The sequence below is a fragment of the Crinia signifera genome, chromosome 3, assembly GCF_055691185.1.
Source record: "Crinia signifera chromosome 3, ASM5569118v1, whole genome shotgun sequence".
Classification (NCBI taxonomy): domain Eukaryota; kingdom Metazoa; phylum Chordata; class Amphibia; order Anura; family Myobatrachidae; genus Crinia; species Crinia signifera.
The window spans coordinates 186,698,933-186,820,828 of NC_139219.1; the positions used below are offsets into that span (position 1 = coordinate 186,698,933).

Consider the following 121,896-nt stretch of genomic DNA (forward strand, 5'->3'; position numbering starts at 1 on the left):
GCACCAGCTGTATGCTCAGGGATATGGCGAGGATTTGCTGGAAGGTGAGGTGTCACAGCCACATACTCAGGGCAGTGCAGAGGAACTGGTGGAGGGTGAGGTGCACCAGCTGTACGCTCAGGGATATGGCGAGGATTTGCTGGAGGGTGAGGTGTCACAGCCGCATACTCAGGGCAGTGCAGAGGAACTTGTGGAGGGTGAGGTGCACCAGCTGTACGCTCAGGGATATGGCGAGGATTTGCTGGAGGGTGAGGTGTCACAGCCGCATACTCAGGGCAGTGCGGAGGAACTGGTGGAGGGTGAGGTGCACCAGCTGTACACTCAGGGATATGGCGAGGATTTGCTGGAAGGTGAGGTGTCACAGCCACATACTCAGGGCAGTGCAGAGGAACTGGTGGAGGGTGAGGTGCACCAGCTGTACACTCAGGGATATGGCGAGGATTTGCTGGAGGGTGAGGTGTCACAGCCGCATAATAAGGGCAGTGCGGAGGAACTGGTGGAGGGTGAGGTGCACCAGCTGTACGCTCAGGGAAATGGCAAGGATTTGCTGCAGGATGAGGTGTCCCAACAGTATACTCAGGGAAAAGGTGTGACATTGGTGGAGGGTGAGGCGTGCTGTGTGGCGCCATGTTTCCTTGATTTGGGGATAAAAAGTTTGTTTGGCCTGTGCTATACATTGGATAACTACCCAGAAAAGTATAATGTGGTGGCTGGGGCTGTGCATGGCCTTGTGCCCTAAAAAGGCTATTAAGGAACTCCATTTGTGTGTCTCGGTTCTCACGATTGATACGCTCATGCATACCAACAATCACTGTAATGAAAGAGTTCTGTAGCTCACACTCATTGTCCATAAATCGCTGGAGGCGAGCATCTTCATGCACTTGCATTGAATGATCCATTTCCTTCAGGTGTTCGAGCATTACGGTGGTCATTGCTTTTGTAGCTTGTTCCATCTTTGTGGCCCTCTTCTTCCATTGTGGAACATTATAAACTATGGGAAAAACAAGCACAACACATTACTACACCAGCCTTTTTAACATCAATAAATTTTTATTGATACAAATTTTATATATGGGGTACAGAAAAGAAAAAAGGGAGGGAGACTGTGGGGAGGGAGGGGGGGGGGGATGGACTGCCGTCGGGGGAGAATACAAACAATATAGGACAATAATAATTTACATACAAAGAATTACACATGACCATAGCATACATGTAGGAACGCTACGCAGAGCGAACTGAGAACAGGCATACAGATACAAAATCGGTATAACGTTAAAATTAGTCTAGGATGCAGGAACCTCAGTTAAACCTAGATGAGGGGTGGGGTGGGACTCGAATCCGAATCAGGGGGTTCATTCAGGCTGAAGAGGGTGGTTTGTCCCGACAGAGTTGAGGCGGGAAGTCTTGCGCTCTCTCTTGCAGACATATAAGTGAGCCAGGGGGCCCATTTGGAGTGAGGCGAGGAAGGGTTAGGGGAGTGGGGCTGGAAGCCTGTTTCCATGAGGAAATGGTGGTTTATTTTTAGTATAACCTGGATAAAAGGGGGGGGCGCGGGCTGCTTCCAGTGTTGTGCTAGGTTTGCTCTAGCTGCTATGAGGATGTGTCCGAGGACATAGGTTTTCTCGCTCGGAAGTTCCTGCGGATATACTTGGAATAGAGCTAGGAGTGGGTCAGGGGCGAGAGTTAGTTGTAATACTACCGAAATGAGTCCAAAAACTTCACTCCAATATGCCTTGAGTTTATGGCAGGACCAGAAAATGTGGTAGATGGAGCCTATATTTCCGCATTGTCGCCAACACATATTAGAGCACGATGGCCAGAAAGTGTGTAGGCGATCCGGGGTTAAGTAGAGGCGATTTATCAGTTTGATATGCATCTCCGTGTGATTAAGGCAGCGAGACATTGTATAAGAAGATAGGAATATCTTCCGCCATTGAGGGCCAGATAGCTGAATGCCTAAATCAGATTCCCATTTTTTATGGGCCGGAGATTTGGTGAACTCTGCAGGGGTTATCAGAGAATTATACCAGAAAGAAATGTCCCCTCTGGATAGTGTCTGGGAGGGGCGGGATAGGATCATCTGGTGGCGGGGGTCTGTAGTGGGAGAGTTAGCAAAGTGTGAATTCCACCAGTGTGCCACCTGGAGGTAGTGGAGGTATTCATGTGGGGGGAGGGAGTATACTTCTTGAAGGTAGGGAAACGGTCGGATTGAGTTGGCGTTGACTATATCTCCTAGGGCCGTAATTCCCCTTTGTTTCCAAAGGGTAAGGTTGAGGTTGGGGACTAGTTTCGCCACAGTTGTAATGGGGAGGGTATTGATGAGGGAGGTGGAGGCACGCAAGGTGGACAGTAGTTGGTCCCATGCGAACAAAGTAGCAGACGTTGTAGGGAGAAGGGAAGATAAAGGGGGCCTGGTGTGTTTTGGGATCTTGAGGAGGTCACGGAGGGGGATATCGGGGGAGTGGTGTTGTTCAATATCTACCCATGCCCTATGAGTAGGAGTTTCAGAATAGTGTTTGGAAGGGGCAAGGAGGCAGGCTAATTGGTATTGGGATAGGTCTGGGAGGCCCAGCCCCCCATACGCTCTCGGGAGTGTCATTTTGGAGCGGGCCAAAGTAGGGGGCTTGGCCGCCCAGACATACTTTGTCAAAATAGAGGTCGCTTGTTGGAGGGCTTTTTTAGGAAAAACATAGGGGATAGTGCGAAATAGATACATTAGTTTGGGCAGAAGGGACATTTTAAATGCCGCCATCCTGCCCATCCAGGAGATTTCATAAGCCGACCAGGATCTGGATAATAATGTAATGGAGGCAAGGAGGGGGGTAAGGTTAACGTCAAATACTGATGACATATTGGGTGGGATGTGGATACCGAGGTACTTTATGGAGGTGGTTTGCCAGTTATAGGTGTAGGAGGATTTCAATTGGGGGAGCTGGTCTGTGAGGTTAATTGGCAATGCATCAGTCTTGGAAGTATTGAGTTTATAGTAGGATGCGGCGCTGTATGCAGTAAGTGTCTCGTGGACGTGGGGGAGCGTGTGAATGGGGTCTGTCACAAATAATAGCACGTCGTCCGCGAAGAGGCTTAATTTATGCTTGTTGGGGCCCACCTGAAGGCCGGGGATATTGGGGTTATTGCGGATGGCCGTGGCCAAAGGTTCGATAGAAAGGACAAATATTAGGGGTGAAAGTGGGCAACCCTGCCTTGTGCCGTTGGAGATACGGAAGGGGGAGGAGAGAAAGCCATTACTGAACACCCGGGCCGAGGGGGAGCTATATAGTGACATAATTGATGATAGTATACGATCCTTGAAGCCGAAGCGAGACAAGACTTCCTGCATATACCGCCAGTTAAGGCGGTCAAATGCCTTTTCGGCATCTAATGAGACTAGGAGAAGATCCTGATTAGCTGACAGGGAGTCTATTAGATTAAAGACTCTCCGGGTATTGTCCGGGGCCTGGCGTCCCGGGACAAACCCCGTCTGGTCCGGGTGTATCAGCAAGGGTAGGTAGAGGTTGATTCGGGATGCCATTAATTTGGCGAAGATCTTGATATCACTGTTCAAGAGGGCTATTGGGCGATAATTTTGGCACAAGGCAGGGTTCTTACCGGGTTTTGGGATAGTGATAATTCTGGCTTCTAGGAGTTCAGGGGGGGCGCGTCCGAGCGAGGATAGTTCATTGAACAAATCAGTAAGGTAGGGGGAGAGCAAATCGCTGAATGTTTTATAGAATTCTGTAATGAACCCGTCCGGCCCTGGGGCTTTATTGCTAGGGAGTGTCTTTATAATTGACTGGACCTCTAAACGGGACCAGGGGGCATTTAAGGCGTCTAGTTGGTCCTGGGAGAGGGTGGGTAGGTGTAGGCTCTCAAGAAAACTGTGGATAGAGGCAGGGGTGGGCTGCGGCGTGGAGGGGTCGTTGGAAAGGTTGTAAAGGTTAGAGTAATAGTCTGCGAACTGGTTGGCTATGTCTTTGGGGTTTAGTATTTTCTCTTTGTTGGGGGCTGTGATATATTTAATGCGGTTTCTGGCATGCTGGGCGCGTAGCTTCCGAGCTAACATTCTTCCCGATCTGTTGCTGGCTAGATAGAACCTATGTCTTATTCTATTTAAGGCCGCTTGAGTACGGGTGAGGAGTAGTTTCTGTAATTGGCTCCGAACTGAGGCCAACTCTATTTTCAGGGAGTTAGATGGGGTAGTTTTGTTTTTGGCATCTAATTCCGCTAATTTATCTTCTAGGGCCTTTTGGGTTGCGGCAGCATTTCTCTTCAGGGTTGCCCCTGCCTGAATTGCAGCCCCTCTTGTGACCGCTTTAAAAGCGCACCAGTGGTTAATTACTGAGGTGTCTGATATTTTATTGTTGGACATGTATAGATCCATAGATTTTTGGATAATGCTTTTAGCAGCTGGGTTAGAGAGTAAGTGGGGGAACAATCGCCAGGGTCTGGGGGGGATTCTAGAGGGGTGGAAGTTCCATTGCCATACTACTGGGGCGTGGTCAGACCACGTGATTGGGAGAATGTCAACTCCTACGGAGTGCTGGAGGGACCACTTGTCGCAGAGGATATAATCGATTCTCGAGTAGGTGTTGTGTACTTGGGAGTGGAAGGTATATTCACGTCCTGTGGGATATGTTGTTCTCCATGTATCATATAAATCGAACTCAGAGAGAAGATTACGGAAGGCTGTCGATTGATTGTCTGTGTAGGATTGGTGGCTAGATGGAAGTTGGGATTTATCCAGGCGAGGGTCTAATGTTAAATTGAAGTCCCCCAGTATTATTAAGGCGCCCTTTGTGATCTTTTGTAACAGAGTGAAAAGTTTACGTAGGAAGGCCACTTGATTCGTATTGGGTGCATAGATGCATACTATTGTCATAGGTCTATCCTCCAGAGAGCCGGTCAGAATCAGGTATCTACCGTTCTTATCGGCGGTCTGGGAGCTACAAATAAAGGGGGTATTTCTATTGAACAAAATAGCTACGCCGTTACGTTTAAAGGGTCCATTGGCATAGAAGGCAGTCGGGTAGTTGGAATCCTTAAATATGGGAGGTCGGGGGGAGGCAAAGTGAGTCTCCTGGAGGGCTACAATATCGGCCTTCTGTTTGTGAAAATATGTCAATGCCATTCTGCGCTTGTGAGGGGAGTTCAGCCCCTTGACATTCAATGACAGCAACTTAGGCATGGCATGGAGTTAAGTGGTGCGGAGATGTAGCTTCTGTATCTATACCGGTACAGCGCAGTGAGGGAGGGGGTAGGTGGGAATAGCGCAGTCCATGGGAGGGGGAGGGGCTTGAGAGGAGTAGTGTATTGACAGGGGGGGGGGAGCAGGGATAGGAAAAAACAAAAGGGTCCAGTACCTAGGACCCGCACAACTACTGCAGGGGAAAAGAAAGACATTTTCATGCAGTAGTATATGGAGAGATTGGGGGTGGTGGCCTGGCGACTCTGATTATAGAGCTAGGGGAAATATTGGCCACCCCTCCAAGAACGACATAATTAACTAAGCAAACATTTGATATATATTTTAAGACATAGCATATAAGTATAACAGTCCACCTGAAAAGGAAAACAAAGCTCAGGGGGAGCAACATACTATAACGGGGGTTGAATCCCGTCAAAGCTACTTAAAATAGTGGAGTAACAGGACCCCAGCCAGTGGGGCACAATGACCTATATAGAAAAACGAAGTCTTGAACAGGCTAACAAACTAACATTGGGCTGCTACAACTGTAAGCAGCAAAGTCCCAGTGCACGAGAACCCGCACCATTAGTAAATAGATGAAAAAATAATACTTAGCAATGAAGCCTCGACCCGCAGTGGGGAGGTGGTGGAGGTCCTTTGGCATGGGAAGTCCATCATTAGGAAAGGAGGTGATAAACGACAGCTAGATCTCAAGTATCTGTCCAATCCTTACGAAGTGGTTGTGGGCGCTTCTGCCCCTGCTGGGTGGTGATGGAGATATCCCATTCTAGTAGGAGTTTCACACCCGCGTCTAGGGATGATATGGTGTAGGTGGTGTCTTCATGCATGATGATTAACTTCACCGGGAACCCCCACCTGTACCGAATCTCATGGTTTCGGAGTGCCGTGGTGATAGGGGCGAACGACCGTCTGCTGGCCAGAGTTGCGGGGGAGAGGTCTTGGAACACCTGGAGGCCCCCCAGCGTGTCTGAAAGCTTTGCGTCTCGTGCCGCCTTGAGTATACGTTCTTTAACTGTATAAAAGTGCACTCGGAGCAGAGTGTCCTTGGGTAGGTCGGTAGAGATCGTTTTGGGTCTAGGCAGGCGGTGTATTCGATCAATGAGAAGATCTTTGGGGTCGACTGAGGGGAGGAGCCTACGGAACAGTGCTATGGCATAACCTTCAAGTTCAGCGTTGGTCACCGATTCAGGAATGCCTCTGATTTTAATATTGTTCCTTCTGGATCTGTCTTCCAGATCTGCTAGTTTAGCTTTGTACTGGTCCATCTCAAGTTGCTGGCGGTCATAGGATGATACGAGAGCATTGTGAGAGGTAACCAGTTCCTCCATCTTCTTTTCCAGATGATCTGTTCTATCACCTATTGCCACCAATTCGGTTTTAACCTCCCGAATGGCCAGTTTGAGGTCTCTGGCCAGTTCAGCCTGGAATGCTGAGAAGACTTGGCATAGTGACTTCACCGTCACTGGTTCGTCTGATTCCGCGTCTATTCCAGCTAATCCAGGAGGGGGGCTGGGCTCTGATGGGGCAATTGGGTGATTATACACTTGTTTCAGAGGACTTGGTTGGTGTTGGGGGGTTTGTGGGGATTTTCTAGCAGACATGTTGATCTTGGTGGGTGCTACTTCTCTAGGCCTCTTTGGAGGCATGGCGGTAGCTGGCACTATTTGAATGTATGGGGGAAGTAGAGATCGGGCACTGTGGGGGTCCCTATGGCAGGTGTGTTTTCACATAGGAGTTGCCTTGTCGAGGTCGTCACAGAGGGGCCGCCATGCGGTCAGTGTGGTCACATTAAGCTCTGGTGGGTGATTTGGCAGGGGGGGGGAGTCCAAAGATAGGGGATGGGCGCAAGGTAAGCTTTGTGGAGTCTGGTCCCAGGAGAGATCGAGTAGCCGTAGTGTATGGTAGGTCTAAAGCCTTTGGTGATGGCAGACCTAAATAGGAGAATCGGTGGGCCCCCTGTCTGTGGGGGAGGCAGGGTGTATTGGGGCACAGATTGAGGCCTGTTTGTCTGGGCCCTGGGGAGGGAGAAGGTCTAAGTGCCCCCACCTGTGGGAGACCCAGGTTAATGATAGGGATCTGAGGGGGAAGATGGCGGGCACCACGTGGGCGCCTGTGCTGGTTGGGGCTGGTAGCTGGTGCCTCCGATTTGTGGACTGGAGGGGAGAGTGTGACCCCTGGTATATGTACCCTTCGGGTGGTGGGGATACAGCGCTTTCGTCTGAGACTCACCGCGGGGGGATGACGCGCTGATGGCGTCGCTTGGTCAGCCTCCGTCCCTGGCTCCGTCGCCCAGGTAAGCTGCGTGTGGGGAGGATGCGGCTATCGGGGCTGGGCTCAAGCGTGCCGCAGGCAGAGGCGTCAGTGGTCGGTAAGGGGGGAGAGCGGGGTTCGCCTGTGGCCGCGTCTCCGTTCGCGCCAACGCGCCGCCTCCGGCTCCAAACTCGAGGCCCCGGCTTCAGATCCCGGACCAGGCCGCAACCTGCGACAGTCCTTAAAAGGACTGCCCGGCTCCGCTGCCGTGGACCGGGGGTTGCGGTGGGTGCCTCCCGCACAGAAGAAGTCGGTGGGAGATTCAGGGGGGCTTTAATGAAGCAGGGCAGGCTATAAGGCTTCAGGTGCTGCAGGAGCTCACAATGGCTGCGTCCTCTCGGCTTGCGTGCCAGGCCACGCCCCCACTACACCAGCCTTTTAATATTGTTAGTTCTCCTCATATCCATTGTTGGTGCCCATGCACTAGGAACCCACCATAAGGACTGCATACCGGGTTAGGTTAGGTTATCAGGATGGTCAGGAAGGATTGTGGGCAACTTCTCATTCAGACCTGTTAGCAATGTTGCTGACAGGCCTGATTCAGATCCCCACTACACACATGCATGTTGATGTTAAATAGGAAAAATACATAAATAAAAAAGCAGTGTTGGCAGATACGTGCTTGAGGCCTGTTCCCGCCTGCACACTAGCTACATGCTGCGACATTTTTTTTCACATCCAAAAATATTGTACTATGGAATATTGGTGTGTGTAAAAGTATTAAACTTACTGTTGGTGCGTAACTGCGGACGTGCACTCTCTGTTTGTGGCGATGCTTCAACTGCAGCACTTCCTTCAGCTGGGAGCGATGTTGCAGACGTTGATGGTGGTCGCTGCAATGGCAATGCGGATGGCGGTTGCTGTACTGGTGAAGGCGATGATGATGGACCTACAGCGGAATGCTGCGAGTTAAACGATGAATCCAGGACGTCATGTTGGGATTCACCATGGACTGAGCAGGAATCCATTTCACTGTCTATGGCAGTGGTTCCCAACCTTTTTTCTCTCATGTACCCCTTGATTAGGCTTTTCATTGATAAGTACCCCCTCCTCTCATGAAATATGGACAGTACTTAGCGGTATGCGGATCCTATGCATGTCCTTATATTAAGGAGGAGTGGTATACAGCAAGGAATCATGCCCTTCTGTGTCTAGACACTGGTTGTGTATTATCTCCAGGATTCTCGCTAACATCGGTAGGATTCCTGCCGCTGCTTCCTCCACCTTTATCAGTGCTGGGCAGATGACTGCTGATGTCTGAGGGCAGCATGGGAAGCTCCCAGTGGATTGCTGGTCAGACATATGACACAACATGGTTTGTCTCCATGGCAATGGGTCTTCTTCAGCCATCAAAAGGCCTTTTCATCGTCCGCCATTACCAATATTATTTTCAAGTACCCCCAACTGGTCTGCAGTGTACCCCCAGGGGTACTAGTACCCACGGTTAGGAACCACTGGTCTATGGCATCAAGGTCAATGGGTGACGCTGCTGCTGCATTCTCTTCACAGACACTTGCTGCACTGCCAGCAAAACTGCTGGAGGAGACCACCACTCTTCCTCCTGTTTAAGTCATAGACCTTAGAATACTGCTTCCACAGGGCTTTGAGTTTGTTCACTACCTGCTGCTGGGTTTTGATGATGCCATGGGCAGACAGGATGTTGGCAATGTTGTAGTAAACTGTGGAGTCCTTCACTGTGCCGGTCACTTGCTTATTAAATTCCTCCTCTCCTCTCACAGCAAGCAGCTCCAACACTTCCTCATCCCATACCTCCCAACTTCTTGGCTGCATGAATAGGGGGCGGGGGCCAATGCAAATGAGGGAGTGGTTTATGCAAATTAGCCACGACCCCATTTTCGGACTCGAATAGACTCTGTGCGCATGCGCACAGCGTCTATTCAATCAGCTTGGGGGGGCTCCCAACTGCCACCCCCCGCAGTGGGACAATGCCGGCCGCGGGTGGGACAGCGGGACAGGACCCGAAAATCGGGACTGTCCCGCTGAAATCGTGACACTTGGGAGGTATGTCATCCCTCCAGTGCAACATCTCTGCTCTCCTCGATGCAGCCTTAAATGGACGTCACATGTCACCTGATTACATCCCCGAATCGGCTTGCTATTTCGCATCTTGTGTGAAAAACCCGTGTCTGTGCTGTTCAGACTGCCGTACACCCATGTATTACCCAGGAAAAACCCTGCAAAAAACCTGTGTGTAATTCCCAGGGCATAACACCCGGGAATTTCACAAAGACGCGTTCACACTGAGACGCAACACAGGAAATTATTGCTCGCCCTGCCAAATACCGGGGTTTTTTAGGCAATAAGAAGGGGGTCAACTGATGAATTCCAGGGGTACTGCCCTTTTTTTGATTTACAGGATAAAAAAGTTTTTTCTTTTTTAACTGCAGGGGTACCACCAAGTGTGCCATATAATTTCAGTGGTGCTGCCATGCATGCTATATCACAGTGGTGGCCAACCTGTGGCTCTTGAGCCTCATGCGGCTCTCCCCCTTGTAAAGTGCGGCTCCTGCTCCCACTGCTTCTCGCCGCCCACCATCTGTCCCAGTCCCTCCTGCTGCCGGTTCCCTGAATCCCTTCTGAGGGGAGGAACGCGCGCATCGCGCATCTCTCCTACCCCTTACTGTGCATCCTTGTGACTGGGCCGTCCGCCAATCAGAGCTTGTGGGCCAGCAGCCAATCAGGAGCCGGCCAGTGAGCTTTGATTGGTGGGCGGCCCAGTCACAGGGAAGTGAGGGGGAAGGAGACGCGCAGTGTGCTGTGCTCTCCTCCCATCGGTGACATGACAGGAGGACTGCAGGGGGACACCAGACTGTCCTCTCCCCGCTTGGCAGCAGCAGCAACAACGGTGAGTGCTGCTGCTGGGAAATTTGCACTGTGGGGGCATACCAGCTTTTTGGCACTGTGGGGGCATACCAGCTTTTTTGGCACTGTGGGGGCATACCCGGCACCGTGTGGTGCATACCTGGCACCGTGGGGGGCATATGTGTATCTGGCACTATTGGGGGCATATGTATATATGGCACTGCACTATTGGAGGCATATTTGTATCACACCCACCCAAGGGGTCAAAATAGACTACGCCCCTTTTTTTGGCGCGCGCATGATGTCGGCTCTTTAGCTTGACTACAAATATTTTTTCGGCTCTTTACCTCTGACCAATTGGCCACCCCTGCTATATCAGGTCAGGAGTGCCACCATGTTCCCTGTATCAGTCCAGGGCTACCGACATCTGTGCCGTGTATAATTCCAGGGATGCCGCCATGTGTGCTGTGTCAGTCTAGGGGTGCTGCCATGTGTGCTGTGTCAGTCCAGTGGTGCTGTGGTATGTCACAGCCGCATACTCAGGGCAGTGCAGAGGAACTTGTGGAGGGTGAGGTGCACCAGCTGTACGCTCAGGGATATGGCGAGGATTTGCTGGAGGGTGAGGTGTCACAGCCGCATACTCAGGGCAGTGCGGAGGAACTGGTGGAGGGTGAGGTGCACCAGCTGTACGCTCAGGGATATGGCGAGGATTTGCTGGAGGGTGAGGTGTCACAGCCGCATACTCAGGGCAGTGCGGAGGAACTGGTGGAGGGTGAGGTGCACCAGCTGTATGCTCAGGGATATGGCGAGGATTTGCTGGAGGGTGAGGTGTCACAGCCGCATAATAAGGGCAGTGCGGAGAAACTGGTGGAGGGTGAGGTGCACCAGCTGTATGCTCAGGGATATGGCGAGGATTTGCTGGAAGGTGAGGTGTCACAGCCACATACTCAGGGCAGTGCAGAGGAACTGGTGGAGGGTGAGGTGCACCAGCTGTACGCTCAGGGATATGGCGAGGATTTGCTGGAGGGTGAGGTGTCACAGCCGCATACTCAGGGCAGTGCAGAGGAACTTGTGGAGGGTGAGGTGCACCAGCTGTACGCTCAGGGATATGGCGAGGATTTGCTGGAGGGTGAGGTGTCACAGCCGCATACTCAGGGCAGTGCAGAGGAACTTGTGGAGGGTGAGGTGCACCAGCTGTACGCTCAGGGATATGGCGAGGATTTGCTGGAGGGTGAGGTGTCACAGCCGCATACTCAGGGCAGTGCGGAGGAACTGGTGGAGGGTGAGGTGCACCAGCTGTACACTCAGGGATATGGCGAGGATTTGCTGGAAGGTGAGGTGTCACAGCCACATACTCAGGGCAGTGCAGAGGAACTGGTGGAGGGTGAGGTGCACCAGCTGTACACTCAGGGATATGGCGAGGATTTGCTGGAGGGTGAGGTGTCACAGCCGCATAATAAGGGCAGTGCGGAGGAACTGGTGGAGGGTGAGGTGCACCAGCTGTACGCTCAGGGAAATGGCAAGGATTTGCTGCAGGATGAGGTGTCCCAACAGTATACTCAGGGAAAAGGTGTGACATTGGTGGAGGGTGAGGCGTGCTGTGTGGCGCCATGTTACCTTGATTTGGGGATAAAAAGTTTGTTTGGCCTGTGCTATACATTGGATAACTACCCAGAAAAGTATAATGTGGTGGCTGGGGCTGTGCATGGCCTTGTGCCCTAAAAAGGCTATTAAGGAACTCCATTTGTGTGTCTCGGTTCTCACGATTGATACGCTCATGCATACCAACAATCACTGTAATGAAAGAGTTCTGTAGCTCACACTCATTGTCCATAAATCGCTGGAGGCAAGCATCTTCATGCACTTGCATTGAATGATCCATTTCCTTCAGGTGTTCGAGCATTACGGTGGTCATTGCTTTTGTAGCTTGTTCCATCTTTGTGGCCCTCTTCTTCCATTGTGGAACATTATAAACTATGGGAAAAACAAGCACAACACATTACTACACCAGCCTTTTAATATTGTTAGTTCTCCTTCTATCCATTGTTGGTGCCCATGCACTAGGAACCCACCATAAGGACTGCATACCGGGTTAGGTTAGGTTATCAGGATGGTCAGGAAGGATTGTGGGCAACTTCTCATTCAGACCTGTTAGCAATGTTGCTGACAGGCCTGATTCAGATCCCCACTACACACATGCATGTTGATGTTAAATAGGAAAAATACATAAATAAAAAAGCAGTGTTGGCAGATACGTGCTTGAGGCCTGTTCCCGCCTGCACCCTAGCTACATGCTGCGACATTTTTTTTCACATCCAAAAATATTGTACTATGGAATATTGGTGTGTGTAAAAGTATTAAACTTACTGTTGGTGCGTAACTGCGGACGTGCACTCTCTGTTTGTGGCGATGCTTCAACTGCAGCACTTCCTTCAGCTGGGAGCGATGTTGCAGACGTTGATGGTGGTCGCTGCAATGGCAATGCGGATGGCGGTTGCTGTACTGGTGAAGGCGATGATGATGGACCTACAGCGGAATGCTGCGAGTTAAACGATGAATCCAGGACGTCATGTTGGGATTCACCATGGACTGAGCAGGAATCCATTTCACTGTCTATGGCAGTGGTTCCCAACCTTTTTTCTCTCATGTACCCCTTGATTAGGCTTTTCATTGATAAGTACCCCCTCCTCTCATGAAATATGGACAGTACTTAGCGGTATGCGGATCCTATGCATGTCCTTATATTAAGGAGGAGTGGTATACAGCAAGGAATCATGCCCTTCTGTGTCTAGACACTGGTTGTGTATTATCTCCAGGATTCTCGCTAACATCGGTAGGATTCATGCCGCTGCTTCCTCCACCTTTATCAGTGCTGGGCAGATGACTGCTGATGTCTGAGGGCAGCATGGGAAGCTCCCAGTGGATTGCTGGTCAGACATATGACACAACATGGTTTGTCTCCATGGCAATGGGTCTTCTTCAGCCATCAAAAGGCCTTTTCATCGTCCGCCATTACCAATATTATTTTCAAGTACCCCCAACTGGTCTGCAGTGTACCCCCAGGGGTACTAGTACCCACGGTTAGGAACCACTGGTCTATGGCATCAAGGTCAATGGGTGACGCTGCTGCTGCATTCTCTTCACAGACACTTGCTGCACTGCCAGCAAAACTGCTGGAGGAGACCACCACTCTTCCTCCTGTTTAAGTCATAGACCTTAGAATACTGCTTCCACAGGGCTTTGAGTTTGTTCACTACCTGCTGCTGGGTTTTGATGATGCCATGGGCAGACAGGATGTTGGCAATGTTGTAGTAAACTGTGGAGTCCTTCACTGTGCCGGTCACTTGCTTATTAAATTCCTCCTCTCCTCTCACAGCAAGCAGCTCCAACACTTCCTCATCCCATACCTCCCAACTTCTTGGCTGCATGAATAGGGGGCGGGGGCCAATGCAAATGAGGGAGTGGTTTATGCAAATTAGCCACGACCCCATTTTCGGACGCGAATAGACTCTGTGCGCATGCGCACAGCGTCTATTCAATCAGCTTGGGGGGGCTCCCAACTGCCACCCCCCGCAGTGGGACAATGCCGGCCGCGGGTGGGACAGCGGGACAGGACCCGAAAATCGGGACTGTCCCGCTGAAATCGTGACACTTGGGAGGTATGTCATCCCTCCAGTGCAACATCTCTGCTCTCCTCGATGCAGCCTTAAATGGACGTCACATGTCACCTGATTACATCCCCGAATCGGCTTGCTATTTCGCATCTTGTGTGAAAAACCCGTGTCTGTGCTGTTCAGACTGCCGTACACCCATGTATTACCCAGGAAAAACCCTGCAAAAAACCTGTGTGTAATTCCCAGGGCATAACACCCGGGAATTTCACAAAGACGCGTTCACACTGAGACGCAACACAGGAAATTATTGCTCGCCCTGCCAAATACCGGGGTTTTTTAGGCAATAAGAAGGGGGTCAACTGATGAATTCCAGGGGTACTGCCCTTTTTTTGATTTACAGGATAAAAAAGTTTTTTCTTTTTTAACTGCAGGGGTACCACCAAGTGTGCCATATAATTTCAGTGGTGCTGCCATGCATGCTATATCACAGTGGTGGCCAACCTGTGGCTCTTGAGCCTCATGCGGCTCTCCCCCTTGTAAAGTGCGGCTCCTGCTCCCACTGCTTCTCGCCGCCCACCATCTGTCCCAGTCCCTCCTGCTGCCGGTTCCCTGAATCCCTTCTGAGGGGAGGAACGCGCGCATCGCGCATCTCTCCTACCCCTTACTGTGCATCCTTGTGACTGGGCCGTCCGCCAATCAGAGCTTGTGGGCCAGCAGCCAATCAGGAGCCGGCCAGTGAGCTTTGATTGGTGGGCGGCCCAGTCACAGGGAAGTGAGGGGGAAGGAGACGCGCAGTGTGCTGTGCTCTCCTCCCATCGGTGACATGACAGGAGGACTGCAGGGGGACACCAGACTGTCCTCTCCCCGCTTGGCAGCAGCAGCAACAACGGTGAGTGCTGCTGCTGGGAAATTTGCACTGTGGGGGCATACCAGTTTTTTGGCACTGTGGGGGCATACCAGCTTTTTTGGCACTGTGGGGTCATACCCGGCACCGTGTGGTGCATACCTGGCACCGTGGGGGGCATATGTGTATCTGGCACTATTGGGGGCATATGTATATATGGCACTGCACTATTGGAGGCATATTTGTATCACACCCACCCAAGGGGTCAAAATAGACTACGCCCCTTTTTTTGGCGCGCGCATGATGTCGGCTCTTTAGCTTGACTACAGATATTTTTCGGCTCTTTACCTCTGACCAATTGGCAACCCCTGCTATATCAGGTCAGGAGTGCCACCATGTTCCCTGTATCAGTCCAGGGCTACCGACATCTGTGCCGTGTATAATTCCAGGGATGCCGCCATGTGTGCTGTGTCAGTCTAGGGGTGCTGCCATGTGTGCTATGTCAGTCCAGTGGTGCTTCCATGTGTGCTGTATAATTCCAGGGTTGCTACCCAGAGGCGTAGCGAGGGCGGCGCCGGTGGAGCATGAGCTCCGGGCGCAGAGAGTTAATATGGCGCCGGAGCCGTGCACCGCAAAGGCACCTGTGCCGCTCGCCCACCCTCTGTGTGCCACCCGTCCGCCGGCCTCTGTTTGCCGCCCGTCAGCCCACCGGCAGAACTTCTGGCGGTGCAGCGCAGCTGGAGCCGTGCACTGCAAAGGCTTAGGCACCTGTGCCACTCTCCCACCCTGTCTGCTGTCCATCCGCCCACCCTCTGTGTGCCACCCGTCCGCCAAGGGGCAGAACTTGTGGTGGTGCAGCGCAGCCGGTGCAGTGCACCGAGAAGTTAATGGGGCCCGCTGCTGTTTTCCTAATGTTTAAGTGCCGCGGCTGCTGGCCGTCATCAGCGAGAGACAGTAATCCCGGCCACTCACTCTCAGATGCTTACCGCCAGCAGCTCATTTGCCTGGCTCCATTCAGCAGGAGCTGGGGACTGTGCACCGCGGCGCAGGAGGAGACCTGCCGGCGCAGTGTTGACTGTGAAGGCTGCCGTGGAGCTGGCACCATGGAGCATGAGAATGGCAGAAGGAGACCGGGTGGCTCCTTGTTTAATGTGCAGGCTACAGCAGAGCCATCGCCAGAGAGAAGTAGCTGGGGAGCATGTGCAGGAGCAGAAGACCCGGGGCTGTCATTGCTGGTGACTGTGTTCAACATCTTCACAACACTGCTCTCCCTTCTTCCTCCTCACCCCCTTTGCTCTGCTGCCCCACTTACCTCTCCCCCCTTCCTTCCCTCTCCCTTTCCATCTCCTTCCCCTCTTTCCTTCTTTCTCCCTTATCCCTTTCCCTCCCCCCTTCCATCTCCCTCCCTTACCCCCTTCCCTTTCCCTCCCCTCTCTTTCAAATCCTCTATCCCCCTTTTTCTCCCCGACATCCCCTCTATCTCTCTACACCTGCGGATTCTGGAATCAATGACATGACATGTGCCTGCATCTCCAGGCAACGATCATGGAATCCCACGGGAATCAAGCATGTAATCCCACAGGCAACAAGCAGGTTATCCCCCCAGGGAAATGAGCATGTAATCCCCCAGGCAATGAGCATGTTGCTACCCCTGGCAATGAGCATGTAATCGCGTGGCATGGAGCATGTAACCCCCTGGCAAGGAGCATTTAAACCCTGGCATTGAGCATGTAAGTCCTAGCAACGAGCATGTAGGTAAGCGCACATATGTGGCATAATGTTTAATGAGCAATACAGTGTGTGTGGTATTAGGTGTAATGGGTATTTCAGTGTGGCGTAATGTGCAATGGGCCTTACATGTATGGCATAATGTGCAATGGGCATTACATGTGTGTCATAATGTGTAATGGGCATGTGCAGCAAAAAATTTACTAGGCACTACAGTGTGTGGCATAATGTATAATGGCCTTTCAATTTAAAGTAAACAAAATATGCTATGTTATTTTGGTGTGTGTTGGGGGAGCCCAAAGCATATTGTTGCACCTGGGCCCACAACTCGCATGCTCCACCTCTGCGTCCGCCCATTCTCCCACCCTTCCTCTGTGTGCCGCCCACGCTGGCCCTTCTTCTGTGTGCCAACACTCCCGCCCCGGTACTGTACACAGAGCGCAGCGCATGGGGAGGCAGGAGCAGTAGTGCTGCGACGGTGAGTAGCAAGGACCCCTGTGCGGCTGCCCTGTGCTTCCTTATCTATATATAACCGTATGTATTACTGTATATTATATTCTGTATATACTGTAACAGTACAGTATATCGCACAACAGTATATCGCACATTGCTGCCCTGCTACAAATTGGGGGGGGGGGGGGAGTGAGGGAAAAAAAAGGTGGCAGTCTGCTTACAAATTGGGGGGGGAGCAAAACATGCCCTTGCTCCGGGCATCGTGACACGTAGCTACACCGCTGTTGCTACCATGTGTCATGTATAATTCCAGTGTTTCTGCTATGTGCCGTGTATAATTCCAGGGTTCCCTGCATGTGTCATGTGTAATTCCAGGGGTGCTGCTATGTGTGATTTATAATTCCAGGCAGGGCCGGTGCTAAGGTGTCCGGCGCCCTCCTGCAAACCATACATTTTGTGCCCTTTCACATTGCCATTGCAACAAGCTGCAACCCGATTGTGGGAGTGTATGCAACATGCGATCCTATGGAGGATCTCGGGTGCATATACATGTATGCATACACCATCTCAGTGCTGTGTCCGCAAAATGTTGCAGGCACTAAAGGTGCCCATACACGCTGCGAGAATTGCATACGTTATGGCCTAAATCTCATTGCATGGCATGTATGCAATGTGTGTGCGATGCGATCCGAAAGCAGTACAAAAAGTATGTGCAGCACTCGTGACTGAGGGGGAAAGGAGGGGAGAGAAGGAGGAGATGGAAGAAGAGGGGAGGAGATTGAGGCGGCGGAGTGTTGAGGACTGGCAGTGGCACTGGCACAGCACACTGAGAAGAGGGAAGGAAGGGGAGGTGGTGCCGCTGCCTGTTCGTCTTTTGATTGACAGCTGACAGGCGCAGGGAGCAATGGGTAGGGGGCAGATCCGGACATGACATGTCATCAAGGCTTTCACAGACAGTAGTAGTAGTAGTAGTAGTACGTTTATTTATAAGGCGCCGCAAAGTGTCCGCAGCGCCGTACATAGCAAACAAAAAAAACAAATTACAAGGTAACGTACAGGGTGTGTTGAAAGATACAGTATAAATAGGGGTATAGCTAGTAGAACTAAAATCAGCATCAGTTCAGAAGTAGGTGTCAAAATTGTCAAGGAGACTGAAGATGAGGTAGAGGAAGGGAAGAACAGGACAGGAGCACAGGTGAGGTAATGAGGTAGGGTGAGTACGTGAGGAAGGAGGGCCCTGCTCATAAGAGTTAACATACTAAAAATAGGTGGGTGGACGAACGAAATACAATAGGATAAGTAGGAACGGAGGGGAATGGAGGCAGGATAGGAGGATCAAAAGAGGTTAGGAGGAGGGATAGGCTAGTCGAAAAAAGTGGGTTTTGAGGGAGCGCTTGAAGGAGGTAAGGGAATCAGATAGCCTGATGGGTGGCGGGAGGTTGTTCCAGTGCAGGGGGGCAGCGCGAGAGAAATCTTGGACGCGGGAGTGGGAGGAGGTGATTAGGTGAGAGGTCAGTTGGCGGTCAGCGATGGAGCGAAGAGGACGGGAGGGGGTGTGGATAGAGATCAGTGAAGAGAGGTAGGGAGCTGTGGAGGAGGAGAGAGCCTTGTAGGTGGTGGTGAGGAGTTTAAAGAGAACTCGGAAAGGAATGGGGAGCCAGTGATGAGATAAACAGAGGGGGGAGGCGGAGGTAGAGCGGCTGGAGAGGAAGATGAGCCTAGCAGCAGCGTTAAGAATGGATTGGAGAGGTGCGAGGCGGGTGAGAGGTAGCCCAGAGAGAAGGATGTTGCAGTAGTCAAGGCGGGAGATGACAAGAGAGTGAATGAGAATTTTGGTCGCTTCAGTGGAGAGGAATGGTCTGATGCGTGAGATGTTGCGTAGGTGAAAGCGGCAAGACTGTGAGAGAGCACGAATGTGGGGGGTGAAAGAGAGGGAGGAGTCAATGATGACACCGAGGCAGCGCGTTTGGTCGGTGGACGTGATCTCGGTTTCACCAATGCTGATGGAGATAGTGGGAGAAGAGGGGATGTTCGGGGGATGGAAGATTAGAAGTTCAGTTTTAGCCATGTTTAGTTTCAGGAAGCGTTGGGTCATCCAGGCTGAGATGGCCGTGAGGCATTCGGAGACCTTGGACAGGAGTGATGGGGATAAGTCGGGGGAGGAGAGATAGATTAGGGTATCATCAGCATAAAGGTGGTAATGAAAACCATAGGAGCTGATGAGGGTGCCCAGAGAGGTGGTGTAGAGGGAGGAGAGGAGAGGGCCAAGGACTGACCCTTGGGGAACACCGACTGGCTGGGGGGTAGTAGGAGAGGAGGAGCTCGGAGTGGAGACGGAGAAGGAGCGATCGGAGAGGTATGAGGTGAACCAGGAGAAGACCGTGCCAGTGATGCCAATGTTGACAGTGCCAGTGATGACAGTGTTACATGCCTCAGCGCAAGTGTCCGTAATGAAGAGGGGGAAGGTCACAGGAGGAGGACAGTGTGTGCGTGGTGCAGGGTGCTGCTCAGCCTCTCCATACTGCCGCCCACTGTCAGACAGGCGCTGCGGGCGGTGTACAGGAGGCAGTGACAGTGAGGGCTGAGGCAGCTTTAGCAGAGCAGGGAGGGAGACAGCGCCTTTTCAGCATGGCGCCTCCCTGCTTTGCAGGAGCTGCTGAGTGGGTAGCGCCGGCCCTGATTCCAGGGGTACTGCCATGTGTCATGTATAATTCCAAGGTTGCTGCCATGTGTCATGTATAATTCCAAGGTTGCTGCCATGTTCCGTGTATAATTCCAGGGGTGTAGCCATGTGTGCTGTATAATTCCAAGGGTACCCCATGTGTGTAGGGTTACCACCTAGTCCCTTTAATTCCAGACACATATTAATTACACAGGTTCTGTGGCTGCTGACTTCAAGACTCCACTTCACCTGATTTTAAACTGCCACAGAACCTGTGTAATTAACATGTGTCCGGAATTAAAGGGACTAGGTGGTAACCCTACATGTGTGCCATATCAGTCCATGGGTGCTGCCATGTGTGCTTTATAATTCCAGAGGTGCCGCTATGTGTGCCATATAAATCCTGGTCCAAAGGATGCATTGCGCGTGCGCGCCGGTGTTGTCAATTCTGAAATCTGCAACAAACCCTTATCCAAAATGCTTGTGGTCCCGAGCATTTCGGATAAGGGATACTCAGGCTGATTTCACACACTCCGGCTCCTGCCGGACGGTGAAATCCCGCACGGCCAGGGACCCGTGCCGCACACAGTGGTTTATCATGGAGGGGATGGCCACAGCCCGGCAGCCGTCCCTTCCAGTGGCGGGATCCGGCTGCGGCCGTGCGGCCGGGCCGTGGCCGTCCCGTGTGAATGGACACAATAGTGTCCATTCACAACTAATGTGTGCGGCACGGCTCCCTGGCCGTGCGGGATTTCACAGTCCGGCAGGAGCCGGAGTGTGTGAAACCAGCCTTACTACATTACATCCGGTCCCACATGTCCGTCTGATGAAAATGGTGGAGTTGTTTATAGCAGTAGCAGGAGTAGTGATTGACATCGGAAGCCCACCATCAAATGAAGGCTGGGCATCCACTATCGAAATATTCGATGTGATGGTCACTGACAATCGCATCAAAAGAATTCAATGGAAAAAAATTCATGGTACTTCTTTACTTTCACGGCGCCAGCATGGCGCCGCGCTACTTCTGGGTTACGCTCACCACAAACTAAGTAAAATAAACAAAGTTAACGCCATGCCAACATGGATAGTTCATACCTCCACTATCCATGTTGGCATGGAGTTGATTTTAATTAGCGTGGCGAGCGTAGCGAGCCACCGAGCCCGCAGCGTGGGCGAGCGAAGCGAGCCCCGCAAGGGGACTCTGACGCGTGGCGCCATGCTGGCGCCGTGAAAGTAAAGAAGTACCAAATTCATATGATTGGCAGCCCTTTTTTGCACATTTGCAAACATCTTCTGCATGCCCACGCATGCTCTGAAACATTGCCGCGTGGCTCGTCAGGGGGCAGGACCATGGGAACCCCATCAAATGTTTACCATTTGATGGCGGTAAACATAACAATGCTGCCATTGAATGGTAAAACTACGGTATACGGTCATTAGGTCGATAGCACTAAAGTTGACATGCATTGGGTCGACCCCTGAAGGTTGACATGAGCCAAGTTCGACACATGGGAATGTCGACATGGGCTTAGGTTGCCATGCCATTAGGTCAACACAAGCATTAGGTCAACATGGGCTAGGTTGACAGTCAAAAGGTCAACATGGGGTTTTTCACTTTTCTTTTAGCCGATATGTGCCGACAGGTGGTAATTCATGCCCTACCATCCACTAGGGCGTGGTGGGAGAATAAAATAGTGTGATGAGCGTAGCGAGGTACCATGCCCAAAGCATTACCATACTACTGTACCAGGGGCGGATCCAGGATAAAATGACAGGGGGGGCACCATGATAAAAAAGGGTTTGGGTGGGGGAGGGGCGGTGTTAGTGGTGCCAGTGTACATGCTAAGAGAGCAGCAGGAGAGGGTGGGAATGGAATTAAAAATAGGCCCTGGCATTTAAAGTACGCAGGCCCACCATGGCGACAAAAGTGAAGGATGTAGTTGTGCGCGCGGCAAAGGCGCGCTCCGGAAAAGGGTGTGTGGCCACTCAACAGGGGGCGTGTCAACACCATATACAACTTCTACACATTATGCAACAAAATACTAGACCCCATTATACTTGCCCCTTACACATGATGCCAAATGGAATGAGCCAAAATTGACATAATGCCACATGGATTGTGTCAAAATTCAAATAATGCCACATGGATTGTGTCAAAATTCACATAATGCCACATGGATTGAGCCAAATGCATAAAATGCCACATGGGTTGAGCCAAAATTCACATAATGCCACATGGATTGAGCCAAAATTCACATAATGCCACATGGATTGAGCCAAAATTCACATAATGCCACATGGATTGAGCCAAAATTCACATAATGCCACATGGATTGAGCCAAAATTCACATAATGCCACATGGATTGAGCCAAAATTCACATAATGCCACATGGATTGGGAAAAAATTTCCATAATGCCACATGGATTGAGCCAAAATTCACATAATGCCACATGGATTGAGCCAAAATTCATATAATGCCACACGGATTGAGACAAAATTCACATAATGCCACATGGATTGAGACAGAATTCACATAATGCCACACAGATTAAGCCAAAATTCACAATACACTTCATAAACAGGGACATTGTCCACCAAAGGCTCGCATAAAACATTTACACCATAATGTCCATTACACGTTAAGTTACAAGCTATTATGTCCATTATGTGTTATGCCAAACACCATAATGCCTATTAAAAATTATGCTACATAAGTGCTGCTTCTCTACATGCTCATTGCCAAGGGTTCCATGCTCATTGCCAGAGGTTCCATGCTCATTGCCATGTGGGATTACATGCTCATTGCCAAGGGGGAATACATGCACGTGGTAAATGGGGGACAGCCGCCGCCAGGCAGAAGTGATAGCCACTGACAGTGGCAGAGCCTGGCTGTATTCAGAGCACTGCAGGTCCGGCTATTTGAAATAATACCCCTTTCACACCAGAAAATGCATTCCCAGGTTGGCCCCTTTTACACCAGCCTAGTCCCTGCATTTTCTGGTGTGAGGGGGAGAGAAAACCACCCCTCCCCCCTTTAACCAGTTATCTCATTTAACCGGCTATATCTTCGGAACCAACTGACCCATTTACATGAGACAAGTATTATATTGAAGAACTTTTGAGTGGGCTTTGAATGATTTTGGTCCAGTGAAACTGGAACGTTTGGTTCCAGAGTAATCTGTCCTCAAAGAACATGAACAGCATGAAATTACATTTCAAAAATTAAAAAATTGGTTTACAAGCAATATCTCTGGAACCAATTGACCGATTTGGACCAGCCTGATATCATATTGAAGGCCCAGCGATTTGGAATTGAATGAAATAAACTACAAGCTTCTGTGATGCCAGGGCGGGAACTGGCAGCCGTCGGAATCGGGTGGGGGTCGGAATTGACGGGTCCCATATTATCCTATGGGGAAAAAACGTTACAGGTTTGCCAGGCGATATCTCCGGTTCCCGGGGGGCTAGAGACACAGGGCTGGGCTCGTTGGAAAGCCCTGGTCCTCAGCTACAAAATAAATGACAGGGGGGGCACGTGCCCGGGTGCCCCCCCCCTGAATCCGCCACTGTACTGTACTACCAACTACTACCATAGGAAAAAAAAAGAGGTGAGTGAAACATCACAATTTGATGTCCATCCCTAAGCAGGAGAATGCTGATAATGACCTATTCCAGGAGGGACCCAATGCTTGGCTCCTGTGCTTTCCTATTAATTTAAGATTGCCATGTTTTGAACAGGTTAATTGATAAGGCCGGTGTTTAACCACAGGTGATACCAATCCTAAAATAAGGGTAGTGCAGGAGCACAGCTGTCCCTCCTGTAGAGGGTCATGTTGGGAGGTGTGCATGTGCAAATCATTCTGCCCCATAATTACAGCACCTGTGTGGCCCGCCCCCTCCCAGCAGCATAAGTCGGGCAGCTACAGCCGAGGGGAGTGACTCCGGGACAGCGTTGAGGACAGTAGTTGCGGAAACGTGTGATACAGCGGCAGAGGCTGTGAGTTGCGGTCACACGCGGCCGTAATGTATGTAGTGGCTGGTGCTAATTCTAACCGCTGTGTGTTACATTCTGCATAGGCAGCCATGGAGCGTCTGACAAAGCTTGTGGTCTTCCTGGGCCAGCGGATCGGGGTTGCGCCCACTCAGCTCCGTAAGGTAAATGTTATATTCTGCTCTATAGGTGGCAGCACCAGTCGGTGGGCTACTGATCTACTGCATCGCGCACCTGTCCTGTCCGGGTATGGGTAAAAACCGTAACCGGACTGCAGAGTTCCATAGTCCGTTCGGGTCCGGTACCGGTTTTCTCTTAGCAGTACTGTGGCTGCAAGAGGGCTCAATGAGTTAGTTCTCTTGCCTTAATGTATTTATATGATTGATCGTCTTGTTCTATTATTTGGCTGAAGGATGTTTGTCATAGTAGAAAGCAAGCGCATATACCTGGTGAGGAGCCACTGCTTCTAAGCCATATGGACCTCATTCTACTCCTTCAGGGTTTACTATTCTGGTCATTTATAATTTTGTATACACAGGACAATAGATATCTGACGCCAAATGTACAGTTCCGTTATAACAATAGAAGTTCAGATATATTCTAAGTTACTGTGGTTGTATGTCCATAAACCTTTTCTCACAATATTAACGTTATTTTGGTGCTGTTGTAACTTGCTTGTGCAGAATTGGTAATTCTAGTAAATGGTGTTTGGTTTATATAGCTGTTTAATAAAACTAACTGATTAGTTAGAAAGATGGTGGCAATATCCCTACATCTTATAAAGTGCTATTCAGATGGTCACTGGTCATGTTTTGACTGTCATTGTGTCATTGTGCCTTAAATGACAGCTGTGACACCACAAACCTTCTTCCCTGCCCAAAAACTGACCTGTGCTTCTTAATTTTTAGTGTGTCCTGCTGAACACTGCAATTGAGCTCTTCAGTTACATTGATGCCCCCACCTATTCTGGTTCAGTCTATCAGTATCATGATTGGGTAAGCTTCTGCTCTGCTACTGGGGAAAAAGATATAGAATTTTTTTTTTTTTTTTTTTTTTCATCCTTCCTTGCACCCTGATATAAAATAACTATGGAATGAGTGCAGATCCAGTTCACATATAACAAAACTTGTGGGATTTGAGTTTGTAGAAGCTCAGAATACACCTGAATGTCTCTCCTGCAAATTTTTGCACCACCTATAAACTTTCTACAGTTGTGCTAATTGTAGTGGCTTTAGTGTTGATAGGAAAAATGTCTTTCAAGTTGTGACTTCTGTACATAATCCTCTAATGCTGTGTACACACGGGGGCGCTAGGGGCTGAAATCGCTGGGAATATGGTCGCTGAGCGACCATATTGCCAGTGATTGGAGTGTGCACCAGCGATAAATCGCTGGGTGCGCGCTCCCGTTTTCAGCCCCTGAATGGTCGCTGGTCGGAGGAGCATGCTCCTCCGACCAGTGACACATGCTCCTCCGACCAGCGACACATGCTCCTCCGACCAGCGACATCCCCTGCCTCTTCACCCAGCAGTGTTTAAATTTTCATCTGCGACCATCTCTGGTCGCAGATGAAAATGGGACACGGGGCAATGATTGCTGAGCAATATATTGCCAGCGATCATATTGCCCCATGTGTACACACCTTACTGTGCCTCAAGCTAATAGACTGAAACATAATTTTTATTTTTTTTACTTTTTGCGGGGGGGGGGGGGGGGGGGTTCTTGGCTTGTCTATAGATCTCTATTACCTTGTAAGCCAACACCCTCTTGATGCAAAGTCAATAAATATAGTAAAATAGATACTTGAGTTGATATCCTGGCCATGATGGCAAACTGAGTGCTATGGCTATCCATTTCTGTCTGCAGCCCAAGATGCTGTTTTATGTCATTCTAGAATATGAACGACTTTGATCACTTATACCATGCCCTCTGCTGTGTAGAAGAAGATACAAAACTTCCTGACAACTTGGTCACGTCCTTGACATCAGATGGGTATGTCTAAACAAATTAATCTTGAGGTTGAAAGATAAAGGTTTTTCTTCCTGCCTTTCTCTTGTCACATTTGAAATAATTGATTATTCACCTACCCAGTTGGATTGCACTAATCTCCTAAAGTATTTTTTATTTTACTAAAGTGGAACTATTGAAGAGAATTTATGTAAATGGGATTCTACAATACCCCCTATTCCCAGGTTGAGATGTAGTGACTAAACTGATAATCATGGCACATAAAGATCCTCAATCATAGATGAATTGTACTTTTTCTTTAAATAAACAATGTGCAGTGACTGAAGGAAAAACTGCGTACAGGTTGAGTACCATTTACCCAAAATGCTTGAGACCAGAAGCATTTTGTTTAACAGATTCCATGTTTTTTTAAGTATATTTTGAGGTATCCTGAATTTGTATAAAATACAGATCTATTTTATTTGTGCATTGGGGGAAAAAAGGCTTCAAAACCTAAAACCATAGGCCCATACACACTAGGAGATTTTCATTACAAAAAACTTTGGGAAAATAGTGTGTACACACTACTTTGGTGACAGATCCAGATTTTGCCCAAGAGCTTTTTAGGAGGCGAGAGACTTTTATATAAAAGACTTTGCTGAAAACCTTTCATATAAAAGGCTATTTACATAATGGGCTGGGTTTGAAATGGGGCTGGGTTTGAAATGGGGTTACCTCAACTCTACTTACCTGTTTACACTGCAAAGGGACCTGGCTCAAACGCCGCATGCTAGCTGGGTTGCATTCATGCTACCTGGGTTATTCTCAGAAGATGGCACCTTTCATTACTGAGGGTGTGCAAATTAGAGCTATTTTCCTTTCTACCAGCTTGCTTTCACTTCAAAAAATCGCTCTGGCAAAAACTTGACAGACATGGCTTGTCTAATGTAGGTGTAATTGAATGACAAATGGACCAACCCTATTGGGAGTAATATTAAAAGCAGACTATCCCCATGAACCTTGTACAATTTTTTTTTTTTTTATACTATACTAGTGTTGTAATGATAGAAGTGTTTAACATTGTTATACTCCTATCTCTGTTTCTCAATTTATCTGGCTTCTGAGCTTGTGGTGGTCTAGTATTAAATCTGTTTTTACTATTTCAGGGTCCCTGAACAGGGTGATCTACAACAAAGCCCACTTATGTCTGAAGATACTGTCCATTTGGATACTGTCCATTTGTCAGATACAATGGAAACTCCTTTGCCAGTGTCAGACACTATAACTACTAAAAGACCAGAACATGACCAATCTGATCTGGAGAACCTAGGGTTCAATCTGGACCTGTCTGAAATGATGTGTTTGGATTATCCTGTGGACTTATTGGTAGAACTTCCATTTTGTGTTGAACAAGTAACAGAGAATGTATATGTATTGTTTGCAACTGATCTTGTAGTCCTACAAGCCATAACTGTACTAGAATTCAATACTACAGGAAACGAGGATGTAATCTTAGATGCCTGTGATCAACCAGATGACCTAATTCAAAGTGATATCCAAACTTTGAATTCACCTAAAGATGTATTAAACTTGTTTAACAATGAAGAGGACATGGAACCTAAAAGTGTATTCTGGGATAGCTATGATATGCATGTATCAAGAAGTCCCCTCAGTTGTGAACATAGGTGAGTAGTCTGCCTCCTAGAAGTGAAAGTTACTGTAAACAATCGTTCTGACTTCATCCCCTCCATTAGTTTGCGGCTTAAACCCCCCCCCCCCCCCATTTTTTTTTTTTATTCTGTGAAAACTGTCCACTACAATCATAAGGTGACTTAGAAAATGCCAATGTCACTCCACAGGTCACATTGTCGCCTCTATTTCTTGTTTTCAATGCTATTTAGCACAGCATTTGTGTAAACCTAGACTTACCATACTATCCCTCTAAACCAGGACACATGATTTACATTGGTTCTCTAGCTGATTTAAACCAGGCTTGAAATTAGCCAGCCACAGAACCTGTGTAATTCAGAAGTGTCCTGGTTAAGTGATAGTATGGCAACCATGTCTAGCAGGAGCTGTAAAAGCAGTATGTTGCTGTTATCTTCAACTCCGCAGCCACTGCACAGCAAATATCAAGTCTTCCACATTTTTGTTTACAATATTCCCATCTCACACCCGCAAAATTTTAAGCTTACACCGTCTGGTACAGTAAAAGCCGTGTAAAACTGCCTAATGAAAGTAGAAAGCGCAGAATACCTGCAACACTACTCTACCATTGCAATCTTCCCTTGTTTTAATTACATTTTTTGTCTTTAGATCAGGAGGATGGGAGTCTCAAGCTATCAGCAATTTGGAAGATGCACTCCTTATGGTACTGTAATACTTTTATATTACTTAATCAGTATTGCCTTGTTACTGGTGATGCTGTCCTTCCTGAGTCTTGGGTTGGAAACTAACTTCATCTGGTGGTGGACCACAGGTTCTCAAACTGTCCTCGGGACCCCACACAGAGCATGGTTTCCATGTCTCCTCACAGAATCACAAGATAAATAATTAGCTCCACCTGTGACTCTTATAAAATGTGTCAACAAGTAATGAATGCACCTGCCAGGTGATTTTTCCATGGGAAAGGTCCTGCTAACACATTGCTGCAACACTACTCAAACACATGCTACAAGTCTCTGGTGACCAAAAACACTACTTTGAGTGTTGTACAGATGTGTCCACTGTCCTAATACCACACCAACTGCACCCATCAATATTGTTGTGTACCAGCATCTAGTCAGATCCAGATGCATGTACTCTGCCATAATTCATGCATACACATCAGGGTCATAGTGAGTGGGACACCTGTAGGTTGCTTCAATAAAATGTATCTGCCCAACTAGTGTTTAATCTTTGACATGCACTATACAGTTATCTGGTAGAGCGACAAAAAAAAAGTGTACAGTGTATGCAAGCGGCCAATCTATAAATATCTATGATCCAACATGATGTCCACCGGATACAATGTCTTGACACTGATAAATGAGATTGCAGATGTCCTGTCGCTGCTGACCGACACTTGCTTATCTGGGGAGGAGCTTGGATATTGTAGGGCCATACACTTGCACAGTATATCTTGGTGCATGTTTATCTATTGGGTGCCAGGTTGATAAATAACATGTGTATGCTCATCTTAAACTCTCCCATCCCTCCCAAAACACCCTATAACCGGAATTGTTACATTTTGCTTCAGTTAAGGTTCCAATACACATTACAATTGTATACAATATCGCATCTTGGTTTTGCGAGGAGATCCAGTACAAAAGTATGTGCAGCACATACTTTTTTTTGGTACTAAATCTCCTCGCAAAACCGAGATGTGATTTTGTATACAATGTGTATGGGCACTAAGCCCGTTGAACCGATCTGCATTAACTAGAGACTGATGTTGCCTTCTAACGAAGTAGGTTGATAATGGAAGTGTTTACCTTTTTGACGGTGGTAATAGAAGTGGTGGGTCCTTGTATTGTATATTGGTGGTAGATTGCTTAATCGCCCAAAAGCAGAACTGATGCAGCTTGTAACTCCTGTTGCTCTGGAAAAATCCAAATTTTGTTTAATATTTCTGATGTGCTTAGGACGAAGAAGCCACTCCTGAAGAAGGCCAGGATTTGCTCAATTGGCTGTATGAACTAGATCCCATCTGCACCATGACTGATGAAACAGACCTGTGCTACCAGGTTGGCTTGCTTTATATTAGAGGGAGTGCAGGCTTTTGTAGGTATTCCGCTTCTGTTTAATGCAAACTCTGCAGTACAATGTCCTACACCAGGGGCATTCATCATGCATTCATCTGTTGTCAGACTAAATATCCCAGCATGCTCTAATGGCAAAACTGCAGGGCTGCATGTTTAATACACCTAGCGTACACTAGAAGCTTTTGAAAATCCTTCTTATTCATTGAAGCACTTGTGATAAAGCTTCATAAAGAAAGCTGCAGAATGATTTGCTTTCTCCTCAATCAAAGCCAAACGCTCCAAGCAGCAGGCGGTGTCTGGCCTGAGGGAGCTGGCTGGTCCCGCACAATCTGTTCGTGTTGGTAGTCTGTCCAAAATGTGTCTTGGCTTTGATTCATGTATCGGACAGACATGCAGATTATGCTGTTTTCTAGGAAAGCACTCTATAATCTGTGAATATGAAAGTCTGTTAGTGATGTAACAACTGCTTGTGTTTTTTTATTGGCACATAATAGGATAGAAAAAGTTGCACTAAAAAACACAAGGCACTGCAGTTATGCCAGGTGTAATAGAAAGGCTGTCCAGAGAGCCAGGGGGTTAGATGAATGTGGATCCATCTGGATCTAGATAAGGTTAATGTTTAATTGCTTAAAGACCCGAACACTAAAGTGCTTAATCCAAATCGAAACGGGACATGGAGCCTTTTTTGGCTTTGTGCATAAACCCAGTGGTGTACATACAATTCTGATGTGGTGGGGTGACTGAGCACTACATGGTCACTCCCATTCTGCAAATGCACACAGTTCCTCCACCTTCCCTTAGACCCAGCATGTCCAAACTATGGCCCTCCAGCTGTTGTGAAACTACAAGTCCCATCATGCCTTGCTAGAGTTTTGCTATTAGGGAATGATAAAACTATTGCAAGGCAAGCTGGGATGTGTAGTTTCACAACAGCCGGAGGGCCACAGTTTGGGCATGCCTGCTTAATCTAATCACACCAAAATGAATACATATGCACTTGTAGCTTAAAACCAATTGCAGTAATGTATAACGCCAGAATCCCGATAGGAGTAGTCTGTTCAGTTCATAGGTTTGCTGACAGATACTTGAACTAAACCGTATCCTCTCGGAGTCCATCTTCTCAAAAGGTGTGAATCTAGAAGATGCTGCAGTCATTATGAGCGCTGCGCTCATAATGACTGCACTTACCAGCGACTACTTGATGCATTTTCAAGGTTCTTCTTTGTTTACCTGAATGGAGTGGGTCAAACTCCAAGCAGTCATTAGCTTTATAAACCTTAGTGTAGGTTACTAGTTGGAGCTTTAAAAAAGTTGTGTTCTGAATATCTTCAATTAAAATGTTGGTGAATCTTCTATCATCCTCTACCTTAAGTGCAGTTACAGCATACACACCAACTGTCCAGATTTTAGTAGAATAGTCCTAAACTGTTCTATATGCCCATCCGTATTTGGACTGCATTATCCTGGCTTGCCGGGCAGTTGGGAAATGCTGTATGTCCCATGTATAGAATCGGACACCTGCTAGTGTAGTTGACTGGGCAATCACCATTAACTGAGAAATGCTTCAAAATTTGGTTATCTGGAAAGTTGGCATTGGTGTAGCCAATGCATCTACAGCTGGCAATAGCCATGTGAGTTACAATGTCAGGATCTAGGATTGACAAGTAAGTGTCAGAGGTTCCCAAAGTTTATGTAGAGCTATACTTTGCCATAAGTGACTTGGTACTCTCCAATGCTTAATAGACCTAACAAGCTCTTGTCATTTTTCAAATTACCACCTCTAATGATGGTAAATAGACCCTTTAATTAGAATCTTAATCCCTTAATTTAGCCATATCCTTAAAATATGGACCCTTTTAAGCAGGGCCAGTGTAAGGCTTCTCAGCACCCTTGGCAAAACTTCAACCTACTGCCCTCCTTCCTGCAGCCAATACCCACTTTCTAACCCCTTAAGGCATACTTGCCTAACATTCTGGAATGGCAGGGAGGCTCCCAAAAATTGTGTGGTCCTCCCAGCCAATGTTCCCTCTAATTTTACGAAGGCTGTGTGCGGCAAAAGATTTAGGCTGTGCAACTTTTGAAGGAAATTAAAAATTTTGTGCGTCACTTATAATTAACTGGAAAATGACATTCAGCATTTGTGTTAACTTTACTTCAAAATGATATTAAACATTTAAACATTCAAAACACAGTACACAATGTAGTTAATGGGTGAAACACACATTAATTGAGTCCACAACTGCAAAAAGGGACCACTGCTGCTTTGTGCGCTCTGTTGTAATGTCTGTGCGCACGCTCGTCGTGTTGTGTGCGTGCGCACAGCTTAGAGGGAACACTGCTCCCAGCCCCCTAGGATGGTGGTCAAGTCCCCGGCTTTCCCTGGAGGCATCCTTTTGAAACCCATGACAGTGCAAGGAGGAGGAGGCAGCAAAGTAGGGAAGTATGCCTCAAGGGAAAGTATGGAGGTGAGGTTCCACAGCAGCCACCTGCATTATCTACAACAAGGATCCTCATAGACATCATTGACTTTTGATAGGCAGACTTGTTGCAGGCCCCCCCCCCCCAAATATCCCAGTGCCCTAGGCAGCTGCCTGATGGTAGAGCCGGCCCTGCATTTAAGGTGTTTTTTGTGTAGACTGAATAAAAATGTAATTTCTTATACTCTGTTCCTTCACTCAGGTAACACTAAAGCACTCTCTGGATACAAGAGAAGAACCAGTATCTTCTACTCCATATGCAAAGAAAAAAAGATCCAGAAACTTGAGTCAATCTGAACTTGAGGTGGAATGGATTTCTGGGGTAACTTCTTGATTTGAGGCCAGGATCAATAAAGGGCACACTATTTATTAATTTTATGATGGTAGCAAGTGATGGCTTGCTGGGTTGGACTAGCTACATGTAATGATAAAGTGTTCTGTTTTTGTTAAACTTTCATCGGCTCACCATTCATGTGACATCACAAATTACAATCTTGACACTTAATTTTAATGTTTTTATTTTTTATCCACTGACTATATAACACAAATTGTTTTGCGTTTGTTTCTTTATCACTAATGTAATGCACGATTGGTACAACTTTGACTTCACTAGTAGTTTTAAAATCTCACATTTGTTCTCACAATGGTATTTCATCCTATTTTATGGCTTCTCATTAACGTTTGTATTTCATCCTGTTTGTGTTTTTGCATGCGTGAAAACAGATGAAAGTATTGCATTTTAAAATGACTTGGCAATGTAGACTGTCTTCTCCCAGAGCTATAGGTTTTAATAAATTTTATATATAATTTTTTTCTCTAAATTGTAGACTGGCGTTTCTGTATTCTAATCCCATCTGACACTATCGGGGAGCAGTGAGGGGCTGTATTTAGTGAGTCTCTACGCATGAGTAATCTTGTTCTAGTTTGGATAATGGAATTATGGTACATTAATGGACACCAATGTATCTATAATCTGTGTGACATACACTATTGCTGCTTTCACACCGCAAAACCTGCTTAGACCCGGTATTTAAAACGTTACCTAAAACGGGTCCATGCAGGTTATGTCCCTTTCACACCACTGCACATACAGTATGTCATGAGCGGCCGGTTCATTAAATATGCATTGCGCTAGGGACCAGTAATGCTCACTGCTGCCTGGGTACATTTTCAGACTGCAAAAAAACGGGTCAAACCCTACTTTTTTACGGACTGGACAGATGTAACAAGCTGAGAATTACAATTTAGATTTCAGTTTCAACGCACCCCACCCAAACGTAACGCTCGGCACATGTTACATCTGCCCCATCTGCAGTGCACATGGTTTTGCCCATTTTGAGAACAAATTTGTACTGCGATCAGATCTGAATAAGGGCCTGTGTGAGTACCTTGAGGCATGACGGTCACTAGCTGGGACTTCACCTGTGGATATTGACAGCTTCCTCCATGACAGGTTGTCTAACTATTGTTTTCTCTAAGTCCAGTGGTACACACTGAAGGGGGTGAGGAATTGGGGATGAGGGAGGATGTGGTTGACATTCTCTCTGTAGAGCCAGTTTATACAAGGAGCAATGAGTTATTTATTTTTTTCCTTCTTTGGGGCCTAGTTTTTTCAAACTGCCATGTGTTTTTCACTTAGCATAGTACTAAAGCTACCTTTTGCCTTAAACCAGGGACATGCAGTGACATAAATGGTTGAGTTCCTGGCATGTACCAGAGCCAGATTTGCACACAATTTGAGCCATGGGGTACATGCTGCATTATACACATGTGCTGGAGATTAGCTGAGTCTTAATAAGAGACTTGCAGGAAAGGTAGTGCCTCACCTGCCATAGACCTTCTTACTCCAGCGTTTTGACTAAAAATGATTAGAATAATACAATTTTTTTTTTTAATGCATTTTCAAATGTACTAAGACCCGGCCACTGTGTCTTCACCGGGCTGGGTATCACCACCATGGGTAGAAACCTATGGGGGTTCTTTATCGCAGACTGCTGACCCACTCTTGAGTCCCATCCTCCATCAAACTACTCCTCCCCCTAGCAACATGTCACTGCCATAGGTCCGGCTCCAGGGGGGAGGAGGAGGCTCCGGGACAGACTTTACCCGTACAGGGCAGGCTGGAGAACTTGAAGAGTGAGAGAGACGAAGATTGTGATGAAAACCCCACACACATCACAGGTATCACGGGGCGCTAACGTCGCCGCATTGGGATGCTAGTCACATTTGTTAGTACATATGCAATAGCAAGTCGAGGGCTGGTGAAGTATTTTAATACACCCCCACCCTCAGAGAGGCTGGGGGCATGGCCAGCAGCTCGCACAGCTTTGACAGTTCTGACCATGCCCCTCCAGCTGTGAAATGGGGGCATGGCCTCGCAATTATATTAATTTCTGCAATGCCACGCCCCTTTGTGGGAGTCTTGTGACTGCAAGCAAAAATGTTGGCAGGCATGAACTAGTAAGCATCCTGCAACTGGAATCCGGATTTGAAGACACCGTCCTCCTAACTCCTTAGGTCGACAGTCAAAAGGTTACCACAACCAAAAGGTCGATATGCAGAAAGGTTGACATGAGTTTTCATACTTGGCCACCTGAGTTAGATTATAATAGTGTGCCTGAAGCATGACGAATGCAGCGGATCAAATATAGTGTCAATGTCGACAGCAACACCCGAAAAACTCGACCTTTAATCATTTCGACCTTTTTCTTATGTCAATGTTTTGACCATGACGAGCTAATGCATGTCAGCCTTTTATATATCAACCTTTTGACTGTATACCTAATGACTCGTGTCCCATATCTTGTTTGTGTGGAATATCATAAAAACCCCATAGCTTCATTACCATTTGATGGCAATAAACATTGAAATGGTGCAATCAAATGGTAAAAACACTACCATTAGTAAACCATCGGTAAACATTTACCATGGATGTGCATCCCTAGACAACACAGTATACCACACACACCTGTGACGTGGGGCACGGGTTATTAGGTCTACAGAAATAAGGTTGATGGTCAACATGGGGTTTTCTTGTTTTTCGGTATCTGTCAGGTGGGGGCAGGGGCGGATCCAGGCAAAAATGACAGGGGGGGCACCATGATAAAAGAGGGTTTAGGTGGGTGTGGGGAGGTGTTAGTGGTGCCAGTGTACATGCTAAGAGAGCGGCAGAGAGAGGGTGGTAATGGGATTAAAAATAGGCCTTGGCATTTAAAGTACGCAGGCCCACCATGGCGACAAAGTGAAGGATGTAGTTGTGCGTGCGCCGAAGGCGCGCTCCAGAAAAGGGGGTGTGGCCACTCAACAGGGGGCGTGTCCTTGAGTGTAGTGTACAACACCATATACAACTTCTACACACTATGCAACAAAATACTAGACCCCATTATACTTGCACATGATGCCAAATGGAATAAGCCAAAATTCACATAATGCCACATGGATTGAGCCAAAATTCAAATAATGCCAAATGGATTGAGCCAAAATTCACATAATGCCACACGGATTGAGCCAAATTCACATGATGCCAGACGGATTGAGCCAAAATTCACATAATGCCACACGGATTGAGACAAAATTCACATAATGCCACACGGATTGAGCTAAAATTCACATAATGCCACATGGATTGAGCCAAAATTCACATAATGCCACATGGATTGAGCCAAAATTCACATAATGCCACATGGATTGAGCTAGAATTCACATAATGCCACACGGATTGAGCTAGAATTCACAATACGCTTCATAAACAGGGACATTGTCCACCAAAGGCATGCATTAAACATTTACACCATAATGTCCATTACACGTTAAGTTACACGCCAATATGTCCATTATGTATTATGCCAAACACCATAATGCCTATTAAAAGTTATGCTACATAAGTGCTGCTTATCTACATGCTCATTGCCAGAGGTTCCATGCTCGTTGCCATGTGGGATTACATGCTCATTGCCAAGGGGGAATACATGGTCGCGGTAAATGGGGGACAGCCGCCGCCAGGCAGAAGTGATAGCCACTGACAGTGGCAGAGCCTGGTTGTATTCAGAGCACTGCAGGTCCCGGCTATTTGAAATAATACACCTTTCACACCTGAAAATGCATTCCCAGGTTGGTCCCTTTTACACCAGCCTAGTCCCTGCATTTTCTGGTGTGAGGGGGATAGAAAACCACCCCTCCCCCCTTTAACTAGTTATCTCATTTAACCGGCTATATCTTCGGAACCAACTGACCCATTTACATGAGACAAGTATCATATTGAAGAACTTTTGAGTGTGCTTTGAATGATTTTGGTTCAGTAAAACTGGAATATTTGGTTCCAGAGTAATCTGCCCTCAAAAAACATGAACAGCCATGAAATTACATTTAAAAAATAAAAAAAATCGGTTTACACGCAATATCTCTGGAACCGATTGACCGATATGGAGCAGCCTGGTATCATATTGTCCCAGCGATTTGGAATTAAATGAGATCAACCACAAGCTTCTGTGATGCCAGGGGGGGAACTGGCAGCCATCAGAACCAGGTGGGGGTTGGAATTGACGGGTCCCATATTCTCCTCTGGGGAAAAAACATTACAGCTTTGCCAGGCGATATCTACGGTTCCCGAGGGGCTAGAGACACGGGGCTGGGCTCGTTGGAAAGCCCTGGTCTTGAGCTATAAAATGACAGGGGGGCACGTCCCCGGGTGCCCCCCCCCCTGAATCCGCCACTGGGTGGGGGCATACACGTGCAGTATGGGGGATGATACTGCTCATGTGCCAGTCCCACAGTGGGGGCGTGGACCAGTAGCAGCAGTTTCCCTCCTAAACTGAGGAAGGAGCCACCACTCACATGCGTGTGTGTGTGCGCGAATGCGCGCAGGGCCGGATTTCTCACTATTGCGGGAGGGGGAATTATTAAATATGTACACATATGTGTTTGTATACTTATAGAAAATAAATTCCAAGAAACAAGAGGTCTGCACTTATACAAATTAAATCACCCCAAAGGTTTTATGGACTTGGTTAAAGCTGGCCATACACTTATGTGACTTCTCAGAGGAACCACCCGGCAGCTTCCCTGGTGGCAAGATTGCATGTGATGTATCGCATGCAGTCCTTTTGCATGTGATATATTGCATGTGATTTCAGCAAGTGCTGCCGGAGGCTATCCAATCTGACAAATCCTACGTGCAGCACCTTGCATTTATGGGGCCGCGCAACAGATCAGATCTAATCCACATGTGATTTGCCTGATTTCACCCAATTTCTTCACACAATGCATCGGAATGGGGAAAATCGGGCAGTATGGCCAGCTTAAGAAATTATTAATTAAAAATGCCAGCATTGCTCACAGCGACTGTTTTTATTTTTATTTTTTTGGATGCAATATTTGACTAAACTTCAATTAATTGATGTGGCTGCATTTGTATTTATTTATGTTAAATGAACAGTCCCTGTGAGCGCTGCTGGCATTTTTATTGGGTATTTTGAGGATCTCTCACAGCAACGTTGGCACTCAAAGGCTTAAGGAAGGATCTGTGACATCAGTGTCAGCCTCGATCAGCAGATGACTAGTAGGGTCAAACTTATGCTAGGTACACACCAGAGTGATTTGGCCTCAATACTGTCAATTTTGATGCAATTCCAACCGATTGTATGTAAATTGGGCATGTTTTGGCATGTTTTAGATCCGATTCCGATCCGATCTGCGACCCTGCTGTTCCTTTGGTTGCTTTGGGGATCCTACCTGCTGCAGTCAGGATCCCTCAATTCGACTCTGACCGGGTGTCCATTGCAAGCACAACATTTGTTGGTTTTTGCGTGCGACCCAGCCTATTCAAGTGACATTTCCTGAACACTCCCCCAGCCCCCCCCCACCGGCACCATATCTTTCAAAATCGTGAACAGTGCTGGGGCAGCACAGTGGGACTGTGGCTTCTGCTCTCCTGGATCCCATCCCAGTCCAATACCAACCTGGTATGTTTATAGTCACCACAATGCTCCTAAGCATGCTTTCCACTGATGTATGCTATACTGATATAGGCTGCTATGGTTTGTTATTTTTACCAGGCTCCAGGCACCTGATATTTCATAAAAGGACTATTTTTCCAGACATGGACTGGGCCTAATCATTGTGGACGAAAATTTAAAGAAATTAATTTCTAAAAATGTTATATTAATTTTATTATGCTTTTTTGGGAGGTACAGATTTTACACTAAGTAGCACACCCCAATCCCCTCCCCCCTTTCTTCTATTACTATACTGTTCCTCACTAACAGGAGGAATTTTGGTGGTGCTGCACACACAAACAAGCGCAATACAGAGTCAAACCCTTTCTTATATATATATATATATATATATACTAGTTTGTAGCGGCCCGGCACTCTCCTAAATGTTGCAGCAGGCCCCGGTGCCTTCCCGAATGGAAGTAGATAAATGGGCAGTGATGGGCGGCACTCGGAGGTAACTTTCAAAAGGTTTAATCAGGTGCGGCAAACGACCAACGTTTCGGGGTGCGGTAACCCCTTTGTCAAGGTGCTCAAACGGAAACCCTTGACAAAGGGGTTACCGCACGCCGAAACGTTGGTCGTTTGCCGCACCTGATTAAACCTTTTGAAAGTTACCTCCGAGTGCCGCCCATCACTGCCCATTTATATATATATATATATATATATATATATTACATACCTCCCAACTGTCACGGTTTTAGAGGGACAGTCCCGATTTTCGGGTCCTGTCCCGCTGTCCCACCCGCGGCAGGCATTGTCCCGCTGCGGGGGGTGGCAGTTGGGAGACCCCCCAATCTAGTAGAATAGACGCTGTGCGCATGCGCACAGCGTCTATTCTCGTATGAAAATTAGGTAACGGCTAATTAGCATAAGCCGCACCCTCATTTGCATATGCCCCGCCCCCTTTTCGTGCGCTCCTTCAGGTCAAAAGTTGGGAGGTATGTATATTATATATATATATATATATATATATATACAAAAATTTGTTCTGGATAAGGTTTGCATACCGAATCCGCATTGGCCACCGGGGGGAATGAGAGGATATGTTGGGCCAGTTCCTCTAGGGCTTTGTTCCTTTTCCATTTGAATATTCCAGAGGCGGACTGCCCCACTGGGAAACCAGACCATTTCCCGGTGGGCCGCCTACCTTGGTTCCTGGGCTGCCGGAACCAAGCGGCTGCAGCCTGGTCACAAACGGCAGCATTGCCCAAAACAAATATGGCTGTCGCATATATGCATATATTATATGCGGCAGCCATATTTGTTTAGGGCTATGCTGCACTCCATGACCAGCTGCGGCCGCTGGTCGCTGTCAGATGACGACAGAAGCACGGCGGTGCCTGGTGAGTAGTGTCCGCAACCCCCCCACACATTGCACATTAGAGTTTTTAGTAAAGAGAATTTACAGAAATGTCTGTCACAAAACAATGGTGGACAATGCATGGACCAACAGTGCTGCTGCGGTAATGGGTTCAATACACACACACACACACGCACAAACTGTGCATAGGGTAGCATTTTTGGACAATGGTAATATATATATAGTTATCTCTCTCTCTCTCTCTCTCTCTCTATATATATATATATCTCTCTCTCTCTCATTCATATATATATATATATATATATATATATATATATACAACAAAGATATTGCGAGCGGCACTCAGAGACTGGATACACGAAGTAACACTGCAAATACGTGTTTAATGCAAACTTCAACGTTTCGGGGCGCTGGTCCCCTTCGTCAGGATAAACACAAGGTGTCACACACAAGAAATTTATAGAAAAGACTTACCCCCCTTCTAATCACTGCTGCCCCTCCCGCTGCTCTGGGTCACCTGGCAGTGCAGCACGATGTCCATTCCCCCGTACTGCAGTTTCCTGTTTCCGGAGGAAACGTGTCATCCTCTCCCTGCCGGTCAACTGGCAGTGCAGCACGATGTCCATTCCCCCGTACTGCAGTTTCCTGTTTCCGGAGGAAACGTGTCATCCTCTCCCTGCCGGTTCCCATGGCAACGTTCGGGTTAACAATCTGAAATAACCACATAATAAACATTAAAACCGCAATTATATGCTGTGTCATTATTCATTGTTTACAAAGTGCTTAATGTAAGTGATTTGTTGCATCAGTGCTCATGTTTTTACAAAAAGAGGCTGTACTGCTTAAGCCTGGACGACGGCTGAAGTAGCCGATATTGTGCTGAAACAAAACTATCGGTTAGTGCATACATATATATGAAGTTACATTTTGCTTCCCTCATGGTTCCCCTGTTTGGGCTATTCAGTCCCAAATTGGAATATGGTGGGGCCCATCCCACCCGCAACTATTGTGCTGGAGGCATGGTCGACATGCTTAGCACAGTCGAGGCCCACAATAGATCAGCCAGTCCCATTAAACTCACCATGCTGCATGACCAAAACGAGATCTGCTTTCTCGATATCAAGATCACAAGAAAAGAGAAACAATTGGCCACTAGCTTATACACTAAGCCAACTGACCGAAACACCATGCTTAGGCATGAGAGTTTCCACCCCAGGGCAACAGTGAAGGGGTTACCCATGTCTCAGTTTATACGGGTGTGTCGGACCAACAGTGAGGCATCAGAAAGGGAACACCAACTGGATGCCATGACCCTGAAATTCCAACAGAGGGGATACCCCCCCGGGGAGCTTGTAAAAGCACGGCAGCGGGCCAGTGCAAGACCACGAGCAGAATTACTAATTCCCAAAAAAATTGAGAAATCAGAGCCTCCTTATCCATGGGTGAACCAATTTAATATTAACAGCAGACACACATCTAAAAGGGCCAAAGAACTATGGCCAATCATCACCACTGATAGGGATTTAAAAGAGCTAGCCAGTAAACGCCTAATGCCCAGTTATTCCAGGGGCAAAAATATACGGGATCTAGTGGTCAAAACAGACTTATCTAAATTCAAGAAACCCAAACCCACCCATTTTTTGCAAAGGGGCAATGGATGCTTCAAGTGTATCAACTGCACGACTTGCAGTTACATGGAGACTGGGGATTCTATCAGACACCCCTACACGGGGAAAAGGTTTAAAATTAACTGGCCCCTCACATGCACCAGTCGCTTCGTGGTCTATGTTATTTTGTGTCCATGCGGACTTTACTACGTTGGCAAAACGGAATGCCAATTTAAGGTCCGCATGGCACAGCATAGACAAGCAATTAGGGCAGCACTCAGTGCTGGCGCTGGCGAGCAACCGGTAGCCAAGCACTTCGTGGTGGCCAAACATAGCATGGCCATGTTAAAATACAAGATAATTGACCATGCCCCCCAAGCCTGAGAAGGGGTGACAGGGGAAAAGCCCTATTGCGTTTGGAAACCCGATGGATTTACAGATTGGGTACCATGCGCCCCAAGGGACTCAATGAGCACTTGGGGTTGATTAATTTTATCTAATTACCATCTTTCTATGCTCACCCTGACAGGTCCCCCCACTTGTAAATGCCAGCTGGTCACCAGTGATCATAAACAGTGTGTCCCTTAAAATAATCGGGGTAGACAAAAGAAAACCACCAAGTGTAGGAGGGGAGTGGCGACACAGCATGTCGACCATGCCTCCAGCACAATAGTTGCGGGTGGGATGGGCCCCACCATATTCCAATTTGGGACTGAATAGCCCAAACAGGGGAACCATGAGGGAAGCAAAATGTAACTTCATATATATGTATGCACTAACCGATAGTTTTGTTTCAGCACAATATCGGCAACTTCAGCCGTCGTCCAGGCTTAAGCAGTACAGCCTCTTTTTGTAAAAACATGAGCACTGATGCAACAAATCACTTACATTAAGCACTTTGTAAACAATGAATAATGACACAGCATATAATTGCGGTTTTAATGTTTATTATGTGGTTATTTCAGATTGTTAACCCGAACGTTGCCATGGGAACCGGCAGGGAGAGGATGACACGTTTCCTCCGGAAACAGGAAACTGCAGTACGGGGGAATGGACATCGTGCTGCACTGCCAGGTGACCCAGAGCAGCGGGAGGGGCAGCAGTGATTAGAAGGGGGGTAAGTCTTTTCTATAAATTTCTTGTGTGTGACACCTTGTGTTTATCCTGACGAAGGGGACCAGCGCCCCGAAACGTTGAAGTTTGCATTAAACACGTATTTGCAGTGTTACTTCGTGTATCCAGTCTCTGAGTGCCGCTCGCAATATCTTTGTTGTATGCTAGTGGACCCAAGCGGCCACACCTGAAGGCACCAGAGCAAGTGAGCCCAGGGGGACAGCAGAGTGCCGGAGCCAGCACAGAATATATATATATATATATATATATATATATATATATGAGTCCAAAAGACCGGCACTGCTCCAACGCTGTTTGTGATTACTTCGCCGGGTGCCGTCGCTGCATATGGTTACATAGGTAGGGGAGGCCATGCACTGCACGGCTGAAAGAACAACTGAGTACACAAAATCTGCACAGATCTGTGTGCAGATATGGTGTACTGAATTGTTATATATATATATATATATATATATATATATATATATATATATATATATAGGGCCCATTTATTACGCATTCAAGACCTGTTGGAGAAAGTGCGCTATATAAATTAAACTTACTTACTTTCTAGGATAGCATTGCAATATGAGATCCTAACAGGTTTCTTTACGATCTGCTTTGCTTGGTGCTGGGGGTTTGCCCATGCGCGGTTAGCACTGACCCATTACCGGCAATGCGGTCTGTAGCCCATGGGCTACCACCATCTCAGAATGTCAGTAGCCCCGGGACCCAACGCGATGCTGACTAATGTTGATACCTGGCAACATTACATGCCTCATAGAAACCTATGGCGATGTGGCTGCCGGCGGGATCGCAACAGGGATCGGAGATTACTACTGCAGTCCCTCTGTCTTACATTCAGGGGATATGTAATTTCTGCAGCTAATTTGCTGCAAATATTTAATTGTAAATGGGTACCTAAATCACTACATTAGGGAACTCAACTGTGATAAAGCACGATGTGTTTACTAGTTTAATACAATATCATCTGAAGTCCTGAGGAATTTCCATATTTTTTTTATTTTTATGTACACATATTAATTTTCATACATCTCAATTTAGGGTAAAAGGTTAAAGAAAAAGTGGCAGCAATGTGAAGCAATACATCACATCACAGTAACCATGTATCGCATTCCCAATCCCATGGAACGAATAAAGCCACCCGGTGTATGTGTTTGCTGCTCCCCCTGGTGGCATTCGTGTTTCACTACAGTCTGTACTTTCAGTTTCTATCAGTGTAGGTGAGAATACAGCAGAATGAAGAGTGGGCGGCAACACGCGTACGCACCCATGCGTCCAGACGTTCGCCGCTACGTTATATCTCCATGGTGACGGTTTATAAACAATCTGCGCCGAAAAGTTATCAGAGCGGCACAGCTGCCCGGCTACCACTGGCAATTGCATTTAGTAGTATACGGAAATCGGTACATCCGCCTACAGTAGGTAATGTTGTGCCACAATATACTGTAACTAGCTCTCATTGCTACAATATACAGTAGTATGTGAATGGCTGCCTTCTGGTAGGTCTGTGGTGGTGGTGGTACTGCTGCTGCTGCAGTAGTAGTCATGCATGGCATACCCTATGTGTGTACCTATCCCTTTACTAAATCCTTACTTTTTATTTTTATCAACTTTTAAATAACTTTGTTAATGCACAAATCATAGATTTTTCTAAAAAAAAAATTTGATCTATTGTATTTAATGTGGTGATTTTATTTTTCTCAGCTAGTATGTCACACACTCAGGCTGAAAGTGTAATAAAGAACATTATCCGGGAAATTGCTCTAGAATGTGCTGCAAAGGGTCACACGGTATCTGAAACAATGGTTGCATTTGTGGTAAGTAACTTTCTGTCCCATAAACTAACACTTACACAGTATAGCCAGCCATAACTTGTTATCCACAAAACCATATTTTGAAGGAGTGAGGGGGAGATGTACTGAGCCATGAAAAGTGATAAAATGAAGAGAGATAAACCACCAACCAACCAGCTCTAACTATCATTTTCGAACAGAGCCTGCAACGTGACAGTTATACTTTATTCAGAGCCGGCCCTAGCCTAAATGACGCCCTAGGCAAGATTTTGGCTGGTGCCCCCTAGCACTGCCACTAGTTCCGCCTCTGACCCTGCTCCCCTTTCCCAGCACCATCAACCCTCATCATAGCAATCATCATTTTGGTTCTCCTACCAGCAAAATATTTTAAATAGAAACAGCGCACACATTCGGTGCGCAGCACAAACAGGGGTGTGTTCTTGCTGGGAAGGTGCATGGCCACACAATAGTTCCCCCAATTCAAATTATGCCACACAGTAGTACAACTTTATTCACATTATATCATGCGATGGTGTCCCTTATTCACGTTACATCACACAGTAGTACCACTTTACCTTATGTACATTACTTCTCACATTATTCCCATTATACCCTTAGAAAAAAATCCTGAGAAAATATTGTATTTTAAGCAGCTCTATGGCCACACTGCAACCCAGCACAAAGCAGTGTGTGCTGGGCAGAGGAGAAGAGCTGCAGCTGCTGCTGTCACTTAAGGGGAGGGGGACCGGGGCCCCCACTGGGCCCTTCCACCAGACTTTGGCCTGGGTAATTTGTACTCCCTACCCCTTTCTCTCGGCACCCCTGATAATATCACACAGTATTGCCCCTTACACATGACACACATTATTTATGTCCTTATAACAGTGGTTCCCAAACTGTGTGCCGCGGCACCCTGGGGTGCCTCAGAGCACATGCAGGGGTGCCCTGGGATGGTGGTCCAGGAACAATTAATTTTATTTATGGTCAATGTAATAGGGAAAATCAGTGCTTATGGCAGGGGTTCCCAATCTTTTTTGATTCACGGCACCCTAGAGAATCAGAATTTTTTTCACGGCACCCCTAGGTCCAAAAAAAATTAATTTGATTGGGTTTATATGCGATTCTTAGTGGCAGTTATGTGGTAAAGGGCAGGATTTGCTTCGGTTTGTACACATTCTATGATTGGCAGCCACCAGCACTGGTTTTGCTCATAAATAATTAACCATTAATAATATGAGTTGGTCCTGGACCACCAAGCCGCGGCACCCCTGCATGTGTCCCGAGGCACCCCAGGGTGCCACGGCACACAGTTTGGGAACCACTGGCTTATGGCTTCCAATCGTACAATATGAGAACAAACTGAAGTGAATACTGTCCCTCACAACATAAATGGACCTAAGGATCACACATAAACACAATTTATTTAATTTAATATATATTTTTTTTAAAGTACTCAATAAGAAAATTTTGGCCTAGGGGTGCCACAAAAAAAATTCTGATACTCCAGGGTGCCGTGATTCCAAAAAGTTTGGGAACCCCTGCCTTATAACCATAATGCCCTACACATTATGCCAACCTTTATTAATGACCTTCATACATATAATGACACACATAATGCCCCTTACACATATGCCAAACACTATTGCACAACCAACCCACCCGCAGACCGCACTCGCACAGCCGCTAACACTGTGACCTCTGCCTCGGCTTGGATACAGATGTTTCCACATACATCTTGCCTCAATAGGCCATGCAGCTCCTGGCCAGTTCTGCTAACGTTGGGTGCCTTTTTTGCTGAAAATTCATCTTCTTTGTTATGTGACCAGGACACACAAGGAGCTTCCATGATTAAAATGATATGTGGCATGGTTATATTCTGTATGCGACTGTGGCTGGTACAGGAATGCTATGTTACAGTGATTTCCATGAATACACAATTTCATATGCAGATACAGCCTCACTCACACACAGAATATAGGCATGTTGCATATCGTTTTAATCAGCAGAAGCTGCTGGTGCCCCTAGGCATTCCAAATGCCCTAGGCAACTGCCTAGTTTGCCTATGCCTAAGGCCGGCTCTGACTTTATTCTATGTAAAGCGCTGCAGCATATGTGTGCGCTATGTACCTACCTGGTAATAAATAAATCTATTCATTTTCTCACTTTTCAATGCTTACTACATCTGCCCCTGAATCATACTAGGCAAATGTTATTTAGGTAAATGCTAGGAAATACATTTTGCATGTATTATGTTGTGCTTAGCCAAATGCTAAACAAAAAATTTTGGCAAATTTAACATCCGCTTTTGGAAATTTTCGGTACTTGTTTCCTAGCACGGCCACACCGATCTCCATCGGGGTGGTCGTGTCGAAAAAATCGCGTCGGTCGCATCGCATGCGATTTGGTCACATGCGATGCGATCGACCCGATTTTTTTATTGAATCAAATGTGAATAGGGTCCCTGGGACCCGATTTTACATTGGATTCAATGTTAAAAATTCCCTAGACCCCCAATTTAACAGCGTAAACTCCACCCCACGATTGACGACAACCCGAAGCGTGGCGAGCGCAGCGAGCCTGCGAGGGGCGGCGGTGCGCGTCCTCCGACCTTTTCATTCCCCTACTATCCACGTCGGCGTGGAGTTGAGAATATATAGCGTGGCGAGCGTACGCGTATAACTTCACAGGTATACGCGTCCCCTCGCGGGGCTCGCTACGCTTCGGGCTCGCCACACTATATATTCTCAACTCCACACCGACGTGGATAGTAGGGGAATGAAAAGGTCGGAGGACGCGCACCGCCGCCCCTCGCGGGCTCGCTGCGCTCGCCGCGCTTCGGGTTCACGTGAATAGTGGGGTGACGACGGGGCCATATATAATGTGAAATGGGTCATATTGGCCCATTTCACATTTTTTACTATGTGAGATGGACTTTATCAAGTCCATCTCACCTTGTGCCATTATAATGGCACAAGACCGACGCGATGCTCCCGATTTCAATGTTAAAAAATATTTTAACAATGAAGCCTATGGCAAAATCGCGGGCATCGCGTCGGTAGCGTCGGGGCCAATGTTAATGGTCGTGACCGACGCGATGCCCGCGATTTCCCCTTTGCCGGCAAAATGGACCTGATTTCAAAGGAAATCGGGTCCATCGCGGGCATCGTGTACCTTAACTTAAAGGTACACGATGCCCGCGATTGTGGCCGTTCTAGGAAACAAGTACCAAATTTTCAAATAGACTGCAAAATGTCATATAATATGGCATATAAGGCATTTCATAACAATATATATCACCTACTGTAAATAGCTAGTGAGTATGCCTAATATGAGCATCCTGTGGTCATATGTGACGGCATTAGGTGTGTTGTGCTGCACTTTGAACATGATGATATCACTAGAGTCCGGAACATGATTTTTTGTTTGTCCTTCATTAACATCGCTCCAGTGTGTACTTACAGGGGATTATTCTGGTTGATTCGCACAGTAACATCCATTTGCAGCCTGCTGGGATCCGCCCCATCATTTGATGGTCGCCAATGGCGAAGGCTCACACGTATATGTAAGGCTGCCTCAGAGCCTTACAGATGCGTGTCTGCTTGGGGGGAAGTAGGCGGGCAGCTGACATCAGCTGCCTGCCCCCTGCCTGTCCGTCATGCCTCATTACCATGAGAACGCCCAGGCTGGGCGTTCCCATATGGTAATGGGGCAGCCTGCCACTCCGTGCCCCTCACCGCCCCCCACCCACAATGTTGCTGGCATACGCCCACGAACAATCTGTTCGCCGTGGCCGCACGCAACAGGAGCCTGCGCATGCACAGAAATACACATGCGTGAATGAGCACAGTCTGAGCTGGCGGTCATTCATTCCAATGTCAAAACAAATGCCTGTCTCTCAAGTGTGTACTCAGTATTAGATTTACTAAATAAAGTTATGGAAAATTCAGTTGCTAAAACCAGATTTTCCACATGGCTGCAAACCTGAGTATTTTGCAATGCTGAATGATTGTTGTTTGAATTGAGACACATTGGGGCGGTTAAGGCCCCATACACTATGCAATTTGGGCCCGATTTCACCTGATTCCAGCAGAGCGGGCTGACATATCCGGTGAAATTGTCCAAAATCGCATGTGTATGACATGCTGTCAGCGGCACATCGCGGGTGCATTTTAGAACTCGTGATATATAGCATCCAATGCGAGGGGGTGCTGAGAGCCAGGTGGGGGGAGTCGGGCGAATTAAAAAAAAAAAATCATACAAATAAATAAGGGCCACTGAAATTTCTCAGCCAATCAGTGGCTGCCCATTCATTTTTATGGGTATTTTGTATTCTCCCTTAGCCCTGCTCTTGGCTCTCCCTGCCTGGTTCTCAGGGGTGATGCCGGGGGACATAAATTGCATGCGACCTATCACATGTAAAAAGATGGCACATTGAGTGCCGAATTGTATGTGAGCCCTCACAGGAGCTGCCAGGCAAATCAGGTCCGACTTGTCCTTAGGACAAATCGGACTAGTGTATGGTGACCTTAAAACTTTGAGAGTGATAAGTGGACAGATATAAAGTACATACCAACCAGATCATAACTGCCATGTTACAGGCTATGTTGCCCATTTATCATGGTGTTAAAACAAATGATAAAAATCGTGCGTATGATAAATGGTGCTGCAGGCATTCTGCTCCTAACTGTCTGTCATGTGTGCAGCTCCTAACTCTTATGTGTTCAGTTTACTTCATGTGTTTGAAAAATGACAGTTGGCTGGAGCACCATTTATCATACACAAACAGTTTTATTAGTTACAATGAGTTTTATCACTCATTGATAAATGGGCCCCTATGTGACAAAAATTACAGATTGATCGGTACTTTACCTCTCTCCACTTTATCACAGGATTGGTACACAGTGCTGGATTAAACCCTGGGGAGACTCCTAGGCAGATGACATCTTGGGGTTCCTTTGCACATTATCTCCTCATCTCCTAACCCTAGAATGTCTGTGTGTGCGTGTACATGTGGTAGGGAACATAGATTGTAAGCTCCACTGGGGCAGGGATAGATGAATGTTGAAATATTCTCTGTAAAGCGCTGGGGAATATGTGTGCACTATATAAGAAACTGTTAATAAATAAAATAAATATGGGGGTATTCAATGATTTCTGGACTTTTTGGCTACCTGAAATATCCGGTCATGCCAGACTTTAAGCATAGTGACATTGCCTAAAGTCTGCATCAGTGAGAACAGCCCACTAATTAATTGAAAACGATCACATTTTTCGACTAAACCCTAATCAGCTTCTGTCATTTTACAGGCTGTGTCAGCATGATAAATGGTGCTCCAGCCAATCAGCTCTTGACATCCTGTGTTCAGTTCTTCATTGTCATGTGTTTGAAAAATAACAGGAGCTGATTGGCTGGAGCATAATCTATCATATGCAACAATGGGTTAGATGTATTTATCGCCATTATGGGGGAGTATTGGTATCAGCCCAAATTATGTGAATTGATACCATTTGTACCCGATGTATGACAGGGGGGGGGGGGGATTATAATGAAGGCACAAGGGGTCAGTGCCCCTGGGCCCCCCTCTAGCTAGGGGACCCCTGTGGTTGGCATGTATTTTTAAAAAAATATATATATATATTTTTTTTTTAGCTAAAGGTTTTGTGCATGGCAGTGGGGTAGTGCTGCAGCTTCACCTATCTGTCAATGTGACAATGATTAATGGTGCTGAGCATCGGGAGCCAAGGCACACTGATTGCATGAGTGTGCTGTGCATTACGGGGAGTTGACTAAGAGTCATGACACTTTGCACCAGAGGGCAGAGGCTGAGAGGTTTGTACTGAGCTCTGATTGGTGGAGCTCATTACATGCTTCTCAGGCCCATGGAGAACAGCAGCAGCAGCTTAGTCATGGGAGGGTTTTTAATCAGAGGCAGCACTAGGACTGTGAGGTCTCCTACAGAGTAAGGTGCAGAGGGACAAACGCAGGCTTTTCATGTGGTATGTGTGTGTGTGTATGTGTATATATATATATATATATATATATATATATATATATATATATATACTGTATATCCCCTGCAGTTACCCATTGACCAAGTTTATTCTGCCTTTACTCTGTGTTTTGACAGTGTAATATTCTCCCATGCAGTTTGCGGCCAGTAATGATAAGTGCAAGGGGGCCCCCCTGTCTAAAGTACCCCGGGCCCCCTGAAGGCTTAATCTGGCACTGGGGGGGAAGGGGGGGGGGTGCAGTAAATGACAGCATGCTATCAAAAAGATAGCATGCTGATCCGCAGGGCAGTGACACCTGCAGCTATCGATTTTAACAGCTGTAGCTGTTGTTGTCCTATCACTACAACAGAGACCGCGTTGTCCTTGGCTGTGTGGGCTGCTGGCTCCGGCCTGCATATGAGATCTCATGTAAGTTTATCTATCAATTCTCTGAATCCAGCACAGTGATCACAAGTGTTACTGGTCTCTCCCAATGAATGATTACTTTTCACTCTATATTTGTCATCTGTATTGATCTGTTTTGTCAATGATGGGTTTCTTGTCACCTCATGCTTGCTCATGGCCAAATTTCATGTGCCACACAACTCTGAGAATGAATGATTTTGTTATGAATTGATACCACTAACTGTCTGAGCTCACAGTTTTAGGAACTTTAGCAATGTTCCTCAGTACACCCTTGCCCCCTCTTTCCTTACCCAGCCTCATCTTTCCGTCAGTTTGTACATTCTAATAATTAATATCTCTGATTATGTACAGTATGTCTAGACAGTTTGATAGTCTTGTATTCATTATGTCTTCATTTACTCATCAAAGTCCTCTCCCTCTGATGTGTTTTTCATGATATTGTTGTTTGGGACTCATGGTGGACCATAGTTACCTACTCTCCTGCATTCTGCAGGAGACTCCCTGAAATAACAGCAATCTCCCTCTCTCCCTCATTAGTCTAGCAATCTCCCTCATTTCACCTAGCCCACATTATACTGTTACATTTTTTGGGGAAAAGGAACGAGCGATAGATACATTTACATTGAATCATCAGCGCCATTTCCCAGCACTTTAGCAAGTATAGTAGCTCTTACTAACTGCTTTTGGGCTCATCTACATTTGGATATAAGTCATTTTACAAGATTCCGCTCAGATGTAGCAGTACACACCAACGCTTCTAGGTGCCACAATCACAATCTCTTTTTACAATCTCTCCATATAATGGAACTAGACACGTCCTTTGGGAGGAGCATGACCCGCCCCTTCAATCGGGCGCTTTCCAAAATTCTACTTCCAACTATAATCTCCCTGAAACTAGTTTTCAAAAGTAGGCAAGTATGTGGTGGACTGTTTTTTTGTCCCCTCATTATTCAAGACCGTGACTAATTTTCTTTTTTCTGTATCTTGTATTATACTATGTAAAACTAATAAAGATACTTTAAATCAAAAGAACAGATACTTTACTCATTTTCGTGTAAACTCGAACACTGTGTATTATTGAATGACAGGCTTTATAATGATCTTGGTGGTGGTTTAGAGTTAGCCTGCGGGGATGGAAGGTTGGGGTTAGGCACTAACAAGGAAGTTTATTTTTTAAAACCTAAATAGCCTCTTGTATTTATTAAATTAAAATGGTGTTACTAAAAATAATTCTGCACCTACTTCATTTGTAATCAAGGGATTGTTCAAAATATCTTTTAGATTTATTTTTATTATTTGATTTGACACTTTTTCTTCCAAATCTTAGGTAAAAGCTATAGTGTTAGACCCTAGAAATGGATTTAATGTCGATCGAACTCTAACAAAAAATGATGTACAGAAGCTGATCAAGGTAACGTGCAATATATATATATATATATATATATATATATATATATTTTTTTTTGTATAAGAATAATAATTTTCTTCTTTTAGTAAAATCGGTTATTTAAAAATATTTTGTATGTAAGATCTTAAAGAGTTATAGATCTATAATTAATGTGCCTGGTTTAGAAACATTCAGAGTTTGAAATTTGTATCTGAAATAAGATGTGCATAAAAATCGACTGGAGTGCAATATATATTTCTCAATATCACTGAGCAGTGTGTGCAGCAGATGCTGTCACTGAGTGTGTATCTGTTGGAGGAAGACCACTGAGGTCCAGCGGAGACTTAAATATTTAGCCTTTTTTTTAATTTACCCAGATAGCATTCCTTTTCTTGCATGCTGCATCTCAATTCAGTAATAGTGTACTAAAAGTTGATCACTAACTAGGGATTTCTCAAACTGAGCAATTATCGTACGACTGTGCATGTGTACGAATTGAATTGCGCATGCGCGAGGGAAAATAACAACAGAAAATGCGTATGATCCTAATTTTCTGACAGAAAGATGGTGTTTTGGGGTGGTAACCTGCTGTTTTATGGTGGGGCTGTAAAACTCAGGCGTGCCCAGGCCTTTTTAAGGAGGGTTTGCAACATCAGTGATGACCACTTCCAGCCTGTCTCTGTTACAGATTAGTGGAAGCCTCACACCTTTATCACACTTGCACAGATTGCAAAATCCTTTTGGTGGTTTGGCAATTGCATATGGATTTGCGAGTGGACATGCATTTAGGTCGACATGGGTTAGATCGACCTGGGTTAGGTCGACAGTCAAAAGGTCGACATGGGGTTTTTCACTGTTTTTGACCCGAATGTCGACACAGGTTAAAATGCACCGCATCCCCTCGCATGGCTCACTGCGCTTGCCATGCTTCGGGCTAGGTGCCTCGCTACGCTCGGCACACTATCTTATTCTCCCGCCATGCCCTAGTGGATGAAATACCACATGTCGGCTCACAAAACAGTGACAAACCCCATAATCGACCTAATGACCCTGTCGACTTAGACACATGTCGACCTAAATGCATGTTGACCTAATGGTGATGACCTAATGACTGTCTAACAACTTGCTGGTGACCCAATAACCTTATTCCCCCCTCTATACCCTACATGCAATCACTGGTATCTCTATACCCTAAACTACATCACTGGCCCCTCTATACCCTATGCTACATCACTGGCCACTCTATACCCTACGCTACATCACTAGCCCCTCTATACCCTACGCTACATCACTGTCCCCTCTAAACCATGCTATATCACTGGCCCCTCTATACCCTACGCTACATCACTGACCCCTCTATATCCAACGCTACATTACTCTATACCCTAAATTTAAAAATAAGAATATATTTGTAAAAATGAACCATACTGCATTAGTTAAAACAGAGTGGGAGGAACACTGACCTTGGACTATGCCAAAATACATTTGCAAGTTATACCCCTCTATAGTATAGATCAGGGGTTCCCAATCTTTTTCGAATCACGGCTCCCCAGAGTATCAGAATTTTTCCGCGGCACCCCTAGGCCCCCCCAAAAATATATAAAATGAAGTAGATTTTGTTTATATGTGATTCTTAGGTGCAGCTATGTGTTAAAGGGCATGATTTGCTTCTGATTGTACACATATTGTATGATTGGCAGCCACTAGCACTGATTTTGTCCATATATAATTGATCATAAATAATTTGAATTGGTCCTGGAGCACCAACCCGTGGCACCCCTGTAAGTGTCCCGAGGCACCCCAGGGAGCCACGGCACACAGTTTGGGAACCACTGGTATAGATAGTGCCAGAATCAGTAATGCAAACAGAAAGTAATTTTGTTTCTGGAACAAACCATGTTGCCATGCAAGGGTAGCAAATGCATTTATATTTTTTCTGTGCAGCGTAAATACTGGCTGCTTCTGCATGTAGCCCAGAGATGTTAGCCAGCTTTATTTTTACACTGCAATTTAGATTTCAGTTTTAGCACACTACCCAAATCTAAAGCTGGCCATACACCTTAAGAGTTATTGTCTGATCTGGCTGGTTGGAACAAAAATCGGTACTTATGTAGTATCTGGGCGTCCGATTTAGAAATCGGATCGCATCGCATCGTATCGCATCGCATGCGACCAAATCGTATGCGATGCGATGGTCAAGATTTTTCCATAGGATTCAATGTTAAAATGGTCTGAGTCCATTTTAACATAGAATTCAATGGGAAAAAGGGGTCCTTTTCCTTTCCCCACTATCCAAGTGGGCATGGAGTTGGATATAAACCTGTGGCGAGCGTAGCGAGCCACTGAGCCCGAAGCGTGGCGAGCGTAGCGAGCCCCGCGAGGGGACACAGAATACTTTTTAATAAATATGCGTGCGCTCGCCACGCTTCGGGCTCGGTGGCTCGCTGCGCTCGCCACGCTATATAAAATCAACTCTATGTCCACTTGGATAGTGGGGAAATGAACAGGACCTTCTTAACATTGAATCCTATGCAAAATCGCATCGCATCTGATTGTATGCCTTAAGGTAAGGCATACAATCACAAAATCGGCAGCCCAGATACTACATAAGTACCCAAAAATCTAGTAACGTATGGGAGCAAATAACAATTGACTATTTGTTTTTTTCCATAATGCTGGAAAGCAGACAAAAATGGTCATTCAGACAAATTTGATTCACCATTTTTGTTGTTTTTTCAGTGTTTTTGAGCAATTAGTCAGTTGTCACTTGCTCCCATAACTTACCAGATTGTCGTTCCAACCAGCCCAATCAGACAGTAAATCTTTAGGTGTTCAGTTGTTTGGCCAGCTTTTATCACTGCATTTTACAGCTGCCCCCCCACAGTGCACCATGTTTTTGCCTATTTGTCTGCTTTTTTTGCTTTTCTAACAAAGCATAGGCCAAAGTTTTTCATGAGATTGTTCCAAGACATCTCAATGTCGAGCATAAAGAGAATCGAAAACAAGTTTGCACAAACATTTTGAAACAAATTTCAATTGGCTTCTCATTTATTAGATAAAGTTATTACTTGTGTTGAAACTTGGATCTTCCAGTATGATCCTGAGTTAAAACGCCTTGTGCACTGGGTAACGCCATCACCACCAAGAATGAAGCAAATCCAAATTCAAAGCCATATAAATGGTTTCCAACAGTGAATCAGTATTGCTACAAAAATGTTCTAGAAACTTTATAGAATAGAATCAGGAGAAAGAGGCCAGAGTTGTGGAATTTTTTATTTATTTTTCCTCTATCCATACAGTAGCTCTCTCAGTAAAGCAATTTCGGTCTGATAAACAGCCAGCCAATCAGCTCCTACCTGTCATGTCACAGGCTGTGTTTGAAAAATGTCAGGCAGGAGCTGATTGGTTTGTTGTTTATCACTCTACATTTTATCACTTTTGAAGCTTAGTGCATCTGGCCCCCAATGTATTTGCTCTTTAAAATAACTACAGCCCATCACAAAAACTGGCAAGTCTCCATGTTTACCTAGACAACTTACTGTTCTTTGTTTAATTATGAAGCTCTCATTGCTGACGTTCGTTAATCCTGTTACAATGGGCCAGTTGTATTAAGCCTGGCAAAGAGATAAACTGGAGTTAAAGTGGAAGGAGGTAATGCACCAGCCAATCAGCTGTGTTTGAATTATGACAGTTGAGAGTTGATTGGCTGGTGCGTAATCTCCTTCCACTTAAACTCCAGTTTATCTATTTGCCAGGCTTAATACATCTGCCCAATATCCTTTATCTGGTACATTCTTTGGTTATATATTTGAGAAAGGTGACTTCCCGCTACATACATAGGGGTTGATTCTAGTTGACCCCGTAAGCTGCAAACCTCTCAGTTTACCGAGTCCTTGTAACGCCTCCCCGACGAATGTAGGCCCCCTGCCGCTGATTCCCCTTGCAACCATGCGAGGGGATGTGTCACGAAAACACATCCCCGCGCATGTGCCCACAGCAGGGGAAATCACTTGATGGTTGGTTGGCAACCATCAAATGATTTTCCCTGCCTTTGCAAATATAAGTAATTGGAGACTGACTTATATTTGCAGGCAGCGGGACGAGGACAAGGCAGGCGGCTGATGTCATGTGACGTCAGCCACCCATGCCTGGCCCACCTCGTCCCGCACGCAATCCCATGGGAACGCCCAGCATTTTCATAGGGATGCCCATGAAACACTGGAAGTGAAGTTTAAAGACATATAAACTAATCCACTTTTATCTATTTTCAATCTAGTAACAGATATGTGATTCTATTAAGCAAGATCTAAAGTTGTGTTGTGTAAATGTATCATCTGCCAGGTTGTGTTGAGTAATAGGGAAATACAGTGTAACATACAGTACTTGTTATCAGCTGCATCTACCAAGCTGGAGCAGCTAGGGATCATTAAATTAAGCTGGGTACACTTTTTAGAAGGATTTTTATTTATTCAAGTGACTCATGCTATATCGGTACCTAGTCATGGTGTGTGTACACTCGATATGTTTGTGAACAGTGTCATTCACAGCTACTGTATATGACATTGGCCCCGCTGCACAACCAATGTTTTTGTGTGTGTATGGTCAACCCGGCGGTACAACCCTACACTGGCCGACTGACATCACACTGGCCTTGCCAAATTTCAAATGGTTTGAGTTGAATACATCATTCTACATGCGTATTACAGATACACCTCTCATTAAAAAACCTGCCAAATAGCCCAGTTTAGGGTTGTGATGATTTGGTCTACAGCATGATGGTCGACACCATTAGGTCGACATGGGAAAAGGTCAACATGGGTCTAGGTCGACATGAGATAAGGTTGACATGGTTGTAGGTCAAAAGGTCGTTAGTTCGACAGGTCATTAGTTCGACAATGTCTAGGTCGACAGTCAAAAGGTTGACTTGGGATTTTCACTGTTTTTTTACCTGAATGTCGACATGGACACAGTTTAAAGTGCACAGCATCGCTTGCTATGCGTCGGGTCGCTACGCTCGGCACACTATTTTATTCTGCCACCAGGCCCTAGTGGATGGTAGGGCAAGAAATACTGCCTGTCGGCTTAAAAAACTGTGAAAAACCGCATGTTGACCTTTTGACTGTGACCTAGACACTGTCGAACTAATGACCTTTCGCCCTAGAACAATGTCGACCTTTTCCCATGTCGACCTAATGGTGTCGACCTAATGACTGTCTACCATCATGCTGTAGACCAAATGACCGTATCCCCCCAGTTTAGCATGCCATGGACTTTCCGATTTAGCAGCACATTAATCCTAAGTACAGAGTTCACTTTAAGCACCTGTAAATGACTGAATGCTGCTTGTCTGTAGTCCGCTGCTCCCTGGTCTCAGTGGGTCGCTTGATACCTGAAACTATACTGAAACTATATTCTAAGGATTAATTAAAGATTATATTATTTTCCGGTTTGTGTACAGCATGAGGTGTACTTATCCTGTCCATGAACTGTCTATGCTAGCAGGAAGATATTATTAAGATCTTCAGAGTCTCATATAGAAATACAATATATATACACACACTGTTGAATATTTGGAAATCTATCTAGAATTGTTTTATTGTTCATGCTTTCTTATTGATACATGTGCTTATCATATCACAATAAAGATTATTATTATTTTTTTAAATATGCAGAAAATAATTTCCCCATTGTTTGTTATTTAAAGCTTTGTGTGGAGAGACTACTTGATACAAGAAGCCCTTCTCTGGAAACTATAAAGATGCAAGTGTACTTTGACCTGAATTATACAAACAGAGGTGATGTGACTACATTAATTCAGCTTGTCAGTTTGGAAAAATCTAGCATTATAGTAAGAGGAAAATCCAACTCACAGCAGGTCAATCTGCCGCATTCTGAGCTTGCGCACAGCAGTTGTGCATTCTCAGCTATGGAGCATACGTATTGCGGAAATCGTGACATCTGTTCAACTCTGAATCATGCTCACATTGTCCTGGAGAGAACGCTAACGCTGTTACACTTTAACAACATTAGACATTATTTAAATAAGCTGCTGGAGTAGGCTGACAATCCTATATGTGGTTGGAGTTCTTCTTCCTTGGAAGCCGTGATAGTGCTATTGCAAGTAGATGCCTCCTGCTGCAGTAGTGATCTCTCCTAGTGCTAGGATGCAGGCATCGGATCAGTTGCTCACCCCCAGGCATCAAATCACTCACTCACCATCGGGTGGCACCCATTGGGACATGCAATCTGCCCATTGCAGAGACCAGGAAATCTCTGTGCAACCACAGAGATCACTGTCCTCTTCCACTTCCCTAAATGGTGGCGGTGCACCTGTGTTTTAGGAAAAAGGAGGTTGTCACCGCCCCCAAACGGTAGCAGACCATCAACCGCAGGACCCATTCCGATAATCAGTACTTTGCAAAGCACAATACAACTCCAAACACATCTCTATAACCCCCTGTAATTCTTCAGTGCTCTGTAAGCTAGCATAGTAGAATAGTAATTACGGTAATGATTAGCCTATGGGAAAGCTATCTTCATGCAAACATACAAAACCATTAATTTAGAAGACACAAAAGAGCTATAACCGGACAATGAAGCCTATGGGGGGTATTCAATCTTTGTCGTGCACCCGCAGCCATCTCCTGAAGGGGGAGATGGCTGCGGGGCCCTATTCAATGCTGTCTTCCCCGACAGCATTGAACAGGGGTTTTGCGCAGAACGAGCCCAACAGCACAAGCTGTCGGGCTCGTTCTGCCGAGAAAAGCCGGAAATAGGCGAGCTCCTGGCCGGAGCTCGTCTATTTTTGTCATTAACTTGCGGCCACGCCCCCTTCTCGCAGCTCGGCGGCCGGGACATTGAATCCCGACTGCAGAGCTCCAGGCGAGCAAAACGAGAACGGGACAGGGGCATGGCTGTCGAGCTTGCTCGAAAGCCGTTCCCCTGACATTGAATACCCCCCTTAGTATGCAAAAAGGAAAACCTATATTTTCAAAGTTGATCATATTAATAGTCATATGCCAGTATTTTATGTTACTAGTTTGTACAATACCTTTACCATATCAAAGAGTCTGTAAGTGCCATAAAGAGATTTAGCCTGTTGCCCTTTACCCCTTTGGTAAGTAACCAGTTCTATCATACATGCATTTGTTCATCAAAATGTATCTTTTATTTTATTTTTTAATTACCAGTGTTCACCTGTAAAAAGAGAGGTTACTAGTTGTGCATTACCATTACAGGTGAGTTCTTGGATGAACATCATCGGGTTCTGGAATCAAGACTTGCGCCTGTGCTCAGGGAGATCACTGACAGTCGGGCTCGAATGGCGGAAGAGCTAGAAAGCTTATATCGCAAGATTGTCAGCTATGTGCTACTGAGATCTGGCCTTGGATCTCCTACTGAAATCAAGGTGGTCAGAGAAGCTACAGGTCAGCATAAAGATTAACAAAAACCAAATCTAGAAGTTTATTAATTATGGCAAAGACAAACTTGGTCAAAAAGTAGTTAGCATTCCTTGACAGAAAATAAAGGTATGGCCACCAATAGATACTCGCCTTTTTTTTTTTACAGTCCCCCGCACCCACAGAATCTCCCGCTTGCTAGCGAAGCAGGTAGAATAAGGAGATTATATCAGAGATTTGCAGCTCTGTATAAAATGAGGGGCTAAATGAAGCAAATTTGTGACATTTAGCCCCTCCTCCTATCTTGGAATCATAAATGGCTGCATTTTGACCAAACAGCAGTCAGGTTTATTAATTAGATAGCATGACCCTGTACTGCCACTACAGTATCTCATCTCCAGGCTTCTCCTGGAAAGAAGACCATAAAAGTGGGTAGGTGTGCACCAATATAACAATTCTGGCAAAATTGGAGACCCACTGCTTAGTAAATATAGACCCCAGTGTTTGATCATAAAATATTTTGTTTGACCTGTAAGTTTTTGTTTTGACAGCTGCTCTTCAGAGTGTATTCCCACATACAGAGCTTGGAACCTTTCTTTCTCTTGTAAAGAAAGACAAAGAACGACAGCTGAAGGAACTCACCATGATTATCACTGGAATTAGATTGTTCAACAAAGACTGTGGGAAAGGTGGCGAGGGCATTGATGATTGTAAGTATGAACGATGTATTTTGACTTCTAAATGGTCTAGAATAGATTACCCTTTTCCACCTATTTGTTATTAGAATATGTTTTATCTGGAAACTTATAAAGATCTGTTAAAAGCATTATCCTTCTAAATTTTGGGCTTTGCTAAGCTGCCACTTTGTAAATAATGAGAGTAAATGACAGTTGACCATTTGCTTTGAAATGCTGGAAAACTGCCAAAAACTGTCATTCAGATATTACTGGGTTTTTGTACCAACCGGCCCAATCTGACAATCGATCTGTAGATGTATGGCCACCTTAAGCCTAGTTAGTCAAGTGTTCATTCTGCTGCAAAATAATTACCCAATACATACCTCAAGGCTATGTCATCTGTATGTGCAATGGCCAGCACAGTCTCCAACTTAGAGCCTTATTCAGGTTTGCTCGATAAACAGCAGGGCATCCCAGTGATGACACTGGTAGATGAATAAGGCCCTAAGTAACTCTAATATGGTTTTGTCATTTTCATTGTTGTACATAAAGCACTAGAGTTAACACCCTAAACGTTTAATTCATTCTAATTCAATCTTTTGGTACTCTAAAGGTCCCCATACACAGGACAAGTCGGACACAATTTTTTTTTTTTTTTGATCCCTGGGAGGGCTTCATACGTTTTGGCACTTGATGTAAAATGACTCCTGGTAGCTTTGGTAGGGGTGGGCGGATTTGAAAACTCCCATGCGTATGAATAGGCGGCCGATGATTGGCTGAAAGAGCTCATTCATTTGTAAGGGAGTTTTCAAATCGCCTGCCTGCCACTGCAGTAGGGGATGCAGATAGGGGAGAGCACCTCTCCTGCCCGGCGCTTCCCCACTCTGCAGACTATAGGTGTGTGCCAGTGGTGGCACCGCTGGCATACACCTGGCCCTGATCAGATGAGATACATTGTGGGTGCTAAAAAAGCACCTGTGATGTACGCTGATACATCTGAACCTGATTTATCTTATGTGCTGCACATAAGATTTCCAGGCTCCAATCTGATGCACACAGGAATACGCATCGGATTGGACCTTTTAATGACAGTGGTCTTCACAATACAATCTATGCAATAATTATTATTTTTTTTTTTTAACAATGTCCATTTAAATGGATATAAATACATTTTGGTTATCTTGGCAGTGCCAAGTATTCTGAAAGAAGCAATACCGGCCACCACAAAGCATATCGAATCAGAGCTGCAGTCATGTCAGGAGATGATATACAAGTACACGGCTATCATTGAAGAGATGGATGGAAAAGCAGAAAAAAGTAATCTGTTAAATTTATCCCAGATGAAAGAAGCGCTTTTCAATGCAAGGCAACATGAGGTCTTTTTAAATATAATTTTGGTAAGTATTGTGTGCCGTAACAATTGGTTGTGTGGGTGTAACATATTCAGGTAAAAGTGCAAACTTTTGCAGGCACATCGCTAAAGTGCGAATCGCTCGGACATCAACTCTGTGCAGGCCAGCCATGTTTCCGGTCACATTGGCTGCATGCGACATCATGGAGCTGCGGCAGCCTTCCCCTCAAGTGGAACTGACACACTATCATTGACTGAGCCTGTGGTTTCCGCAAGACTGTTGTTTGAGTGATCTGCACTGACCTCTTGAATTAGGTCCTTAGCCACAGATGAAGCACAACTGAAGTTAGCATGAAGAAAAGCTGCAGCTTCTTGTATTGCAACATTTTTTAAGCTGCCCATACACCGTGCGATAGGCACCATGAGTTTTGAACAATCTAGTACAAAAAGTACGTGCAGCACTTACTTTTTGTGCTGTGCGATGTATCCGTTATATTGTACCATGTATGGGCACATTTACACATATTCACTCAGTCACACACAGTTGTACAAATGCCGCAAGCTCCAGTGCTCAGTGTACAATAGCAATGCTTTTAGTTGTTTTTATTATGCAAATAAAACACCAGTCAATGCTTGCCAACCAGTACCAGTAACTAGACATTTTGGCGCTGTGTGCTTGAAAGTGAATTGGTGTCCCCAACCCAAAGTAAAAGTGCGTGCTTAAGGTGCATGGTAAAGATGTAGGGGCATGGTCACATAAGTATCGATAATGTCCACAGGACTAACACCGCTTGCGCACACAATGCCCACATGAATAGCATTCCTCTTCCCCACATTGTCAACCCTTTCCTCTTTCCCCCATTTTCATATACCATTTTGGGCTGCCAGTGCCCACTGCTGCTCCTCTGACCTTCCTCCTCCACACTAAAGCCAGTGCCCACGCATCCCGTCCGCGCTGCACTGTGTTCTGCAGCCAGCTGCTCCTACCCTCAGTCAGTCATGGCGCCGCCTGCCCAGCAAAGTGGTGAGTCTAGGACACAGAGGAGGAGCACCAATCACTATCAGTGATTTGTGTGCCGGCAGTTACTAGATGATGCACGATTGCGCAATTCAAGTGTTGCTCTGTTTGGCGCTGACATGTTTTGTTGGTCCATCATTTTGACAGGCTGGTAATTAGTCATGAAATAAAAAAAGCATGTTAAAAGTATGTCCTAATACCAGAGATGGTGATGAACAATGCATTTAATTATAGTCTGCTCTATCTATTGTTTAAATTTAAAACAATTATGAACTATAATACACTGGAACAAGAGTTAACCATGGCATTGGTTGAACTGTATTGTGGAGCTGTCTTTTATGCTTGTGTCAGCACATGAAAACTTAATACTGTATCTATTATTTTGTAGTCTGATATCAACACTTGTGCGCAACAAATGGAAATGATGGATAAACAGTATGGATCACTGATGGAGCAATTAAGGACCACTGTCCAGTCAAAGACAGCAATTCCCACTGCACAAGTCTATGTAAGTAATAAGTGTATGCTATACCATGTTAGTAGTGACACAGGAGGATTGGGAACTAATAGTGGCCCTGTAAAAAAATGTATTCACGACCAAAATAGGTGGGAATAATCCATCACTATACCTTTTATGGAAACTGTATGTTTCAATACACTTGTCAGTCTAGTGGCCCCCAGACCTTACAGCTGCTGTGACAAACCACATTTCAAATAATACCCCCCCCCCCTCCCTGAGACTGCACACAGACCCCAAAACCTCCGTCAAGAAGACAAACAACTCATTGCCATAATCCCAAATATATCACAAATGTCCCCGCCTCTCCCCCAGTGCAGCCCAGTAACACCCCAGAAATTGTTACACCCACAGATAGCATCCACTCCAGGCCCTTTAACAGATATCACAATGGATCTAGATTGGCGCCAGCCTTAGGTAAGTATTTGCAGTGTTGGGTGCTCTGCTCTGTAAACAGGCAGAGGTTGTTTGTGTGGGAGACAGGAGGGAAACGGCCAGGTGGCCTCATAGGTGCATTGGCCTCCCAGGAATCTTCCCTATAAAGTCTATGCTATGGCCAATCATCCCCTGTGTAGTGAAGAACTTGATTTAGATCTGGTAAATGCAGTGGAAAAAGAAAACAAGACTATCATTTTCCTACAAGCACTCAGCTAATAGAGGTTGCATCTCTTTCAGCCGCTTTTTATTGCACTGTCAAAGCTTTGGAACAGCTTCCAGGATGAGATTGTATTGATAAGTGTCCTCAGCAATACGACTGCAAACTTGCAGCCATTTTTAGGATTCCATGAAGAGCTCTTCCCTGAGCACACCATCCAGCCACTTCTCAGTGAAATTACTGTGAAAACTGATGAAGAAAGGATCAGAGAAAGCACAGGTGAGAATAGGAGTCACAATAAATAATAAAGAAATGAACCACACACACAGTAATGGTTTTAACTGGTCATCGCCATGCCCACTTGCATCAGCTAATAGCAGCCAGCACAAGGCTGGGGAGGCAGTAGTCCTATGGTGCAGAACTCCTGGAAGAAACAAAACCCCAAGGAATTCCTGGATAGGCGGCAGTCATGCAAAAGAGCTTAAAGCCTGCTGTCCACCTGGGGAATAGCTCAGAAGATGGCAGCCATGCAAAAGCCCTATCTGCCTTGCTACCACCAGCAGGTGTTGCCGATAGGCCCATGCCTCACGTGCCTAGTTGGAAATGCGGCACTGTTACTATGGAAATATAAATTAGTTATCTTTGACATATATTTTGAGATGAATGTTCAGAAATAAAAATGAAAAAAATATTTTATATTTACAACAGTTATTTAAAGGACAGCTTTGTTACCTTCAACCATATTTCATCTATATTTTAATTTCCTTTAAGGGAATAAATTATATAACTTTATATCATAAAAAACGCTGAAAATTATTTTGTGACAAGAAACAAAAACAAATTGGTAAAAATGTGATGAAAGTAGTGCAAAATATACTTAAAAGCATTTTTCAGTAATAGTAACAAATATGGATGATTAAGCATGTTTTATGCTTAAACAGTGGTTCTCAAACTGTGTGCCATGGCACCCTGGGGTGCCTTGGGACACTTGCAAGGGCGCCTCAGGTTAGCGGTTATTATTATTTTCAATGTTTTTTATTTTTATTGGTTTATGCACCATCTGCTGTAGCTCCTCTCACATTACCCACCCCAAGGGTTCCTGAACCTATTTTTCTACAGAAATAGCACCACATACACAGATATGTACATTGAAACTGTGTAATGTGTAATTCAGTGTAGTTTTGACTTGAGGTTCTTTTTATTCTGTTTCTTTAGGGACTCTGGTAAATCCATCAGATTTTCTTGCTCAAGAGTGGTTTTTCCAAGAAACCACAGCTAATTATGAAAGACTTCCAATTCAGTACCATGGATTTTGTGGTTTTACTATTGCTACAAGAGATGGGCTACTGTTACCAGGTGCAGTATGACTTTGATGATAAGATCTTATTTTTCATCAGGGATTGTATGGTCTGGACAACGCATGAAAACCAAGTTTTTGACAGGCTTCATATGATGTTGAAGCTGCACAAGAACAGACATGTTCTAAAACTTCCCTCTGTACCCTACGTAATGTTCCCTAGATGGAAGCCTCGCCAGGCACTGAAAGGCAGGATACTGTAGGTAGCCCATGAAATTCTTTATGCAGTGGATTCATTGTTCATTTTATCTTTGAATGTGTTGGTTCCATGTAGTGTGCCCAACATCGCTGCTTCCCCTGCTAGTCTGTGTAGGATAAAATACACGATTCTGATAATTCTGAAAGTATTTATATCTCTCCTATCAGTCATTAGTTTCAAGTATTGCCTAATCTGCCCACTCTAAGTAGTCTGCCTTACATGGTTGCCTCACATTTTCATGGTTAGGATTATAATCCTTGCAATTGATGACCCCTATGGCTACCAAATCCCATGTAGTATCTGCTTTGTTTTTGTCTTTCATGCAAAGCTAAACCCCTCTATTGTATTCATAGTCTATGTACTGTATTATGTTCATACGGTTAAGTGCCTTGAATCCTATAATAGATAAAGGGCTATATAAATAAAATTATGATTAGATGATGATATAGTACCCTCTAAACTCAACCTTGCCAACCTATCCCAGTGGAGGTAGTGTAAATGTTACATAAGCGCTGTGTAATCATATTCTAATGAAGGTATACTTTCAGCAAAGTTTCTCTATTTTGATTCTCCTTTCCCATATGCAATGGGATGAGACCAGGTTGGCCATTATCCCCCTTAGCCAGGACGATCAGGATTAAAGATCGGATAGAAGGTTTCAAAATTGGGGATAGAGATTACCAATTAGCAATTTTGCGGATATATAACAAATGCAATTTCCTCTCTTTCACACTTAATGCATTAGCATGATCATTTTGGTAAACTCCTCAACTTTAAAGTCAACATATCCATATCCTATGCTCTAAATATTTCAACCCCACCCCCTGTAATAGCTAGTTCCTTTTGTATGAACACTTCCCACATAACATATTTAGGAGTACAGCTTCCACACGATTTGTCTCAATTGACGTCTCGAAGTTTCTCTCTGCTTCTTCAGGTAATTAAAACCGACTATAGTATATGGTGCCATAAAAAATTGTCCTGGCTGGGCATAGTAAATGTAGTTAAAAGGGATACCCTGCCCAAGATTTTCTGGAGACTTCAAGCTTTGCTTATTGGAATCCTGGACTCTTGGTTCAAGTCCATCCAATCTCTTACTCAACAATTTGTTTGGTCACAAAAGAGGATTATCTGAATAAAAATGACACATTCCTCTCGAGGTGGTGGTTTCCAGTTACCAGAGCAGTTTTGCTCAATATGATTTTATACAATAGGCAAATCTTATTTTATTTGTAAAACAGATGTTACTGAGTGTCAGCTGGGATGCTTATTAGCAGATACATGCAAAATAACTTTTTTGTGGCAGCGCTATCACTGCATAACCAGGTACTGACTGGGTGCTTGGCCCCCCCATCTCAGTGTGGCAGGCAGCTGAACAGAGCATTAGGAGGTGGAGCTGCTTGGTGAAGCTTGTAGGCAGGACCAGCCCATCAGCCCTTCTGGCATTTGCTAGAAGTGCCAGATGGCCTGTCTGATCCAGTGTGTAACCATGGTTCTGTGCTATTCTGAAGCATGCATCTTTTATGTGTGTGGTTTAGGTTGTAACTGCCTATAGTAATGAGATGGTTACAGCTGTGGATTGAAAAACAGTGGTTGTGCGGCTCTATGCACATAGCTTCATTAGCATATGGAACTAAATTGTCTACAGTCATACGGGCTGGCGGCAACTTTGTATACGTAATCTTCCAGCCAGCTGTTTCATATTTACTAGACTTAAAAAGTCCATGTACTTTAGGCTTGTGTAGCACAGTTTAGAATTGTACAAATACATATGATAGGTTGCTTCATTCTAAAATATTTATTTTTTATTAGGAAATCCAAGCATTGGTATTCTAAAACACAGGGAAAGATATTATGTTTTCAGCTCCAAGGAAGCTGCCTACTTGTTTGCTCAGGATCCTGATCAATACATTAATTTAATTGGAGAGAAAGCTAAACAGTGTGCAGAACTGATACAGTTATTGGAGCTATACCAGCAGTTTGCATCCATCACTCCTTACTCCCAGGTATGGAAACCACTCTTTTCAATGTAATATCACTGCTTCATTGTACACAACAGTATGTAATGTAGCAGGTAATGTCTTGTCTTCCCTTCTATTACTATACTGTTATTGGGGTAGTAATTGGGATTGTTCTCAATATTTGCACATTTAAAATGCTTTTACCTAGTTGTTAGACAAAGCCATTGAAGATAGCTAGTTATTGGGTTATTGGGTTCAAGGTAACCTTTTATTTCCTTATTACAATGTGCCTTGTGTATTCTGGGGCTGATACAGTGGTTACCAGCGGTGGCTCCTTACCTGTCCAGCCAGGGAGTTCTGCATTGTTCCTGAATCGAATTCTGCTTATTGCCCTCCCAGTGATTGGTGGTTGATGCCACCAGGAGGCTGGTGTGTCCTAGTCATGTAACAAAGATCCATTTTTAGCAAAAAAAAAAAAGATGCCTGACACAGCACAGTTGCACAGACATGCTTGCATCTCACTCTGCATTGCATATTGAGGCTAGATGTATGGAAACATATCTGGATGCAAATTTGAACTGTGCATGTCTAGAAAACAAGCTGTGCATTTATGCAAATCATACTTGCCTCCCCTCCAAGGATATCTAGAAGACTCCCACAAATTGTTTGCCCACCGAAAAAGGAGGGAAAGTCCCCCACTGTCCCTGGAGCACCTGTAGAACCTTCTGTATTTAGAAGGTTCAAAATATTTGTCTATATGCCCCAGTTTTCCTTTTTACAACCCTAATATGAAATACTGTATGTTTTCAGTCAGATGTCTCTGTTTTTATATTCTCATAATGGTTATGATAACTCCCCTTCAGGCCCACGCTTCTGAAAAATTGCTGATGAAACCAATCACCAAATGTAATAGCAGCACACAAACGGATACACATATTCTGGAAGCCAACATTGTCAAGTTATATGAGTGGAATGAATGGGAACTGCGGAGGAAAGCAATTAAACTGGTTTGTATGAACATTGTTAAAGCAGCGTGTCTCTTCATACTTATTGTGAAAAATCCCTCAATCGCATAGAAAATAATGGCATGTGCTCATGTGTTGACACAAGTAAGAGGTCAACACATGAAAAGGATGACATGAGTTTTCACTTTTTCAAATTTTCTGACTTTTTCATGCTTTAACAGTCACATGGACTTCGATTGGGAACGATAAAGTGGGCCGAGTGCAGGGCCCATGTCGACAGGTGTTGCACTGACACAAAACAAGCAACAAACAAATTTCTACTTTTTCATGTCGACCTTTTGTCAATGTCAACCTAATGCATGATAGCAGTTTTTCAATGTTTACCTTTTGGTCGCAAGCTATTTATTGTCTATCCAATATTATAAATATATTCCGAAATCCAAAAATTTTTGATCACAACATTAGTGTCAACTTTCTGATGGCTCAGTGTAGACAAACTTTTGTTTCATGTGCAAAATTATCGCAAATATTGTAGAAAATGACCTTCAGGCTCTGTATAAGTTGGTCATGCCAAAGTAAATGTACAGTATGTTAGTTGTTCTTGACTGCAAACTTGGGCAGTGTAATATCTGCATTCTTTCTCACAGACTAATTTGCGGAAGAAAGTGACTCATTCCATGCAGACACATTGCAGCCACATGAGAAGAGAAAACTTCACCCAGATGTACCTACCAAAACAAGTGGGCACACAGACAAAACAGGATAACTCAAGCAACGTTCCGAAGCCACAGGTCTTCCTGTCAGGACTCCGTGGCTGTGGGTTATCAAAGCCCACATACATGGTTAAAGTGAATCTAACAAGAGATGTTGAGGAATCTTAAATAAAGCAATAAGTGTAAATATCAGGTCATTGTGAACGTTTAATTACTACACTGTATCACTGGTCTAAAATAAATAGCATACACTTTACTAGTGTAGAATGCAGTGGTGGAACTAATGACGGTGCACCAGGGTCTATGAGGAATAAGGACCCATGGCTGTGGCTTCTCAACTGCCTCCACCCTGCCCCCTGACCTATAGGGGGAAATTTACTAAAGGAAATTTGTAAAAAAAATAGGTGTATTTGTATCCAGAAATACACTTATTTTTGACATTTACTATCCCAAAAATACGGCAATTCGTATTCATATTGATGTGCTATCAATACGAATACGAATTGCCATATATTCGGGATAGTAAATGTCAAAAATTAGTGTATTACTGGATACAAATACACCTATTTTTTTTACAAATTTCCTTTAGTAAATTTCCCCCATAATGTAGCTGAAATCTTGAGCCTCCAGGAGAAAAAAATAAATGTATTTTGTGCGGGATGCAGGGTGGAGGGTGGGATCATCATTGGACACACTGAGGGAGAGAGAGGCCTGGACTGCCATCAGAAATTTTGGACCCAGGACTGACAAAACTGTCTGGGCCCCCTTTCCCCTTCTTGAACCACTGGTCACACTACTCTACCACTTCTTTGCTTAAGGGGAAATGTGAACTTTGTTTATGGCAAATGTTACCTGTTAGAGTACAGATCCCTGTGCATTTTCATAAAAAGAAAAACTCCCCAGGGCAGTTGAAGGAAGCAAGGCTTGAAACCTCTTATTCCCTGTAACCATCCAAGGTGTACATTTTCCAAAGAAAAAAAAAAGAGGCAATGTTGCCTGTAGAAACCAATCAGATTCGGTCTATCATGTTTTGTATTGCATCCTAGTTTCAAATAGGAGACAAATAGAAGTGTGATATATGTATGCATACATTAAATTGCCTATTTGAATTAGCCTGGACTCTGTTAAAAGGTAAATACCCCTCCAGGATGGAGGGAATGGACATTCCCAGCCAAACTGTGCTTTTTGCATTTTGTTAAATAAAGTTGCAGGAAAGAGAAAGAAACCAGGATGTTGCTGAGCATGAGGAGAGCAGAGAACAGTGGGGAGCTATTGGAATAGCAGGTTATACTGGGATCTCATGTAAGTTTGTGTAAATGGACACTTTAAGAAGCTAGGCAAACAGAATTCACCTTCAAGTGACCCTCTCCCAAATCTAACCAGCCACACCAAGAAAGACTGTCATGTTGATAGAATGTATTGAATAACTCCAGAATTGCTCAGTGGCAGGAGATGGAAGTACCATTGGCCCTTGTTGTTACAGCTTATAGAAGAGGCAGCTGACTTAACCAATAACCTACTGCATTGTTTTGTTTTTTTTTTAAGAAAATTTTTTTATTGAATTTTTCAAATCAAGAATCCAATAAAACAGATACAATGTTAAATATCATATGGGTGCTGGTTGATATTTGAGAAAGGTCTGAGAAGATACAATACTATTAGAAGCTAAATATACTTATTTGCGTATAAAGACCTAAAGGTTGATCATGGGTAGGAAGGAGGGGGGACGACGACGACGACGAGCTATGAGGAAAAAGGGAATGGGGGGGGGGGGGACCTGAAACGGGGACAGGGGGAGTAAAGGTGGGAGAAATAAAGGGGGAGTGAGTGAAGCAAGAAGAAAGGGGAAGGTGGGGGGGGGGGGGGGGGGGGGAGGGATGTCGGCAATCTCCAAATAAGCTTCAAAGAAAGTTAATCCAGTACATTAAAGATATGTCAACGGGGGCTCAGTTTGAAAGTAGGTTGTCCATGGGGACCAGGTTTTAATAAAAGAAGGCGTGGAATCATGTAAAAATGCGGTAATCTTTTCCACCTTGTAGGTGGACCAAATAGCATTAATTAAGGTAGATTTGGAAGGAGCTGTAGGGCTCTTCCAGTTTTTTGCGATCAGGCACTTAGTTGTGTTGAGAATATGATTGATCAATTTTTGTGATGCAGGTTGGGAACGTGGGATTGGTCTTAGTAAAAGGGAGAAAGAGGGAGAGGTGGGCATTTGTATGTCCAGCACCGATCTAATTAGCTCATGGGCTTCCCGCCAGGAGGACTGGATGATTGGGCAGCCCCACCAAGTGTGAAGGAAAGATCCTTCTTGATCGCATGATCTCCAACACTGGGGAGAGGAAGATGGGTAAATAGAGTGCAATTTGGTTGGTACCATATACCACCTATAATAGACCTTATGTGCATTTTCTTTAATTCGCGTTGAAATAGAGCTTTTTGCAACAGCCTGCATTGGTTTGTTTTTAATCTCCTAAAGTTGGATCCTCTTGACGCAGGAAAGACATTTAATATCTCACTATGTATGACCATAACCCAGTAGATTACAAATATTCAGTACAAGTTTATAGTCCGAAGCAGGAACTGACCCTTTGGGATCTATGTGATAGACTCTAGACTTTTAAGGGGTGATTGAACTTTCCTCTCCAAGGATTCTATAAGGACTAACAGTGATATCTGAGGTCATGGGTTCAATACCCACCATGGCCCTAACTGTGTGGAGTTTGGCCGGTAAGAGAGCACATCTAATGTACACCTGTGGTTATCACAGAAGTGCTGTACAGATCCAGAAATTCTCTCTTTAAATGGCATCCCCAAAGCCAACAAACTCAACATAAAGAAAACGACAGGCCCTCTGGTAAACTCAATCTGGTCTGTCCTTTATAATGACCGATCTATACGAAAAAATAGTGCTACAATTGCTTGCATTATTAAATCTTCAGATCTAGCCTTGGCTAGGAAAAAAAAAAGTAATTCCATTTGAACCACTAAAGGAAGCCATTTCCAGACCACTTCTTGTAGACCCCCAACTGCATGACCAACTACAGACCAGTATAAAAAATGTCCCTTTCTTAGAAGCATATGAGCTCTGCTTGAGTGACAGCTCAGCCAATCAGGAGAGCAGAACTACTGTTTGTGGCTCTCCCTGATTGGCTTATGGGTTTGAAAGTGACAGATGTCATGTGAGACCCTCCAGTCAAGTAGAAAAGAATCCATGTGTACAGTATGTATTGATTCTCTTCAGTTTGTTGGCTTTGTGACTTTGAACAGAAAAAAAAATTGTTGTAGATGGGGAGCGCAATAAAGTATGGAGGTGCAGCCTGCTAAAATCATAAAGAAGGAGCATCACCTTCTGAAGCAAATATTTGTATACAAAATGGTTAGCCTGGCGCAACCTTCATAAAAGATGTACGTGATATAAATTAATTACACATAAAATTTTATGTAAAAATAATAATAATTTCTACATTAAAAAGATTAAAAAGAATTCATGAATTAAAATGAATGGTACATAAGTCTCAGGACCACAGCATCCTTTCCGGGATAATCACATTAACAAAAAGTCACAAGAAATGTACCTCACCCTGTGACATTTTTCTCTCCCCTGAGGATGCCATTTGAACCGAAGAGGATGCAATGTACACTGGACTAGGTAAGTATAATTTTTTTTTTACAGGTACTCTATAGATTACTACTGGTGAAGAGGACCTAAGGGCCATGTGGGATGTAGGTACATATGTGTGTAAGTATGTATGTGAGTGTGCAATGGTGCTATATTAAAGCTAATAAGGTGCTGCTCTGTCTTTATTGTAATATTGCCCTTTAATGCCCCGCATACTGGTACTTGTGGTACTCTGGCCCTTGGGTGCCTCGTTGGAAGTGGGGGGGGGTCATTTCCATGGCCGCAAGGACCACTATTTTATTTATTAACAGTATCTTGTATAGCACACACATATTCTGCAGCACTACATGTACATGCACACAAACATTCTAGGGTTAATTTGTTGGGAATTTGTTTGTTTGTTAACGCAAATGCAAGAATGGTTTAAAACTCCACCCTTACCCAGATGGGCAAAAAATTGAACATGATAATTGTGAGGGATTCCCCTTAATATAGGATTTTAATACCTACCGGTAAATCTTTTCTCGGAGTCCATATGGAATATTGGGGTTTTCATCATAACGTATGGGAGAAAAGAGGTATCCACAGGAGACGGGCACATAGCAGCTCTTTCACTGGGTGTACTGGCTGCTCCCTTCTACTTCCTCCCACATGACCAGTTAATATGAAAACTGTGTCCAATAATCTGCACTAATTTTATCAAGGTGCATAATGGTCTGAATTGATAACCCGGGAAAAAAGGAAATCTTGAGCCAGCAAAAACCATCTCCACTGTTGCGCCTCACACTCCGTCTACATTGGTAGACACATGGAGCTTCCATATACGCTTGCATGGATACGTATCTAGCAAGTGCTGCTGATGACAGATCAGCGGGTGAGAGACGCGGCTCTGTAGTCACACAGGAGCCTGCTTGAACCAGACTTGAGACCGCCTACAGCCGCAGGTGAGAGACGTGGCTAACCGCACTGACTACAACTGCCGGCATCTGGCTAGTTCTCTTTCCTGGCTCATCTATCACATTCCCACCACCATCCTTCAGCAGGTAGTAGAACGGAGGGCAGTGGACTTTGCACGGAATAGCCCTCCCGCCTCCCTGCGTTAACAATATCTAAGCAATCCACCTCATTGGAACTCGTGAGTATTGCGCTAATTAGTGCATGCACCTTGATAAAATTAGCGCAGATTATTGGACATAGTTCTTTATCCTTGTAGTTAGAGACCTGCCTGTTGTAGGATCTCCATCTAATGAAGTGTGATTACACAGTCACACTACCATTTCTGCTGCTGAAAGAGATTTAAGTTTATAGGAAAAATTGCCCAATAATTTATTGAGCAATAAAATAAACCAGCACCCGAATTAGGAGGGTAACCTCAAAAAAATATGAAAACTGTGCCCGAAGGAATGGAAAGTATATGAGAAAAGGATATAACTATGGGTTAACATATAAAATGTATTAAAGTGGTGACATGCAACCAGCAAACCCATAACACAACAATGGCCAAGAACAAGATTGGCAATATAACTGAAGTCAAGAAATCAGTAACAGTATAACTGTAATTCAAGAGAACAGTAACAGGACCCATTATTCAAGATCAACATGGCAGCAAGATCCTACACTGAGGCGGGCGCCCAATATCCCATATGGACTCCGAGAAAAGGATTTACCGGTAGGTATTAAAATCCTATTTTCTCTATAATCCATATGGGATATTGGGGATTTCATCATAACATATGGGAATTATACCCAAGATTTAAGGATGGGCGGGAACGTGCAGAGATTGCTGCAGCACCGCATTCCCAAACTGAATGTCCTCCTTGGCAATGGTGTCAAATTTATAAAATTTGATAAATGTATGTTGACTCGACCATGTAGCTGCCCTACATAGCTGCAGAGCCAAAACACCCACTGCCCTGGTAGAATGAGCCCTAACCGTAGCAGGGCCAGGCAGACCAGCCACAGCATAGGCCTGTTTGATAGCAGTACAAAGCCACCGAGCAATTGATTTCTTTGAGGCCAGATTACCTTTTTGCTGGGCATCGTACAGAATCTGTTTTGCGAAGCCTAGCCGTCCTCTGGACGTACAACCTGAGAGCCCGAACCACATCCAACGTAGCAGGGATGTCCAAGTGAGGCCCACCTGCTGGAACCACAAAAGGCTGGTTCAAATGAAAGGTCGAAACAACCTTTGGAAGGAACCTTGGGTTCGTTCTGAGCTCCGCCCTATCCTCATGGAATATAAGGCTCTTGCAAGATAGAGCGCCCAGCTCTGACACCCTCCGTACTGAAGCCAAAGCTAACAGAACTGCTGCCTTACATGTCAGGAACTTTAACTCCACTGAGTTCAAGGGTTCAAACCAAGATGACTGAAAGAAGTCTAAGACCACCTCCAATCCCCATGTAGGTGTAGGCGGCACAAAGGGGGGTTGAATACGCAGCACCCATTGCAGGAAAGTCTGGACCTCCGGTAAAGAAGCCAATTTCCTCTGGAAGAAAATGGAGAGGGCCGAAATCTGTACCTGCCGCTCAACCTCTAAGGCCTGGCAGCCGCAGGGACCTTGAGTGAGCAAGTTTGTGTCTTGAGGGGGTGCCACGGGTCGTCCACTAACATGGCTTGATGGTCCGCGTACCACGCCCTGCGAGGCCAGTCGGGAGCAGCTATCAGAATTGCTTCCACTCCATCAGATCTTTATCTTTTTTTAGAACCTTCCCCAGTAATGGAATTGGTGGGAATACATATACCAGGTCGGAGCACCAAGGTGTTGTCAGTGAGTCCACTGCCTCCGCTTGAGGATCTCTGGTCCTGGAGCAATACCGGTTCAACTTCTTTTTGAGCCTGGACACCATCAGATCTATATGTGGGTTTCCCCACCGATCCACGATGCAAAGACTTGTTCTTTTAGGCTCCATTTGCCCTGGTGAAGGTCCTGACGGCTCAGGAAGGTCTGCCTCCCAATTGTCCACCCGAGAATGAAAATGGCCGACAGCACAGTCAGATGAGCCTCTGCCCAACTGAGGATCTTGGTGCTCCTCGTGCCCCCTTGGCAGTTTATAAAAGCCACTGTCGTCGCATTGTCCAACTGTACTTTTATCGCTTGATCTTCCAGCCAAGGTGCAGCTTGCAGGAGAGCATAAAACACTGCATCACGGCGCCCCATCCTTGGAGACTGGCGTCTGTCGTTAGCAGAATCCAATTCTGGATCCCGAACCTCCTGCCTGCAAGCAGGTTTGGAGGATGGAGCCACCATTTCAGTGATTCCACGGATCTCGTGGACAGGAAAAATTTCCTGTGCATCTGCAGGTGGGACCATTTGCTCAGGAGGTCTAACTGGAACACACAGGAATGGAACCTCCCGTATGAGATCAACATGAAAGAGGCAAACATTTTTCCCAGAACCCGAGTGCATTGATGGACAGAGACTAGCACAGCGGCAAATAGATCGCTCACCAGGGTCTGGAGTGCTTGAACCTTGTCCCCTGGCAGAAATACTTTCTGCTCCCTGGTATCCAGTACCATGCCCAGGGCCGCCGAGAGGCAGAGGGGGCGGGTACATTTTACCTGGGCCCGGGCCTGCCAAGGGTGCCCGGGTCCGGACACACACTTTAAAATATATTTTTGGGGCTGCGGGTGCGTAGGGAGGACAAGGACCTGCCCGCCCGCCCATGTGTCCGGCTACCCGCCCGCCCATGTGTCTGGCCACTCTCCCATGTGTCTGGCCACCCGCCCGTCAGCTGCGGCTTCCCCTGTCTGTCCTTCCCCTGCACACGGAGAGACAGACGCTAGAAGTCATAGTTCACCTCTAGCGTCTGACAGGAAGCACAGCTCTGCACTTCCTGGTAACGCTGCAGAGCTGTGCTCCCTGTCAGAGACGCTGGAAGTGAAAAATGACTTCTAGTGTCTGGCTCTCTGTGCGCAGGGGAAGGCAGGGTAAAGCAGGGGGCAGCAGCAGCTGCCGGGCAGTTGGCCGGGCACATATTAACCCCTTGGCAACGAGCTAGAACCCCTGGCAATGGAAATAAACCCCCCTTGGCAACGAGCAAGAACCCCAGGCAAAAAATATTAACCCTGTGGCAACATTTAAAAACCCCTTGGCAATGAGCAAGAACCCCTAGCAATGGACATTAACCCCCCCTTGGCAATGAGCATTAACCCCTGGGAACAAATATAAACCCATTGGTAACAAGCAATAACCCTTGGCAATGTATATTAACCCCTTGGCAACGAGCAAGAACCCCTGGCAACAGACATTAACCCCCCTCTTGGCAATGAGCAAGAACCCCTGGCAACGGACATTAACTCCCCTTGACAACAAGCAATAACCCCTGGCAATGCATATTAACCCCTTGGCAACGGACATTAACTCCCTTGGCCACAAGCAGGTAATTTATAATGTATTAGAAGCCTTACTGTGGGGGGCAACGTGGTGTGGCATAGTCGATTTCTGTGTGACATCCCATTTTTTGGGGACGGTCCTGTGTGAATTAGACATTGGCCATGCCCTAACAGCGACAAAACGGTGCCCAAATTTTTGACGCGTGCCTGCGGCAAGCACATATATTCCTTTCTCCACTGCCGTAGTTGGGAGGTATGCATTAGGTGTAAGGGGTATTGCAATGTGTGGCATAATGTGTCAGGGGCATTACAGTGTGCAGCATAGTATCAGGCATTATGGTGTGCTGCATCATGTTTCAGAGAAATGGCGGTGTGTGGCATAATGTATCGGGCATTACAGTGTGCAGCATATTGCGCTGGGGCATTACGGTGTGCGGCATAGTATAAGGGGCATTGTTCAAATTTTAGTAGCTCTCGGGGAGTTTTTTTTGTCTTTTTTTGTCACAAGTAGCTCTCGCTCAATTAAGGTTGGAGACCACTGGACTAGGTGAGCGGGCATGGGGTTAGCTGTGTCCATGCACCAACTCACGCATTCGCATGTGCAGTCTAATGCCGGGCAGCGTCTGAGCACTCGCTCAGACACTGCCCGGCTGTTCCCGACCTGGCGTGCGGCCTGCGCTGTGTGATTCGGTCATAGGTCACGCTGCGCAGGCCGCAGCTCTGACCACCAGTGCCGAAACCTGTTTGCCGCCGGGCCTCCCACATCATACCCGACACCGGAACCTGCTCGCCGCCGGGCCTCCCACGTCGCACATGTCTACCCGATGCCTGCCTATGCACTGCGGCCGCCTGCCCCCTTCCACAGTAGGTCAGTGTGGGGGCACAGGGGGCAATTTTCTTTTAGGGATGCCAATCCCTGGATCCCGGGAATACCGGGTTTCAGCATTTTTCAATCCCAGTGATACTGGTGTACCGGCCCCAAGATTTCTGTTGCCATCCCTTACATAGAAATGACCTTCTAGACCTACTTTGTCTCTGTCCCTGCGTCCCCACCATCTCTGTCCCCACCGTCTGGTCCTTTTTCACCACCGTCTCTGTCCCTGCATCCCGCCATCCCGCTCTATGCACCTTTGTCCCCGCCATCTCTCTCCCTGCATCCCCACCATTCCTCTCACTCTCCCTGAATTTTGCCTCAATCTGTGTGGAATAATTTGAATTTTGTGTCATTCCATGTGGCATAATGTGAATTTTACGACATTCCATGTGAATTTTGGCTCATTCTGTGTAGCATAATGTGTAAGGGGCAAGTATAAGGGGTCTACTATTGTGTTGCATAAAGGGTATATGGTGTGGTACACACCCCTATATCCTTTAATGGCCACACCTCTTTTCTGTCGCTTGCCACTCCAGGGGGGCCCCGTGACGATGTTGAACCGGGGCCCAAGATTTCTCTTGGCAGCCCTGACCATGCCCAGAAACAGCAGCCGCTGCGATGGGATCAGCGAGGACTTGGGAAGGTTCAGTAACCACCCGTGTGCAATGATGACCTGTGTAGATACCTGATTTGCCAGATTCAAAGCCTCCTCTGACCTGGCCTTGATAAGGAGGTCGTCCAGATAGAATATGATGTTTATCCCCCTCTTTCTGAGTAAGACCATCATCTCCGCCATCACCTTAGTGAATACGCGGGGTGCAGTGGACAGACCAAAGGGAAGGGCCTGAAATTGACAATGGTCCTCCAGAACGGCAAACCGCAGGAATGCCTGGGACCCATATTGGGATGTGCAGGTAAGCGTCCTTTACATCGAGGGATGCTAGGAACTTTCCCTGTTCTAATCCCACTATGACCGCTCGAAGGAACTCCATACGGAAAGTAGTTACCTTTAGGAATGGATTGAGAGACTAATTTTAGTAAGTTTTATTTATATAGCACACTTTCTCCAACAGGGCTCAAGGCGCTTTACAGACATTAAAAATAACAATGCACATACTGTAATACAAAGGGTCATCAGTACAAGGAACAAATAACAATGGCAGTACAGATATACATCACACATACACATCATGTACAGATATGCACTAGATGCATTCTAATAAGGGACATGGACATGGGGAACATATTTACCGAGCTGTGCAGTACGCAGGCAGCCATTCAGCAGCGCCACTTGGTGATTACACAGCCCAGCCAGCTAGGTAGCCAGTAACAGTACTATATCTATATATATATATATCTATATATATATATATATATCTATATATATATATAGATATATATCATTCGCGACGGCACTCAGGTAATGATACACAGTACACAGTTGCTGGATCTAAGCCAACGTTTCAATGAGTTTATCTCATTGTCGTCAGGGCAAACAAAGAAAGCAAAAAAACACTCACTATTTATGTGCTACTAAAACCATCACCACTTGCGTCCAAGCCAGCCTGCCCCACTGCCACGCTGAGGTTCCGACTTGTTCAAATGACGTCACCACTAGTGCGTCTGTCACCATGGAGATAAAATACAAAGCGGACTGTTACACATATTCTATACATGAAATACTGCATGAGTGCAAAAAGTAACTAAGGGATATATATCTAAGCATGATAACGTAATAAGCAGCTCAAACAGCATAATAAAGTTACATTATAAAAAACAGCTCAAGCCCAGCGTTTCATTTGAGCCATGGGGCTCAATGAATCTAACATATAGATCCATTTCACCTCCCTTTGAAGAAGAATTTTAGATCTGTTACTGCCATGCTTTAACGGGGGAACATGATCTAGTGTATGATCATATGTTTAAAAGCGGTGGGTGAATGACCCATCTCCGCATAATGTCTGGCCACGGGTTGCTCGCTTTTGCCCTTAAGTACTGCTGCATGAATGGCCAGTCTATGCTGAGCCATACGTGTCTTGAATTCACAATCGGTTTTTCCTACATAATACTTCTCGCAGGGGCAAATTAAAACATAGACAACAAATCTTGTTGAACATGTGATATGGTATTTAATAGGAAATGTGTTTAGTCAAAGGATGTTTGATGCTGGTGCCTGTCAGCATATAGCTGCACGTCACACAACCTGTACACTTCATGCAGCCTGTTTTGGGGGATGTTAAAAAAGTAGTATTGGAATCAGATCTATCAAATCCAGTAATATTGCTATGTACCAGATGATCGCGCAGGTTGCGTCCCCTGGAATAGCTGGTCAATATTTTTTTTATCGGCAAGACATTTAAGGTCCTTATCCAAGGACACTAAGGGCCAGTAGGTTTTTACTGCAGATTTCGCTAAATGACTAGCAGTGTTGTAGCGATTGGGCAAAAAGATCCTATTAGCGGCTTTTTTTCAGTTTTTTCTTTTTAATGTCTTGCCCCGGGGAATAGCTAGTACTTTGTCCCTAGTTTGTAACAGCAACTGGCGATTATAACCCCTCTCACAAAATTTGTCAACCATAATTTCAAGTTGTTTCAGGAGGTCAGACTCCTCGCTGCATATTCTGCGCACCCGCAGCATTTGGGAGTAGGGAAGACCTTTAACCACTGCAGGGGGGTAAAAGCTTGCAGGAGATAATAACAAATTGCGATCTGTGGGCTTTACAAAAAGTGAAGTTTTAAGAGTCCCGTTGTCAAGGGAAATGCAAACATCGAGGAAGTTGAAGGATGATTCTGAGCAGGTACACGTAAGTTTAATGGGACTAGTGCTGTTATTTTGTTGGTCTATGACATTAAGCAGAGATGATTTAGAGCCTCTCCAAAGGAGGATCATATCGTCAATGTACCGTGCATAGTAGACTATGTTGGATGAAACACTTTGATTAGAAAAAAAATGGCATGTTTGACTTCCATCATGTAGGCGTTGGTGTACGATGGGGCCATTGAGGACCCCATCGCACAGCCACTCACCTGTAGGAAGAACTGCTGAGCATGGTACCTGTAAAAAAATTGAGTTAAAAAATACTTATAGGGTTAAAAAATATACAAGATATAAGGCGGATGTTTATCAGCTCTTTTTTGGATATTTTTTGTGGGGTAGGCAAAGTCCGATGAGGTTTCCTCATCCACCATTTATATCCTTGAAACCATTAATTGCAGAGCAACTCAAACACATAGCGCAGAAACACAGTTTTTTCCCAATCTAAAAATATTTTTTTTTCAAAACCAATTCTAACAGATCGCAAAAAAAATGTGACGTTAGGGCCCTTATAATGCGGACTCCTAGAAATAAGTCTGCGAGTGGCACTGACCCCTTCTTGGTGGGGAATACTAGTGTAAAACGCACTCACATCAATGCTACAAAGAATGCAGTCAGGAGGAATATCTTTAAGATCCTGTAATGCCACTAGTAAGGCAGTGGTATCCTCTAAGAAGAATGGGGAGTTATGTAATACAGATTGCAGATAGACATCTAAGTAGGCTGAAACTGGATGAAAAATCGACCCGCGGGTAGATACAATGGGTCTGCCCGGGGGATTGACCAATTGCTTGTGCACTTTTGGCAAAGTGTAAAGCAGTGTTTTTTTTGGGGAATTCACAAGTTAATAACTGTTTCACATTTGTAGAGATGACACCAGAGCTGACAGCGGCAGCTAATTATCCAACTAACATTTAAAAGCCACGGTAGGGTCGGATGTCAAACGCAAGTATGTGTTGGCATCCGACAACTGCCGTTCAATTTCTGCCTTGTACTCAGACAAATTTTGAATAACAATAGTGCTGCCTTTGTCAGCGGCTCTAATTACAATATCACGTCTAGCGCCAAGCGATTTTAATGCTGCAAACTCAGTTTTATTTCAATAAAATTTAAATAAAACTGAGTTTGCAGCATTAAAATCGCTTGATCAGATTACCTGATCTTTTGCAGCTGCTGGTAACCATGACCGGAAGAACCTGTGATGGGGAGGTCCTGCAAATTCCAGCCTGTAGGCTTTGGAAATAAGATCCCTCACCCAAGAATCCAGGTGCGAGGCATCCCATATGTGGCCAAACTGCGACAGCCGGCCCCCCACCTTGCATGAGACTCGTGGAGTGGCCCCCGAGTCATGCCAAGGGTTTATAGGTGGATGCACTAGGAGCACGGTCCTGTGACCCTGGACCTTTTTGAATTTGCCGCGGCCACCCCTGGCAGCAGAGGAAGCGATTCTTGCCCGCTGCTTGGGAAGGCCGAAAGGACTGAAATGACTGAGAAGCCTGTCCAGAGAAAGGCCGTCTGGTCTGTGTGGCCATAGTCGGCAGAAAGGTGGACTTTCCTGCCGTAGCTTTGGAAATGAGATCATCTAACTCACTGCCAAAAAGCCTTTCCCCTGTAAAGGGAAGGCTTTCAACACTACACTTGGAGTCAGCATCTGCAACCCACTGGCGCAACCAGAGGGCCCTACGACCTGAGATTGCCATGGCCGAGGTGCGGGCATTGATAGCACCCAGCTCCTTCTAGGCATCACACATGACTTTTGCAGTGTCTTGGATATGGTGCAATTTTTCAGCAACTTGCGCTACTGACATGTCTGCCAACAAACCGTCTTGTATTTGAGTGGCCCATGTATGGAGAGACTTCCAACAGCTGGCAAGGACTGGCCTCTGTGATGCACCACTTGCCGTATATATGGTTTTAAGGGTGGTATCCAGCTTTTTGTCAGCATTATCCGTTAGCGTGGCAGACCCTGGAACAGGGAGTACCACCTTTTTAGGCAACCTGGACACCGAAGCGTCTACAACTGGAGGCTCCTCCCACACCTTCCTACTGATTGGGTCAAACAGAAAAGCTGATTTGAACCTTTTGGACAATTGGAAAGGTTTTTCAGGTTGTTTCCAAGCCTCCTTAAATGTGTCTTCTAAGTCAGCTTGCTCAGGAAAAACAATATGTTGTTTTTTCTGTGAGCCAAAAATGGGTCACCCTCCTGTATTTCAGCCAGGGGGGTATCCAAAACCTCTCTTATAGCCATAATGAGGCTCCGGGCCACGCAGAGATGATTGAGAGTCCTGTAACGGAACGGCATCATTATCATCATCCCCTGCCTGAGAATCAACATCAGAATCAGGCAACATGTGGCGGCAGCACGCTTGCGTGACTGTCCCGCCATGGGTGTAATATTATCCACCCTTGCAGACAGAACCGAAAGGTCCTGCTGCACCTGTTTGGTCTGCACACTATTTGCAGCCAATTGAGCAGACACGGGCCCTTATTCTGATCTGTGCGGCCAGATCAGAATATGCGGCCAGGACCGTGCAGGCGAATCCCCGCCTTCCATACGGATCGCCACCTCCGTCCGTACGCGGATATGTGGCGGTCCGCATGAAAGTGGACGGGGATACGCCTCCTCCATCTTGGGAGCAGCCCCTGCATTCGATGGTCGCCGAACATCGAATGCAGGGCCGCACGCTCCACCAGCGCCCGCCACCCTAGACCACACGGACACTTGTCCGTATGAAATCATGTATGGGGGCGGGCAGCTGACATCCGGCGATGTCAGATGCCCGCCCCCTACACATGCGTCACGGCTTCATTACCATGCATACGCCCTGCGTTTGCATGGGAACGCCCATGAAACGCGGGGCGTATGCATAGGGTAATGAGGCTAAGTAGCCCTTCACGCCCCTCTCCGCCCCCTGTGCGGCGTCTAAAGAATACGTACGGCGAAACCGCTTGCACATGCGCAGAGTGACCTCTGCACATGCGCAGTCGAAAACCATCGGCGGTACGACCGCATGCGGAAAAATCCACACCGATCAGAATAAGGGCCACTGTCTGCAGCATGTTTTTAATGCCAGATGCCCACTCAGGCTCTTGGGAGTCTGATTGCGGGGTCCCACTAAGTTGGGGTGATATACCAAGCTGTGGGGACATGCATTGTTCACAGGTAATTTGTGAATTGGACCCAGGTGCAAACTTAGTGCTGCAAATGACTATATATGTGTGAGTCTCTATCACTGAATGTGTGTAGCTTTAACAAGCCTGTGGGGGAGCGCTCAGAATACACTGAGGAGACCAGCACACCCTGTAACCTTAACCCCCGTTTGTAGGAGTTGGTTCAGTACATACACAATAAATGTCAATACAATGAGTGCACAGTGTGACACACAATGAGCGATTAGCGCTAAATGACACTAGCTGTTCTGCTGCAGAATCCCTCTTCACCACCTCACTCGCTGAGGAGTGTCTGTGAGACAATAATGGCACCAGGTCCCGCTCCGGGTAAGCCCCGCCCCTTGCAATGGCGCTGGGCTTATACTGGGCTTATACTAATATTTATACTGGCGCTGGCTGTCAGTATCGCCCGCCTGAACAGCACTTTATGTGGGAACTGCCCTGGTGGCCCATGGACTGTCACCTAGCATCCAGTCTGTGACAGGGGGTCTGCGCAGCCGCACAAATGAACCGGGGTACCCCGGTTTGTACTCACCACTGAGTCAGGAGTGTGCGGCATGCTGGGGCGCAATGTAACGCTGCAGCGCAATGCCCACGATGACAACAACCCACTCAGGACAGTGGTCCTGCAGCAGGGACAGCTAGGTACCTTAAGAGGCCTGCAACTTAACCCTTCTCCTGACTTCCCACGAAGCAGGAAGTCCAACACAGCAAACCCAAAATAATAAAATAAATGAAACTGAGGACAAACTCCCTGGAGCTCCTCTCTGGAGGGCACATTTTTCTAAACTGGTCCGTGGGCGGGGAATCAGAGGGGAGGAGCCAGTACACCCAGTTCAAAGATGTGCTTGTCTCCTGCGGATACCCTCTAGTACCCAATGTCTTCAGACGATTCCCAGTATCCCAAAGGACGTTATTGAAAAGACAATATTGTCACAGTGGATTTCATTGTCCTTGGTGCATCCTAGAGTCACATTCCTGTTTTCTATGGATTGAGCAGAGGCTTCCATAAGTAAAGAGAAACTAACAGGAAATGTCTTTGATATCCAACTCTCAAATATACAACATGTCTGTATTTCTAATATAGGCATTGCGCAATAGCTTTTGCAATACCTCCTGGTTAGCAATGGCCCTCCTTTTTGAATAACACATTATTAGATCCCCATACCTTTATTGCATGAGGTGAAAGTCGCAGGCTGCAAGGTCAGGGCTCTACGACAGGTGTAGCAGAACCTCTTTGAACTGCAGGCGTCACAGTCAAATCCAGAAAAAAAGGGTTTTTCTTTTAGAAAAGTCAGTGTGTCCCCACAACAAGGAGCGGTAGGTGGTAAGGTCTGGTATATAACAGGGCAAGAGTGCAGGAACAGGTGTGGTTGGTGACGGTAAGTGTCTCTGGCATGATGTTGTGGGCAGTGGTGCAATTAGAGAAAATATCTCTAGCGATACTTTAAGTGGCGCACATGCAAAATAAAGATGTGGCCACTCAAAACTGGGATGCCCATTTCTTGTCACTTTGGGAGCATTCCTCTCCATTCTGTTTCAAATACTCCTTACCAACATGGTGGTTTCACTGCATTCGGGAACCTCTGAAGAAAAGCATCCTCCCTTAGCTTTCCTCCCTTAGCTTTCCTCCCTCATTTAGGGCTTTATTCTAGTTCACTCTTTCTAACAAAATCCTTCTTAGATGGACAAAACCATGTTCACTGCAGGGGGGCAGATGTAAAATGTGCAGAGAGAATTAGATTTGGGTGAGTTATTTTGTTTCTGTGTAGGGTAAATAATGGCTGCTTTATTTTTACACTGCAATATAGATCTCACTTGGAAGTAAAACCCCACCCAAATCTAATTCTCTCTGCACAAGTAACATCTGCTCCACCTGCAGTGCACATGATTTTGTCCATCTAAGAAGGAATTTGTCAGAAAGAGTGAACCAAAATAACCCCCTTAGTCTCTCAGCCTCCCCTCTCTATGTATCTCTCAGCATACCTGTGTCTTCTTGCCTCCCTCTCTGTTATCCTCCCTGTGGGTGAGCCAACCTCCCTTCCCTGTGTCTCCTTAGCCTCCCTCCCCTGTGATTTCCTGCCTCCTTTTGTCTTCCAGCCTCCTTCCCTAGTGTCTTCCAGCCTTCCACCTTTTTGTCTTCCAGCCTCCCTCCTGTGTCAGCTAGCCGCCCCATGCCTTTCAATCTCCCTCTTATCAGCCAACCTCCCCGCTTCATGTCAGCCAGACTCCCTGCCCTGTGGCAGCCAGCCATCCCCCCTTCTGTCTGCCAGCCAGCCTCCCCATGCCTTTTAACCTCCCTCCCATGTCAGCCAGTCTCCCTTCTGTGTCAGACAGCCTCCCTCCCGTGCAGCCAGCCTTCCACCCATGTCAGCCAGCCTCTGTCCCCCGTTTCAGACAGCTTCCTCCTTGATTTCAGCCAGCCTCCCTTCCCTGTATCAGTTAGCTTCCCCATGCCTTTTAAACTCAATCTACTGTCAGCCCACCTCCCTTCTGTCAGCCTGCCTCCCTCCCCTATGTCAGATAGAATTCCTCCCTGATGTCAGCCAGCCTCCCTCCCCAATGTCAACCAGCCTTTGTCCCTCGTTTCGGCCAGACTTCCTCCCTTATGTCCGCCAGCCTCCATTCTGGGTCAGTTAGCCTATCTCCCTTGTGTCTGCCAGCCTCCCTCCTGTGTCAGCCAGCCTCTGTCCCCTATTTCAGCCAGCCTCCCCACAATATGTCAGCCAGCCTCCCTTCCTTGTCAGCCAGCCTCCCTCCTGTGTCAGCCAGTCTCTGCCCCCCCCCCCCCGATTCAGCCAGCCTCCGTCCAGTATCAGCCAGCCTATATTCCCCATTTCAGCCAGCCTCTGTTCCTCGTTTCAGCCAGCCTCCATCCCCTATGTCAGACAGCCTCCATATCCCTATTGTCTGCTCCCCCAAGCCTCCCAGCGAGCGCACACAATCTCAGTAATTGATAGACGGCCCCTGCTGTACAACAACATTCTTCTACTGACTTCGGGACCAGACGAAAGTGCTGGGAAGGAGCAGCAGCTGCAGCACTAACCTTTGACACATAGGCAGGCTGCTGGCTGCCATGAGCTCCCCACATGGCAGCCAGTATGGAGAGCCCCACTGGCTGGAATTCATTTCAGCATCCAGCGTTGAGCTTGAGTCAGAGTGCAAAGCCGCGCTGGGTTCTAGTGCCAGCAAGCTATTTCCTGTAAAATGTAACTTAACGACAGAGGAGGGGGGCGCGTCCATGTGCCCACGTGCTCCCCCATAAATCTGCCAAAGATAAAAAAGCACCTTAAGGGATGGTGCACATGCGTGAAAAGGGATGAGGAATACAATGAAAAGTGAATAGTGCATTACATAGAGGATAAACTGAGTTATCATGTACAAAAATAGTGTTCAAATGCGTTCACAAATAAAAAAAGTTAAAGCCATGGATGCATTACTTTTCAATCCAGCCTCGTATCTTTATTTAATGATTGAATTTTATTGCACCTTTTTATGTCTGCTGCTTTTACTATGCATTAGATCAGTGGTTCCCAACCTTTTTTGTCTCCCGTACCCCTTGATTAGGATTTTCATTTATGAGTACCCCCTCGTGGAAATTTTTAGGGGGCGGGGCCTAAAAGGGGTGTGGCCTCGATTGAAGAGGGAGGGAGAGAGAGAGAGCGAGAGGGGGAGAGAGAGAGGTATCCCTGTGTGTATATCTCTCTACCCGCTGCCATCCCCAGTACAAGTGTAACCTTCCCAACCCCACTAACCTGTCAGTAGAACAGATACATTAAAGGCAGCCGGGGACTTGTCTTCTTGTAAGCTGCGGACCCGGCCGACACCGTCCATGGAAGTAAATTAGGTGAGGTGCTCCTGGAACAGCGGGTTCTCCCTCACCCCCAGCCGCCGCTCAAGTGTTACACACCGGGGCAGTCACTTTCCAAGCCTCCCCTCAGTCTCAGAAGCTGGCGGCGCGTGTGACTGCTGTGGCCGCCATTACAGGCCGGGCCACCGCGTACCCCCGAGCGGGTGGACGCGTACCCCCAGGGGTACGCGTACCACAGGTTGGGAACCACCGCATTAGATAATCATATACTAATTTTTTTGTTTTATGTGAGAGACTGGTGTATTTAACAAAGTACGGTATACTATTTTACGCATGTCACTTCTTTTTATGTGAATGTCATGTGATTACCCCAATATGGTAAAAAAAATAAAATTGTTTTTGTTTTCTGTTTTTCTATTTACAAATGGAAACAACAGCGATTAAACAAACTGGGTAGAAATAAACCGACATCGAGGTAGGAGGGCCCTGCTCGCAAGCTTACAGTCTATATTATAGACTCTATGGGCAGTATTCAATGAGAATTATGACGATGTGCAGCAAATCCTGTTTAGGATTCGCTGCACATTCGCCACTGCCCGCCGCGTTCCGGAGTTCGCCGGCTCCAGTATTCAACGAGTCAGGGGCTCACTGCCCCTGACCGGCGAATTTTAACTCCTGCGGCATCGCCTGAGGACGGCGGCAGGCAGGGAGATGGAAGTCTCCCTGCCTGCCCCAGAACGTTTGTGGGGGGAGGTGGCACAGGCTGCCCCCCGGGATAGCCAACAGGGGACCGGGTATTCACTACAAATGTAATGATCGGGTGCAGTGAATATATGAATATCTAATGAGCGTCTCAGCTCCCGGCCCCCTGCTGGCTGCTCTGTGTAAAAAAAAAATATATATATTTTTTTTTTAAATTAAATATATATTCATGTGCTTACAGCATGCCCCTCATCAGAATAAAATTCCTGATTTTTTGACACCAAATGTAAAAAACAAAACACTTTATTTTAAAAGTTCACATTCCACTTCACCATAAAAAGATAGCGATTGCTACTCGGTGAATCATGGCGATAAAAACCTTGAAATGTATTCGCCATCTGGTCATTGAATAGGGTGATTCACCGTTTTAGTCAAAAAAAATTGCCGTACAGCACGAAAATAGCACAAAATCGCCATAAAACATGGCGAATCAGCCTCATTGAATACTGCCCTATAGCTATAGGGATAATAGGAGGGATACATAAGGAGGATTATTTTTAGGTAATTTGAGTCCATTATTACTATCATTATTCATTTTAATAACAATAATCATATAATTATGTAGCCCCAATTAAGATAATTCAAAACCTCAAAATGCTTAATTAGCTAATAGGAAGGAGTGTCCAGAGGTTTCTGAAGAAAGTCCTGACGATTTTACCTTACAATATTTTCCCACCTTTCCAACTCCTCTGGGACGAAGCAAACAAACATAGGGCCATTTATTTGGTATAATGTGAATTTGTCTGACAGGGGATCACATTTACACCTAGAGGTTACTGGGAATGGTTGGGTTAATGGTTATCGCCTCATCACTACAGTCACAGTGTATCCGCCACTCTCGCTGTGCTGCCATTCTCACATCCTATGGTGACCCGCGCCCGTTCCTACTACTTATACACTGGCCGCGGTGTTCGGGTCGGGCTAGTGCCAGGCTGCCGTCACCCCCCCCGCACGTACACTCCTTCGGCTCCGCCCTAGCTGTGGGCAGGGGGGCACGGTGTGGGCAGAGGAGGTGGGACACGGAGATGGGGGAGAGGCGAGCGCGCTGCTGTGACGTCAGATCCGGCAATGTCACTGTCAGTACAGTAACCACAGCTGGGCATGAGCAACAGCAGCAGTACGCAGTGAGCGAGCAGAGGCAGAGTCAGTGCTGGGTGCCGGAGGGCTGAGAGCTGAGAGCAGCTGACGTACAGGCACCATGGCAGCCCGCGGTGAGTACTGTCTCGTCCCGTGTACACACATCACTGGGGTCAAGATAACTTTGGCGTCATGCTTGTAATCAGTTTGCTTTACGCAGTACGCATTTAGGATAGAGGCGGATACTGGATAGGGATTTAGACATGGCAATTGCGTATAGAGTGAACAAAAGAAGCAACATACCATCCCTCCCAACATGACCCTCTCCAGGAGGCACACAATGCTCTGTTCCTGCACTTTCTTCTTAATGTATAATTACCTTCATCTGTGTTGAACAGATTAATTGATAAGAAAGGTGCTACAACACAGGTGATGGCAGTCATACATTAGGAGGAGAAGTGCAGGAGCAGAGCAATGTGTCCCTCCTGGAGGGGGTCATGTTGGGAGGTATGACATACTGTATGGTGCATGTGTACTGTATGCAGTATATTTGGTGCCTGTTTTAAGGAAACATGGATGACTGTGCAACTGTTACTGGCTGGAGAAGTACCTGGCTGCTAGACTATTTTTGGTACTTGTGTATTATAGCGGCGCCCCCGATGTACATCGCGCGATGTTTTTATCGAATCGCATGCCATGCACCCGATGTCATGCGATGCGATTCGAATTTTGCCCCCTATGCGATGAAACATTGTATAAGCACCCTAAAGGGTGTTTTTAAGCACCCAAATGGGTGCTTACAATGTGAAATGCACCCCCACGCCACCCCCCACTATAAACGTGAACCCGAAGCGTGGCGAGCGGCGGCGGTACGCGTCCTCCGACCTTTTCATACCCCCACTATCCACGTCGGCGTGGAGTTGAGAATAAAAAGTGTGGCGAGCGGACGCGGATACCTGTGAAGCCTGCGAGGCTTGCCACGCTTCGGGCTCGCTGCGCTCGCCACTCTTTCTATTCTCAACTCCACGCCGACGTGGATAGTGGTGGTATGAAAAGGTCAGAGGATGCGTACCGCCCCTTCGGGTTCACGTTCATAGTGGGGGGTGGCGTGGGGGTGCATTTCACATTGTAAGCACCCATTAGGGTGCTTATACAATTTTTAATCGCATCGCATCGCATTGTATGGCATTGTATGCCATACACAATGTCCTACAATTTAAAAATTGTATGACATTGTACAATATTGTGTCGCATACCATCGCATGCCTTATGGTATGCGATGCGATGGGTGCCGCTATAATACACAAGTACCCTATTTTTTGTTAAACGGAAAAAAAGCAATGTATGATGAGTCACATCTCCAGATACCAACTCTGTGTGCATGCCCGCAGCGTCTCTTACGCTTACATGTTATATGTGCCTGTCCGCAGCGTCTCTTACGCCTACATGTTATATGTGCCTGCCCGCAATGTTATATGTGTTATACGCAGTGTTATATGTGCCTGCCCTCAGCGTCTCTTACGCCTACATGTTATATTTGCCAGCATGCAGGGACATATTAAGCCTTCAGGGGGCCTGGGTCACTTTAGGCTCCCACTTGTCATTACTGGCTGCAAACTGCACGGGAAAATATTATTCTGTTGGAGACCTCCCAGGCTCAGCGCTGCCTCTGATTAAAAACCTTCCCATGATGAGGCCATTGCTGTCTTCCATGGGCCTGAGAAGCATGTGATGAGCTCCATCTTCTAAGCCTTTGACCTCCTGTGCAAAGTCTCATGGGTCAACTCCCAGTAATGCACTGCACACTTGTGCACTCCGTGTGCCTAGGCTCCTGATGCTCAGCATCATTAATCATTGTCACATTGGCCACAGGGGGCCCTAGATAAAGTGGAGCCCAGTGATACTGACCCACTGAGCCCCCCCCCCCCCTCCCTTAATTAAAACATGTTATATGTGCCTGCATGCAACGTCTCGCACCTACATGTTATATGTTCCTACTGCAGCATCTTTTACACCTACATGTTATACAGTAGTGTTCATTCTAGGACCCACCAACTTTAAAAACCCATGCAGTTCCTTGTGTCGCTGTTTGCTGTGGTGTTTCTAGCACAGATCTGGTTTGCATATCAGTGCTGATATACAGACTACACTGTGCTATACGTACTACAGCAGACAGCGACACCCCAGGCAGGGAAGAGAAACTGCATGGGTTTTCAAAGCTGGCGGGTGCTAGAATAAACACTATAATTATTTGCGGGATCAGCGGCACTCCCAACGGACTTACAAAAGAGATTCCAAATTGATTATTTAAGTTTTGGAAGTTTAATTCAGTCTTCAGGATGTTTAAATACAAAAGCACTAAAGACATTAAACTTTTGTAACTTCATAAAGTATTGTAAGTCCTTTAGAGTGCTGCTGATCCCACGGATGTATATCCATTGAGTGTGCACCACGGCTGTTATCCTACATGGTTATGTGAGTTCCTACCATCTGTATCTGTCTGTAATAACTTCCATTTTTGTAGTGTCTTACAAGTTTCTTCTTTTTGTTTTCTCCCCAGAGAACGTCAGTTTGCTTTTCAAGCTCTATTGTTTACTGGTAATGACTTTGGTGGCTGCTGCCTATACTGTAGCATTGCGATATACAAGGACATTAAAAACAGATATGTACTTTTCTACAACAGCTGTTTGCGTGACTGAAGTTATAAAGTTACTACTGAGTTTGCTTATCTTGGCAAAGTAAGTACCATGTTGGTTACAGTAGGTACCATGTTGCCATACCTATATTCACTAAATATGCTGGTGCTGTATGCAGATTTTTCTATTGTATGCTTTATTAGAATGAGGCCTGTTACTGTATTATCTTCATTTTGTGTGGGAAAACCACTTTTTAGGCCAAAGATGTTGCATTAAGCTTTATATTCCGGAATAAAGCCTACTTCCATATGGGTATGCTATTGCCGTGAAGGGAATATCAAAAAGGAAAGGTAATTGTGCACTTGATAAGTTGTTTTTGTTCTCTATGGGACTGTTGAATAATAGCAGTGGCAGATGGGATGGCTGCTGTTGGTTGGTTGATGGTCATGCTGCGCCTCCTAGCCTGCCTCTGTACTCCTGCTCAACCCATCTCTTTGGCTGCCATACTGACTAAATGGAGACCATTAAGAATCAGCCTGTTTTGGCGGGCATGGGTTGGTGGCTGCTGCATATCTAGCATTGCGATATACAAGGACATTAAAACAGATATGTACTTTTCTACAAAGCTGGGTCGCTTGTTTTTGGCGTATTGAATATGGCCCAAAAAGATTTTGAAGTCTCCACTCATATTTATTTTTAGATTAAACTTTACATGCTTGTTGCCATCCGTGCAAGCTTTCCCAGAATCTGGCACTTCCAGGTGTTGCTGTACACACTGCGCTCCCCTGACAGATGTTACAGGTCCAGTAGGACCTCTAGCCTCTATCTTCTCCAATGTGACAGCCATTTGGAGGATTTAATCTGCAGACCATGTGCCCCTGTGACACTGGTTTCCCCAAACCACCACCAGTTGTTACACCACTGTCAGGGGTAGGTAGTCAGTGGAAGATGTGTGACTTTTCTAGTGAATGTGCTGGAAATTCAGGGACTCTCCATAGCAGTTGTAGGGAGTTTCTTGTCTCCCAAAGTCTCTGATCTCAGTACTTTGTGTGGTCATCTGGTTGCCATGGTAGTTGCATTACAATGGAAAATCTGGAGATTTATAAATCATTTATAGCAATCTGGTGACACAAATCGAGAGGAAAGTTATTATTATATATTTTTTTTTCAAAATATATTTTATTAAAACTTGAATGATGAGATAACATACAGTAGAGGTGCACATATAAATAGTGCACAAGATCGGTCAAACAGTAAATTATACATGTATGTATTGTAGTAATATAAAGAAACAACATACTGTCAACAGTGATATAACACGGGAACAATATACACACATCTAAATTAGGAAGTTATCTTGCATGAAGCAAATTGTGTGTTTCACAACAGATTAATAAGTATGTACATAACATGAAATATCTGATTGCAATAGATTGTCTGTGTTTTGCCTAGAAGGATGTGTGTACAACTAATCTGGGTTTTGTCCAAAATGGAGGACAAAACAACATAAACATCATTAATAAAACAAACTATTAGTGCCTACCCGGTCCCCAAGGTCGCCGATCCATCCTTAGGGCAATCCATCTAAAGAAGATGCTCAAGCCTGAAGAGAAAGAGAAGGGAAAAAAACGTAACTTTATATGGGAATAAGGTCTTTATTGTCGAGGAGTTGATAGGAGTACCAAGTTGTAGATTGAAAACATTGCTTGAGAGCAAGTTTACTTGCTGGAGTCAGGGTCTGAATACATTTATCCCAGCATTGAAACAAAGCAGGCATCAGGGTTTCCTTGTCCTGGGAGGTCTCCAGCCAATTCATTGTAAACAAAAAGAGTAGACGAGAAGTAGCCATGAGTAATGTGGGCCTAACATCATGGATCCATTATTGCAGGATTGCCTTACGGCCTACGGCTGATAAGATCATGATTAATTTTTTATCGTCTCTAGGAATGTCTGGTTGATCTGCTAGATAGCCAAAGATTGCCCAACGAGCCGTGCAGCGAAATGGGATGCCCAGGACTGTGGTGCCATATATATGTAGGTTAGACCAAAATTGTCGAATATGAGGGCCTTTCCAAAAGCAATGCATTATTATATCGGCCTCTATGGCAAGACATTTGGTGCAGCTCACAGTGTCAGATATGCCCATTAAATGTCTCCTTATGGGGGATAAATATGCCCAGTGGAACATCTTATATGTCATTTCCTGGTAAGAACTTGCCGGAATAAGTTTTATTATCATATTTTTATTTATAAGGCGCCACAAGTGGTACACAGCACCGTACATATAGAACAGTACAGGGTACACAGAACTAGACATAACAGCAACAGAAGAACAAAAATAGAGCACAATTAGCAGCACAATTCTTAGTACACAATACAGCTGAGATACTGTATAGGGAAGTGAGGGAGAAGAGTTGCAGGCATAGTTTGTATGTAAGAGAGCTGTAATTGAAATGCAAGAAGAGTGCTGTGAGAACAGGAGGGAAGAGGGCCCTGCTCTAAGGAGCTTACAGTCTAGAGATAATTTCCAAACTTCATCGTATGTTCTTCTACAGTGATTTGTACTGCTACCACTATTGAAAGACTGCCATTAAGCTATGATTATAGCACTTCAGGATTAGTGAATGTAAAGTTCGCTACATTTATTTACATTTAATGGGGGATATGTACTAAGCCGTGGAGAGAAATAAAAGGCTGTATTTAATACATTTCTTTTCAGAATTGCCTTTTAAATTTGCTGTTTATCTTCACATTTGAATGCCGTATTTATTTTTTGAAGTTCTGCTGGGACAGCAGAAGCAAAAACTGGCTCTTACTCGTTGGTGGTGGTCGAAAAGGGGAGGAAGACTGGTGTCACCCTGCCTGAACAGCAGCCGGCAGCGTGCTTGGTTGTCTGGGAGGGGGTGGGCTGTGATTATGTTAGGAAGGGATGGGGTGAATGAGAGATGCCATTGTCACCTGGCAAAGTGGTTTATGTTCAGGGGCCGGCTAATGTGGCAATAGAATAGAGAAAAGCCCTATTTTTGGAATACAGGGCTTTCTTGTGTTTTATTTATGTGTTACTGTATGTTTAAAAACTTTATTCAGTTAATCTCTGGTTACAATATATTGCAAAGTGCACACAATCCAATCTGAAGATATTTTCTGGACATCAAAAGGACCACATGTGAAAAGCATCACTACAGACTTAATATACAGCTCGATTCACAATTCCATCTACAAATACACTCTCGTACTTATAGACCCTGATCAATGCTAGCTGTTCCCATCTTGCCTGCTTTCTGGCCAACCCTTCCCAGCCCACTCTCCTCCCTCCTTCTATCCCATTTCTAATACTATCCACCTTCATTCCCAATCATTTGTGTGCACGGTTTGTGTGTGTGATAGACATGGTGTGTGCCATGCATGTTAGCTGTGAGCTGCAGATCATGATCAAAATGAGGTCATCAAAGAATCAGGGAATGATTATATAATGCAGAACCAGTGATTCCTAGATGGTAGCATTACGTAGCTCTGAAATAAGAAAAGGCAAATGAGAGCAGCAGCATGTCATCTGAACACAAACCCTGCTTTCCTTGTTTTAGATTTTTACTCTCAATGCATGTGTGTGATGCGCATAGCCACCTGCCCCCCCCCCCCCCCTCGCACACCGAGTTCCCTGTGCAAACTAGCAGTGTGCATGCGCAGAGACTCTCCATAGCTCCCCTGCGCGAACATGCAGGGGAGCGAGGCAATCAGAATAAGGCCATTATGTGCACTCAATCCTACCATTAATATATACTTTTAAGTTTTTAACAGTATAACTTTTGAAGTGTTGTTTGAGCTGATTTTCCATGCATATAATTTGTTTTCAGGGGAACTAAAGCAGTCTAATACTTTAATTGCAAATGCTAAAATGTTGCACTTAACTCTGTACTTTATTACTGTGTCTTTGGGGCATTTAAAAAGTGGTTCAGCAGTGTGGTGTCATTTTTTTAGTTAAGGTCAGGTCTGAAATGTTGAACTGCAAGTCAGAGCCACCTGTCCTTGTAATTACGGTTACCAAGACTCTGGGGATTTTCCGAAATACAAGACTGAAAATTCAATACACATTCTGTACGTAAGTAGTGTAGTGTTTGAGATCTGCTGCAAAATTTGGCTGGTGTGTACGCATAGATTGGTTGTTGTACCTGCCTCCCAGGTTTCCAGTACAATTTTGCCAACAGTCTGTTCAAGAGTGGGATCCCTGGAGGAATGTACAAGTGTGTACCCAGCTTGCTAAACCTCTAACTGGTACAACATTGTCTCTTGTATACTTTCTGTCTATCCACTATTTCCATGTGGGTCTTTAATGGATAAGGTTTTATTGGTCTTTCATGAAATATTGTTGCCTGTATTCCCGCCTTAGTGTGTATTCCTAAAACACTCTGCATATGATGATACACCCCCACACTTGAATTCAGACCACCACAGAAAAAAAAAATTAAAATACAAATTTGATACCTCTTTGAAGACTATTGTGCAAAATAGTAATAGACGAGCAGGCAAGGGAATATGGTGGTGATTCAGAGAGTATGAGAGACAACTTTGTTCCTGTTGGAGGCTTAGCATGAACACACAGTCATGGACATATTGCTATAATAAACAGACTTGCTAATACCAGAGACTTGGCATCTCTGCATATGCATAATTTCCGTGCTTTAAAGTAATTCACTCTGTCATGGTTGCCACATAACCATCGCTGACTAGGAGTTGCCAATAAAATAAGGACTTCTCTGTATGCAGGCAGCAGGAACAAGACCTTTCATAACTTTATTTAACTCTTACATATATCTAGAATCAATGAAATGGTCTTGGTACAGATTGTTTCTCCACATAGGCCTCATCCTGGTCTAAGCATTTGTTCCAGCGGTACATCACGGCATCTATCCTTGCTCAAAATAAATCTGTGTCGTGCGCCTGAAGTCAGGAGATGACTGACTGCTCAACTGCACTGGTTGTTACAAATCGCCTTCCACTCAGGTGCTTCATCATTGGTCCAAACAGATGAAATCACTTGGTGCCAGGTCAGTGCTGTTGGGAGTTTAGTCTAATATTTCCCAGTGGTAGCGCCATAACAAGATACTGTTGGATGAGTATATTTGCAGCAACCAAGGTCATCTTCATCAAGTTGGCTTTGAGTTTCTGCTGATGATTTAATAATAATAATATTTATATAGTGCCTTTCTCCTTAGGACTCAAAGTGCTTCACCATTGTCTTTACAGCTGGAAATACAAAACAAGCTTAACAGTAGATGTCAGTGAAATGCTTGAGTAAATAAGTAGGTCTATTTTTAAAGGATTCTACAGTGGGGGCTTCTCGCACTGTGCGAGTAAGAGAGTTCCATAGAGTTGGAGCAACAAAGTTGAAAGCTCGACCCCCAGATAAATTCAGGGAGATTCTGGGTACTGTTAATAGTCCTCCTTCAGCGGATCGTAGTCATTGAGTAGGACAGTAAGGAATCAGCAGCTGCTGCAGGTACCTTGGGCCCTGGTCATGTAGGGCCTTGAAAGTGAGTGAGTAAGCCAATCTTGAAAACGATTTGCCATTTTAGAGGTAGCCAGTGAAGGGCGTAGAGAATGGGAGTTATGTGGCAGGTGCGGGGCTGGTTAGTTAATAGTCTGGTGGCTGCATTTTGTACCAGCTGCAAGCGGTGCAATTCTTTTTCTGGAAGACCCAGGTAGAGAGCATTGCAGTAGTCTAGTCGTGATGATATACATGCATGTATGACTTTAGGCCGTTTTGACCTGGTCACACGAACACCACAATGTTTAATCAGGTTTCCACTATCCCGCCATCTTACATCTGATATTGGGACAGTATGGCTTGTATGAGGCACAGTCTAAGAAGAGGAAGCAATGGTCTACCTGCTCTGGCCTGGCAGGAAATCAGAATAAATAGAGAACATTACACATTGTGATCTTGTTACCTTACTTATTGAACCACCTTAGTATATATATTATCACGTGCCACAGCCTGTGTGTGTGTGTGTGTGTGTGTGTGTGTGTGCATCTTTGTATGTAGAATAATAATATTTTTTTTGTGTGAAACCAGTGATACATTTGACAGTTTGTTGTGGCCTGAGATACATGCTTTTGCAGAATTGTTTTGAACTTTTTGCATCAATATCAATCAATATCCTTGAAAATGCTGCAGGTTACTAGCACCAGTAAATATAATATATAATAAAATGTGGCTTACGGAGTAATGTCACTGGTTCGTAAGGAATTTAATAGGCTGCGTTACCAAGTCCATTCTTCAGCCTGCAGTGTGGAACGGACATGTACTCTTCGAAAACCTCTTTATGGAGAGATGTATTAATCCTTGGAGAGAGAGAAAGGACCAACCAGTCAGCTCTTAACTTTTAACTTTTTTGAAAAGGAAAAAAATAAAACACATTTGTTAATATTGTAACATAAAAGGATAAGTTGGTAAAGGTATTTTATTTTCTAAGGTACAATAGACCACATATGTACAGTATGTTTTTTTGTAATATTCAAACCCAGCTATGGGTTCTATGTATTTAAACTAAAAGCCTATTTTTATTAAATGTACATGGTTTAATGCCCATTCCCTTTTTTGGAGGTTCCATTGCATACACTTTCACACTGGAGTATAAAGAAATGATCTCCTGAACACCAGCGGACAAGTAAAATATAACTTTATATGCGTGCATACGCCATAGAGACCGTGAGTGTTGTACGCCATCCTTGTGTGGTCTATTGACTCCATTACCAACTTATATTTTTATGTGACAATACTACACTTTTTTTTTTTTTTTCTTATTTCTCACCTTTTCTAATATATGCAGTGAGTTTGAAAATTGAGAAATATCAACGGAGGATCCGCTTTACATGTTTCACACAATTGATCACCTGTTCCACACCAAAGGGACATACTGTATAGTATTAATTTGTTTTATATTTTTATCACTCAGCGCCTTGTTACTATTATTTGTTCCGTTTTTGCTGTTTGGTGGGTATTATGATACCATTTTTGAATTTTTAGAAGCTACACATTGGTTGCTCCTATGCACTACTTTAGGGATTTACACCATGTTCTTTTGATACAGCCTGTAATGGGGCAGTTAAAAGCAAATTGGCTGATACGTTTTGTCTCTCCAAGGGGCAGATTTACTGAAAACTTTTAAAAATGACAAGTAGTGTTGACCATAGTAATCACTCAGATTCTAGCTATCATTTTCCTACCACATCATAGATAATGATAGTCTGTTTGGTTGCTATAGACAAAACAAACACTTGCCTGTTGTAGAAAGTTTAGTAAATCTATCCTCTACATAGCCCACTATTTTTTTTGCCCTAGATTTGTAGTGGCTAGTAATATTGGCCCTTATTCTGGTTGACTCGCAAAGCTGTGAATTTCGCAGCTTTGCAAGTCCATCAAACACCACGCGCACAGCCAACCGCCCCCCCTCGCACGCCAGGTTCCCTGTGCAAACTAGCAGTTTGCATGCGCAGAGACTTGCCATCGCTCCCCTGCGCGAACATGCAGGGGAGTGAGGCAATCAGAATAAGGCCATTATGTGCACTGTTTCAATCCTACCATTAATATATACTTTCAAGTTTTTAACAGTATAAAAAGTTAACACTTTTGAAGTGCTTGAGCTTATTTTCCATGCATATAATTGTTTTCAGGGGAACTAATACGTTAATTGCAAATGCTAAAATGTTGCACCTAACTCTGTACTTTATTACTGTGTCTTTGGGGCATTTAAAAGTGGTTCAGCAGTGTCGTGTCATTTTTTTTAGCTTAAGGTCAGGTCTGAAATGTTGAACTGCAAGTCAGAGCCACCTGTCCTTGTAATTACGGTTACCGTGAGTCTGGGGATTTTCCGAAATACCAGACTGAATTCAATACACGTTAAGCACGTAAGTAGTGCAAATAAGCTGCCCGTGTTCTAAAAACCATATAATAGAAGTAAAACTTTTTTGATTTTCCCTGAAAAGCATTTTTCAATTTTATCGAACATTTGCCTGCTTTCATTGCAGTGCAAGTGGTATCAGTTTTACAGTGTGGAAGTCCGTGTGGACACAATATTAAGCACATCTTCCTATCCCTCCTCCTTCTAACCTCTTTCGCTCCTCCTATCCTGCCTACCCTACCCCTCCATCTGTTCCCATCTGTTCCTACTTATCCTATTGTTTTTCGTTTGTCCACCCACCTCCTTTTAGTCTGTTAACTCTTATGAGTAGGGCCCTCCTTCCTCACGTACTCACCCTACCTCCTTACCTCACCAGCGCTCCTGCCCTGTTGTTTCCTTCCTCTACTTCATCTTCAGTCTCCTCGACAATTTCGACACCTACTTCAGAACTGATGCTGATTTTAGTTCTACCAGCTATACACATCTATTTATGCTGTATTTTATCAACACATCCTGTACGTTACCTTGTAATTTGTTTTTTGTTTGCTGTGTATGGCGCTGCGGACACTTTGTGGCGCCTTATAAATAAACAAACTACTACATCTGACCTGTGAATTTCTGTCATTGATTCTTCTATAGTGTCTTTGCAAGAAAATTGTTGCTACACATTTATAACTGCGATTTCCGTGATGAAGACTGCTATTTAATTACTTGACTGTGAGCTATATTAAAACACTACTCCGAGATATAGCATGCAGCTGCGCATGTGATCAATCGCCAACTGCCCGCCGGGGAGCCAATGTATTCGGTTATTTAGCATGTGATGTATCGTATGCAACCTCCAGCAAGTGCTGCCGGATCCTCTTGTAATGATTTAATCTTATGTGCAGCACTTGCAGTCTCCAGATCTGATCTGGTGTGAACAGGACCGCACATCGGATCACATGTCAAACACATCCAATTTGACCTCTTTGCACTAGATTTCCTGGGACGGTCTGCCGGAATTGGGTGGCGAGTGCCTGAGAAGGTGCATGAATCTTTTTTAAAGAAATTGCAATGTACAGATTCCTAGTCCCGAATTTAATTAGCTGCGTTAACAGCTACAGGTTCTTTGCTATGCAGATAAAATGTTATCTTGATCAGATTCTCATTGGTATTGTGACCAAGAGCGGATTGGGATATAAAACCAACCCATGAAATTTAGGAAAGCACCCTCTGTTGATGTGGGGGGAGGAGGGGGGTCTTTTCCCTGTATGCCAAGCCATTGCTCACACTTTTGCCCCTGCACACACACAGGTCTAATGTAGGGTACACACCAGAACGATTAGGGCTCAATCCCATCAATCTGGATCCAATTCTAACCAATTGGATGTAGATTGGGCATGTTTTTGCATGTTTAGATCCGATGCGGGTCCCCGCTGTCGTTTGGTTGTTTTTCAGATCCTACCTGCTGCAGGTAGGATCCGTAAAATACCCATTCAACTAGATACAGACTCAGATCGGATTGGGATTCGATTGGATTGGGATCGGATTGGATGCAGATCGTTAGCAGATCGTGTGCTCCAACAGATCGCGCAACCATCGCACAATCTGCAAACGATCTACTAACAATCAGGATCGTTCTGGTGTGTACCAGGCATAAGGGTGTAGCACTGATTTTAATGAAGCCTGTGAGGGACAGGCCAAACTTGATTGAGTGGACGTCCAACTTGTGGAAGCTATACACGCTCAGAGTATACCGGTTTGCGGGCAGACACTATGCTCTCCTCCTACTACACGCTACTGTACTTTGGAGGTTTATGCACCGCACTGCACCGTTTGACTTCCATCTGCCAAAACTGGATGGGTGAGTGACTGTGATAGTAGACGTTACCCCAAACCCAAGTAGAATTAATATTATGCAGCCTTTGTTACCATATTGGAGATCAGTACAAACCATTGTGCCTACCCTCCTGCATTCTGCAGGAGACTCCCTGAAATAGAAGCAATCTCCCTCTCTCCCTCATTAGTCTAGCAATCTCCCTCATGTCACCTAGACCACATTTACACTGTTACATTTTTTGGGAAAAAAGGAATGAGAGATCGATGCATTGAATCATCAGCACCATTTCCCTGCATTTTAGTAGTATAGTATCTCTTACTAACTGCTTTGGGGCTCATCTACATTTGGATATACAGTAAGTCATTTTTAAAGATTCCTCTCAGATGTAGCAGTACACACACACGCTTCTAGGTGCCACGTACACAATCTCTTTCCTCAATCTATCCATATATGGAACTAGACACGCCCTTTGGGTGGAGCATGATACGCCACCACAATTGGTGCAAAATTCTAATACAAACTATAATCTCCCTGAAACTAGTTTTCAAAAGTAGGCAAGTATGGTACAAACTATTGTACCTAAGTGACTTTATTGCAATTAGCACACTGTGAACATCTGTTTGGGCGTGAATATGCTGTACAGTATCTGCCAAATGTTTGCATTAAATCAAACAAATAATATACAGCTTCTACTTATTTGTTTGTATCATCTGAATCCAGTAATTTCTTTAATGGTAACTGGTAGTAAGCTGCAGATTGGTCTTTAATAACCTTCCTGTAAAAATGTTGCACACCCTTCTGGTTGTGACTACCATACTACATGCATGTATCTGTAATGCTTTATCTTTTCCCATTCCATAGAGAAACGGGAAGTCCTTTGAGATTGCTTACCTCTTTAAAGGAGAATGTGATCGGAAGTCCAATCGAGATGCTTAAGCTTTCTGTGCCATCTCTGGTGTATGCCTTGCAGAACAACATGGCTTTTGTGGCACTAAGCAATCTTGATGCAGCCGTTTATCAGGTAAGCTGTGATACATTTCTAAGGGGGGTATGGGTCATTGGGTAGACAGCATGATGGTCGACAAGCATTATGTCAACACAAGCATTATGTTGTCATGGGGAAGGTCGACAGTCAAAAGGTCGACATGGGGTTTTTCACATTTTTTCTGTCCCGAATTTCGACACGGTCGACATGGACACAGAAAGGTAGCACCGTGTCCCAGCACACATCCATGCCCTAGTGGATGGTAGGGCATGAAATACTGCCTGTCGGGTCCAAAAAAAATGGAAAAAACCCATGTCGACATTGTGACTGTTAACCTAATGCTTGTGTCGACCTAATAACCCTACTGACCTACAGTCATGTCGACCTTAATGCATGTCGACCATCTGCTTGTAGACCGAATGACCGTATCCCTCTAAGGGAGACATGAACAGTGTCTCTTCTATCCGAAACCCAAAAGTATAATATGTTCTGTATGCAGAAGAATCTTGTACCCTGACATATTTTGCTCTAATTGCTTCAAATAAGTATTTCATTTATTTTATTTTATAAAAAGAACATTTTATAAAGTCTTCAATTTTAATCCCTTTCCTAGTAAAATACTCATATAATTAACTATTGATTGTCTATTTCCTCCTCTCTGTAGGTGACATACCAGCTAAAAATCCCATGTACTGCGTTATGTACTGTACTGATGCTAAACCGCTCACTCAGCAAGCTTCAGTGGTTCTCCGTCTTCATATTGTGCGGAGGGGTGACACTTGTGCAGTATAGCCCAGTCGAGACCACAAGAGTTCAGGTTAGTTCCTTCAGTTGTCTTGTGATGTTTTTTTTTTTTTTTTTTTTTTTACCATGACTATTGAATTTTTGTAATTTATATTTTTAGAGCCTTTTACCTCTTGCATGTTTTAGTGAAAAACCTGTATACTGTACATTTTTAAGACATTCCACAACTGTCAGCAAATTAGCTTCTAGCTACTAACAGTCTGTATTAGTTGGTGCTAGTGGGTCGCTATGAGTCCCTGCTGTGGAAGCAAAGGGGTAATCTGATTGGTGAAGGTGCCACAGACAACCAGTAAGATGTTGTTCTCTCAGTGAAGCCGTAATACTATTTCTAAGGGAATGTGAAATATGGGGTATATTTATGAAGCCGTGATAAGGGAGAAGTGGCAAATGCTTCATACATCTACCCCTGAATAACAAGCATTGAACTGGTGTTTGTATCAAAAAGCTCTAATTTTACTCTAAAATTAAAAATGTCTTAAATGTTATATTTTTTTGCAATATGTTGTCCTTAGTCTGGTAATAATTAATTATTACATTCTACTAAGGGGGGTATTCAAAGTCAGGGGAACGGCTGTCGAGCAAGCTCGACAGCCGTGCCCCTGTCTCGTTCTCGTTTTGCTCGCCTGGAGCTCGGCAGTCGGGATTCAATGTCCCGGGCGGCGAGAAGTGGGCGTGGCCACGAGTTGATGATGAAAATAGACGAGCTCCGGCCAGGAGCTCGTCTATTTCCGGCTTTTCTCGGCAGAACGAGCCCGACGGCTTGTGCTGTCGGGCTCGTTCTGCGCAAAACCCCTGTTCAATGCTGTCGGGGAAGACAGCATTGAATAGGGCCCCGCAGCCATCTCCCCCGTCGGGAGATGGCTGCGGGTGCACGAAAAAGATTGAATACCCCCCTAAGTCTATTGTTCCCACTTTCATATTTCCACAATCATTCCATTGTACAATCATGAATCCTATATAGAAAGGGAGTTAAACATGCAGAGGTATTGTTAATCCTACTACAGTATATGCTCTCACTGGCGCTTTGTATGACTATATATAGACTTAAATGGAACATAATAGTATGATGTACTTATTTGCAGTTAAAAGCAACAGGTTTTATAATTACTTTGGGATAATGCTGGGCCATTAATATGGGTTTATGTAAGTAAGGTCACTAACCAGAAAGCTTTAGTTGTAGAACCTTTTCATTGTTTAATGAAAGCTAGATTGAGTTGGACACCAAGTGACTGTCATTGTGGGAAGCTGCAGAAGCTAATGTGAGTATCCGTACGTTCTAATGCAGAAAGCCGCACCAACCCCTATTTTTCCATCCAACGACACAACATTCACCCATTCATATCAGCATCAGGAGATTTGTCAGAAACAGGCTTTCCTTTGCTGCACGAGTGCTTAAGATAGCACGGAACTCTGTCTTCACACGCATGACACTCTCAAGGGATGTTTGTCTCTGTGTGTGTGTGTGTAAGTGCAACATTTTCTGCCCACGAACTCCAAAATTATGCAATCACGGAGACGTCCAACCAAAATCCAACCAACTCGGACCTATGCAAAAATGCATATGCTCGCCTCTGCATTTATGGTTTACTAAAGCTGTTTGTGGGGGTGTATGTGGCAATGTATTTGACTCCAGATTGGTCCCTTAGTAGTTAAATGCACATGTATTGTCTATACATATACAGTGGAGATAAAGGATTTTTTTCCAAATTCAACATGGTTGTCAATGCATTTGAGCTGCCAGTAACAAGGAAATTTACCCATCTGAATCAGCTGTAAATGTTAATGAACAACTTAGTTGAGATTCAAGTATGTACATTCAATAAATATATGTGCAGAGTATGTGGTTAATGATTCTGCAGGGGAAGGGTGTGGTGACCCTTCCCCTGTGTCCATAATATATGACGGGAACCTGCGTGTGTGTATAACTAGGGCATCAAACCAATTCTGACACTTACTTTCCACGTGGCAGCCAGTTGACCTTGTACCAATTCATTCTGTTTATGTATTCAGAACACTCCCATTACAGTCTGGCTGTGAGAAAATAAATATGTTCTGAATGAAGCAAAGCTTGTGTCATTATTAAAAATGATGCAACATTCCTCTGTAGAGCAGAACATCCCAGGTGTAGTCAATACTGAATACATAGCTCCTTTTAGAATGTAAGTTCTCACGGGCAGGGCCCTCTCTCCTCATGTGCCTTTCTTAGAATATATAAACCTCTGCCACCCTGATGATTGCTGCAGTGTCTTGTCCCCTGATGCAACTATCCATATTAACCATGTACTTTGTTTATACATAATTTGGTATGTGTTTTTGCTCATAACTATGCTCTGTAAAGCGCTGCGTAATATGTGTGCGCTATATAAGAAACTGTTAATAAATAAATAGCTAAGATTACAATGGTTATGGTTTTACTAACTCTTTAACGGGGAGATTTATCAAAGCTTGGAAAGCTATAAGGTGCCAGCTCATCAGCGCTGTAATTTTTCAAACACAGCCTGCAACATGGCATTTATGAGCTGATTGGTTTGGTATATTGGTGGGTACTTGTGTATTATCAGGGTGCCCTTTACGTAGTGGTGTATTGAGAATGCCAATACAGCACTATGCTGTAAGTGGCTCTGGAGCACTAAAAATAAACAATGCTTAATATCCCCACTATCCACGTCATACCCCCAGTATCCACATCGGCGTGGAGTTGATTGTATAAAATGTGGCGAGCGCACGCGGATATGCGTCCCCTCGCGGGCTCGGTGGCTTGCTGCGCTCGCCACACTTTATAAAATCAACATCACGTCAATGTGGATACTGGGGGTATGATGTGGATAGTGGGGGTAAAATGGCTGGTCTATACTTATGCTCCTCTAGCCCGGGCACCGCATCGATCCCCGCTGACTCCCCGGCAGTCGCATTCAGTCCCCCTGCTCCGGTACTCGCCATGGACGCTGTACGCAATTAGCGTAGTGCCGCTGGGGGAACAGCGTCCGGCTGCGAGTGCCAGAGCAGGGGGACTGAATGCGACTGCCAGAAAGTCACCGTGGATCGCGGAGATTCAGCGGGGATCGACGCGATGCCAGGGCCGGAGGAGGGTAGGTATAACCCACACCACCCTACTGCCTCCTGTATTATAACGGTGCCGGCTACGCTGACAACTTAGCTAAGCCTACGTTGAAAATGTAGTGTAGCCGGGCGCCCTGATAATACACAAGTACCTATTTGCGTAATTGTAAGAAGTGTTGGTATGGAGGGGAAGCGGAAACTGCCTTTTATGTGCACTGATGCCACTTCTCCCCCCATGTATAACTGCTATGCAATCTTGTCTGTTTTAGCACCATCACCACAGCAGGGATCGCTCTGGTAGCAAGATTTCACATGTGCCCAAGAGAGCCTCCAGGGAGGGAGGAGAGACAAAGGCTGATGCTCTGTAGGCTCATCTCACGTGTGTGTGTGTGTGTGTGTGTGTGTGTGTGTGTGTGGTGGGGGGGTGTGTGTTAATACATCACTTTGCTACTGCTTCACCTTAGTAAAGAGGTGAAGCAGGTAGCGATATACAGTATCTGACCGATCCGTGTGGGTATGAAACATCTACCCCTATCTCTCTACACTTTTGTCTCTAAGCTTGTATATATCTCATCCAAAGTACTTTGGGAGGGGTGGTTGCTTTGTATATTCATCTTCTAATCCTTTCCGCAGTAGTCCCTGAAGTGCTGAATCATGGCATTAATAGTATGGGAAATGTAAACAAATGTCACGGTCATTCATATTCTTTGGATGTGAGCACAAATTTAGGTTTGTATTACACAATAAAGCAGACTTCTAGACTTTGCTTAATGAAGCTGTAGTAATGACTTCACATATTTCTTTAATTTAATTTCCTCTCAAACAGGTGTGGTATGTTACCAAAATGTCAACATATTCTGAATGTTGACCGTAAAAATTTTGAAATACTGTAGATGTTATGTCAACATCAGAATCACTTTATTGGGTACTTGTGTATTTTGGCGGCGCCCATCGCATCGCATACCATAACACATACGATGGTATGCGATGCGACGCGATATCGTACGATAGAGCACGATGGCATACAATTTTGAAATTGTATGCCATTGTACATGGCATACGATGCCATACGATGCGATGCGATTAAACATTGTATAAGCACCCTAATGGGTGCTTATACTATGTTAAGCACCCAAATGGGTGCTTACAATGTTAAATGCACCCCCATGCCACCCCCCACTATAAACGTGAACCCGAAGCGTGGCGAGCGCAGCGAGCCCGCGAGGGGCGGCGGTACGCGTCCTACGACCTTTTCATACCCCCACTATCCACGTCGGCGTGGAGTTGAGAATAGAATAGTGTGGCGAGCGCAGCGAGCCATCGAGCCCGAAGCGTGGCGAGCGCAGCGAGCCCCGCGAGGGGACGCGGATACCTTCACAGGTAAACGCGTCCCCTCGCGGGCTTCACAGGTGTCCGCGTAGCCACGGACACCTGTGAAGCCCGCGAGGGGACGCGTATAACTGTGAAGGTATCCGCGTCCCCTCGCGGGGCTCGCTGCGCTCGCCACGCTTCGGGCTCGGTGGCTCGCTGCGCTCGCCACACTATTCTATTCTCAACTCCACGCCGACGTGGATAGTGGGGGTATGAAAAGGTCGTAGGACGCGTACCGCCGCCCCTCGCGGGCTCGCTGCGCTCGCCACGCTTCGGGTTCACGTTTATAGTGGGGGGTGGCGTGGGGGTGCATTTAACATTGTAAGCATCCATTTGGGTGCTCAAAAGCACCCTTTAGGGGGCTTATACGATTTTTGGTCGTATAGGGGGTCAAAATCGCGTCGCATCGCATGCCATCGGGTGCATGGCATGCGATGCGATGCGATATGTTCGTCGTACGACGGACATCGGGGGCGCCGCCAAAATACACAAGTACCCTTTATTGGCCATGTATACTCTCGTATACTAGGATTTTTTTTGTGGCTACAGTGCAGCTTCAGGCATGGTACAAGAGGGATGACAGGATACTGTACATTGCATCAGTTGCACATACAAATGACAATTCACATGTTATGATTTGCAAGGTTAGACAGAGCAGTTAGGTGTTTAGATTAGCAGTATCTTAGAGTACATTGTTCAATAGTTGAAGAAGCTTTTTGAGGTTCTTGCCGACTTGGCAGGGATGGACCTGAAGCATCTACCTGATGGGAGAATATCAAACAAGTTATGGCCAGGGTGGAGTTTGTCCGCTTGACCCTGCAGGCTTTGTTTGTCATTCATTGGCCCCTCAATACCAGACTGTAATAGAGGAGCATAGAACGGACTCCACGATAGCAGTGCAAAAGAGCCGCAGCAGCTCCTGCGGAATGTTGAATTTCTTCAGTTGCCTCAGGAAGAACAGCCGCTGTTGGGCCTTTTTGACAATGGAGGTTATGTTGGCCTCCCATCTGAGGTTTCAAGAGATTTTCCTCCCAAGGAATTTAAAGGTCACGACACCACTCTGTTGAAAATTACTAGGGGGACGTTGACATTTGGTTTTCTCCTGAAGTCTACTACCATCTCGACTGTTTTGATGGGGTTTAGGTCCAGGTTGTTTCTGCCACACCACTGTGAAAGCCTGTCCACTTCCCATCTGTATGCATCCGCCTCCTTCATTAGGCCGATGATGGTGGCGTCATCAGCAAATTTTATGATTTTTACTGACTGGTCACTCGAGGTGCAGTCTTAAGGGCCCCATACATCAGCAATTAATTGTGACAATTTTCAGATATGGAGATTGCCACAATTAATTTTAGATGTGTGGGCTCCCCCTTTTGGCAATCCCAATCAAAATCGCCAATCAATTGCTTAATCAGGTTTTTAAACATGTTTAATAATCTGGTATTATCTGCAGATCTTTTTTTATATGTGTGGGCATTCCCAATTCGTCTTCTTCATCTATTTACATTATGAACAGCAATCGATTGGGCAATTTCCAGATATGAAGATGCAATCTTTAGATTGAAAAATCTGCCGATCACTGAAATAAATCTGTAATGTGTGGGCAAAGTCAGATAGATTGTAAAATCCATTTATCTGGCCAAAAAATCCCTGTATCTGGAAATCCATAAATTGTTATTGCTGATGTATGGGGCCCATTAGTGTAGAGGGTGAAGAGCAGGGGGGAGAGAGGACGCATCCCTGGGGGGCACCAGTGCTGATCGTACGTAAGGCGGATGTGAAGGCTCCGGCTTTCACCACCTGTTTCTGTGCCATGAGGAAGTCCACAATCCAGGAGCAGGTAGATTCTGGAACTCCTAGGGAGAGACGTTTGGGCTGTATGATAGCAGGGGCAATTGTGTTAAATGCCGAGCTGAAGTCGATGAATAGGACCCTCGCGTAGGTGCCTGGATGATCCAGGTGTTCCAGTATATAATGCAGCCCTAGGTTAACTGCATCCTCAATGCTTCTGTTTGCTCGGTAGGCGAACTGCAGGGGGTCGAGATGGGTGTGGGTCACTTCCCTCAGATGGTTCAGTACCAGTCTTTTGAATGCCTGCATGACCACTGATGTTAGTGCGACTGGCCTGTAGTCATTTAGATCCTTCACAGCCGACTTCTTGGGAATCAGAATAATAACTGAACTTTTGAAGCAGGCGGGGACCCTACTCCTTTCCAGTGAGGTCTTAAGGTGGCCATACACATGCAGATTTATCTTCAGATCTGGCTGGTTGGAACAAAAACATGGTTATGGATGAGAGCAAATGACAGTTGAACATTTGCTTGGAAATGCTGTCACTCATCCATAACCATGTTTTTGTTCCAACCAGCCAGACCTGAAGATAAATCTTAATAGTGCATGGGCACCTTAAAAGATCACAGTGAAGATGGGTGCAAGCTGCGTTGCACAGGTCTTAAGGGTAGATGGTGACACCCCATCAGGACCTGCAGCCTTCCTAAGTCTGACCCTTTTGAACAAAGCTTCCACCTGCAAGACCTCCGAGTGTCGGTCAGGGTGGTGTGGCGGTGGAGCCGCCTAAGTATGGTCTGCAGTAAAACTTGTTCAGCTCTTCAGCCAGTTCCTGGAGTATTGGAGTCGAGCTTTGGGCTTTCTTGTAGCTGGTAATAGCTTGCGTGCTTTTTCAGACTGCCGCAGAATCGGGTATCCGGACTATTGTTAGACAGCACTTACATAGACAGCCATTACATCGACACCATTAGTTCGACAGCTCAATAGGTCAACATGGTTTTAGGTCGACATGTCATTAGGTCGACAGCTCATTAGGTCGACATGTTTTTAGGTCGACACTACCATTAGGTCGACAGTGTCTATGTCGACAGTCAAAAGGTCGACATGGTTTTTTCCACTGTTTTTTGAGCCGACATGTGCCGACAGGTGGTATTTCATGCCCTACTATCCACTAGGGCATGGTGGGAGAACAAAATAGTGTGCCGAGCGCAGCGAGGCACCGTGCCCGAAGCATTGCGAGCGAAGCGAGGGGCTGCGGTACACTTCAAACTGTGTCCATGTCGACTGTGTCGACATTTCGGCCAAAAAACAGTGAAAAAAACCATGTCGACCTTTTGACTGTCGACATAGACACTGTCGACCTAATGGTAGTGTCGACCTAATGAGCTGTCGACCTAATGACATGTCGACCTAAAACCATGTCGACCTATTGAGCTGTCGAACTAATGGTGTCGATGTAATGGCTGTCTATGTAAGTGCTGTCTAATATCCGTCCCACATCCGCAGAATCGTTGGCTGAGAGGTTGTTTGTCAGCTTGCTGGCGTAGTGCTTTTTTGCCAGCCTGATTTCACGTGTCACGGTGTTGATACACATTTAAATGCTGACATGTTCATTATATTGACATTTTGTTAACCCTAAATTAAGCATTAAATGCACACTGTCTCTATGCACAATGTTGATAATGTTACATGTTGATATAATGTCCACGTCGACATTCAGAATATAGCGACATTCTGACAAGATACCCTTCCAGCTAGCACACCAGAATTATTTAATTACCATCCTTTACATATCCAAAAGATATTGCGCAGCGCTTTCCAGAAACTATTTAGGAGTGAGTCAGACCCACTCGTTGCGGGCCGGATTTGGTCCCCCGGCTGGGATGTGTTTGGTGGGGCGGCGTTTACCTGCTCTCTAGGCAGCGATTATTACTGGGAGATGTCCACTCAGTCAATCTTTAGACGACTTGATCTAAGTTATTCATAGCAACCAGAATGTACTTGATATATTAAGCTGAAAGCTGATTGGTTGCTTTAAGCATCTACTCCATTCTTAAAAGGCGTGATATTTAGATATTTGCTATCTGGGAGATATTGCCTATTGGACATAAAGGGACATGTCTTTAACACCTACAACAGTAAATAATTGCTGCAGAGTTTCAACAAGAAAATCACAATGTCCATAAGTGCTAAATTATTTTGGGTAGTGAAACACACCCTGCCACATGTGAGTGCTTCATCTTTGTACATGCTGAATCTGTGTAACTTGCTGCCACAGGTGCAAGGCAAGTGCTCACATGTACAGTATGAGCCTGTGGAGTGGGATGCAGTTAAAATCCCGGCGGTCGGGATCCCGGCGTTCAGAATCCCGACGCCGGAATCCCGACCGCCGAAATGCCGACACATTCTCCCTCCTGGGGTGTCCACGACACCCCTGGAGGGAGAATAAATTAGTGTGCCGAGCGTAGCGAGGCACCGGGCCCGCTGCGTGGCGAGCGCAGCGAGCCCGCAAGGGGGGTGATCCACGTCCCCCCCCCCCCCCCCCTTGTCGGCATTTCGGCTGTCGGGATTCTGAACGCCGGGATCCCGACCGCCGGGATTCAATACTGAATCCTGTGGAGTCAACCAGTGTAAAACGTATTTTATTGTTACTATACACAATGTGTTCATCTCATCAAAAATAAATCTATAAATAAAGTTTACGCAAAGCACAATTACATTTTTTATTTTTTTTATTTTTTACACCACTGTTGTCATTTTACAGTAGATATATACATATGTTTCTGTGTTGGTTTTGTCTGTTTTATTATAAGCAGTGATGTGTCCATCTGCTTTCTATAAATAAGGATCTGTTTGGTACTTTCTCCACTTTATCACACTCCAATGCTTAGTACATATCCCCACCATGAATTTCAATGGCAAGTGCTTTGGGCTTTATATATCCATATGCCCTTGCAGTACACTTGACACTTTGACTGCTGTTAATACTGACTGATCTGACCTATTGACTGATTACTAAAGGGAAACTGCCATGCATTTCCAGCATCACAGAGAATTTCAAATTTTATCACTTCACAGATTGAACAAAATCATTTGGTTGGATTTGGTGCTGTGGCTGTTGCTGTGCTGTGCTCTGGATTTGCTGGTATTTGCCATTTTTGAAATTTCCTATTGATTGTGTTATTTTCTAGTTCATGTAATGTGTTCCATAAACTTTATTTCCCATTTTGTGTAGAAGAAGGTGAACTGTGGTCTTTCATTTCATTGTCTGTAAATTATCCTTAAATATTTGATGCTTCTACTGTACCTGCGTGTTGTGAACTTTCTGTAACAATCTGTTCTTTTCTAAATCATTGTGCCAGATTTCATGATAGCTACTGTATGTTACTCACTAATAAGTTTCAAAGGCATGGAAAGATGTCTGTTAAGGCCCCCATACACAGGTCTCATTTAATCCGATTGCGATGGATTGGGCCGATATATATCAGATGAACCCGGGCTAAATCAAAGGTGTTTGACATCAGGTCCGATCTGATACACATTCCCGTGTGGATCAGATCCTGTAGATCATATGTGTAGTATGTTTGATATATTGGAATTTGATTGCACCTGTGATGTATCGCATCCGATTCCCTTTGAACTCCGCGGCAGCTAACCAGGAGTTCATTTCCATGCAATAAATCGCATGCAAAAAAGGGCACATCAAGTGCCAAATCGAATGGATCCCTCCCAGGGAGCTACCAGGGGAGCTCAAGGTAAACCGGTCCAATTTGTCCCCCAGACAAGTTGGACCTGTGTGGGGCTTTTCTCATTTTGTATTCACGTATTTCCCCTTTAATAAATGGCAGTCAGGGTAATTTCTGCAGCCATTTCAGCTTCTGGTCTTTTACTGTATCTTTGCCGTTTTCCAGGTGTGTACTTTGAGAAGGTCTTGAAGAGTTCGGACACTTCTCTGTGGGTGCGGAACATCCAGATGTACATCTCTGGCATCATAGTGACATTAGCTGGTGTCTTTCTCTCTGATGGAGACGGTGTCCTTGAAAAGGGATTTTTCTATGGCTACAATAACCTGGTCTGGTTTGTCATTTGTGAGTACTATCTGATACTTTGCCTTTAGCTATGCAATACTCTTGTATTGCTTCCGATTCACAAGAATCCATGTAATGGGTTCTATGCATGTATACCATCACAGATTTCATGCTCAGATTAAGGGCCTTATTTTGGTTCACTCCGTCTGGCAAATTCCTATTTAGATGGATAAAACCATGTGCACTGCAGGGGGGCAGATGTAACATGTGCAGAGAGAGTTAGATTTGGGTGGGGTTTTACTTCAAAGTGAGATCTATATTGCAGTGAAAAAATAAAGCAGTCAGTATTTTTCCTGCACAGAAACAAAATAACTCACCCAAATCTAATTCTCTCTGCGCATGTTACATCTGGCCCACCTGCAGTGCACATGGTTTTGTCCCTCTTAGAAGGAATTTGCCAGAAGGAGTGAACCAGAATAAGGCCCTAAGTCTAGAGTCAGGCCTGTTTTATGAAACATATAGCTAATAGACTTCCCTGCCAGGGAGACAGAAGATTGATGTAAATGGGTGTGGATTAAATGGGCAACAGTCATAAGTTTGACACCCCCCCCCCCCCCCCCCACAAAATAAATATAATTGTGAAAAACTCAAGTTGACCTTTTGTCACTGTAGACCTAGTGCATGTCAAACTATTATCTGGATTCCGATGCGAATGTCCCCCCACCCGTCAATCAGGTGCCGGTGATGACTGTGCCTCTTATTCCCTTTTCCCCACTTCTTATCAGTAGACCTTTCTTTATGTTTCCATAATGAGCCGGAGGTAGCATGGCAGTATTACTAATGCTTGCATTGTTTTCCTATGTCACAGTGCTGGCTAGTGTTGGTGGTCTCTACACATCAGTTGTAGTGAAATACACGGATAATATCATGAAGGGCTTCTCAGCTGCTGCAGCGATCGTCATCTCAACCATTGCATCCGTGCTGCTCTTTGGCTTACAGATAAGTATGTCATATGACAAGTCTATTATACTATCGTAAAAATAGGATGGCCTGTGTAGTATAGCTCTCATGAATATATTTCTCATTTGGATTTATGGGGATTACGGGCCCAATTCAAGGGTAGAAGCAAAATGCTATTGCGACTGTGATTCAGCATGCTGCTGATCTATGTAAATATGCTGTTGTGCAGAGAAGTCCAACTACGCCACCTTTATTCCACTGCTTAGATATAAAAGACTTTGGCAAAAACATTGGCAACTTTAGTCACTGCATCAAAGTTCTGGGCAACCCTATGGTCTGTCCAATCGAAAAGTCAAAGTAATTAATTAGCTGACGCAGGCTGTGACACGCCTGTATTTAACAAGCCAACCATGTTGTCCACAAATGCTTGATACTGGTTACTCACTTTGCAAGAAGTCTTACTGCATCCGCTGTCGCTGATCAATCATCATGTGTGGGACTAGGACGCATGTGCATGCCAAAATGTATTGCTAAGATCTGCAGATATCGGCATTACTGACAGACTTGTTAATACTTAGCATGGGAAGAAGCGTTTTTTCATTTCAGATGTAAGTCAGCAGTGAAACAGATTAAAACTTTGTCTTCTCCTTTAGGCCACAGGCACTGAAAGTAGCAAATATAGGGATTGTGTTCTCTGAGGCTGATTCAGGGCAGGGATGGATGATATAGTTGTGGAGTGGGATATGGGGGGGGGGGGGAGAACACAGGTGGCAGCTGGTACATTTTATAAAGCAGAGTATCTAGAGCACAGGATCTGTTTTTGTCTGGCACAAACTTCCTGGACCAGTCTTAGTAAGCTTCAGCTCCTGCACACTGGCCAAGGGCTGTGACCATCACAACCGATGGTGATCCGATGTTGGATCTTCAAATGAAGCAGTAGTATTGCAGATGCTGGCCGTTGGTGTCTTCTTTTTCCTATAGATGCCTCCTTTTTTTTTTTTTTTATCTATTCCAGACACGCTTCCTTATTTTTTAAAGGAAGTTAGTGTACGTGAGGGAATTGTTAAAAGTTATTTACTATAGATTTAACTCTTCCCTGCAGCTGTGCAATACCTAATATATCAGAATTGTCCCATAGATAGCGCAACATAGAAAACCTATTCCACACACCCTACTGCTTTATTTTTATACACTAGTGTAGCGTAACTAATGATTCTTTGAGTGCCAATATTTCTGTTAGAGATGTTCAAAATATTGGCTATAAATACCAGTGTCGCTCACATTATAGGTTGGTTATATAAATTATAAAATGTGTGTAAAAAAAATATTACATTTCCTATAAGGGAAATATTACATTATTGTGATGAATAAAAATGTTTGCTTGGCAATTTTCACACCTATTTTGTCAAATTCACATGGCACCCAAAGGGGTAAGGAAGTTGTTGTATGTGTAAGAATTGGATGGCAAAAGTTATTTACTGTGAAAGATTGGTACTTGTGTAGTTTCACGGCACCAGCATGGCGCCGTGCTACTTCCGAGTTCTACGCTCGCCACGAACTATGTTAAGTTTTTAACTCCATGCCAACATGGATAGTTCATACCCCCACTATCCATGTTGGCATGGAGTTGATTTTAAATAGCGTGGCGAGCCACCGAGCCCGCAGCGTGGGCGAGTGAAGTGAGCCCTGCAAGGGGACTCAGACGCCATGCTGGCGCCGTGAAACTACACAAGTACCGAAAGATTTAACACTTACACCACTGTGTCCTACAATAAAGCCAGATTACATTAACACTGATGTTCTATTTCTCTAGCACTAACATTCTCCGCCGGAGCTCTGCTGGTCTGCATGTCCATATACTCATATGGCTTACCCAGAAAAGACACAACCAAGATTGAAATAAAGGAGTCTAGCAGCAATTTCAATGAAAAACTAATCACTGTGTGATGAGAATCTATGGAGGGATGCCGAGGCAACCTAAAAAGAAAAAATACAGTGTAATATACAGTACTTTTATATTCCTTTCTTTTATAGCTTTCATCCAAAAATCCAAATGTGACCACTGCAGTACTGGTAGTACCATGCTCTTATTGGAAAGCAATTACAAGTGAATGCCAGATATACAGTACCATTTTACATGGCGGTCATATCTGTGGTTTTTCATAGTTTTTATGAGACTGTACATAGAGAATTATGAAGTTTAGCATATGTTCTTATGGATTTGCTCATACCTATCAACTTGTTGGTGGAATGAGTAGCATGAAAAAAGGTACATCAGCAAACTAATTGAGAACTGGTGCAGCGCGGTAGAAGTTATGACAAGGCACATATGATAGAACTATTAGTCTACAAGGACTATTACAGATGCTGCACAGGGGACTGTCCTCCTGCACAAAGACTTTTACCTTTCCCATTTATACTGTTTTCATGTCCAGTGGATCAGCAGTACCACCTCCAGACCACCAGTGATTTATTTTGCACCTTTTTTTTTTTTTATGGAACTGGTAAACCTGTTAATTTTTTTTTTTATTAAAAAACAGATTTTAATAAACTATTGTTTTTTTTTACCTTTTTTTTTATTTACTTGATTCATTCACATAGGAAAATATCTATAATAGAAATAATGTATTCAGTTCTGCTTTGTTTGGACACCATTGTTTGCATTCTCAAATTTGTACTGATGTAAGAGTATAGAATGTTCTGGGGAAACGGTAATTGCAGTACAACTATAGCCAGAAGGTGTATAGGGGGAAGAGTAGAAAGACTTGTTTCCTTTAGTTTTGTATAGTATTTTTAACGCATAGAATTTAAGCAAATTGAATTGTCCACATGATCTTTGCGGTACAAATTTTCACGGACATCGCAACCAAGTTTTCATTAATTTGAGTGTTCGCGATAGCCACAGCATTTTTATTGGGAAACAAAATTGGTCACAGTTTTTTCCTCAAACTCGAGAGTAAATTTTTTTTATAAAAATTAGGTGTTGGCAGTTTAAATGAAATGCCCCTGTGTTTCATGGACTCTACCCAAGAGCGAGCCACAGGGTGCCTTTTCTTTCTTTGCCATAACTCCAGCTGCAGGATGGTATTGATTTAAATAGGTGATCCAGCAGTAGCCGGGAGAGCCGGGCCTATGACCCGGCACAGACAGAAGCGCCGGCAGCTGAAGGCAGTGAGTAATAATAGTCCTGCAGCCCCCCTGGCGCCCACACCCTCTCAGCACCTCCCGGCCACCGCAGGGGCTGCGGGATTATAGTTACGCCACTGTCCCCAGGTCATCTGCACTTTCAGATTCCTCTCTGTGTGAGTGCTGAGTAGTGTCTGTCTCAGGCTGCAGCACCCAGGCAGCTGTATTTTTGCAACTACCTGGTGAGAAGCATGGTCCTTGGACCAAGGACTTTAACCCAGGGGGGTTCTGATACTTCATAAAATTCTCAGCATGCTCCCTCTCCTCGTGGCTCTGCTTCTTGAAGTATTCGGCCATATGCTCAAGAGCCACGTCCTCACGGTCAAAGTAGAAAAGTTACAAAGTAAAGTGGATAGGAGAGGTTTCCTTAGCACAGAGAGGAGACTCTTAATACCGTGTTCTCACTGCGAGTGCGAAAAACACGGCTTTTACCCGGCATTAAAATACTGGGGACTAACGCGCTGGACCCCTGTTCTCACTGCAAGGCAAATTCCCGGGGGAAGAAGTTCTACCCGGGAATTTGCCTTTAAACACGGGTTTTTCGGCAGTGTGAACGGGTCAACCTGTGTCTGCATATCCGGATCTGACACGGGTAAAAAGAAGGGTTTTACCCGTGTATGATATCCGGATATGCAACCCGTTCACACTGCCTAAAATCCCGTGTTAAAAGGAAAATTCCCGGGTCTACACGCTAGACCCGGGAATTTGGCTGCAGTGAGAACGGGGTATAAGAGGGTTCCGTTCAATCACTGTTGAAGCAAGAACTCCGCTCAGAGCTAGAGATGTCTGATGCCTGCAAGTTTTTAATGTTGATGGACTAGGGTCCATATGCCTATTATGCAGCATTGTTAAAAAAAATGCAAGGAAAATACTCTTGCTTTTGCATGTAGCCCACCAGGTAAAATAATGGAAACTGATGTCAAAATTCAATTTTATCTGTCACTCTCCCAAATCTAAATTAGTCCACACTTTTTAAATTCGGGTTTCTCATCCCTTACCTAACTGCATGCGATCCGGCAATCGTAATTTACTACCCAGCACTACACTTTAGGAGATATGGACAGCAGATGACCTACCATATACTATTACTAAGGACATAGTACTCACTCACTCACTCCCTGATACAGATCGGTACACATGCATTACTGATTAACCCCCATAGTGCTGGGAAATTCTCACTCACTATCACATAATGGGGCAGATGTATTAAAACCTTAACAAGAGATAAATGCAAGTTTGATGAGGAGAGATAAACGCCCAGCCAATCACCTGCTAACTGCCATGTTACAGGCTGTGTTTGAAAAAAGTCAGTAAGGAGGTGATTGGCTGGGCATTTATCTCTCCTTATCACACTTGAATTTATCTCTTGTTAAGGCTTAATACATCTGCCCCAATGGTTGATTGGATTGCAACTGTCTCTTAGTATCACCGTTTGTAGATTTCAATGTAAATTCAACCTCTAGGAATTACTCACCCCACTGGTAACCAATACCTGGTCTAATTCATTTGTTATCACCCACTAATTGCTAATACTATAATCAAGTATCACTCTGATTTACAGCTGTTGTGTAAAATAACCAAACAGTGGTCGGGATGAAGTCAACAGTGTAATACCACAGTGTACCTCATGTCCTTACAGAAACCGCAAATTATTCACTAAAAAACTAGTTTAATACTGTACTATAGAAGGCGTACATCTTTTAACCAAGAACTTACATTCAAGTTGGTTATATTAACTATGTACCTTTCCGTCCTTAATCAAGCCTGTTGTGCCAACACAGCACAACATGCTCCATTCCACCACCTTTTGTGGATCAGCAATATAGTGCCTAGCCCTTTACCAATGCATCTGTGATAACATGGGTATTACAGTCTCATGATGTTCTTACACCATTTTGTTTCATGTGATATCTGAAGTTTATTGTTATTGTGTTTGCGTTGTTGATTTGGGAATTAGTCTTCCACACTACTTATTAATATTTCACTTTTAATTAAATCAGTTATAATTGAACTTTACCAAGCGTGCCCCCAACAAAAACAGAGTGCCTGCTCTTCCTTCCTTCTTTAGGATACTGACTCTTAAGGTGCGTACACACAGGGGCGATTTTGTGTAATATTGCGGGCAATATGGTCGCTAAGCGACCATATTGCCCACGATGGGAGTGTGCACCGGCGATATATCGCCGGGTGCGCGCTCCCGTTTCTACCCCTGTAGTGATCGCTGGTCGCAGGAACATGCTCCTGCGACCAGCTGATTACCATTGCCGGGCTCCTCCCAGCAGTTTCTTTTTCATCAGCGACCATCTCTGGTTGCTGATGAAAAGGAGAAACTGGGGCTTTAGGGGTGCACCTCCATGTGAGAAATACAACCTCATGGAAAGCTACTATTGTGTTTTATTTATTTTTTTCAAATTCATTTCACAAATAAACTTATAAGCCTATACACGAGTAAAACATACACCGATAACCTGCTTAGAATACAGGATTTCTACAGAGCAAAGAAATGAAAGATAATTCTCTGAATTCCTTTACCAACTACATTGCAGCCAAGGTTAATGGGATGTGACCAAGCAAAACATGAAAAGGAGGGTCATCTCAAGCATAACCAATATAGCATATGCCAAATAAAGGAAGTTTGCTTTTTTAACAGATTTCATTGAATCTTTTTTTTTTTCATTAAAAGCGTAAGATGTCAAATATATACTGTAAATGCAATTACAATAGTAGGGCATCATATTGTAACAATTAATATAGTGTTTTTTTTTTTTAGCAACTATTTTTGTTTACCAATGTAACCCTTTTAACCTTCTAATTATGACTTCATCTATGTAACATACCACATAGATACTTCTTACGTAGCTTGTGCTGGCCTAGTGGGGCCCATGTACTGGTGCTGAACCTATAATGTGGGATACACTCCAGGATGATTTTTCCCAAAATAAGCCAACTTAGATACAATCTCGACTGATTGTTTGTAAATTGGCCATGTTTTGGGCCATTTCACTGCCGGTCTGATGTGATTCCGATCCGATGCGCAGGTCGTTAGGTCTTGCGGTAGGTATGATCTGAGAATCGACCATTGAAGTGGGTGCGGGTCGCGATCACATCAGATGCAGTTCCTGTGCGGGTCGTGCGTGCCTCTAAGACCTGCTCACGAGCTGCATTGTTAGAGATTCACTAGATGAGGTTGCCATTGGTGGGCCCATATTTTTGGCCACAAATTATGTTAAGCACCTCAGTTTTTATCTGTTAGATTGCTGAGTTTATTATAATTATTTTGATGAACAGCGCTTGGTACTAGAGTGTGCATCAGCTTCCCCCCCCTCCTTTTGGAGTCTATAGTGATTTGCTGGGCTCGTACAGTAGGAGTGAGTTTCAGAGAAGCAGCCCAATGTATTAGAAGCCATAAACTGCACTAGAAGTCCATGCCAACTGATTTATCTGCAGTAATAATTAGTTCCCAGATTTGTCATATGAATGGTTTTTGTTTAATATAAAAGTGTCAAAGGATGTTCATTTATGAACAGTTTTAAAACCCCTACAATTACGATCCAATTTGAATGCTGTGAAAACAATAAACACACCTGTAAAATACTCATTTACTCGTTTTCATTAGGGCTGCTTTCCCCTTTGCAGGTATGACTTAGAAGTGGTTTACAGCAGTCACACAGAGTACATGGTCCCAAGTTCAGATACCGCTGAGCTATCAGTGACATTGGGGGCAGATGTATTAAGCTTTAACAAGAGATAAATCCAAGTGTGATAAGGAGAGATAAACGTACAGCCAATCACCTGCTAACTGCCATGTTACAGCCTGTGTTTGAAAAAAAGTCTGTAAGGAGCGGATTGGCTGGACGTTTATCTCTCCTTATCCTTTATCTTAATGCTTAATACATCTGCCCCATTGGGAGGTATGGCCAATTAACTTACCATGGTCCTATGCCTGATTATTGTCTGCAGCGGCATTGTACCAAGTGTTCTCTATTGAGGATCATCCTCAGTGGTGTTATGTATAACAATGGACACACACACACACACACACACACACACCTTGCATTCTTGGGTCATGCATCTGCTTTACCAAATATGTCAATTATGAGTTTTCTCTAAACTGCATAATTCTTCAACTGGTTCACCTGATGTACCATCAACACCACTGTTCACTATGGTTCTCAATCCTGAGCAATTCATTTTAGTCACCAGGGTCTGGTGTACTTTTTCTGCTTTCTTAACAGCTTCTGAACTTGGTGGGATACACTGGTGTGATCACTGGTCCTTACTAGTATACTAGGTTCATCTGCACTTGGGGCCTTATTGTGGTTCACTCTTTCTGACAAAATCCTTCTTAGATGGACAAAACCATGTGCACTGCAGGTGGGGCAAATGTAACTTGTGCAGAGAGAATTAGATTTGGGTGGGGTTTTACTTCAAAGTGAGATCTATATTGCAGTGTAAAAATAAAGCAGCCAGTATTTACCCTGCACAGAAACAAAATAACTCACCCAAATTTTATTCTCTCCGAACATTTTACGGTACTCTTTACCTAGAAGGGCGCCCGTCGTGGTGATCGCGGGTACATTTATGTCTGGCCGCGACGCGACCGACGCGATGCCTGTGATTTCCCATTGAAACCCATGTTAAACATGGAAATCGCGTCGGTCGCGTCGCGGCCGGCCATAAATATACCC

General features: G+C 45.1%; 3 protein-coding genes and 1 long non-coding RNA gene across 6 annotated transcripts; 3 read left to right on the top strand and 1 right to left on the bottom strand.

Annotated features, from left to right (window-relative positions):
• Positions 1–23,523: 23,523 nt before the first annotated feature.
• LOC146062625 (uncharacterized) lies at positions 23,524–32,619 on the top strand. Its single transcript, XM_083174709.1, has 8 exons — positions 23,524–23,639; positions 23,720–23,797; positions 24,542–24,628; positions 25,526–25,623; positions 26,745–27,263; positions 27,895–27,949; positions 29,202–29,303; positions 32,001–32,619. The coding sequence occupies exons 2-8, from the start codon at positions 23,726–23,728 to the stop codon at positions 32,130–32,132; spliced, it is 1,065 nt and encodes a 354-aa protein (XP_083030835.1). The 5' UTR covers positions 23,524–23,639; positions 23,720–23,725; the 3' UTR covers positions 32,133–32,619.
• Positions 32,620–43,136: 10,517 nt separating this feature from the next.
• On the top strand, positions 43,137–68,398 carry CFAP206 (cilia and flagella associated protein 206). Of its 3 annotated transcripts, none has more exons than XM_083177098.1 (13): positions 43,137–43,278; positions 43,561–43,673; positions 51,394–51,477; positions 57,158–57,248; positions 58,692–58,880; positions 59,405–59,563; positions 60,719–60,927; positions 62,288–62,407; positions 63,092–63,290; positions 64,227–64,367; positions 66,380–66,573; positions 67,392–67,535; positions 68,141–68,398. In XM_083177098.1, exons 1-13 carry the CDS (start codon positions 43,161–43,163, stop codon positions 68,372–68,374), a joined length of 1,995 nt encoding a protein of 664 aa, XP_083033224.1. In that variant the 5' UTR covers positions 43,137–43,160; the 3' UTR covers positions 68,375–68,398. The 3 variants fall into 3 exon arrangements, with proteins under 3 accessions (XP_083033224.1, XP_083033225.1, XP_083033226.1); XM_083177099.1 differs by having other exon boundaries at positions 43,183–43,274; XM_083177100.1 differs by having other exon boundaries at positions 43,193–43,278; positions 43,565–43,673.
• LOC146064049 (uncharacterized) lies at positions 63,091–88,642 on the bottom strand. Its single transcript, XR_014471738.1, has 3 exons — positions 88,249–88,642; positions 78,553–78,655; positions 63,091–63,260 (listed from the first exon to the last, which is right to left on the bottom strand). It is a non-coding gene; the product is annotated as an uncharacterized LOC146064049 (long non-coding RNA).
• On the top strand, positions 88,634–116,554 carry SLC35A1 (solute carrier family 35 member A1). Its single transcript, XM_083177101.1, has 8 exons — positions 88,634–88,801; positions 91,228–91,405; positions 101,888–102,047; positions 102,676–102,828; positions 112,113–112,179; positions 112,946–113,122; positions 113,931–114,065; positions 115,836–116,554. The coding sequence occupies exons 1-8, from the start codon at positions 88,789–88,791 to the stop codon at positions 115,967–115,969; spliced, it is 1,017 nt and encodes a 338-aa protein (XP_083033227.1). The 5' UTR covers positions 88,634–88,788; the 3' UTR covers positions 115,970–116,554.
• The last annotated feature ends 5,342 nt before the right edge of the window (positions 116,555–121,896 follow it).

Excerpts from the sequence above, each read along its gene's own strand:
- CFAP206 (XM_083177098.1), top strand. The coding sequence starts at position 43,161 with ATGGTGACGGTTTATAAACAATCTGCGCCGAAAAGTTATCAGAGCGGC. Across the intron at positions 43,279-43,560 it reads GGTACATCCGCCTACAGTAG|CTAGTATGTCACACACTCAG; the intron begins GTAATGTTGTGC and ends TATTTTTCTCAG. Across the intron at positions 59,564-60,718 it reads TGGCGAGGGCATTGATGATT|TGCCAAGTATTCTGAAAGAA; the intron begins GTAAGTATGAAC and ends TTATCTTGGCAG.
- SLC35A1 (XM_083177101.1), top strand. Across the intron at positions 102,048-102,675 it reads TTGATGCAGCCGTTTATCAG|GTGACATACCAGCTAAAAAT; the intron begins GTAAGCTGTGAT and ends TCCTCTCTGTAG. Across the intron at positions 113,123-113,930 it reads CCTGGTCTGGTTTGTCATTT|TGCTGGCTAGTGTTGGTGGT; the intron begins GTGAGTACTATC and ends CCTATGTCACAG.
- LOC146062625 (XM_083174709.1), top strand. The coding sequence starts at position 23,726 with ATGGAGCGTCTGACAAAGCTTGTGGTCTTCCTGGGCCAGCGGATCGGG. Across the intron at positions 24,629-25,525 it reads TCTATCAGTATCATGATTGG|AATATGAACGACTTTGATCA; the intron begins GTAAGCTTCTGC and ends ATGTCATTCTAG. Across the intron at positions 25,624-26,744 it reads ACGTCCTTGACATCAGATGG|GGTCCCTGAACAGGGTGATC; the intron begins GTATGTCTAAAC and ends TTACTATTTCAG.